This window comes from Manis javanica, chromosome 12, assembly GCF_040802235.1.
Source record: "Manis javanica isolate MJ-LG chromosome 12, MJ_LKY, whole genome shotgun sequence".
Classification (NCBI taxonomy): Eukaryota; Metazoa; Chordata; class Mammalia; order Pholidota; family Manidae; genus Manis; species Manis javanica.
Genome location: NC_133167.1, coordinates 76,535,430 through 76,654,213, shown reverse-complemented (window position 1 = coordinate 76,654,213; position 118,784 = coordinate 76,535,430). Strand labels below are relative to the sequence as shown.

Here is a 118,784-nt window from a genome sequence, read left to right as displayed (position 1 = left end):
TTAGCCAAAAGATAATAGTTTACAATAAGAAAGACAAATCCTCCTTCAGGTCCAAAGAACAATCTCCCTTATACTGTTTCCTCCCTTATACTGTTTTTATTCATATGAAAAAACATGAACTAATCCAAGTTTAGTTGCAAAAGAACTAAAAGAATGAGAGATGAGAACTTTTGGAAGTGCTTCCTGTCAAAGAGAACTTTACTTCAGAATAAATCTAAGGAATGGACAGATGAATTAAGGTTTGACTAATGAAAAGAACATGCAACTCACCTATAATGTCCTTTATTTTGAAAAAAAATACCTTCATTTACCTGTTTAAGTAGCCCGTGTAATGTGCTGATAGAAAGTATATAAACCAAATAGAGATTTCTGTGTCTTTCTGTAGATCTACCCCATTTTCCTTTCCACAAATTCATATACTATTTTATCTCTACTTGTGCAGAAACCATACTGACTAAAAATTTTTCCAATAGCTAAAGCCCTACTTCCTAAAATTACATTACTCTTATAACATTGAATTGTTTTTTTCCAATTAAATAAACGGTTTAAATTATTCAGAAAAATATTGATATTTTTGAATTTCAGGATCTATATTCTCTAACGATCAATTCAACATCAGTATTGATTCAAAATCAGTAATTATATTCAAAAGTAATGTGGTATATAATTTGATACTTCTGCCATCTTTGAGAGTATTTATGCCAATTTCATGTTGTTTCGTACCCTATGAGGTGAATGTCAATAGGACCCCAAAATTCTTAATATAACAGCTGTATCTTTTAAAAAATATATGTTGACGGAGATAAAATTTATCAAGGGCAAAATTAATCCTTTTAGATACACAGTTCTATGAATTTGGCAAATGAATACAGTAGGGCGACTACCTCCACAGTTGAGATACAGAATGTCTCTGTCAGCCAAGTTGCCTGTGCCCATTGCAGTTTGTTTCTGGACTCCATTCATTTTATTCGTATCTGCGTGCTCATTTTGCAAGTGCTACACTGTCTTGATCGCTGCACCTTCATAGTACATTTTGAAATCAGATGGTGTGAGTCATCCATCTTTTCCTTCTCTTTTAACATACTCTTGGGTACTCTGGTTAATTTGCTATTCAATATAAATTTTAGACTAATCTTATCTATTTCTACCCCCCAGATGTTTGTCTTCTGTGAATCAGGACTGCATTGAATCTGTAGATCAGTCTGGGGAGAAATAGTACCTTATTGATATTGAATCTTCCAAATCATGAACATAGGATACGCACCCGAGTCTTTTGGTCTCCTCTGATTTTCCTCACTGATGTTTTAAAGTTCCCAACATAAAAAATCATGCATGTATATACTACTATATAGAAATGAGTTTTTGAAGATTGACCTTGTATGTTGCTATGTCTCTATACTCACTTTTTAGTTCTAAGAGATATGTGTGTATTTATCATTTCCAATATTCTTCATTTCTTCCTCTGTATAAAAATTACCATGTGGTGACATTTCCCTTCAGCCTGAAGACCTTCTTCTCATATGGCACATATGCTGCTGGTAACTCAGTCAGCTTTCATTCATCTGAGAACATCTTGGTTTACCCTCATTCTACATGATTTTTTTTTTTTTTTTTGCTGAATTTAGAATTCTGTCTGAACAGAATCTTTTTCTTCTACCATTTAAAAAATATCAACATTTCTCAGACATCCATTATTTCTAATGAGAAGTAAATTATTTCTATTGCTTTCTACATGAATTTTTTTTATCTTGGATGTTTTTTAAGAACCTTCTCTTTAACTTTGGTTTGCATCATTTTTCCTAAGATGAGCATGGCCCTTATTCCAGAACATCGGCCTATTTTTAGGCATGGATTGAATTTTCATGGGTCTCCACTCAATACCATGAAATGTCTTCTTTCCAGCTGGGCCAATTTGTTAACATTTCAGCATTGACTGTCCCTGGCCTCTCAGTCCAGGCATCTCCCAAGATCCCTTAGCAAGTCCCATGTACACTTCCTCCCCACTCCCTAACTTCCTCCCAGAACCCTCTTCTCTGATAAATTATCCCATTATATTCAGTTGCCTTCACAACCCAAAACATAGTGTCTGTGCTTCCTTAGCAAGAGATGGCTCCACTGGGTGATTTACTGCATATCCTTGTGTCAGGACGAGAACGAGATCACAGGCAGGAAACCAGTGCAATGGTGGGCTCATATCCTCATTTTTTTTTTTCAGAGTTCATACTCTTTTATTCGTGGGTATTAAAAGGTATGAAAGGAGATTAATTTCCCCACTTCTGAATCCAAGTAAAACTCATATATAGAAAACAAGTTATCTGTGGATAAAGTGAAGGTTCCTATGGTCAGGATTCTCACAGCCCTGGTCGGCTAACTCACTACACACATGTGGGCAGTATGCTGCTATTGACTCTATATAAAGAGCTCCACCCAGTGCTCTGGGAGACACAGTGGCACAGCTGCAAGGCTGCTGCATGGCTACAGAAGAGCGGAGACTTGAGTGACGGCAGTGCTGAGGAGAGACTGAGATGGCTGGGAGGATAGAGAGGCCCAGAGGCAGAGACTGGCTTGCATGCAGACCCACTCTGAGTGGATGGGATTCTAGTGACTGACCTGACACTGTGGGAATAAAGTTGGGTATAAATCCTTTCACTCCAAGAATGTTCCATTGTCATTTTTCAGTCTCATTGAATCCATAGTGAATCTGCCTGGGGCTGAAACCCAATGGCAAGACAGTATCAATACAGAACTGGAAAGTGAAAAGAAAGCAGACATATTCCAAATGTGATTTAAATCTCATTATATTTTGAATATTCAGTGGGAATCTCCTAAGGTTTCAGTTCCGCTTTGGGAGTAAAAGTCGTTCTTAAAAGTGCATCATCTACACTGCTACAGTATCGTTTACTAACAAATGATTGCAGCTGTACCCAAGGGACTAAAAGACTTTTACTGTTGCTTCCAGATGTGCTTAATTTATTTCCAGGGTATAATGTTTGCCTTGGGAGCCTTGGGTGATTTTCTCACTTATCAGTGCCAATTTCTTGGGGGTAGGTAGAATTTAGTCCTCTCTACATGGGGAAATAGAACAGGAAGATATTAAGCTTCATTAATATCAAATGAGAAAACTTTTAACAGTTCTGTGTAAAATATTAAATCTAGTGTGTACTTCATGAGCTTGCACACCTGGATTTTTTTTTTCTGTATGGGATTTTTCTAGGATTGTTTTTGCTAATATTCAATATTACTCAAATAATGATGTATGTCAGAAATTTTAAAACTTTAGATTTTTGAAAACTGCCCTCCTAAGTTTAGCTTTCAAAAACTCCAGGGATGCTTTGTTACCAAATATTAAGAGGATGAAACAAATCTAATCTTCATGTACTCATAGGACTACTGAATTGTAGCTATGAACATTCTTTGACTATCAGATATTAGTAATAACATATTACAGAGCAATCATATAAATTTTTTTTTTTGAGGAGTGAGAAAACTTTATTTAAAAGTATGCATTTAAAGAAAGGAAAGTATGCACCTCAGAGAGGAGGTGCACCAAAAGGCTGGGGATTCTCTCTTTTAAGGTTTTCAAGAATGGGGCAAAGGCCAGTGGGGGGTGTTGTTGGGCATAGGCTTGACTTGTGGTCTCATGATGTCTTTCTCCAGTGAAGGACAGTATGCCCTCATCCATAGTCAATCCTCCAGATAATTCTGTAAGATAAACTTAACACAAGGTATTTATTGATCTTGTTTCTCTCCAAGATAGTCATTCCCTCAAGCACTGGGAACATATTAGTTAAGACTGCTTGCCCTGCCTTAAAATAGAGTGGGTTATTGTCTGATTACTAAAGAATATGTTAGAAATTTCTCTTACCTCCTGACTCCGGTTTTTTTTTTTTTTTTTTTGAGAGGGCATCTCTCATATTTATTGATCAAATGGTTGTTAACAAAAATAGAATTCTGTATAGGGGGGTCAATGCTCAATGCACAATCATTAATCCATCTCAAGCCTAATTCTCATCAGTCTCCAATCTTCTGAAGCATAACGAACAAGTTCTTACATGGTGAATGAATTCTTACATAGTGAATAAGTTCTTACATGGTGAACAGCAAGATAAAGGTAGAAAAAATAGTTTAGTGTTGTAAGAGAGCAACTGTAGATGATCAGGTGTGTGCCTGTAGACTATGTGTTAATCCAAGCGAGACAAGGGCCTTAAAACATCCACGGCATATCCTCATTTTTTTCCTTCTTCATAATACTGCACTGCCTGCTCTTCAAAACCTACATGGCTATCCCTTGTGTTTCGTCCATCTTTGTAATTGTTCTGTCAGGAGGACAGATCTAGTACCCTTGGCAAGAAACAAAAGTCTATTCCAAGACATATGTATGTTTTTGCAGTTTTACTGACTATTAAACAAGCCATTAGCTTTATTTTTTAAAACAATTCTCTATTAGTCAGAGGATGTTTTCTTTAATTCTCCATTTGATCATGGATTGACAGACTGAAATTTATGAAAATGTAAAATTTCCCCAAAAGGATCTACAGAGTCATTAAAATCTCTATCAAAATCCCAGCACCAAAACATTTAATGAGTTGTGATACTAATTCTAAAATGCATACAGAAATACAAAAGTCCTAGTATAGCCAAAATTATCTTGAAAACTGTTATCAAAGTTGGTGGACTGACTCCAAGTTCCCAAACCAAGACAATACAATATGGCTTTGGTCCAGTAAAAGCATAGCCTCTGCAAAGATCAGACGTGAAAGAAAAAAAGCAACAGGAATACTTGGGTGACCCCCAGTCAAAAGAAAATTGGATACATAACTGTGACATTTGCTGGCTGGTATCAAATTTATTCAGGCAAAACAAAACTTGGGTTATATGTAGTATGAGATATATAGTATGAGTTATTTGTAATAAGCTGATTTGATGCCAGAATGTTACAGAACCAAATAGTGAAATAGAAAAAATGAAAGTCACAAATGAAGGTTAAAACAAAATACAAACTGAAGAGTGAATGATAGGAGATACATTTAAATGCAAGATGAAATGGAAAATTCAGGGAAGGAGAAGGTATACTAAAGTTTGTAATCTCTGATTTTTGCATTTGTGTGTGTGTGTGTGTGTGTGTGTATGTAATAATCACATAACAACATATGTCATTTATTGTAAGAAAGCATTACATAGGAAATAATTGTAATTGTGGAACCCAGCACCTTCTCAAATGTCTAGGCCATTTTTAACCTGGAAAGTCATAGGCTATAAACCTGTCCAACTCTCATGTTTGTTCAGAAGTCTTAGGAAATTAAATGAGTGCTGGAGAAAGTTGGATTATGCTGTAAATACTCTACTCTTTTTGTGCACAAAAGCTTAGGAACTTTGAGATTAATATATAGTGGTTGCTGTGTTATAGGTATAAACAAAGGTTACAGTCACTGAATGATTAGCATGTACATTATTCAGTCCCTGGAAATAAGAAGCACCCATTTCAATTTCTGTATACAAATAGAAAGATACATTTTAAAAACATCTCTTTGAATGTATTTCACATAATAGCTCATATTTACTATTTCAAATTAATTGTGTATAAATTGCCCTAATACATAAAGGTCATTGGGCTCTTTCTACATAGCCCACAAATATATTAAATTAAATTATCAAAAAAAGAACAGCCATCAAGAGTTCAAGGTCTTCAGGAAGAGGTGATTTTTTTTATTGCTTCCTGCAATGTGGTAAACATCCTTTTAATGTAATTTTAAAAGTTAGCAATAATAATAATTTTTTTTAAACCCTCAAATATCTGTTAGACTAACTATTCCCTGGTACCCTTGCTAGTCTAGCATTTTAATTAGAGAACAAAACCATTGCTCCATAGTCTCAAAAGTGGACCCTTGCTTTGGATTTAAGACAGAAATGAGAACAGCTATAAAATCATATCCTTACTTTTGTAACAGCAACAATCAGTCAAATTGATTCAAACTGTCTGCTTCATACCAGACTGTGAACTTGGGTCAAGATCTTAGTGAGAAAAAGGAAGTGTTAACTTGTTTCAAACAGACAATAGTTTTAAAAAAACTGAAAATCCTTCAAATTACAGTTCTGAAGTTTCATTATATTTAACCACAAAACATTCAGTTTATCAATATTCAAGCTTTGTCTGACCCACAGACAGTAATATATCTGTGATTAAAATGAACAAGTCTCATTCAACATCATTTCACTAAATATCTAATCCCGGAAGACCTGTTGTGAAGTATTTTGTATTATTTCTACTAGCTTTGTATTTCAGTTTAGCGTGATTTGGTTGCTTTCCATGAAAGAGTTTTTGAATTGTTTTGCTGACATTGTTTGATTAGCAGTTAATCACTGGATCTCAACAGTAAAATATTTGTGAATTTGCCACTCTCATTTTACAGGCTAATTGTCACCTCACCTGAAAGTGGCTTATTTTCCTTTTCCCCATCTAACTTTCATGCTCACTAGCAATACCTTTTACTATCAAGAAAGTGAATTACACTGTCATCCTATAGAAAAAAAATTGCTAAATGAAACTGAAAGACCAAGTTAGATTAGCAAAGAGTTGTTTGTGCTAAGGTTAATTTTATTCCCACATGTGATACAGTATTTCAGAGACACGGTCAAAACAAAGCATGTCTTAACATGCGTTAAATCAGAATTTTATTTATGGAGAAATGTTATCACATAGGTTTTGTTTTTCCTAATGCGTCAACTTGTTTTTAACCAGAGACCAGGATGGTTACAAATTCTATTTAAGATAGGAATTGTCATGGAAGTTCAGAAAGGAACCTTAGGTACCATAATAAAAGAGGAATATATTTGAATAATATTACTGAGGGAACCACAGAATCGAGAAAAGACCACAGAACAAGAATAGAAAAATAGTTAAGAACCAAGAGATGGCAGGAAGGGTGAGCTTAAGGAAGCCCAAAAGATGCTGGCTAGAAGTTGGTTTTGCTGCCACCACTGGTATTGTATTTTATTGGTGTATTTTGACCATTCACATTTAAAGAGATTATTGACATAGTCATGTGAATATCTATCATGTTTGTAACTATTTTCTATTCATTGCACTGTTCTTTAATTTCTAAGATGTATCTTTCTTTTTTCTGCCCGCTCTGGTTTTAAGGTTTTATATGATTTTACATGATTCCATTCCCTCTTCTCTTAAAATATCAATTAAGCTCTTCTGTAAAAATTATTTTATAGTTTGCAACATCTATCTATAACCCATTTCACTCTCAGACACCCTGTTATGCTTTACTGGTGGCCCAGTTTTCTAAAACAGTGTTCCCTAATCTTCCCTCCTGTCCCTGTAACTCTCCTGCCATTCATTTCAACTATCCATAAGATATAATCACTTGATACATTGTTACTAATAATACTTTGATAAGTTATCTATTAGATAAAGTAAGAATAAGACAATAATATTTATTTACTTCCATTTATTTCTCCTCTGACATTCTTCCTTCCTTTAGGGAGATCTGAGCTCTGAGCATCTTAGTCTTCTGGGCTGCTATCACAAAATACTGTGGACTGAATGATTAAACAAACTGTCTGGAGGCTGGAAGCCCAAGAGGAAGGTTCTGGTAGATTCGGGTTCTGGGAGGGCCCTCTTCCTTGCTTGCAGACGGCCACCTTCCTGTTGTATGCCTGCCTTGCCTGTCCTTGTTGGTGCTAATGCAGGCAAAGAGAGACAGAAAGATCTTGTGTCTCTTCCTCATCTCACGAGGGCACTATGCCATCATGAAGGCACCACCGTCATTACGTCAAATAAACCGAATGGTCTCCCGAAGGCCCCTCTTCCAAATACCATCACACTGGGGGTTAGGGATTCAACATGTGAATCTGAAGGGAACACAGACATGCAGACCATGACACTTACCTTTATCATTGTTTCCTCCCTGACACACTTTTTAAAAATATTATTTCAGTGCCGGTCTGCTGGTGGTGAATTCCTCCCATTTGCATTTGTTTGATAAGACCTCTTTTTTTTCCACACTTCTGAAGGAAATTTTTGATGGATGTAAAATCCTAGGTTTTTCTCTTTCAACAGTTTAAATATTTCACTCACCTTTCCTGTTTGCGTCTTTTCTAGTATAGGCAAGGTGTTTTGTTGTTCTGTTTTGTTTTCCCTTTGGATTCTTTCAATATTATCTCCTTGTCTTTGGTTTTCTGAAGTCTGAATATGATATGCCTACATATAGATTCTTCACTGTTTGTCTCATTTGGTATCTCTGAGCTTCCTGAGTCTCTGGCTTGGTGTCTGCCATTAATTTTGTACAATTTGTGTCCATTATTACCTCAAACAGTAATTTTGCTCCATTGTTTTTATGCTTTCTGGTATTTCAGAAACATGGTTATATCAGTTGCAACTGACCTATGATTCCTGGATTTGTTTTTTCTTTTTTAATTCTTACTCCTTTTTGTATTTCATTTTGGTAAGTTTCTACTAGCATGTGCTTACATTTATACATAGTTTCCACAGCTGTAACCAGTCTACTGATGAGCCAGTCTAGGGCATTCTTTATTTTTATTTATTTTTATTTTTTATTTTGGTATCATTAATCTACAATTACAGAAAGAACATTATGTTTACTTGCCGCGGGCTGCTGCAGGGGGAGAATGGGGACGACCCAGACTTAGACAAACAGATCAGGCACAGATTCGGCGGATGACAGACAGAGCCCAAACGCAAGGGAGGTTTCAAGCTGCTGCTGCAAAATTTATTATTCAAACACCAAGATATATATTGTTCCTTTTTGCGGAACAGGGAACATAAGATTTTTTGGCAAAAGTTCAGAGGATTGCAATCTCAGCGATAAGCATCTTAACAGGACCTTCTCAGTTTCAAATCGTACAGGAAAGGGATATTTTTACCATTTGCGGTTACCATGCTAGACATTGTGGTTAATACATTATGATGTGCATTCTCAAAGCCAGTTTAGATTGTTTTCTAAAACTTGTAAAATTTCTCTCATAGTTCTAGGATGACCATAAACATTATATTTTATAGGATGAGTAGTTTTTCCATAATTAGCCAGAAATATAACCACTTGCCATCTCAATTGCCATTGTTGTTCTGCTGTCAATGTGCATCATGGAGCACGTGCTCTTTTTATGCTTTCCCACCGGAAAAGATCTTGATATTTTATTCTCTTCCCGTATTATTTACCCATCTGTCTAAATTACTGTCATATACTCCTGTCCATGGGGTTGGGGCATCGGTAGGCCTAGGTCTATATGGACCTCTATATCTAGGGGGTTGCCACCATCTGTTGTTTATAAGATATTCTATGCTATTATTTCTAATCCTGACTACAGACCCCATGGTAAGCAGCTTCTGCTTTTCTGCCTCCAATTTATCTTCTGGAAGGTCCTTTCTTTTCCTAGAAGTTCTTTGAATCTCCAACTCTAACCTTTGTAACTCATCAAAATATCCCCAAATGTGTTCTTTGGGATTTTCAGCATTTGCAATAAAAGATATGCTATAGGGGAACAATCATCTGGCAAGGTAACAAGCAAAGCAAGCTTATGCAATTTATTCTCTATACGTTTTTCTATCTGGGGGAAGGAGGATGGGTCTGAGGTTGCCGTGCTCAAGAACAGTGAGTTCACTGTCTGCTGGACCGAAACTTGTGGTTCCTCAGTTCCTGGATTATCTAATGGCACATCTCGATTCACTGAAGCAGGGGAAGTGCTGCAGACTGTTATGCCAAATATCAGTAATACAAGGCATTCCGGCCCCCATGCACAATACACCTGAACCGGAAAGCATGCTTCTGAGATATCTTTTTATGAGCATCTGCCAGGGACCTCCAGGAGATCTAGCCGCTCTTGGCGTGAACCTCGGGACTGGCAGCCATTCAAGCTCTTTGAATTCCATGCTGCACAGACTCCACTGGAGTTGGTGTGGCATTTACTAGGTTCCCCCATTCACCAAGTCCCCCCCACATACCCCTTCACAGTCACTGTCCATCTGCGTAGTAAGATGCTGTAAAATCACTACTTGTCTTCTCTGTGTTGCACAGCCCTCCCCGTGCCCCACACACACTACACATGCTAATCATAATGCCCTCTTTCTTATTCCCCGCCCTTATCCCTCCCTTCCCACCCATCCTCCCCAGTCCCTTTCCCTTTGGTAACTATTAGTCCATTCTTGGGTTCTGTGAGTCTGCTGCTGTTTTGTTCCTTCAGTTTTCCTTTGTTCTTATACTCCACATATGAGTGAAATCATTTGGTACTTGTCCTTCTCCGCTTGGCTTATTTCACTGAGCATAATACCCTCTAGCTCCATCCGTGGTGTTGCAAATGGTAGGATCTGTTTTTTTCTTATGGCTGCGTAATAGGCATCATGAAGCACCAAAGTGACTATTAACAAGTGAGAGTACAGCCTGGCGTATGTGAAGTTAGTTACACAAACACACAAGGACTGACAAGTCATATAAAGAATAATGACTGAAGATATAGTCAGCAGAGAAACTCTGAAAACACTGGGCAGAGGAACTCTCCTGGGGAATGACATGGGGAAATCGCATCTTGATATTATTTTAAATAAACTGTGTGGTAAGCAATGAGTCTCCTCTTCACTATATTGAGAAGTGGGTGAATTGATGGAAAGGAAGCTTATAAAGTTTTCTTACAATTTAATGGGAAAAACAACCTAGAGCCTTAATACTCCCCATACAGGTGCCCCCAAAGAGGATACAGCCGGGGTTAACAGTGTGGAGACTGTCCCCTCAAAGTTTACTTGTGGTCACTGCACACCAGAGTCCCCAAATGATGAGCATCCTAATCCATTTCCATTCTTGAAATATTCATAAATTCACTTATTTTGTTTTTGCTCATTCATGAAGCTCCCTCCATTGCACTACAATTTCTCCCATTTTTTTTTCCTGACCAAGTAGTGTCCTTTCCAAAACATAATGCATATAACATCTCCTCTAGCCCACCGTCTCTAATGACTTCATTGTAAATTAATAATCCCTCTGCTGTGTTTTCTGTTACCATAGTCTATATCAAGCTATGCCAAAAAAGGAGCTGCTCACATTTAAGAACATTTGATGGGACAATTGGTGTCCATATGCAAAAGAATCACACTCTATACAAAAATTAACTCAAAGAGGATCTAGGAGCAAAATGTAAGAGCTAAATTATGAACCTCTTAGAAGAAAACATAGGAGAACATCTTTGTAATTTTGTATTAGCCAGTTATTTCTTAGACAGGACACAACAGCATAAACAACAAAAGGAAATAAATACATAAAAATTATAACTTTTGTACTGAAAATTATACCATCAAGAAAATGAAAAAAAAAAGCTGTTAAAATTCAACAACAAAAAGATGAATAACCCAGTTATGAAGTGGGCAAAGGATATGAATATACATGTCTCAAAAGAAGGTATGCAAATGTCTAATGAGCACAAGAAAAGATGCTCAACATCTTCATTAGTTACTTATTACTGCTATAACAAGTTAGTAGAAGTTTAGTAGCTTAGAACAACAAAGATTTATTATCTTTTGTTTCTGGAGGTAAGAAATCTGATGTGGTTACCTCTGAGCTGTGTTCCTTCTGGAGACAGGAAAATTCATTTTCTTGTCTTCTCCAGATTCTAAAGGTGGCCTGCAATTTTTTCTCATGACCCCTTCCTCTGCCTTCAAAATGAGCAGAATAGCATCTTCCAACCTCTCTTCATTCTCTCTTACAACATTCTACCTGCCTCATCCATATTTAAATGACCCAAGTGAATATACTAACTGCACTCAGGTAATCTAGCAATTTCTTATATTCAGGTCAGCTGATTAGCAAGCTTAATTGTATCTGCAACCTTGATTCCACTTTGCCATGTACCATAATATATTCACCCATCCTATGGATTAGGATGTGGGGCCATTTTCCTGCTGACCCCAATTTTATTCGTTCGGAGGACTATGCAAACCAAAACCACAGTGGGATATCACTCTATACACACGGTTACAAGCAGACACAGCCAATAACAAGTTTTGGCAAACATGGAGAAATCAGAGCACTCACACATTGCTGGCAGATATGTCAACTGGTGCTGTCACTTTATAAAGTGGCTTGACAGTTTTTCAAATGGCTAAACACAGATTTACTATAAGACCCAATAACTGTACTCCTACAACTTTACTAAAAAAGCTGAAGAAATATGCTCACAGGAAAACCTGTACCCAGATGTTCATAGAATCATTATTCTTAATAGTCAGAAAGTGAAAACAGTTCAGCTACCCATTCGCTGCTGAATGGAACAGTGGCATATGGTACATCTGTACACTGGGATATAATCCATCCGTAGCAATGGACAAAGCACCATTACTGCTACATGCTACCATGCAGACGGACCATGATAGCAGGCTGAGTAGAAAAAGCTAGATACAAAGGCCACATATTGTATGATTCCACTGGCATAAAATGCCCACAAAAGACATATATATATATATATATTTAAAAAGCACCTTAGTAGTTGCAGAGGCTGGAGGGAGGCACAGGTGTTTGCAGGGTGATACTAGCAGACCAGGTGTTCTTTGAGGGTTGGTGAAATATTATGAAATTAGTGGTAAAAGGTGTACAACTCCATAGATATACTAAAAAACCACTAAAGCTGCATACTTAAAATGAATTTTATGCTATCTGAATTTTACCTTAACTTTAAAAACCAATAGTGTTTATGATGTGCATTAAGAAGATGTTAAGCACATTCCCTCTGCTTATTTAATCCTCACTACTACCTTCCAATGTGATTATTGCATCATCATCATTTTACAGATAAGGAAGGACTTTCCCAAGGACAAACAGCAAATAGGCGGCAGGACGCAGAAAGGCCTGGCATCCTCTGCACTGCCCGCTTCCGGAGCTGCCCGGCTGTGCAGTGGTTCTACCCACACAGTGTGGTGGGTCTTACCAACAAGCTTCAGGTTATTGCTGCGGAAGGATCGGTAAGTCTCGGTGACTGCCAGTGTGGCTTTGAGAGGTTGTGTCACATCTCTGACAATCATGTGTCCATGTTCACAACAGGGAGGGCACCAGAAGCCGGCTGGGGGAGTAACTGTATTAGCTGGTGGGCATGAAGCTCTTGTCACCATGTTTAGCATCCATCCATTCTTTCAGTATATATCCATCGTGTCTTCTCCTGGTGCCAGGGTCTATTCTGAGTGCTGGTGATACGTCATGGGACAAGCAGGGAAAACCCTTGCTGTACTCTATGACACTTGAATTCCGGTGAGAGGCCTGCAAGATAAATAAATACATAAGCTATATTGCATGCTGCTATCCATTGGTAATTGAGAGTACTATAGAAAATAAAACTGAGCAGACTGAGGGTGACAGGTGATGCAAATGTGGAAAGACAAAAAGGAAATGAGATGTCTGGACAGGTCTGCATGGCACCAGGAATGCGTAAGTCTGGGGCAAGGTGCTCTGGCTGCAGGGAGCAGATGAGGCCTGGATTTCCAGGCGGGAGAGCATCTGGCGAGTTTGCAAACACGTGGGCTGGTCTGGCTGGAGTTGTGTGAGCACGAGGGAGGCCAGAAAGGTGATGGGTAGGTGGGGACTTGCAGGCCAGAGCAGGCCAATCAGCCAGCCCTTGTAGACCCATTAAACATTGGGTTTGATTTTGAGTTAAGAGAGAGCACTGCAGAATTGTTGATAGAAGAGCGATATTACGTAACTTAACATTTTGAAGGATTGCCCTAGGAGGCCATTGCCAGGAATCAGGGTTACAGGTGACCTGTCTCAGCCAGGGTGACACCTGTGGAGCTAGAGATGTTTTGGATGACTGGTGTGGGAAATAGGAAAATAGTCAAGGATGATTCCAGGATTTCATCCTGAGACTGGAAGGTAGGGCTGCCATTAAAATTAGATGGAGCCAGTCAGATCAGGTGCTCGCTTTTGAAAATATTAACCAAATTTAACAGCTTCACGCATCCAAAGGGCCAGTAAAAGAGCAAACAAAATAGTTGTGAGAATTATCTATTAGGTACTTGTGAGACATTAGGTAAATAGGTAAATATTAAACCATGGTGTTCTTCTACCTAAATAGCCATTTAGCTTGGTAATACTGTAAGAAAATAGTAGTTGCATTCCTCAAAAATAAAAAGTTAGAGTCTTTTAAGCTGCTGAAGATACTTTATTGTTTTTCTCCTACAACTATTCAAGTTTGACCCTACACATGAGAAATGTTGTAGAGAATGGATAAACAAGGTTAGCGTATTGCCTCTCAAACTGACATGCATTTCTACACCTCTCTCTTAGCACAAGTCATTTGAAAATCAAGTATAGGCAAGATTACTGTGTCTTAAATTATAGGACTGAAAGTTACTTAAAAATTGCTAATTTGGCAGAGGCAGAACTGTTTTTTGTGAAAGCTAAAGATAGGAAAGGTAATTATTTTAATTGTCTTAGCTTCCAGTAATACATGACAACATTAGAGAAAAGTTCCAGTGAGAGGTCATTTTTTTCCTCGTCTAGGAAAATGCTATTATTAATTTAGCTACCAGAGAATGTACAAATTAATATAAAATGTCATCACCAGAAACTCCTGTGCACCTTAATTGCTTCTGGTATTATTTATCATTGACACTGCAAAGAAAGACAGAAATGAGAAACTAGAAACTGGAGAGCTATTGTGTGGTATAGGAGACTAGCCCAAGGAGTTTGGCATGAAAGACATTTATTGTGTCTACAAAGATTGATGAGGACTTATAAGGTGCCAAGCAACATTTCAGAAAAATACAATTAAGGGATATAAAGCAGTTCTCCTGAAACACTGACATGCAGATAGAATTATTTTATCTTTTGTTGTAGGTGCATTAGTGGCAGCTATAAATCATTTCCTGAGGCAGATTCCTCCAGTAACCACCAACTTTGTGGAACAAATTTACCAAGTAGGTATACAGTTTTGATGTCTTCTTCAACTTTTCTTAGAATCAGAGCTGAAAGAGGATTCAGTTTCTTTGGGTATGATCCTCTGTGTCCACTAAAATTAACACCTAACCCCTTTGCAAGTCCAATGTCATTAGCCCAATCACCAATGTTTCCTAAACAGGGAACAGGATGGCTCCCAGCTGTTACGGGAGAACCTGATTAAGAATCAGTTGACAAAGTGTGGTTATTATTAATCCATTAGGTAATCAAAGCCCCATTTACTGGATTTTTATGTCATGTAGTCAGGCAGCTGGAGAGATATCCAGCATTTGTCATCTGCTGTGCTCCAATGAGGCACTCAGTCCCGAACCCGGTTCTAGATCCGTTTGTCCTCTTTTCTCCTGTGACTGTTTTGGACCCCACACTTGCTGTTGATTCAGGAGGTACATATACATAAACGTGCTTTCATTTATTCTTAAACCAGTCCCTCTTTTTAACACCTTTTTTATTTATTAACCAACTTAACAAGCAAAAGAGTTTCTTTTCCACAGTGTTACCAAACTTCCTTTTTGATAAAATCTTATCAGATTCTTCAAAGGGAAACATACTTTATCTCCATCTTCATCTTATATTTCTCTGCCTGAATACCTATGATTCTGTACAAAAACATTTGTCTACCCTATTCTGTAAAGCCAACACTTATTTTTCTCTTGCTCATTATATGTACATTTCTTAAATTGTCACCACTCCCTTCCAGAATCTTACATCATGGTCTCCCTCCTGGCTACTTCTTTTCTGCTTTACCTGTGCATGGGGACCCTATAAGGAAGTGTGTCCCTTCCTCACTTATGACACTTTACATTTGTGAGGCCTGGCTCCACCTTTCCCATGTTTTTGCCACCCAGCCCTCCGTCATCCATTTGTTTTGACCACAGAAAGTGATACATCCTTAGCATGACCAGTCTCCTTCTGTGTAACATGGACTAATTACCAAAGATAATTGTTGCTGTGTTTTTTAAGAATTCTCTGACACTGTTCTCAACTTTTATCTAGATGGTGCATTTAGTTTGAGGTTTCCTTATGGGATGGAAAACTTTCTGGAAGAAGAAACTCTTACGACAAAGGTGGGGGTCCACAGGACACACTGCCTGGGGAACCTCAGTGTGAACTGACAGTCTTCACCGGCACGCACTCTTCCACTGTGACTGTGCAAGTGGCCCGGAAGTTCCTGCACTTCTATGCACCACCTGTGCTCATGCACATTCAATATCAAGATCATGGTTTTGTCTTATTACTCAAAGTCCCCTGGACCCTTCGCCAGGTAGCTCTTTCCATATCTTGAGTCAGAAACCAGGGTCCACACACGTGAATAGAGTGCTCCATAGAGGATGCATTAGCTAAATGTCCCACCAGGTGGATCTAAAGGCACAGTCTAGTAGATCCTCATCTGCTAGACAATTTCTATGCATGGGATGGATAAGGCATTTGTAATGTTTGAAATAATGGTAGTAAATCACGTAGGTACATCACTACAAAGAGTAAATGGGTTATGCAATGATGGCCAAGGGGAACTTGGAAAACGACAGTGTTTAGTGAGTGGGCAAGGGCAACACCATGTGACTCCCTACAGCTTAAATAAAAAAATGAGATTTAGGAGACATATTCATCTGACAAGCGAAGTTTACTGTAAAAAGGAAACGATATAACATGCAGTACATGTGAAATATCTAGAGTCAGTAATAAACAAGGATCAGGTGATTCATAACTCCTATAAAATAATGTGATCTGGCCTGGGAGGATTCTCTTTTGTGGGGCAGAGATGGGGGGTGAGGAGGTAGTCCTTTAAGATTCTTATAACCCTGGAAAGCACCGTGTAAACATTGTTATCATTCCTAGAAGGTGAAAAATTTAAAAATGAAAAATTACGACATGGAGTAAGCCATTGATTGGTGTTGCAGTTTAGAATGGATTTAAATTTAAATATTTTTATGGGGTTTATTTTTTTTTAAATATTTGGGAAATTCAAAACATCAGACAAAATAAATGTGCTACTACATATTTAAATTTTAAGGGAATTTAATGAATTTGATTTGTGATCAATGTTGTTAAAAACAGCTTTATTAGGACATGTTTTGTATGTTATAATGTACATTTAATTAATTGAGCATGAAACACATTTTAGATAGCAGATAATCAAAAACCCTTGTGCAATAACAAATATAATTAACCCAATGAAGCAAACAGTACTGATTTTCCTCTATCCTTCTTGTTACTGACCTTTTGCTTTTATTGTAGCCTTCTTTTTACTTTCCAAGTATTTTCAGCTAACTACAGATTTTTTTGTTTTAACTCAGTATGTATTAAAAGAAACATACCATTTTCTCCCATAAAAGTGTTATCTATATATATGTATTTTGAGTACCAACTTTCTAGACTCTAAAAATGCAAATCTTGAGTTCACTTTAGCTCATGTTTTTACTTCAGTCTTAAGCCCAAATCAAGCATGAAATGTTATTTTTTAAAATATCTCTTTACATCTGTATCTTCCTTTATAATTTCCATGGCCATTTTTTATTTTCATTATATTAAAAGTTCTTACCACTGAACAGACTTTCCTAACTGGTACCACTCTGATTTTCCATCTTTAGTGAGAATTAAGACAACACTGTGTAAGTTTGAGGTGTTTGACATGATGACTTGGTATATGTATATATTGTATCAGATCACCACAGTTAGTTAACATACCATCACCTCACATTGCTATAACTTTTTGTGCATATGGTAAGAACTTTCAAAATCTACTCTTTACAATTTTCAAATATGCAAACAGTGTTGTTAACTATAGTCACCATGCTGCACATCATACCCTCAGGATGTATTTGTTTTATAACTGAAAATGTGGACCCTTTGACCAACACCTCCCCATTTCTCCCAGCCCCTTACCCCTCCCCCAACAACCACCACTCTATTTTCTGTACCTTATTTCAATACCATAATACCCTCAGAGTTCACCCATGCATTTGCAAAGAGGTTTTCCTTCTTTTTCAAGCCTGAGTAATATTCCATTGCATATACACCACACCTTTATCCCACCATCTGCTGATGGACACTTAGCTTGTTTCCATGTCTTAGCTATAATGAGTCATGCTGCAGTGGACATGGGGGTTGCAGGTATCTCTACAGGACACTGATTTCATACCCTTTGCATATATACCCAGAAGTGGAATTGCTGGGTCATATGGTAGTTCTAAATTTAGTTTTTTTGAGGAACTTCCATACTGCTTTCTATAGTGGCTGCACCAATTTACATCCCCACCAGATGCACAAGGGTTTCCTTTTCTCCACATCCTGACCAACATTTGTCACATATTGTCTTCCTGATGGCAGCCTTCTGACAGGGGTGAGGTCATACTTCTAACTGTTCATAGCTGATAAAATTCATGCACACTATGCTAGGACTCTTTTTGCATGGAATTCTTGGGCAGTGTCTCAGCCCTAACCCCATCACACACATAGACAGCATTGTGCCTCATTGTCTGGCTCTCAAGACTAGCCCCCATCACATCATCCTTACCCGGACTACCTCCCACCATTCTGTAGATAACTTTATATTCTCCATCTTGAATTATCCACCTAAGTCAGATTGGTCTCACCACTAGTTTTGGGTCTATCACTGTTCACAGAGACTAACGCAGGCTCCAGAACACAGTGTACACTCATGACAAGCTTATAATATTGAGCTCAGTGTGTCCCTTAAATGCCATGCTTAGGGGACCTCTGAACATCTCACCTGTGGAATGTACTCTTTGTGTTTCCCACATGTACACCTTCTACTCAGCCTTTGAAAATACTTATTTCCAGCTCACCTGTGACTCACCCTCCTACACAGTTAGTTCTTTCTCCACAGAATTTTTGTGTTAACAATATTGCACCATGAGCATTAGTTGCTTCCACAAGTAGATGATAAGCATGCTATGGAGGACATCCTTTTTTTTTGGTGCATTCACTATACTATCAAGCAGTGTGCTAAGCACATAATAAAGAACTCTAAAATTGTTTTTATAGATAATTTTAGATTCTAATTCAGCAAATATTTATTTTGCAACTTTTCCATGAATATCTGCTCAACATTACACAGTGAAAATAATAATCCCTTTTAGATAGCCTCTTAATCAGTTTGCAGTGGGGAAGACAAAGAAAGACAATTTCAATAGAGTAAGAGGAAAGCACACACAATTTGCAAAGGAAACATAAAGAAGGAAAGAGGAATGGAATTTTCAGGAAGAGGGTACTGCATATACAAAAGATTAAGAAAGAAATACAAGACACACATAGTCTTGTGCATTGTCAGTCTCTTACTGTTTTATTTTATGTGGTTGGTTACTTGTTTATTGCCAGTCTCCCAGATTAAAATATAAATTCTATCAGAGAATAGACCATCTCCAGCCAGCTCTCCAGCACACTGTCTCATATGTGGTATCCCTAAACAAATAATTACTGAACCATCAACACATGAGGCTCACAATCACTCGGTTAATAGATACATACATACATACAACAGATTGAATGTATGTAAATTCCTTTCTGTGTGTCTGTTTGTGTTTGGCAGAGGCATTGGCAGCAAGGAAGATGGAAAGTTTGAAATTAGTTATATATAAAGATTTTGAATGTATTCTGAAGATGAAGAAAACCTACAAACAAGACAGCAAAAGGAGATGCCAAAGTTAGACATGCTTTTGGAATGATCAGTCTGGCACTGGTATGGGAGTTAATTAAAAGAATAAGCTAAGATACTGGAAACCCACTTGTAGGTCATTGCATCTGTAATTCAGGACCTAAACAAAATGGACAACAGTGGGATGCAAATGAGGGTGTGGATTCCAGGATTATTAAAGTTGTGGGAATGTGGACTGATGGAACCGTTCTGGAGAACATTCTAGCTCATGTGAATCATATGCTCCTAGGTACAGATCACATAGAAACGTTTAGCTGAGTAAGGAGGGGTGTACCAGAATATTACTGTGGCATTATATCTGGCAGGCAGGCATTTTAGATAATGTAGTTGCCCATGGTTGGCAGAGTGGATAGGTTAAATGTGGTATATGTACAATGTGGTGTATTAGCAAAAACTATAAGCAACGGATTGAATAGATGTAAAGCACAACATGGATGGATCATAAAAAATATAGTACTTGGTTTAAAAAGTAAGGTGGATAATGCAATATCTAAGAAAATTACATTTACTTAACAAATATGCATGCACACAAAGTTAGCATCCCATTTTGCAATAAACAAAACAAAATACTTAAGTACTAGGAAAGAAACCTGCCTTATTTCAAGACAAAAAAAAAATCTGTTGTTTCCGTCTGCTACCTCTATAGCTTTTCTTCTTCTTTCCTGATTACAACCCTTAAATAGAATTCATGCCTCATATCGAATTTACCGAGTATCATAATTCTTCCAAGTGGTAAAGATACCTCAAGACAAATGCTGGGCATAAAAGCCACAGGGCATAAATCTGCAAAGAAGTAAAAAGCTAACCTTTTCAAACAATATGGCTTCTCTCTCACTTACCAACTTTACAGTTCCCTGTATGGCCCCGGAAGATGACTGGTTAGCCAGAGACGGGTAAGATTCCTCAAGGGAGGAACAACCTAAGACAGGCACAGTCGCAGGGGGCCCATCAGGTGAGAAATTGGGGATCATCAGAGGTGAGGCTTAGAACCTCACCCCCGCTGTTTTGAGAGAAATCTTCTGCATCCGTGGATGTTTGGTTGCCCTTGTCAAGCTTGGATTAATACTTAGTCTACAGGCACACACCTGATCATCTATATTTGCCCTCTTACAGCACTAAACTATGTTTTCTACCTTTATCTTGCATCTACCTACCACTTCAGCATTTTATTTAAAAATTAAATAATAATAATAATAATAATAATAATAATGGAGAAATGTGGGATTCACATATAAATCAAGTATAAAAATCAAACGAATATTCATAGTCGACCTGATTGTTTATAGTTCATAATGCGTGATCAAAACCGAAAGTTTCTGTGATGACTGCCCTTGTACTGTTCACCACGTAAGAACTTATTCACTATGTAAGAATTTGTTCACCATGTAAGAACTCGTTCGTTATGCTTCAGAAGATCGGAGATGGATGAGAATTAGGCTTGGGGTGGATTAATGATTGTGCATTGAGTCCCCTATACAGAATTTTATTGTTGTTAACAACCATTCGATCAATAAATATGAGAGATGCCCTCTCAAAAACAAAAACAAACAAAAAAAAACAAAAAAATAATAAAATAAAATAAAAGGCGACAACAACAACAAAATCTGTTATTTTTATTAGTTTCTAGATGAGAGGCCTTGGGCAAGTGACATTGCTCCCTTGCTCCTTAGTGTCCTTGTATGGGGACAATAGCGCCTACTTCATAGGTCACTGAATGACTGAGTGGAGTAACTCAGAGAGCCCTTAGGACAATGCCTGTTTCCTGGTGTTTGCTCTATGGTTATCTGATGACAGATTTAGTGGCAGGCTCCAGGGGCAAGTCAGGGCCGAGTGTGTTCCCCAGAGAACAGCTGGGCACCCTCAGTGGCCTGTGGTGCGGGCAGGCTGCACTTTAGACAGCACATCTTGCAGGATCCTCTTCTGGGAACTGAGGGCGACCCTGCCGTAACTCCAAAGAACTCTACCAGCCCCAGCAGCCAGGTCCTTCCCAATGGTGGACTTTCTCCCCCACTGCAGGCACGGAGGCAGTTCCAGTCCCAGCTGGCTGACCTGCAGCAGTTGCCTGACATCCTCAAGATCACAGAGGCCAAGCTGGCAGTGTCAAGACCAGGTGTGGGGCTATGAGAGGAAGAACATTGACCTCACCACCATCATATCAGACCTGTGCAGCCGGGTAAGGGACTGGCAGAAAGGGTCCCACGAACTGGCCCGAGCAGGGGCCCGCCCACCAAGATGAGCTGCATGCCTCCCAAGGGAGGACCACTTCTTTCTCTTGGCTGCCGCTCTCTGACAGGAGTGAGCTCTCCTCAGTGCTGTGCAATAAAAGTCTGGTGTGCCACACGTCTCGCGTTTGCACAGTGATTGTGGTCACAGGAGCCACCGCTGCCCTGCTGTCACCCCGCCCTGGCGCTGCACGTCTCCACCTGCCTCTGCTCTTTGCACGCTGCTGCTGCCCTCAGCCGAGCGCCCACAGACGGCAGGCCCCACGCCTCAGCGTTTCTTCCCAACTTGCTCTTGCTGTTGCTGCCTTTCCCTGCTCTTAACAGACTTGCCTGAGATTCTGTCCTGCAAGAGGGCTCCCTCTGGGCTACTGGAGTCATACCTATAGCATCTAAAGAAATCCTATGTGTCTCTTTTGCAGTGTGACCTTGGGCAAGACCCTTCCCCTCTCTTGACCTGCTTCTTTGTAGTAATAATACAGTAGCTACCCTTTTTTGAGCATGTGCTCTGTGCTCCTGCATTCTCTCAATTAATTCTCCCAGAAGGTTGTGAGGTGGAGGTATTCTCTCTGTTTTTAAAGAAAGCAGCCGAAGGGGTGAGTAATTTCCTGAGGTCACAGAGCTAATGCTTAGTGAACAGGGCATGGAACCCACCATCTCTATCTGGTTCCCCGAGACCATGTTCTCAGTATTCTTGAATGCCTGCCTTCTATTGAACCTGGGCATTCTCAGGGCCTTTTGAGTCCTGATAGTGGAGGTTCTGCATAGAGCAGCCCTCTGGATGAACTGGCCAACCTGAAAGACTTGACAGATTTCCTATTTCCTGGCCCACACTTGTTCCCAGTTAAGGAGAGGATGGAATCGCTGGTACCAACAGCATAATTGCTAAAGCTCTGTGGGGTGTTGTGTGGGCCAGTTAGGCCTGCCATCTGCTTCTGCCTTATGTCCGCCCTGGATCCCACTGAGTGGCCTCCTCTGATCAAGAAAGTATTGCAATGGTTCTGGAGGATCGAAGCTGGCTTCTCCGGGTGTGGGAACGCCTTCAGTCACGGGACTGGGGCCTAACCTGTCCCTGCTCCTCTCTCCTCCAGGTTGTGCACTGAGACCTGGACGTCTGCTGAGGGCAGTGTGCCTCTTTCCTGGGTGTGGATGACAGGTCACAGGGAGAATGGAGTGCTGTTCCACAGTTCTTTCACAAACCAGTCTGTGTTCCTGTCATTTTAGATCGAACGTCAGGGGGACACGCTGGAGATGGTGAGATAGAAACATCAGGCTTCCCAGAAGGAAAATAAACAGCTGAGTCTGAAGGTGAATGAACTGGAGAGGTTAGAGGCACCTGGTCCCATCTCTGTCCTCTTCCTAGGACCTGAGACTTTCAGCCACTTGGCTGCTTTGGGCTTAGTGTGCGGAAATGTCTGAGGGATTCAAAGCCCTGGAAGGTACTAGGCCGACCTCAGAGGAGAGCTGCTTCTATTATGATGGTGAGCATGGTGTGAGGAGGGCAGTCTCTCAGCCAGGGGGACACTCCGTAACAGTGTGATCAAGATCAGACCACCCTGAGGCACCATCTACCAGAGGGGTTCCATCCAGGCAAACCAGCAGGGCCAGTATGCTGCAGAGGGGGGCATTTACCCCCCATATCTGCTCTCTGTTCCTGATCATCCTTCCCCAAGACCTTTCTGATCTGATTCTTCACTGGTACTTAAGGACTATCGGAAGCTGTCAGAAGTGAAGAATAGTCCTTTTGGAATCAGAATCCGGGCCTTGGGTCCCAGCTTGGCCACATAACCTGCATTGTGATGTTGAGCGAACCATTGAACCATTTAATGCTTTTGAATCTGTTTACTCATCTTGGGATGGAGATCAAGGTGGGGATAACAAAACTCTAGCTCATGCGGTTATTGTGCATCTTCAGTGAAATAATCCTGAGAGGAAGTCTGGACTGGACTTTTCCCTCCAGTCCCCTTAACAGTGCTCCTCTTTTTAGGAATTTCTTGGGTTTTCTCTGACCTGAGCCAGCAAAAGCGTCTAACCAGAGGTCCTCACCACCCATCCTGGGCCGGGAGCATGTTGTTCCCTTTCTGTTTATTTCATGGGTTTGTGTTTACCCCAAGGCTCCCTTCCCAAACCCACTGGGCACCTCATGCCCAAGTTTCCTTGATGCCACTTGCCCCCTGGCACTTACTTACGCCCAAGGGCTCCTGTCCAGTTGGCCTTTTAAAAGTATAATCCCAATCTCATTGATTTTTGTTTTTCGTTGCCAGGTTTGTATCTATGGACTACATTTATTCTTGTAATATGTGTGTTGTTTTACAAAAAGCTTCTATAATCAATATTTGAGGCTCTGTTGCATGATTTCCTTTACCCACCCCATCCCTTTTCTAAAAATGATTAAGTCAAATGCTGCAGGAGACCAGTAAACATTTTTATGGCACTTGCTACACGGAACATGAGGTTTTTCCTTTATTTTTTGGCCAAAGTCTATTCTTTCTCTTTGTGCGCCTTCATATCATAATCCTGAGATGAATGGAGAAAACAGCATTTGGGGGGAGACCACTTTAGCTGTTAGGAGGAAGTCAGGATGTTTATATACTACTGTTTTGAAAATGTTAATTGGTTTCTGAAAAGGTTATAGGCTATTTTTGTTTCCTTAACTTATTTCCATTTTCCTGTACTTAAAAGAATGAACAAAATTCCTTAAGAGAGGAGAACAGATTTGGAGTTTGAACCCTAACTTTTCCATCCTAGCTGGTATCAGCTTTCTGGGTGATCCACTGTTGTCCTCTCTAAGCCACTCGAATCAAGTCCAAAACCAAGAAAATTCTTCTCTGTCCTCAAAGGCAAGGGATCCCACCCACGCATCTGCATTTCACGACCAGGAACACCACCCACCCACCCCAAATTTGGGGGACACTTGTAATTTCCAGCTTTTAATTTTGCCATGGGAGGTCATTGAAAGAACAACCATTTTTCAAACCAAAAAACAAGTACTATTGCCACAAAACCTGGCCTGTTTTCACTCCCTTAATGCAAACAGAACTTTTTACCAGGTGGTAGCAGTACTTGAACTTAAAATGTATGAGAAACCTTCCCAAGAAATGACAGTTGGCAGATTTACACCAACGTCCGTGCGCATCTAGTTTGTTTTCCTTTTGTCGAGCTAATGACACCCTCCTCAGTGCAGAGCAGTGCTATTTATAATGTGGGTATGGAGAACCTGTCAGAGTCCATTGCCAGGACTCTATCAACAACAATTTGTCTTTGTAAAGTATTTTATTACAGAAAGCCCAGAGTTTGTAAAAAATTAAAAACTGAAACATATTTATATTGCTCCAGAGGCTTTTCCTTTCTACCTGAAGCTGAGAACCCATAAAATAGGCCAAAAGTTGAAGGGTCCTACCCAGTTAAAGCTCGTTCCTGGCAACGGTGAATTCCCTAATGCAACTGTTGGGGGAGAGGCATTGTGTATTTTCCTCAGTTCTTGTCCCCGCCCGCGACAGAGAATTGAAGGGCAGAGAAACAGTGAAGCAAAATAAAAGTTTTATTTCAAGTTACTGAGAAAGTACAGGTGACCTCAGAGAGAGGAGTCCCGAAAGGTTGGAGAGAAACAATTTGAAATTAAAAGGTTACACTCTTAGAAAGTGTGGGCGACTTCAGAGAGAGGAGCGCCTTGAGAGGTTGGGGATTCCCCCTTTTAAGGAATTTTTTTTTTCAGCACTATGACCAAGGGCTACGGGTGTGGACTTGTTATGTGGTCTCAAGAATCTTTGATGAGATGTTAAGTTTCTTATCAGTCCTCTAGTAATTCTGCAAAATGAGCTTAACCCAAGAGATTTATTGCTCTGGTCCCCTCCCAGGATAATAGCTTCCTGGTTTCGGAGCTCGTCCATCAATACCTTCTGCTCTTCCTCCAAAGTGGGCAGAGTTATTTGTTTGCTAAAGATATGTTAAGAATCTTCTTAAACGTCCTCGTGTTTTTTTCAAAATGCAATTTTGGCTTTAAGGTGGGATCTCCCTGTTTTTATATGCTGTTTATAGGCATAAGTCCAGGGAGAGGAAATCCCGGGGCAAAATACCTCTAAAAACCATGATCAGTCCAAGGGAGAAATAAAGTTTAAAATCCGTTTACTGCATACAACTGCTGTCTGGGGCCGTTTCTCTATTTCCTGCTCCAGCAGAAGCCAAAAACCCACCGTCCCCCTCACCTCTCAGGTACAGATAAGCCCTCCTAGCCCAGGTAATTACCCACTGATAGGGAAATGAACCTCTCTTCACCCCTGAGGAATGGTGCAAATGCACTAAAGCCAGGGGGGCTAGTCTGGAAATGTTACAATTTTATACCCACAATAGGTGGGCATTTTAGCAGCTAGAGTAAATCTTATAATGATCTAATTGACACAATGAAGACCTGGGCTGTGCTCAGATACTTCTCTTTATCTGGGGAATATTCAAACATTCAAGGCCAAGTTACTCTTGACCTTTTGAGCTTTAACTGATTAGCTTTAACTCTGAGTCTTTTCTGGATTTCTAGTTATAACTGGTTAACTGAGTCCTTTCTAGGGAGCTTTACTGACCTTGTTCTCTTTCTTCCCTGCTCATATCTATTTTCCTGCCTAACACAACTAGCACCTTGATCCAGTTCTAACACATTTACATTAGCCTAACAATCAAATATACTCATTAGCAGCCACCCACCCAGTTCCCCTTCCACCAGCCCCTGGTGACCAGTAATCAAGTCTCTATGGATTTATCGTTTCTGGACATTTAACATAAATGAAATCAAACAATATTGTAACCAGCTTCTTTTCACTTAGAAAAAATTTTCAAGGTTCATTCATGCTGTAACATGTGTTTGTACTTCATTTTTGTGGCCTAGTAATATGTTGTATGGGTACACCATGTTTTGTTTACTCATCAACTGATGGACATTTGGGTTTCCACTTCTTACTTATTATGAATAATGCTGCTGCGAACATTCTGCAAGTTTTGTGTGGATGCACATTGCATCTCTATTGGGTATATACCTAGGAGAAGAGTGGCTGGTTCCATGGTAACTCTTTTAACTCTTCCAGGCGCGCTGGAAGACTGGCTGGGTAGCGGAGGTGGGCTCTAAGCCGTTAAGGGAGGGGTTGCATGTACGTGCCCCGGGGGCGGAAGCGCGCCCAGTTTGGGCATGGCTGATTCAAGCTCCTGTGGTTGTCACAACAGTGTCTGCGAGAAGAGAAGGCGCAGAAGCCTTAGCCATGCCGTGGCAGGGTCACTGTTGGGAGACCCTGGAGGCGCTGCGCAGTTCGGACAAAGGTTGCCTCTGCTACGACCGCGACTTGCTGCTGTGGAGTGACGTGAGCGGTGGCGCTGGAGGGGGCAGTGGCCTTTCCGATCCTGTGCCATGGACCCCTGCTCTTACAGAGCCCTGGGCATGTCCTGCCTGAGACCCCGTGCGTTCTTTCTAACCTGCATTTGTTTCTTGACTCCTGTGTGTGCCTCGCCCTTTCTACGGTTTCTGCCCTCTCATGCCTATTCGAGCCTTTCCAGGGAGCTCTCCGTACTTTACAGGTGCTTTTTTCTCTGAAGGCTTCATTACTGCCCACAGCCAGACCAATTCTAGCTCACAGGGTCAGTTAATTTGCTGTGAATCTCTTGTACTGGGCGATCCACATTTTTAGCAGCGAACGGTAAACTTGACCTAACTTACTGCTGCCAGTGAAAAACCCAGATTTTTAGAAGACATTAGGCAGACCGGAATTGTTTAATGGTGGCGTGGTCACTGTTCCTAGGATTTGCAAAGCTCTGTATTAGTATTAGACCGTAGGGTTAGGGTGATGTAGAGACAATTAAGGCATAATTCTTGTTCCGGAGTTGCTAATGATTTAGCTACAGATAGGAAGCGTTTGCCTGTCTTTTATGTCTTTGACAGTTTTAAAGAGTAGATACCTTATAGGATAAATCCCAGTATGGATCTATCTGGTATAGACTGCGGATATTCATTCATGGCAGGAATACCACAGATAATGATGCTGCGTTCTCAGTAAGTCACACCAGGAATCACAGATGCTTCAATCCATCCCCAGTACTGGAGATGCTAACCTTGATCACCAGGTTGCATTGGTATCTGCCAGATATGACCACCTAATTCATCAGTTTTCTCTTTGTAACTAATTAGTATTTTGTGGGGAGTTATTCCAAGATTACACTAGTATTGTTTCCGCCATGAAACTTCCACCTTTAGCATTCATTAATGGTTTCTGCCTTAATCAGTAGCCTCTCTGCTGTAGCCCAAATAGTGTTTCTTTCTATTCATCATTCCTTCTACACTTGTTAGCTGGCAGTCTACCTTGACGAAAAGTTTTAATTCTATCAGCATGGACTCCCGGGTTCCTATTTTTTTAATGAGTATAATCCATTACTTGTGACCCTGTGCATGTGCATTTTTCAATTTTGTGGCAAGTGTGTCTTACGGATACTCTGAATTGAGATTTCTAGGTCAGAAGGAAAACATAGATTTAGTTCTGTTATATATTGCCACGTTCACAACACTTCTCCCCCCAATAATGGATGTATCAGTTTGCTTTCCAGTCAGCAATACATGATCTTGCCTGTTGGCCCATTGCCTTGCCAACAGAATGTGTTACTCTGATTTTTATTTATGCCTAGCTAATGGGTAAAAGTGAGATCTCAGGAGAGTTTTGCAGTGCATTTCTCTTTTGATAAGATTGGATGTTTTTTCATATTTTCAAGAGCCAGTTTTAGTTGTGAATTGCTGGTATTGTGTCTTTTGCTCACTTTTCTTTTTAGGTTTCGGTGTATTGAAGTTTACACGTTCTTTATGTACTAGGAATAATAATAGCCCTTATCTGTATATACCCCAGTCTGTCAGTTTTTTCTGGTTATGACATTTTTGCTTTTTACATCTGAAACTTCAGCCCTGGGATTTATTTTGGTGTAAGGAATGAGAAAAAAATGTTGTCTCAACATTACTTGGACAATGTCTTTAAAATGAGCTTCATTACTGTTTAAAATGTGCTTCATTACTGTTTAAAATGTGCATACAGCCTGTTTGCTTTTCTGTTCTGATTATTCTCCTTGGGTTTATTGTCCATGGGTTGTGTACCTCTGGTGCAGGTCACATCTCCAGCGCAGCATTATTGACCTTGTGGGCTGGGTTGGGTAAGTCTTCGTTGTCAGGGGTGCTTTATACGGTGTTTACCAGCATCCCTGGCCTCTTCCACTAGTTGCCAGTAGCACCCTCCCACTTGTGACAACCAAAAATGTTCCCAGGCATTGCTATATGTCCCCTGGGGGTAAAACTGACTGTACTTGAGGACCATTGATCTAGGTAAAATAATTGTTTGCAGTTTTTGAGTAGTTATGTGTCAGGTACTGTTCTAGGTCCTTTGTGTCTATTGCTAACTTAATCCTCCCCAAATCCACTGAGGTGGTGCCTTTTTACTATACCATTTAAGGAGTGATGAACTTCAGGCACAGAGGAGTCAGATAACTTGCTCGCTGTCATGCAGCTAAATGGAATGCAGATACGGAATTCAGACCAAGACAGTTTGATTCCAAACTCGGTACTCTGGATCACTGTTACAATGTTTCTCCATATTTCCTGGTAATATTTTCCTGACCTTGAGTACAGTTCTCAGCCAAAATGTGCGGTGTGCTTTAACTGCAGTTAAATGGTGTAAGTTTCTCTGGTTTAATAGCGCTGTATACCAGACATCTTAGAGACAATAGTTATAAATCCCACTTTATTTAAGGCATTGCTTTTTACATAAGGAACTACTTTTTTATTGGAAATATAGTTGATATGCAATATTATATTGATTTCAGATGTACAGCATAGTGACTCAGTAATTACAAACATTACTAAGTGCTCATCAGGTAAGTGTAGTCTCCCCCTCATGACTATACCACGATATTACTCTATTACTGGCTATATTCTCTATGTTGCACTCCCATTCCTATGACTAAGTTATTTTATAGTTTGAGGTTTGTACTTCTCTAGCCCCTTCACCTATTTCATCTATCCCCCCAACCCCTCCCCTGTGGTCACCAACAGTCTGTTGTCAGTATTTATGGGTCTATTTCTTTCTGTTTTGTTTTGTGGATTCTACATTTAAGTGAAATCATGTGGCATTTGTCTTTCTCTGACTTATTTTGCTTAACATGATACCCTTTAGGTCTACCCACGTTGTCACAAATGTCAGAATGTCCTACTTTTGTATGGCTGAATAATATTGTGTATATGTACAACATCAGCTTTATCCATTCATTTCTTGGTAGATAACTTTGTTGCTTCCGTATCTTATCCTACTGTAAATATTGTGCAGTAAACATAGCTGTAATATATCTTTTTGAATTAGTGATCTTGTTGTCTTTGGGTTAATTCCCAGAAGTGGAGTTGCTGAGTCATATGGTATTTCTGTTTTTAGTTTTTTGAGGAACTTTGATATTGTTTTCCATAGTGGCTGCACCATTTACATTCCCAGCAACAGTGTAGGAGGGTTCCCTTTTCTTTGCATCCTCGCCAGCACTATCATTCATGTCTTTTGGGCAGTAGCCATTCAGACTTGCATGAGTTGGTACCTCATTGTGACTTTGATCTGCGTCCCCGCTGATTAGTGATGTTGAGTGTCCTTTCATGCATCTGTTGGCCATCTGTATGTCTTCTTTGAAAAATGTCTATTCAGGTCCTCTGCCAATTTTTGAATTGGATTGTTTGGGTTTTTTGGTGTTGAGTTGTATGAGTTTTTCAGATATTCAGGATATAAGCCCCTTCTTGGCTATATCGCTCGCACATATTCTCCCAGACAGTAGGTTGCCTTTTTGTTTTGCTGGTTTCCTTTGCTGGGCAGTTTTCAGTTTGATGTAGTCTCACTTGTTTATTTTTGCTTTTATTTTTCTCGTCTGAGGAGATTTATCCAGAAAAATAGTTACTCATACTGATGTTCACAAGATTCTTGCTGGGGTTTTCTTCTAAGAGTTTTATCATGTCATATCTTACATATAGGTCTTTAATCCATTGCTACTTTACTTTTGTGTATAATGTAAGACAGTGATCTTGCAATGTAGTTGTCCAGTTTTCCCAGTACCATTTATTGAAAAGACTGTCTGGTCCCCATTGTATATTTTTGCCCCCTTTGTCATGTATTAATTGACCACATGTGTGGGTTTATTTCTGGTCACTAATTCTGTTCCACTGATCTATATATCTATTCTTGTGCCATTACCACACAGTTTTAATCACTGTTGTAACCACTTTTTATGCCTTTTTTTTAATAAGCCTATTTTCATTTAAAGAATTACATGTTCATATCAAAATTAAAAACAAAATTTAAGGGGAAATATGTCACTCATCACTCAAGCATAACTTTATTTCCTTTATTTATTCTTTTTAGTGGAGTAGTAGTTTTTATTTCTGGTAATTGTAGCCATATTGATTTATCCCCTTGGTTTTTTCACTTAGAATTGAATCTTGGGAAGAGCGAAATGGAGGAAAGTGGTCAAAGATACAAACTTCCAGTTATAAAATAAATAAGGAATGGTTATATAATGTACAACATGATGAATATAGCCTAACACTGTGTGCAATATAAAGAAAGTTAAGAGAGTAAATCCTAAGGGTTCTCCTCACAAGGAGAAGTTCTTTTTTCCTTTTTTATTCTTTTTATTTTATCTATTTATGAGAAGAGAGTTGTTAGGTGAACTTACTCTGATAGTCACTTCACAATATATGCAAATCAAGCCATCATGCTGTACACCTTCTACAGTGATGTATGTGAATTGTTTTTCAATCAAACTGGGAAAAAAATTTAACATTAAGTGTATTACATAGGATTCACAGTATTTTTAAGTGACTGATATTCCACTGATCATGTATATGGTAGTTCACTTCAAAATTCCTCTTGTGTTCATTTCTGTTCCAGCATTTCAGGCTGCTTTCAAATAGGCTTTAATGACCTTCTTTGTACATTGCTCCTTTTTCCGTAGTTAGGGTTATTTAGTCTCATACACTAAAAGTAGTCAGGGTCATTATCAAGAAACTACTGTGCTTTCTCTTCAGCTCTGATTGTTAATACAATTATTTTGCATCTTTGGTATGTGTAAGTGTATGTATTGGGCATCCTTAGATTCTCAGTAAGGCTTGTAGTGGATTCTAAGGATAAAATTATCTTTGATTGCTGAGATCAGATGACATGCAAGTTGGGCTTCACCCTCTTCTCTCTAGGATATTTTAGAAGAAAGTATGCCTCCTCTCAAGCTATCTTCTTACTGTGGATGGGTGATAGAACATGTCTTAGCCCATCAGCAAGAGAGCCCACTTCCCTTGAAAACTTCAACATCCTCCAGATCTACTTCAGACCTAGACCAGCCTTCATTTGTTCCCACATCTCCTGTCACAAGCCCTGCCTTCCCACCAGCCTCCTCAGCACCAAAAGGAACCAAGGGAAGGGTTTTAATGAGCTTAAGACAAAGGACAATGGTGGCTGTCTAAAGCTGAAGGGTTTAATACCATTCCACAAAGCAAACAGTGCCAGAGAAAACACCCTTTCCATCAAGAACTTGGAATTTTTCTGCTCCCTAGAGTAAATCTGTCAGATATTAACACATTCTAATTTCTGTGATCGTATTTGATGTTGTGTCTACTGTAAATCAGTTACTGAAAGAAAAGTCCCTTCTTAGCTGAATAGGGAAGTTATTGGTAAATATCTCCTCAAAAGCTTATGGCTATGTGAAAAAAGTACTTTGAAATCGCTATCCAGGAGAAATGGGTGGGTGGAGGACAGGTGAGGAGTGACTCATTTGTGGAATCTTCTGTACTTTAAATTTTTTTAATTGTGTAAATATATTTCTGATTTAAAAATTAATTACAAACTATTGAAAGAAACAATCTGACTCTAAAATTCACCCCGACTGTCAACAATAAATATAGTACCCACTGACTTCTCCCATTAACACGTACCACTGTTAATTCTAAACCCTGTATTTTTTAGAAAATAAAAGTATGTGTTGATATATTCATTGTTTGACTCTAATTGCTCTTTATTTCAAGAGCATTTAAACGTCCTGATTTTATGTGGTTGGCAACCTAATAACATTTTAATATTGAGTGCTAACTCAACAATCTTTAAAAAAGGGTTAGTCTTTTTTTCTAACTTCACACAAAAGAGCTGTTTTTCATAAAGATATCAATTTTACAGAAAACTGGAAAATTTCTGGTACGTTTTAGCTGATTCCTTTAGACCTTTAATATTTTTCTCAAATAAGAATACTTTTTACCTCTTTCAGTATTTGGGAACCATTCTGTTTCATACTGCATGAACTAGAATTTATAGAACTAAATGAGATAGTAATGATTTATTTTCAATAGTGCTTTTAATAAAAATGCCTCTATTGTTTCATTCTTAATCATGACAGTGGAAGATAGGTTTTGATACTGGAAGATCAAAGTGTCCTTTTATTCTTACTTTTGAAAGAATTTTAAAAATTAAAATTAGTCTCAAACTTTATGATATCTGTTGTAATAATAACGATTTGTGTGAGGTGTTATAGCAATAGATTTCCTATCTTCGGGCTGTTCTTACAGTAGTAGGAACAGCTCAGTGTAGTTAGTTTTGATTTGAAGAAAATCAATTTGTGAACATTTTACTTAAGATTTTTACATCTATACCTGTATGGGAGAATAGATGATAGTTTTCTCTTTATTTTGGGCATGTGCATCATCTGTTTTTCTGATTGATATTCTATGTTTACTTCGCTTATTTTTCTACATTCTCAAATATATAATATGGGAGTTAACTCTTCCTTGAAAGTTTAAAAGAATTTACAAAGGAAATAATCTGCAGCTAGGTCATTATTTCTGGGTACTTTGTTAATGTGTTTAATTTTTCCTTACTCATTGTTTCTTTTCTTTCTTTCTTTCTTTCTCTCTCTCTCTCTCTCTCTCTCTCTCTCTCTCTCTCTCTCTCCTTCCTTCCTTCCTTCCTTCCTTCCTTCCTTTCTTTCTTTCTTTCTTTCTTTCTTTTCTTTCTTCCTTCCTTCCTTCCTTCCTTCCTTCCTTCCTTCCTTCCTTCCTTCCTTCCTTCCTTCCCTCCTTCCTTCCTTCCTTCCCTCCCTCTCTCTCTCTCTCTCTCTCTCTCTCTCTTTCTTTCTTTTTTCTTTTTTCTATATCTGTATGAAGTTCCTATGTGTAGATGCTTCTGTTCTAAATTATGAATGTGATATTAAGAAAAAGTGTTATGGACAAGGGGTAGGTAATTTTTTCTTTTTTTTTTTTTTTTTTCATGAGAGTAGTACTGAATAATGAGAATTCCCACTGAAGATTAGATGAGGCATCTCAAGATTTTTAGATTTTTTAGATATGGGGAATTCAGATACCGAAAACATTTTTCCTTCTTAAAAAGAATGTCTGTGGATTTTCATGAATTTAGTCCTTTCTCTTGGTTTTCATTCTCGAGTTTATGATTCGGGGCATATTAGTTGATTCAGAATTAACAAAATTGGTATTTTGATTGTTTTGAAGGTATGTAATAGCAATAAGAACTGTCACTGTGAGAATTGTTGGGCTCCCCCAAATTGTGAGACTAATGGGTACGGCGGAAGTATGGACAGTGGACTTACATACAATGGTAAGTAATCTAGAAGAAAATTACTGTGCTCTCCCAGTGGCCCGTGTCAGAAACTGGGCATCCTTGTACCTCTCCCTCATTTCCCACATCAGCTGTACATTAAATTATGTTGATTCTGCCTCCTAAATTCCTCATGAATGTTGCCATTCTTTTCAGCCCCATTAATTAATTACCTTCAGTTACTTGCTGGGACTTTACAGAATAGTTATTAGCTTCTTAACTAGGCTCCCTGTTTCCCACCTTGCTTTCTATAATCCATGTTCCAACTAAATTACAGAATTCTAATGTTTTTCTTCAAGAATGCAGTTTTGATAATGTCAGTGACCTGCTTTAACTCAGTGCTTCTGCATTACTATTAGAATGAAATCCAAAAATCTCTAACATGGGTTAAATGCCCTGCCTGATTGGCCCCTCACTTAACTTTCCAACTTCACTATGTTTAAGATATTGAAACTTCCTTTCTTTCCTCTGAGAGGCTCTCTCTTCACCTCTGGGAGTTCATATTGCATTTTATTAACATGTTGGAACTTGGCTAATTGCTACTCAGATTTTGGTTTATACCTTATTTCCAGTAGAAAGTTTTCCCTGACTGCTTAAATATGAATTAATATGCCCTTCTGTTTGTTCTCCTGTTACTGTAATCACCGGTATACACTGTAGCAATTACTTAATTTTATTTCCTGATAGACTATAAACGAGCTCCTTGTTCACCAGTATCTTCCTAATGAGAACATGCCTTTCTCTCTCTTGGGTAAATACCAGGTGGAATGGCTGGCTTGTAGAGTGGGTTTATGTTTAGCATTTTGAGAAACTGCCAAACTGTTTCCCAAAGTGGTTATACCATTTTATAGTCTCTCCAGCTGTATCTGAGGGTTCTAATTTCTCTGTCTCCTGCAACACCTACTATGATCAGTCATTTAATTTTAGCCATTCTAGTAGCTGTGTAGTGATATTTCACTGTGGTTGTAATTTGTATTTCCCTGATCACTAATGAAGTTGAGCATCTTTTTCCTGTACTTTTCTCTTGCCATCCACAGATCTTTGGTGATGTGTCTGTTGAAATCTTTTACCAAGATTATAGTTAGGTTGTTTGTCTTGAGTTTTGAGAGTTCTTTATTCTGGATACAAGTTCTTTATGAATTATGTGCTTAGTAAGTTTTTCCCGGTGTGCTTACTGTGGGTTTCATTTGTTCTTTTTCTAGTTTCTTAAGGTAGAAGTTGAGGCTATTGATTTGAGGCCTTTTTCCTATAGACACTGTAATGTTACCAGTTTTCCTTTACTAAGTGCTTTTCTTGTATCCCCCAAATTTTGAAATGTTACACTTCCATTTTCATTCAGCTCAAAATAACTTCTAATATGCTTACTTTTAGTTTTTTTCTTTGACTCATGAATGAATTATTCAGAAGTGTGTTACTTTGCTTTGAGGTATCTGGGGATTTTCCAGATATCTTAGTGTTACTGATGGCCCGGTAATTCCACTGCAGTCAGAGAACATACTTTGTATGATTTGAATCCTTTCATATTTTTACTTGTTTTATGGTCCAGAATGTGGTTTATCTTAGTAAGTTCTGAATAAACTTAAAGAGTGTTTACCCTTCCATAATTGGATGGAGAGTTTTACAAATAACTAGTTCATGTTAGTTGATGATGTTTAAGTTTCCTATACCCTTACTGATTTTTGTATACTTGTTCTGTCAATTATTGAGAGACAAATATTGAAGTATGGCTGTAACTGCTAATTTGCCTATTTCTTCTTGCAGTTTGATCAATTTTTGCTTTATGTGTTGTGAAGCTCTGTTATTTGGTGCATAAACATTTAGGTTTATTCTCTTATCATGATAAATTGACTCTTTTAATCTGTTTGTCTTTAAAGTAGCTTTCTTGGAGGCATCATTTATTGGGTCTTGCTTTATTATCCAGCCTGCCAACCTCTGCCCTTTAACTGAGTTTTTTTGACCATCTAAATTTGGTTATTGATGTTGGGGTTTAAATATAACTTATTCATATTTTTCTATCACAATCTCCCTTCAGGTGATATTGTACCACTTCAGCGAGCTTTCATTTTTCTCCTGGCTTTTTGTGCTGTTATTGTCACATTTTTAAATATGAGCCCTGCAATATCTTATTATTATTTTAGCTTTAAACAGTTGATTATTTCTAAGGAGATTTAAATAATAGAAAGGGTCTTTATATTTATCTGCATAATTACCATTTATGGTGCTCTTCATTTTTTTCGGTAAAATCAGATTTCCATCTGATCATTTAATGTCTACTTGAAGGGCTTCTTTTCACATTTCTTATAACACAGGACTGCAGAGAGAAATACTTTTAGCTTTTGTGTATCTGAAAGTCTTTATTTTGCCTCCCTTCTTGAATGATGACTTAACTGGGTAAAGAATTCTAGGGTGGCAGTTTTTTCCCCCTTTTACTTCAAAGATGTTTCTGTATTGTTTCCTGGGTTGCATTGTTTTTCCTGAGAAATCTGCCACCTTTTTTTTTTTTTTTTTGTGAGGGCATCTCTCATATTTATTGATCAAATGGTTGTTAACAACAATAAAATTCAGTATAGGGGGGTCAATGCTCAATGTACAATCATTAATCCATCTCAAGCCTAATTCTCGTCAGTCTCCAATCTTCTGAAGCATAACGAACAAGTTCTTACATGGTGAACGAATTCTTACAGAGTGAATAAATTCTTACATGGTGAACAGTACAAGGGCAGTCATCACAGAAACTTTCGGTTTTGATCATGCAATATGACCTATAAACCATCAGGTCAAATATGAATATTCATTTGATTTTTGTACTTGATTTATATGTTGATCCCACATTTCTCCTATTATTATTATTATTTTTATTTTTAATAAAATGCTGAAGTGGTAGGTAGATGCAAGATAAAGGTAGAAAACATAGTTTAGTGCTGTAAGAAGGCAAATGTAGATGATCAGATGATCAGGTGTGTGCCTATGGACTAAGTATTAATCCAGGCTAGACAAGGGCAGCAAGACATCCACGGATGCAGAAGATTTCTCTCAAAGCAGGGGGGGTGAGGTTCTGAGCCTCACCTCTGTTGATCCCCAAATTCTCACCTGATGGCCCCCCTGCGACTGTGCCTGTCTTAGGTTGTTCCTCCCATGAGGAATCTTACCCGTCTCTGGCTAACCAGTCATCTTCCGGGGCCATACAGGGAAATGTAAAGTTGGTAAGTGAGAGAGAAGCCATATTGTTTGCAAAGGTTAGCTTTTTACTTCTTTGCAGATTTATGCACTGTGGCTTCTATGCCCAGCACTTGTCTCGAGGTATCTTTACCACCTGGAGGAATTATGATACTCGGTAAATTCGATATGAGGCACGAATTCTATTTAAAGTTTGTAATTAGGAAGGAAGAAGAAAAGCTATAGATGTAGCATATGAAGGAAACTTGGGAGGATTGATTATTTCTTTGACATATCTTCTTGTATAGTACCTTAAGTATGTATAGGTTTTAAACTACTAACTAATTTGCACACACATATTAACATAATAGGAATACGGTGACATAAACAAAGCAAATCTATAATTACCAGCCATCTCCAGTGAAGCCAAGAAAACCATTTAGGCACCCTAGGCATTTGTGAAAATTTATCTATGATATGATGGATATTTTCCAACTGTACTTGAACCATCAGACAAATTAAAGCAGCCCATTTCTGGGATCTGTTCACATCCCATATGTTCTTTTAACCATAGATAGTCTATAGTCATGAGATTTTGGGGTGCTACAACTTGCACCCCTCCCAACTCCTGGTTGAGTTCCAACAGTACAGATCCAGTCAAATTCGTTGTCTCACTGTATGCACATGCCAGCCTAGACATCTCCCTCCTCCTTCTTATGGCAAGTCCAGGAGATGGTGGGCTGGATGCAGCCACAACCGCAGCATCGTCCGGATCCCTGTGGAGGCTTTTTGATGATCATCCCCCGGCACGAGTCCTCCAGAGAGTGCTGATGCCGGAAGCTCCTCCTCATATCGTATCTTAGTTCATTTTCTGGGTATCCAAGCTAGGCCTTGATCTTCTGCGTAGAAACAAACAGACCCTTTGCCCACACTTTGACATGCCCTCTATACCACTGTGCAGAACTCATTGGAGGTCAGCACACAGTAACTGCTTTTTTTTTTTTTTTTTTTTTAATTAAGAGAAAGGAATATTATCAGAAAAGAGTACCTCCATAGCTGATCATCTGACACCCTTTAAGTGATCAACATTAAGGATATTTAAAGCATGCGTTGATCTTTGATTTACCAATAGTTTTATCCTGTTAAGGAGTAATCCCCCTTTTCTTTCTTTCTTTCTTTTTTTTTTTTTAAATTTTTAATCTACACTTACCTGAAGAATACTATGTTTACTATGCTCTCCCCTATATCAGGTCCCCCCTAACAACCACATTACGGTTACTGTCCATCAGCTTAGCAAAATGTTGTAGAGTCACTACTTGTCCTCTCTGTGTTGTGCAGCCCACCCTCCCCTATCTCCCTCCCCCCCATGCATGCTAATCTTAATACCCCCCTTCTTCTTCCCCCCCCTTATCCCTCCCTGCCCACCCATCCTCCCCAGTTCCTTTCCCTTTGGTACCTGTTAGTCCATTTTTGGGTTCTGTAATTCTGCTGCTGTTTTGTTCCTTCAGTTTTTCCTTTGTTCCTATACTCCTCAGATGAGTGAAATCATTTGGTATTTCTCTTTCTCCGCTTGGCTTATTTCACTGAGCATAATACTCTCCAGCTCCATCCATGTTGCTACAAATGGTTGGATTTTTCCACTTCTTATGGCTGAGTAGTATTCCATTGTGTATATGTACCACATCTTCTTTATCCATTCATCTACAGATGGACATTTAGGTTGCTTCCAATTCTTGGCTATTGTAAATAGTGCTGCGATAAACATAGGAGTGCATCTGTCTTTCTCAAACTTGATTGCTGCGTTCTTAGGGTAAATTCCTAGGAGTGGAATTCCTGGGTCAAATGGTAGGTCTGTTTTGAGCATTTTGATGCACCTCCATACTGCTTTCCACAATGGTTGAACTAATTTACATTCCCACCAGCAGTGTAGGAGGGTTCCCCTTTCTCCACAGCCTCGCCAACATTTGTTGTTGTTTGTCTTTTGGATGGCAGCTATCCTTACTGGTGTGAGGTGATACCTCATTGTAGTTTTAATTTGCATTTCTCTGATAATTAGCGATGTGGAGCATCTTTTCATGTGTCTCTTGGCCATCTGTATTTCTTTTTTGGAGAACTGTCTGTTCAGTTCCTCTGCCCATTTTTTAATTGGGTTATTTGTTTTTTGTTTGTTGAGGCGTGTGAGCTCTTTATATATTCTGGACGTCAAGCCTTTATCAGATCTGTCATTTTCAAATATATTCTCCCATACTGTAGGGTTCCTTTTTGTTCTATTGATGGTGTCTTTCGCTGTACAGAAGCTTTTCAGCTTAATGTAGTCCCACTTGCTCATTTTTGCTGTTGTTTTCCTTGCCCGGGGAGATATGTTCAAGAAGAGATCACTCATGTTTATGTCTAAGAGGTTTTTGCCTATGTTTTTTTCCAAGAGTTTAATGGTTTCGTGACTTACATTCAGGTCTTTGATCCATTTTGAGTTTACCTTTGTATATGGGGTTAGACAATGGTCCAGTTTCATTCTCCTACATGTAGCTGTCCAGTTTTGCCAGCACCATCTGTTGAAGAGACTGTCATTTTGCCATTGTATGTCCATGGCTCCTTTATCAAATATTAATTGACCATATATGTTTGGGTTAATTTCTGGGGTCTCTAATCTGTTCCACTGGTCTGTGGCTCTGTTCTTGTGCCAGTACCAAATTGTCTTGATTACTATGGCTTTGTAGTAGAGCTTGAAGTTGGGGAGTGAGATCCCCCCTACTTTATTCTTCTTTTTCAGGATTGCTTTGGCTATTCGGGGTCTTTGGTGTTTCCATATGAATTTTTGAATTATTTGTTCCAATTCATTGAAGAATGTTGCTGGTAATTTGAGAGGGATTGCATCAAATTTGTATATTGCTTTCGGCAGGATGGCCATTTTGACGATATTAATTCTTCCTAGCCATGAGCATGGGATGAGTTTCCATTTATTAGTATCCCCTTTAATTTCTCTTAAGAGTGACTTGTAGTTTTCAGAGTATAAGTCTTTCACTTCCTTGGTTAGGTTTATTCCTAGGTATTTTATTCTTTTTGATGCAATGGTGAATGGAATTGTTTTCCTGATTTCTCTTTCTATTGATTCGTTGTTAGTGTATAGGAAAGCTACAGATTTCTGTGTGTTGATTTTGTATCCTGCAACTTTGCTGTATTCCGATATCAGTTCTAGTAGTTTTGGAGTGGAGTCTTTAGGGTTTTTTATGTACAGTATCATATCATCTGCAAATAGTGACAGTTTAACTTCTTCTTTACCAATCTGGATTCCTTGTATTTCTTTGTTTTGTCTGATTGCCGTGGCTAGGACCTCCAGTACTATGTTAAATAACAGTGGGGAGAGTGGGCATCCCTGTCTGGTTCCCGATCTCAGTGGAAATGCTTTCAGCTTCTCGCTGTTCAGTATAATGCTGGCTGTGGGTTTATCATATATGGCCTTTATTATGTTGAGGTACTTGCCCTTTATTCCCATTTTGCTGAGAGTTTTTATCATGAATGGATGTTGAATTTTGTCAAATGCTTTTTCAGCATCTATGGAGATGATCATGTGGTTTTTGTCTTTCTTTTTGTTGATGTGGTGGATGATGTTGATGGATTTTCGAATGTTGTACCATCCTTGCATCCCTGGGATGAACCCCACTTGGTCATGGTGTATGATCCTTTTGATATACTGTTGAATTCTGTTTGCTAATATTTTATTGAGTATTTTTGCATCTACGTTCATCAGGGATATTGGTCTGTAATTTTCTTTTTTGGTGGGGTCTTTGCCTGGTTTTGGTATTAGGGTGATGTTGGCTTCATAGAATGAGTTTGGGAGTATTCCCTCTTCTTCTATTTTGTGGAACACTTTAAGGAGAATGGGTATTATGTCTTCTCTGTGTGTCTGATAAAATTCCGAGGTAAATCCGTCCGGCCCCGGGGTTTTGTTCTTGGGTAGTTTTTTGATTACTGTTTCAATTTCTTTGCTTGTAATTGGTTTGTTTAACTTTTGTGTTTCTTCCTTGGTCAGTCTTGGGAGGTTGTATTTTTCTAGGAAGTTGTCCATTTCTTCTAGGTTTTCCAGCTTGTTGGCATATAGGTTTTCATAGTAGTCTTTAATAATTCTTTGTATTTCTGTGGAGTCTGTCGTGATTTTTCCATTCTCATTTCTGATTATGTTGATTTGTGTTGACTCTCTTTTTCTCTTAATAAGTTGGGCTAGAGGCTTATCTATTTTGTTTATTTTCTCAAAGAACCAGCTCTTGGTTTCGTTGATTTTTGCTATTGTTTTATTCTTCTCAATTTTGTTTATTTCTTCTCTGATCTTTATTATGTCCCTCCTTCTGCTGACTTTAGGCCTCATTTGTTCTTCTTTTTCCAGTTTTAATAATTGTGATGTTAGACTATTCATTTGGGATTGTTCTTCCTTCTTCAAGTGTGCCTGGATTGCTATATACTTTCCTCTTAAGACTGCTTTTGCTGCATCCCACAGAAGTTGGGGCTTAGTGTTGTTGTTGTCATTTGTTTCTATATATTCCTTGATCTCTATTTTGATTTGTTCATTGATCCATTGATTATTTAGTAGCATGTTGTTAAGCCTCCATGTGTTTGTGAGCCTTTTTGTTTTCTTTGTAGAATTTATTTCTACTTTCATACCTTTGTGGTCTGAAAAATTGGTTGGTAGAATTTCAATATTGTGGAATTTACTGAGGCTCTTTTTGTGAGCTAGTATGTGGTCTATTCTGGAGAATGTTCCATGTGCACTTGAGAAGAATGTATATCCTGTTGCTTTTGGATGTAAAGTTCTATAGATGTCTATTAGGTCCATCTGTTCTAGTGTGTTGTTCAGTGCCTGTGTGTCTTTACTTATTTTCTGCCCGGTGGATCTATCCTTTGGGGTGAGTGGTGTGTTGAAGTCTCCTACAATGAATGCATTGCAGTCTATTTCCCTCTTTAGTTCTGTTAGTATTTGCTTCACATATGCTGGTGCTCCTGTATTGGGTGCATATATATTTAGAATGGTTATATCCTCTTGTTGGACTAAGCCCTTTATCATTATGTAGTGGCCTTCTTTATCTCTTGTTACTTTCTTTGTTTTGAAGTCTATTTTGTCTGATATTAGTACTGCAACCCCTGCTTTCTTCTCACTGTTGTTTGCCTGAAATATGTTTTTCCATCCCTTGACTTTTAGTCTATGCTTATCTTTGGGTTTAAGGTGAGTTTCTTGTAAGCAGCATATAGATGGGTCTTGCTTTTTTATCCATTCTATTACTCTATGTCTTTTGATTGGTGCATTAAGTCCATTTACATTTAGGGTGACTATTGAAAGATATGTACTTATTGCCATTGCAGGCTTTAGATTCGTGGTTACCAAAGGTTCAAGGTTAGCTTCTTTAGTATCTTACTGCCTAACTTAGCTCGCTTATTGAGCTGTTATATACACTGTCTGGAGAGTCTTTTCTTCTCTCCCTTCTTATTCCTCCTCCTCCATTCTTCATATGTTGTGTGTTTTGTTCTGTGCTCTTTTTAGGGGTGCTCCCATCTAGAGCAGTCCCTGTAGGATGCCCTGTAGAGGTGGTTTGTGGGAAGCAAATTCCCTCAGCTTTTGCTTGTCTGGGAATTGTTTGATCCCACCATCATATTTAAATGATAGTCGTGCTGGATACAGTATCCTTGGTTCAAGGCCCTTCTGTTTCATTGCATTAAGTATATCATGCCATTCTCTTCTGGCCTGTAGGGTTTCTGTTGAGAAGTCTGATGTTAGCCTGATTGGTTTTCCTTTATAGGTGACCTTTTTCTCTCTAGCTGCCTTTAAAACTCTTTCCTTGTCCTTGATCCTTGCCATTTTAATTATTATGTGTCTTGGTGTTGTCCTCCTTGGATCCTTTCTGTTGGGGGTTCTGTATAATTCCATGGTCTGTTCGATTATTTCCTCCCCCAGTTTGGGGAAGTTTTCAGCAATTATTTCTTCAAAGACACTTTCTATCCCTTTTCCTCTTTCTTCCTCTTCTGGTATCCCTATAATACGAATGTTTTTCCTTTTGTATTGGTCACATATTTCTCTTAGTGTTGTTTCATTCCTGGAGATCCTTTTATCTCTCTCTATGTCAGCTTCTATACGTTCCTGTTCTCTGGCTTCTATTCCTTCAATGGCCTCTTGCATCTTATCCATTCTGCTTATAAATCCTTCCAGGGATTGTTTCACTTCTGTGATCTCTTTCCTGACATCTGTGATCTCCTTCCGGACTTCATCCCACTGCTCTTGCATTTTTCTCTGCATCTCATCCCACTGCTCTTGCATTTTTCTCTGCATCTCATCCCATTGCTCTTGCATTTTTTTCTGCATCTCTGTCAGCATGTTCATGATTTTTATTTTGAATTCTTTTTCAGGAGGACTAGTTAGGTCTGTCTCCTTCTCAGGTGTTATCTCTGTGATCTTTGTCTGCCTGTAGTTTTGCCTTTTCATGGTGATAGAGATAGTCTGCAGAGCTGGTACAAGTGACCGCTGGAAGAGCTTCCCTTCTTGTTGGTTTGTAGCCTTTTCCTGGGAGAATAGCGACCTCTAGTGGCTTGTGCTGGGCAGCTGTGCGCAGACAGGGCTTCTGCTTCCTGCCCAGTTGCTTTGGGGTTTATCTCCACTGTTGCTGTGGGCTTGGCCTGGCTGGGGCTGTTCCTCCAAAATGGTGGAGCCCCGTTGGAGGGGGAGCAGCCAGGAGACTATTTATCTCCGTAAGGGGCCTCTGTGCTCCCTGCTGCCCAGGGGGTTAGAGTGCCCAGAGATCCCCAGATTCCCTGCTTCTGGTCTAAGTGACCTGTCCTGCCCCTTTAAGATTTCCAAAAAGCACTCTCCAAACCAAAACAACAACAGCAACAATGAGAGAGGGAACAGAAAGGAAAAAAAAAAGAAAAAACACGCGATTTTTTTTTTTTTTCCTCAGGTGCCGGTCCCAGGCACCCGCGCACTGGTCCTGCTGCCCTGTCTCCCTAGCACCAGTGTCCCTGTCCTTTCAAGGCTTCCAAAAAGCACCCACCCACCGGTCCCGCAGGGAAGGAACGCTCAATATTCTTTGTCCTCAGGCACTGGTCCCACGCACCCGCTCACCAGTCCCGCCGCCCTGCCTCCCTAGCACCGGGGTCCCTGTCCCTTCAAGGCTTCCAAAAAGCACTCGGCAAAAAGAGAGAAAAAAAAGGGGAAAAACGCGCGATTTCTTCCGTCCTCAGGTGCTGGTCTCAGGCACCCACCCACCGGTCCCACAGGGAAAAATGCGGGATATTCTTTGTCCTCAGGTGCCGGTCCCAGGCACCCGCTCACCAGTCCCGCCGCCCTGCCTCCCTAGCACCGGGGTCCCTGTCCCTTTTAGGCTTCCAAAAAGCACTCGCATAAAAGAGAAAAAAAAAGGGGAAAAACGCGCGATTTCCTCTGTCCTCAAGTGCCGGTCTCAGGCACCCGCCCACCGGTCCCGCAGGGAAAAACGGGGGATATTCTTTGTCCTCAGGCGCCGGTCCCAGCCACCCGCTCACCAGTCCCGCCACCGTGCCTCCCTAGCACTGGGGTCCCCGTCCCTTCAAGGCTTCCAAAAAGCGCTTGCCAAAAAGAGAAAAAAAAAAAAAAAAAAAAGGGGAAAAACGCGCGACCTCCTCCGTCCTCAGGCACCGGTCTCAGGCACCCGCCCCCAGGTCTCGCAGGGAGAAACGCGGGATATTCTTTGTCCTCCGGCGCCGTTCCCAGGCACCTCCTCACCGGTCCCGCCACCCTGCCTCCCCAGCAACGGGGGCCCGTCCCTCTAAGGCTTCCAAAAAGCGCTCGCCAAAAAAAAAAAACTGCTCCGGTTTCTCTCCACCCGCCGGGAGCTGGGGGGAGGGGCGCTCGGGTCCCGCCGGGCTGGGGCTTGTATCTTACCCCCTTCACAAGGCGCTGGGTTCTTGCAGGTGTGGATGTGGTCTGGATGTTGTCCTGTGTCCTGTGGTCTCTATTTTAGGAAGATTTTTCTTTGTTATATTTTCATAGCTCTATGTGTTTTTGGGAGGAGATTTCCACTGCTCTACTCACGCCGCCATCTTGGCTCCCGCCTGCCATCTTTTTTTTTGTCTTCTGTTTGTAATATGCCTTTTTCCCCCTCTGAAAATCTTATAAGATTTCCTCCTTATCTCTGGTTTTTAGTATTTGATTATAATGTGCTTTGGTGTGCTTGGGATTTGTTGAACTTTTTGGATTTGTGTTTTTATTATTTTTTCCAATTTGGAAAAATTTTGGTTATTATTTCTGTAAATATTTTTTTTTCTTCCTCTTTCCTCTCCTTCAGGGACTCCAGTTACATGTTTTTTTGGTTATTTGGAGTTCTTTTACATTTCAGTAATTTGCCTTCATTTTTTTTTCTGTAATTTATTCTCAGTGTTTAATTTTGGATAGTTTCTATTATTATTCTTCAAGTTCCCCCTAATGTAATGCCTGCCCTTGCCATTAATTCTATCTCATGTATTTTTTCATTTTGGATATTGCAGTTTTTACGAGTTCTATTTTGTTTCTTTTTTCTTTTTCTTTTCTTGGTATCTTTCATGTGTCTACACAGTATGTTCAGTCTTTAGCTTCTTGAACTTTGGAATATAGTTATAATTTATAATGTCCTTGTCTTCTACATCTATCTGTATTATTTCTTATTTAGTTTTGCTTGGTTTTTCTCCTCATTTTGGGTCTTACTTCCCCTTTGCATGCCTTATAATTTTTTACAGGATGCCAGAAATTGTGAGTTTTGCCTAATCGGATCCTTGATAATTTTGGATTTCTACTGACGAGGTTTGTTCTCATATGCTTAAGTTACTTGAGCATAGTTTGATACTTTTGGGTCTTGCTTTTAAATTCTTTTAAGCAGGACCTGAACAGCATTTAGTCTAGATCTGATTTTGCCCCATTACTGAGGCAGAACTTTCTGTTTATTCTACTCATTGCCACACTAATTATGAAGTTTTCTACTTGAAGGTAGGAACCGGCACTCTTCCTTAGTTCTGTGTGAGCCGTGAGGTTTATTCCCACTAATCCCCTCAGATGATTCTCTGGCTTCAGAGAAGTATGTGCATTTCCTCACATGCATACATTGGTCAATATGCAACTGAATATTTCTAGGAAACCCTCTGCATATTATTCAAGTTCTTTCTGTGCAGCTCTCTCCCTCCCAGTACTTTGCCCAGTGAACTCGAGCTGCTTTTGCATCCTCAGATAGCCAGCTGCATCTCCTCAACTCAAGGAGGCCACAGAGCTTTGCTTGGATTCCCTCACCCCTCATCAGCACCTGTTAACTTTCTCCAGGCAGCAAACTGGTCAGTTGTAAAGCTTACCTTTTTTGTTTTCTGTCTCTCTGGGGTCACTGTTCTTGGTTGCCTGATGATGTTCAGGGTCTTGAAAACTGTTGTTTCATGTGTTTTATTGCCTGCTTTTCTGATAGTTACAGTTGGCAGGATGAATCTGGTCCCTGTTACTCTATCTTGGCTGGTAGAAGTCAGAACTGTGGATTTTAGTGGCTGTGTATCATTTCATCGAGTGGATGTGCTATAACTTGACTTAGCTGGTTTCTAATTATTCGACAGTTGGGTTTTTTCTCAGTTTTTTATATGCACTGATAACATTATAGTACATATCTTAATACTTAGGTATTTTTTTTTCCAGTTGAAGGGTAAATTACCAGTAATGAGATTATTAACTTGAAGGAATATAATCCTTTTCATGGTTCTTAATAAAAATGCCAAATGAATTTGTGTAATGCCACTAACAACAGGAAGGTACCAATTTCAACAGAACTTTGCTGGTGTTGGATGCTTTAATTTAAATTTTGCCTACTCTTTAGTAAACATAAAATGATATATCAAAGCTTGGTTTAATTTTTCATGGTTTTGTTTTTTATTGAGTTGAATGTTGTTTCATTTAGTTTCATTCATATTTTAACAGAAATTTCTGGTGCTTTTACAAACTTAAGATTTTGAGGACAATTTCAAAACTTACCACTCCTGTTCATACTTATGATGTTCTTTCCTTAGAGAACTTGGAGCAGATAAAATTAATGTTAATTAATGAATTTTTTAAATTTAAAAGGTTTGAAGTCTAGAAGCCATAGAAAATAAGATTGATAAATGTAACTACCTAAGAATAATAAAGCTGTGCATGAGAAAAGCATTGTGGCATAAGACAGATGACAAAATGGGGAAAGTGTTTCCAATTCATATCACAGACAAAGCTAATCTATCTAATATATAAAAAGCTTTAAGAAACTAAGAAGGAAAAAACCAATTGTCCAGTACAAAAATAGTGAAAGGACTGAGCAGAAAAAGAAATATGACATTTCCTAAACAAGAAACGTTGCTCAACTCATAGTATAAAAAATAAATGCAAATTAAAATTATGAAAGATACAATTTTCCACCTACCAGGTTGGCAAAAATACAGAAATTTCACCCTGTGGGTGAGGTGGTGAAGAATTCTTAAATATCACTGGCTGGCATGCTAAATTGTAACCACCACTATGGAGGACAATTTGACAATATCTTAAACAAATAACGAATGCACTTACCCTCTGATACAGCAATTCTATTTGTGGAAAATTGTCCTCTGCATGCACCAATATGATGTGACATATGTACAAGGTTATTATAGCATTCTTTTAATAATAGCAACAGATAGGAAAAATGAAAGTATCAGTAGGGTACTGGTTAAAAAAACTTTGGGACGTCCTTGCAGTGGAATTTTGCATAGCTGTATGTCTAGAAAATAAGGTGATATATGTGTGCTTTGGGAAGATATAGAGATAAGTGAAAAAAGTAGTGTGCTGAATAGTGTTTAAGGTATGCTACCTTTTGTATATGAAAGGGTTGACAATAGAAACATACTTTGCTTTTGCTTATATTTGCATGAAGAAATACTGTAAGATTATAAAAGAAACTAATTAAAAGTGATTTTCGTTGGGAAGGCAAAGATGCAGTGGGCAGTGTAAGGTGTGAGGAAGACCTCAATGTACTCAGTTTATATCGGTTGATATCAGTTTAGAACAATGTGAAAATTAATGTAAAACTTTTATAATCAGTGTGTTCCAATTGATATGCTTTAACTTCTATTTTAATGATCATTAATATAAAATTCTTCTTTCTAGAAAAGAATACTGCATTGAGGGATGGACTCCTGGTGTTCTTCTTCTTGATTGTTCCCCTTATTGCATTTGCTGCCTTTGTCTTCATCAAGAGAGATCAACTATGGAAAATGTACTTAAGAAAGAAGAGATCACAAACATACGAGTACTTAGATTTTTTCTTTTAAATTCATATTAAATAATTTAATGTAATTATTAATGATGGTAGTCATATCGTAGCAAGTGGTTTAAAAATAGGGTTCTCAGTTATCTCTCTAGTCTTTTGACGTAACTAGCAGGGGTTAACGGAGAGTGATGACCAGCTACCTCTTAAAATGGTGAAGGGAAAGAATCATGGGGATCAGCTTGTATGTTCCTGACAATGACTTAAGGCTCATTTTGTTTGACAATGTTTCTCATAGTGGGGTAAGTAGAATTTTGGGCTACTTAATTAGAGATGAAAAGACGGGATAAAGATAAAAAAGTCTAAATGTTGAAAAATGTTTATTTCAAGTATCAGTTCTCATAGGGGAAGAGTTTTCCAAATCTTGTAAACAGATCTTGGGAATTATAAGCTTTTAAGAAATGTTTTCATTGAAGAAAGGATTGTCACAATTTAGACCCCTGACACTTTTAGTCTACGTGTCAGTCTGTCATGACTGCCCCTCAGCTATCACTTGTAACATGTTTACATTGGAATGTAGGAAATATTAGATCAAAATTTCAAGTACCAGTTTGTCATTTGCTAGAATTATGAACTGGAATATTAAGCAAAACCCTTTGAGCTTTGGTACCTCTAAAAGGGGAATAATACCATTAACTATTTCTTAGGGTTGGTGTTAGGATTAAATGTGGAAAATATTAATGAATAAAACCTGTAGCACATTGGTGGCACAGTGTAATTACTTAGTAACTAGTTTTTCATTATGATGATTTCAAAAGGCATGTATCTCATCTTGAGTGTCCACTTTTACTTACTGCCCCAATTCTCCTGGACTTCTTAATTTTTAGAGGGACTACTTCAAGTTTGTACATATAGCCCAAGAATATGCTTTTACCATTCTCTGATTTTCGGAAGTCTTGAGGAGCAAAGGTTGGGAACACTGGCCTAATTGACCGAATTTCATAACTTCTTAGAATTTTGGTTTATTTCATTGTAAATGAGGTTAATACAACTTTCCAGTACTGTAAAGATTAAAAATGTGTGAAAGCTGTTAAAAGTGCCATAAAAATTTTAGCTACTACCATGATCATTGTCGCCACCTCTACCAACATCATTACTCTGTATTTGGGAAAATGCAGGGTGTGTGTAATATGTCATCTAGAAAGGTTTTAATCATAATTTAGCTCAAAGGTCATTTTATGTTTCAGATCTGATGGCAAAAATCAAGCAAAAGTTTCTAGACAGCCAGTGAACGTTCCTCGACACGTTTCTCCAGTGACTCCTCCCAGAGGAGCTGTAAGTCTAAAGTGAAAAGTTATTTTCCTTTACTACGTTATGGTCTCACACTTTTAAAGATTGAAAAATTAATTGTTACATAGAGACAGAAGTAAACATAGATAATTTGTTAAGAACTTAGGACTGACAGCTGTAGGTAGTCTATAGCTTAGTTCAGGGAATAAGCAGGGGACCCCTGGCTCAGTGGAGAGGGGAGGCCTCCAAATATTCGGGTGCCCTGCCTGAAACCAAGATCGGGAAATGACCCGGGACCTAGGCTATCCCTGTTTTTTTCTGTCTGTCGAGTTCTGTTTTCGATGCTTGGCTTCCCTCGGGTCTGTAACCAAAGGCCTAATGTTGACCCCCTGGAATAGGCCTAATTTTCTCAGTGATAAGACCAGTAATCACTGTTTCTCTGAGTGTATTAGGGATTCTTGGGATAATGATCTGCTTTTTGCCATATGCATATATCCCTAAGAAATACATAATATTACTTTAAATATTTTTCAGTTTTGCATATGTTTTATTTGCTGTCGCACACATACAGTTGCAACCTGCCATTTCATCTAACCTTGCTTTGTGTTTTATCCCTCTCAGTATGTGAAGCTCTTGTTCATTCATTTCACTGTTGGTGTTGTATTACACAAATACCACACAATTTTGAAATCCATTTTCTTATTACAAGATTCCAATTTTTCATTTCTATAGCTGAGATGAACATTCTATGTATGTCTTCCCATGCATGTGTATGAATTCTAGGACTATACTTATACAGTAGTTACCATCTTCATGTGGTTATAAAAATGTTATTTTAAATCAAATAAAATTAAGCATTCCATTCCTCGTTCACATTTTAAATGCCCGCTAGATCAAATGTGGCCATTGACTACTGTATTGGGCAGCACAGATACAGGTTGTGTCCATGATTGCAGAAAACTCTAACAGAGCACTCACCCAGGGGCATAGAGGAATTACATTGCTGGGTTGAAAGATGTGTGAATATTTGCTGGAAATGGCCAAATTGGTATTGAAAGAGGTTACACCACTGGGTGATTTTACTGTCAGTGGAATATGAACATTCCTGTTAATCTACAGTTTGTAAGTAGTTGGTACCATCAGACTTTTAAAATCTTTTCAATTATATGGAGGTAAAATGACTGGGTACCCTTCCTCGTGTTTTAATGTAGATAAGTGTATATGTGGAATCTCTTTAATCTATTCCCTTTTCCTTTATAAAAAAGAAACCCAAAATTGCTATGCTCTTTTACCCCTTAAGCATGTATTTTGGGGATTTTTCCGTATCACTGTATATATAGGATGATCACATAGTTCCTACTCATACAGGTTAGAAATGACATATATGTTCTTGTTCTTCATCCTTGGCATATTTTTCTCCTTTTTTAATTGTGGTAAGATACATACGTCATAAAATGTCCCATTTTACCCCTTTTTAAGTATATAATTGAGTGATACTAATTATACAGTGCTGTGCAAGCATGACTGTTGTGTATTTCTAAAGCTTTTTCATCACCCAAAACAGAAACTCTTCCGATGAAGCAGTAATTCCCTGTTCTCCCCTCCCCTTAACCCCTAGCAACCGTGATTCTGCTTTTTAAAAATTTTGTATCCTGCAACTTTGCTGAATTCAGTTATTCTAATAGTTCTTGGTGGAATCTTTAGGGTTTTCGACATGTTGCTGTGTATTTCTGTGTATCATGTCATCTGCAAATATGCAAATAGTGATAGTTTAACTTCTTCCTTACCAATTTAGATGCCTTTTATCACTTTGTCTTGTCTGATTGCCATGGCTAGTACATCCAGTACTATGTTGAATAAAAGTGAGGTGGATACCCTTGTCTTGTTCCTGTTCTTAGAGGGAAAGCTTTCAGCTTTTCACCAGTAAGTATGATGTTACCTGTAGATTTGTCATATATGGCCTTTATTATGTTGAGGTATGTACACTCTGTGCCATTTTGTTGAGAGTTTTTATCATGAATGGATTTTGAATTTTGTCAAATGCTTTTTCAGTATCATGATGATCACGTGGTTTTTATCCTTTTTGTTAATGTGGTACAGATACTGATTGATTCACAAATATTATGCCATCCTTGTACCCCTGGAGTAAGTCCCACTTGGCTGTGATGGATGATCCTTTTGATACATTTTTGAATTTGGTTTGCTAATATTTTGTTGAGGATTTTTGCATCTATGTTCATCCAGGGATACTGGTCTATAATTTTTCTTTTTTAGTAGTGTCTTTAGCTGGTTTTGGTATTAGAGTGATACTGGCCTCTTAGAATGAGTTTGGAGGTATTTCTTCCTCTTCTACTTTTTTTGGAATATTTTAAGAAGGATGGGTATTAGCTTCCTTGTCTGACTTATTTCAGTAAGCATAACCCTCAAAGTCCATCCATGTTGTTGTAAATAGCAAGATTTTCTCCTTTTCTATTGGGGAATAATGTTCCATTGCATTTATATAACACATTTTCTTTATCTGTTCATCCATTGATGGACGCCTAGGTTGCTTCCATGTCTTGCATGTTGTAAATAATGCTGCAGTGAACATGGAAGTTCAGATATCTTTTTGAGTTAATGTTGTAATTTTCTTTGGGTAAATCCCCAGAAGTGGAATTGCCAGATCACATGATAGCTTTATTTTTAATTTTTTGAGGAAACTCCCTACTGCTTTCCATACTGGTTGTACCAGTTTACATTCCCACCAACAGTACATGAGGTACCCTTTCCTCCACATCTTTGCCAACAATTATTTCTTGTCTTTTTGATACTAGCTATTCTTATGGATGTGTCATGATACATCATTGTATATGAATTTCCCTGATAATTAGGGGTGCTGAGCATTGTTTCATATGTCTGTTGGGCATCTACAGGTCTTTGGAAAATCTCTATTGAGGTTCTTCTGCCCATTTTTAGGAGGATTTTTGTTGTTGTTGTTGTTATTGAGTTTTATTATTTCTTTATATATTTGAATTATTCCCTTCTCAGATGTCACTTGCAAATATTTTCTCCTGTTCAGTAGTTTGTCTTTTTATTTGTTCACAGTTTCATTTGTTGTGTGTGCTGCTTGTTTATTTTTGCTTTTGTTGCTTTTGCTCTTGGTGTCAAATCCAGAAAAATCATCTCCAAGATCCATGTCAAGTTGCTTACCACCTATGTTTACTTCTAGAAGTTTTATCATTTCAGGTTTATGTTCAAATCTTTAATCTATTTTGAGTTAGTTTTGTGAATGGTCTAAGAAAATACCTGCTTCATTCTTTTGTATGTTCTATCTAGTTTTCCCAGCACTATGTATTGAAGAGACTGTTTATAACACATTGTATAGTCTTGGCTCCTTTATTGCAAATGACCTGACTATATGTGTATGGGTTTATTGCTGGAGTCTGTTCTATTTCGTTGATCTATGTGTTTTATTTTTATGCTAATGCCATACTGTTTTTACTTCACACAAGTGGAATCATGCAATATTTGTTCTTTCGTGCCTGACTTATTTCCTATAGCTTAATGTCTTCAAAGTTAATCTCCATAGCATGTATGAGAGCTACTTTTATGGCTTACTCATATTCCATTGTATGATATACAACAATCCAAACAGACACTTGGATCGTTTCCACCTTTGACTAATGTGAATAGTGTTGTCCTGAACTTGTATGCACTTGTTTGAATATTTATTTTCAGTTATTTTGGGTATATAGCTTAGAGTAGAAATGTTATGTGATATTTGTTATATGTTCTCTGTTTAACTTTTTGAGGACTCACCAAATGGTTTTCTTCTATGGCTGTACCATTTTATGTTCCTGTCATGAGTATTTATCTTCTTCACATCTTTGTCAATAGTTGTCATTTTCTGTTTTGATTTGTTTTTAACATTCTATTGTAGCCATCCTAGTGGGTATGAAGTGGTACCTTCCTGTGGTTTTGATTTACATTTCTCTAATGATTAGCAATGTTGAGTATGCTTTCATGTACTTATTGTCCATTTGTATATCTTCTCTGGAGAAATATCTATTCAAGTCCTTTGCCCATTCTTTTAATTGGGTTTTCTTTTTGCTGTTGAGTTATAAGTCTTTACATATTCTAGATATCAACCCCTTATCATATATGTGATTTACAGATATTTTCTTCCATTCTGTATGTTGTCTTTTCACTTTGTTGATGTAGTTTGTTGCACAAAAGTTACAAATTTTGATGAAACCCAATTTATCTCTTTTCCTTTGTTTCTTGTCCTTTTGATATGTCTAAGAATCTATTGTCAAATCCAACATCACAAAAATTTACTCATATGTTTTTTTGAAGAGTATTATGGTTCTCTTATTTAGGTCACTGATCCATTTTTGAGTTAGTTTTGTACATGGTATGAATTAAGGGCCCAACTTCATTCTTTTGCATGTGGAAATCCATTTGCCCTGGTACTATGTTTTGAAGGTGCTACTCTTTCTCCACTGAACAGATTTGACAAATCTTGTGAAAAATCAATTGGCCATAGATAAATAGGTTTATTTCTATAATTCTCCACTCTATTTAATCGGTCTATATATCCATCCTTATGCCACTACTACACTGTTTTGATTACTATAATGTTGTAATAAGTTTTGGAATTGCAAAGTATGAGTCCACCAACTTTGTTCTTCTTTTTCAAGATTGTTTCTGTTATTCAGGGCACCTTATGATTCCACATGAATTTGAGAATCTACTTGTCCGTTTCTGTAGAAAAGGCTGCTGGAATTTTGATAGGGATTGTATTGACAAATCTTGACAATATGTAAGTCTTTAACTCCATGAGCACTAGTTGTCCTCCCATTTATTTAGGTCTACTTTCTTTCAGCAATGTTTTGTCATTTCCAGTGTACAAGTTTTTAACCTTGGTTAAGTTTATTCCTAGGTAAATGGAATTGCCTTCTTAATTTCCTTTTTGGATTGTTCACTGCTTGTATATAGAAACAAAACTGATTTTGCTTGTTCATTTTATATTCTGCATCTCTGCTGAATTCATTTAAGTAGCTTTCTTGTGGATCCTTTGAAATTTTCTGTTTATACATAGGATTGTGTTATCTGTGAATAGAAATAGTTTTGCCTCTCCTTTCCAATTTGGATGCTTTTTGTTTCTTTTCTTGTCCAATTGTTCCGGCTAGATCTCTCTGTAAGCACTGTGTTGTGTAGCAAGGGCAAAAACAAGCATTCTTGCATTATTCCTGATCGTAGAGAAAAAGTTTTCAGTTTTCTAGGCATATTTAAAAATTACCCCATGTTCTTCAAGTTACATCTTTTATGTTGATGGTTACCTGTGCCTGGTAGCTATAGGTTTTCACCTGTTAGTGGCCAGCATCCTTTTACATGAGATTAGGTAAGACAGCCTCTCAGTAATACAGCAAAATTAGCTTTATCTTTTTGTTTAATATTTGCCTTATATATTTTTAAGTGTAACTTTTCTTTTTCCTTATGTTGCCTCTTGTAAACAATATCTGGGATTAAAGAAATTTTTTAATTTGCCTTTTAACTTGAGATTTTAATCCATTTACATGGTTTGCAATTATTAATATAGTTTTCCTACCATATTACTTTATGATTTTGTTTTCCTGCTTTTTCTGTTTCCTCCCAACTTCACAAATTCTCTTGTATTCCTGTGAGTTGTCCCATTTCATTTTCCTTCTCAGCTAGTCTTTAGGTATATTATAAGATAAATTAGATTTACAATCTGCCTGGTTATTTGTGATGGTTTCTTGGCTCTTCTTTGTAATTTTTAAAGCTTTTATTTCTTTCAGTATTAAAAGTACCTACTTTTTGTGCTTTATCTTGATTGTTTTAACATGTGTGTGGTCATGGTGGGCTCTGTGGTTTGTTATTTGTGCCAGTTCTCTTGTGGTGGTTTGTTTCTTACTATGTTTTTGATATTAACTAAACTCATATTATTTGCAACTTCATATGAGGGAATTATTTTAGCCCTGAATTGCAGTGAGTTCCTATACAGAATATGTGTATTTGGTGAGGTGCCTGGAGGATAGTCAATCTTTGATGCCTTTGAATTAAAATTTTTGTCAATGTTTTCTGGGTCACAGAAGTGTTATGAGTTCTGGCCCCATAAACCCTTCTGAGGATGGGTGTATATTCATATGGAGATGCTTTTTTTTATTCTCCTAACAGTACCAAGGACTGTAAAGGGAGTGTCCCCACTGTTCTTTTTTGTTTTCTCCCCACTGTTCTTTTGAACAGGTGTTTCTTTATCTAGTTAACCCAGTGGGCCTAGGCATTATGTAAGGTCTTCTGTTCAGCATTCATCTAATTCAGGCCCCAGGTTTGTTTGTTTTCTTTTCCTAGGTCTATATATTTTCTGTAAATGCATAATATAGCCTACTGAGGATAGGGAGATATTCACAGGAAACATGCTGCTACATACTGTAGACTTTTTCATACTTTCCTATTGGTTTCAGTCTTTAAGATGTATTCTTATTTTCTAGCAACTCATCCACCAAGTGTTTAATACACCCATTTAATATTTGAACCAACATTTAAGGTGTTCTGTACTTGGAACCTTTTAGTCCACTGTTTGCGAGTAATAGGCATATATCCCATCCTTTTTAATAACTGCATACTGCTCCATCTTATGGATGTTTCACAAATTTAAAAACAGGTTGTTTCAAATCTTGTTACTATAAAAAAAATGTGGTATTAAACATCCTTGTAAGTAGGTCTTTGCATGCATGTAGAAATGTATATCACATAAATTCACAGAAGTGGTGTTTATTTAACTATCCTTTTAAAGTGCTGTTCCTGTGGCTTGGGAGAAAGGGATGGAGACATTGTCTTGCCTCCCCCATTTTCACAGTGAAAGCAAATTACTCTGTGGGGCAAAAAATAGCAGACGATAAGACCACCTTTTCATAGTAGGACCCAGATAATGTTTAAGCTCTTCTCTAACACTGTTTATATTCTGCCAACCCCAGAGCTGTAGGAAATATCAGGAGATAGTGGGGAACCTCTTGGTCATGGTCATTTTGTTAGTGATTTAGTAATTACATCTGATCTTCCCTAACTTTTCCTCGTGTAATGTGATATGTGAAAAATATTCTTACACTTTTCCATGTTATAGAGTCTCTGTTTGTTGTAAAACTTCACTTGAACTTCCTTGTTAAGGAAGAATTTCATGAATTCCAAAACTAAGGGATGTAAAAATTAGTGGAATTTCCAGTATGAGTTAGGCACTATGTAGTTTTGGTGGTACATTTTTGAAGACTTTATTCAAAATTTATTGACATAGGAAATATGTTACCTTTTAACTAAAGTAGTTGCTCAGAACCAAGCATGTAATACTTTAATATTAATATTTCACATTAATGTTTATTAAGATTAATAATTAATAAATTGATATTTATTTGATATTTAGTATTATTGAATTAAAAATATAGCCTTAAAAGAATTAAGACCATATTTAGTGGTCATGATGTGTTGGATAAACAAAATATTTTTGAATGTCAGCACTGTAAGTAAATCCTTTATTCAGTGATTTAAAATATATTTCTTCCTTTTATATGAAAAATAACAAACTGCATAGCAAACATGTTTATGAGTGCATTGTGGTGATAACTTCTTTTTTTCCTTTATAGCCTATACATGCAAACAGATTTCCAGTACCATCTTATGCAGCCAAGCAGCCTCAGCAGTTCCCATCAAGGTCTGAAGTGAATTCACTTAGATTACTCAACCAAATCGCAGGGTTAATGTCTATGTTCCACCATGTATTTTACTTTAATTTAGAGCAAGGTAGTTATTGCCAACAGTTTAGATAGAACACAATTTGCAGAAAAGCTTTTCAGAACTTTTATATAAATTCTGTCATGTATTATTAGTATAGGGTCAAAATGAAATTTTAAAGACACCCGAACAAGACAACCAACTGGTACTGCAGCCTTCGGTGTTTGTAAGATTCAGAAGCAAGGCCTTTAAAATACCCAGCAATGGAGAATCAATGGGTTGTCCTGTCTTTCCCATTAGGAACAGCGAGAAAAGCTAGACAGTATATGAAAATATGTGTTTGAAGGCAACAGACTACTAAGGAAATGAGGAGTTGTGGGACTAAGGCCCAGGGGACAAATGTGGTGTGGAGATGAGCCCGGCCTTTGGGGCCGTAGATCTGTGCTAGTAGTGCCTGCCTGTTCTCAGCGTGGGAGCCAAGAGGCCATGAGGCTGAGGAGGGCACAAGACCTGGAGCCCTGCCAAGGAAGAGGTCCCCTGGCAGACATCCCAGGCTTTGTGTTGGGACCCAGGGGGGAGGGTGAACCAGATTCTCAACATCTGTCTGCTGTTTTTGTGTTTTGCCTCAGTCAAAAGAGTAGACATCCAAGAAAAAAACCATGGGACTGGAACCACCAAGAGCAGCCCACCACAGAAGCAGACCCAGAGGGTATTCTGTTAGTAGCGTTATCAGGCATAGACTTCAAAATACCTCTTGACGATTATGTCACAGAATTAATAGTCAAGATTGAGAATTTCAGCACAGAACTAGAAACTTAAAAAAAAATAATCAGGAGGCGGAGCCTAGATGGCGGCGTGAGTAGAGCAGTGGAAATCTCCTCCCAAAACCACATAGATCTATGAAAATATAGCAAAGAAAACTCTTCCTAAAATAGAGACCAGAGGACACAGGACAACATCCAGACCACATCCACACCTGCAAGAACCCAGCACCTTGCGAAGGGGCTAAGATACAAGCCCCGGCCCGGCAGGACCCGAGCGCCCCTCCCCCCGGCTTCCGGCAGGTGGAAAGAAACCGGCGGTTTGTTTTTTTTTTTTTGGCGAGTGCTTTTTGGAAGCCTTAAAGGGACAGGGAACCCAACACCAGTGAAACAGGGCAGGAAGACCGGTGAGCGGGTGCCTGAGACCGGTGTCTGAGGACAAAGAAAATCACGCATTTTTCCCAGTACTGGGGAGGCAGGGTGGCAGGACCGGTGAGCAGGTGCCTGAGACCGGCACCTGGGGAGGAAAAATCGTGCATTTTTCCCTTTGTTTTTCCTTTTGGCTAATGCTTTTTGGAAGCCTTGGAGGGATGGGGACCCCAATACCAGGGAGGCAGGGCAGCAAGACCGGTGGGCGGATGCCTGGCGAACAAAGAAAATCACGTGTTTCTCCCTTTTTTTTTCTTTTTGGCTAGTGCTTTTTGTAGGCCTTAGGGGGACAGGGACCCCAGTGCTAGGGAGGCAGGGCGGCAGGGCCGGTGGGTGGGTGCCTGGGACCGGCGCCTGAGGACAAACAATATCGTGCTTTTCACCCTCTTTTTTTTTCGCGGGTGCTTACTAGAAGCCGTGAAGGGACAGGCACCCCAGTGCTAGGGAGGCAGGGCAGCAGTACCGGTGAGCGGGTGCCTGGGACCAGCACCTGAGGACAAAGAAAATCGTGTGTTTTTTCCTTTATTTTTTTTTTTTCCTCTTTCATTGTTGCTGTTGTTATTTTGGTTTGGAGAGTGCTTTTTGGAAGTCTTAAAGGGGTAGGACAGGACACTTAGACCAGAGGCCCAGAATCTGGGGATCTCTGGGCACTCTAACCCCCTGGGCAACAGGGAGCACAGAGGCCCTTTATGGAGATAAATAGCCTCCCGGCCACTACCCCTCCAAAGGGGCTCCACCATTTTGGAGGAGCATCCCCAGCCAGGCCAGGCCCACAGTCACAGCCGAGATAAACTCCATAGCAAATGGGCAGGTAGCCAAGCATAGGCCACTAGAGGTCGCTATTCTCCGAGGAGAGGAAGGCCACAAACCAACAAGAAGGAAAGCTCTTCCAGCGGTCACTCATACCAGCTCTGCAAACTATCTCTATCACCATGAAAAGGCAAAACTACAGGCAGACAAAGATCACAGAGACAACACCTGAGAAGGAGACAGACCTAACCAGTCCTCCTGAAAAAGAATTCAAAATAAAAATCATGAACATGCTGACAGAGATGCAGAGAAAAATGCAAGAGCAATGGGATGAGATGCAGAGGAAAATGTAAGAGCAATGGGATAAAGTCCGGAGGGAGATCACAGATGTCAGAAAGGAGATCACAGAAGTGAAACAACCCCTGGAAGGATTTATAAGCAGAATGGATAAGATGCAAGAGGCCATTGAAGGAATAGAAACCAGAGAACAGGAACGTATAGAAGCTGACATAGAGATAAAAAGATCTGCAGGAATGAAACAACACTAAGAGAACTGCGTGACCAATACAAAAGGAACAATATCCATATTATAGGGGTACCAGAAGAAGAAGAGAGAGGAAAAGGGATGAAAAGTATCTTGGAAGAAATAATTTCTGAAAACTTCCCCAAACTGGGGGAGGAAATAATCAAACAGACCACAGAAATACACAGAACCCCCACTAGAAAGGATCCAAGGAGGACAACACCAAGACACATAATAATTTTGATGGCAAGGATCAAGGACAAGGAAAGAGTTTTAAAGGCAACTAGAGAGAAAAAGGTCACCTATAAAGGAAAACCCATCAGGCTAACATCAGACTTCTCGACAGAAACCCTACAGGCCAGAAGAGAATGGCATGATATACTTAATGCAATGAAACAGAAGGACCTTGAACCAAGGATACTGTATCCAGCACGACTATTATTTAAATAAGATGGCGGGATTAAACAATTTTGACACAAGCAAAAGCTGAGGGAATTTGCTTCCGACAAACCACCTCTACAGGGCATCTTACAGGGACTGCTCTAGATGGGAGCACTCCTAGAAAGAGCACAGAACAAATCACACAACATATGAAGAATGGAGGAGGAGGAATAAGAAGGGGGAGAAGAAAAGAATCTCCAGACAGTGTATATAACAGCTCAGTAAGCGAGCTAAGTTAGGCAGTAAGATACTAAAGAAGCTAACCCTGAACCTTTGGTAACCACGAATCTAAAGCCTGCAATGTCAATAAGTACATATCTCTCAACAGTCACCCTAAATGTAAATGGACTTAATGCACCAATCAAAAGATACAGAGTAATAGAATGGATAAAAAAGCAAGACCCATCTATATGCTGCTTACAAGAAACTCACCTCAAACCCAAAGACATGCACGAACTTAAAGTCAAGGGATGGAAAAACATTATTCAGGCAAACAACAGTGAGAAGAAAGCAGCGGTTGCAGAACTAATATCAGACAAAATACACTTCAAAATAAAGAAAGTAACAAGAGATAAAGAAGGACACTACATAATGATAAAGGGCTCAGTCCAACAAGAGGACATAACCATTCTAAATATATATGCACCAAACACTCGAGCACCAGGATTTGTGAAACAAATACTAACAGAACTAAAGAGGGAAATAGACTGCAATGCATTCATTTTAGGAGACTTCAACACACCACTCACCCCAAAGGATAGATCCACCGGGCAGAAAATAAGTAAGGACACAGAGGCATTGAACAACACACTAGGACAGATGGACCTAACAGACATCTATAGAACTCTACATTCAATAGCAACAGGATATACATTCTTCTCAAGTGCACATGGAACACTCTCCAGAATAGACCACATACTAGCTCACAAAAAGAGCCTCAGTAAATTCCAAAATATTGAAATTCTACCAACCAATTTTTCAGACCACAAAGGTATAAAACTAGAAATAAATTCTACAAAGAAAACAAAAAGGCTCACAAACACATGGAGGCTTAACAACATGCTACTAAATAATCAATGGATCAATGAACAAATCAAAATAGAGATCAAGGAATATACAGAAACAAATGACAACAACAACACAAAGCCCCAACTTCTGTGGGACGCAGCGAAAGCAGTCTTAAGACGAAAGTATATAGCAATCTAGGCACACCTGAAGGATGAAGAACAATCCCAAATGAATACTCTAAGATCCCAATTTTCGAAAATGGAAAAAGAAGAACAAATGAGGCCTAAAGTCAGCAGAAGGAGGGACATAATAAAGATCAGAGAAGAAATAAACAAAATTGAGAAGAATAAAACAGTAGCAAAAATCAATGAAACCAAGAGCTGGTTCTTTGAGAAAATAAACAAAATAGATAAGACTCTAGCCAAACTTATTAGGAGAAAAAGAGAATCAACACAAATCAACAGAATCAGAGAGGAGAATGGAAAAATCACGACAGACTCCACAGAAATACAAAGAATTATTAAAGACTACTATGAAAACCTATATGCCAATAAGCTGGAAAACACAGAAGAAATGGACAACTTCCTAGAAAAATACAACTTCCCAAGACTGACCAAGGAAGAAACACAAAAGTTAAACCAATTATGAGTAAAGAAATTGAAATGGTAATCAAAAACTACCCAGGAACAAAACCCCGGGGCCGGATGGATTTACCTCGGAATTTTATCAGACACACAGAGAAGACATAATACCCATTCTCCTTAAAGTGTTCCAAAAAATAGAAGCAGAGGGAATACTCCCAAACTCATTCTATGAAGCCAACATCACCCCAATACCAAAACAAAGCAAAGACCACACCAAAAAAGAAAATTACAGACCAATATCCCTGATGAATGTAGATGCAAAAATACTCAATAAAATATTAGCAAACAGAATTCAACAGTATATCGAAACGATCATACACCATGACCAAGTGGGATTCATGCCAGGGATGCAAGGATGGTACAACATTCGAAAATCCATCATCATCCACCACATCAACAAAAAGAAAGACAAAAACCACATGATCATCTCCATAGATGCTGAAAAAGCATTTGACAAAATTCAACATCCATTCATGATAAAAACTCTCAGCAAAATAGGAATAGAGGGCAAGTACCTCAACATAATAAAGGCCATATATGATAAACCCACAGCCAGCATTATACTGAACAGCGAGAAGCTGAAAGCATTTCCTCTAAGATTGGGAACCAGACAGGGATGCCCACTCTCCCCACTGTTATTTAACATAGTACTGGAGGTCCTACCCACGGCAGACAAAACAAAGAAATACAAGGAATCCAGATTGGTAAAGAAAAAGTTAAACTGTCACTATTTGCAGATGATATGATACTGTACATAAAAAACCCTAAAGACTCCACTCCAAAGCTACTAGAACTGATATCGGAATACAGCAAAGTTGCAGGATACAAAATTAATGCACAGAAATCTGTAGCTTTCCTATACACTAACAATGAACACCAACAGAAAGACAAATCAGGAAAACAATTCCATTCACCATTGCATCAAAAAGAAAAAAGTACTAGGAATAAATCTAACCAAAGAAGCGAAAGACTTATACTCTGAAAACTGCAAGTCACTCTTAAGAGAAATTAAAGGGGACACTAATAAATGGAAAATCATCCCATGCTCATGCCTAGGAAGAATTAATATCATCAAAATGGCCATCCTGCCCAAAGCAATATACAGATTTCATGCAATCCCTCTCAAATTACCAGCAACATTCTTAAATGAATTGGAACAAATAATTCAAAAATTCATATGGAAACACCAAAGACCCCGAATAGCCAAAGAAATCCTGAAAAAGAAGAATAAAGCAGGGGGGATCTCACTCCCAACTTCAAGCTCTACTACAAAGCCACAGAAATCAAGACAATCTGGTACTGGCACAAGAACAGAGCGACAGACCAGAGGAACGGATTAGAGACTCCAGACATTAACCCAAACATATATGGTCAATTTATATTTGATAAAGGAGCCATGGACATACAATAGCAAAATGACAGTCTCTTCAACAGATGGTGCTGGGAAAACTGGACACCTACATGTAGGAGAATGAAACTGGACCACTGTCTAACCCCATATACAAAGGTAAACTCAAAATGGATCAAAGACCTGAATGTAAGTCATGAAACCATTAAACTCTTGGAAAAAAACATAGGCAAAAACCTCTTAGACATAAACATGAGTGATCTCTTCTTGAACATATCTCCCCAGGCAAGGAAAACAACAGCAAAAATGAGCAAGTGGGACTACATTAAGCTGAAAAGCTTCTGTACAGCGAAAGACACCATCAATAGAACAAAAAGGAACCCTACAGTATGGGAGAATATATTTGTAAATGACACATCCGATAAAGGCTTGACATCCAAAATATATAAAGAGCTCACATGCCTCAACAAACAAAAACCAAATAATCCAATTAAAAAATGGGCAGAGGAACTGAACAGACAGTTCTCCAAAAAAGAAATACAGATGGCTAACAGACACATGAAAAGATGCTCCACATCGCTAATTATCAGAGAAATGCAAATTAAAACTACAATGAGGTATCACCTCACACCAGTAAGGATAGCTGCCATCCAAAAGACAAACAACAACAAATGTTGACGAGGCTGCGGAGAAAGGGGAACCCTCCTACACTGCTGATGGGAATGTAAATTAGTTCAACGATTGTGGAAAGCAGTATGGAGGTTCATCAAAATGCTCAAGAGACCTACCATTTGACCCAGGAATTCCACTCCTAGCAATTTACCCTAAGAACGCAGCAATCAAGTTTAAGAAAGACAGATGCACCCCTATGTTTATCGCAGCACTATTTACAATAGCCAAGAATTGGAAGCAACCTAAATGTCCGTCGGTAGATGAATAGATAAAGGAGATGTGGTACATATACACAATGGAACACTACTCAGCCATAAGAAGCAGAAAAATCTTACCATTTGCAGCAACATGGATGGAGCTGGAGAGTATTATGCTCAGTGAAATAAGCCAGGCGGTGAAAGAGAAATACCAAATGATTTCACTCATCTGAGGAGTACAAGAACAAAGGAAAAACTGAAGGAACAAAACAGCAGCGGAATTATGGAACCCAAAAATGGACTATCAGGTACCAAAGGAAAGGAACTGGGGAGGATGGGTGGACAGGGAGGGATAAGGGGGGGAAGAAGAAGGGGGTTATTAAGATTAGCATGCATGGGGGGGAGGGAGAAAGGGGAGGGAGGGCTATACAACAGAGAGGACAAGTAGTGATTCTACAATAGTTTGCTATGCTGATGGACAGTAATCGTAATGTGGTTTTTAGGGGGAACTTGATATAGGGGAGAGCATAGTAAACATAGTATTCTTCATGTAAGTGTAAATTAAAGATTAAAAAGAAAAAGAAAGAAAGAAAAGGGGAATTACTCCTTGATAGGATAAAACTATTGGGAAATCAAAGATCAACGCATGCTTTAAATATCCTTAATGTTGATCACTTAAAGGGTGTCAGATGATCACCTGTGGAGGTACTCTTTTCTGATAATATGCCTTTCTCTTAATAAAAAAAAAAAAGCAGTTCCTCTGTGCTGACCTCCAATGAGTTCTACACAGTGGGATAGAGGGCATGTCAAAGTGTGGGCAAAGGGTCTGTTTGTTTCTATGCAGAAGATCAAGGCCTAGCTTGGCTACCCAGAAAATGAACTAAGATACGATCTGAGGAGGAGCTTCCAGCATCAGCACTCTCTGGAGGACTCGTTCTGGGGGATGATCATCAAAAAGCCTCCAAAGGGATCCTGGCGATGCTGCGGTTGTGGCTGCGTCCACCCCACTGTTTCCTGGACTTGCCATAGGAATGAGGAGGGAGATGTCTAGGCTGGCATGTGCATATAGTGAGACAACGAATTTGACTGGATCTGTACTGTTGGAACTCAACCAGGAGTTGGGGGTGATGCAAGTTGTAGCACTCCAAAATCTTACGACTATAGACTATCTACGGTTAAAAGAACATCTGGGATGTGAACAGATCCCAGAAATGGGTTGCTTTAATTTGTCTGATTTCTCTCAGACTGTTCAAGTACAGTTGGACAATATCCATCATATCATAGACTAATTTTCACAAACGCCTAGTGTGCCTAAATGGTTTTCTTGGCTTCACTGGAGATGGCTGGTAATTATAGATTTGTTTTGTTTATGTTACCGTATTCCCATTATGTTAATATGTGTGTGCAAGTTAGTTAGTAGTTTAAAACCTATACATGCTTAAGGTACTCTACAAGAAGATATGTCAAAGAAATAATCAATCCTCCCATGTTTTCTTCCTTATGCTACCTCTACAGCTTTTCTTCTTCCTTCCTAATTACAACCCTTAAATAGAATTCGTGCCTCATATCGAATTTACCGAGTATCATAATTCCTCCAGGTGGTAAAGCTTGAGACAAGTGCTGGGCATAGAAGCCACGGGGCATAAATCTGCAAAGAAGTAAAAAGCTAACCTTTTCAAACAATATGGCTTCTCTCTCACTTACCAACTTTACATTTCCCTGTATGGCCGCGGAAGATGACTGGTTAGCCAGAGACGGGTAAGATTCCTCAAGGGAGGAACAACCTAAGACAGGCACAGTCGCAGGAGGGCCATCAGGTGAGAAATCGGGAAACAATAGTGGTGAAGCATAGAACCTCACACACACACACACACACCCCGTTTTGAGAGAAAGCTTCTGCATCCGTGGATGTTTTATTGCCCTTGTCTAGCTCGGATTAGCACATAGTCTACAGGCACAGACCTGATCATCTACAATTGCTCTCTAACAACACTAAACTATGTTTTCTAACTTTATCTCACACTATCTACCACTTCAGCATTTAATTAAAAATAAAAATAATAATAATAATAAAGGGAGAAATGTGGGATCCACATATAAATCAATTATAAAAATCAAATATTCATATTTGACCTGATTGTTTATAGTTCATAATGCGTGATCAAAACCGAAAGTTTCTGTGATGAATGCCCTTGTACTGTTCACCATGTAAGAACTTATTCACTATGTAAGAATTCGTTCACCATGTAAGAACTTGTTCATTATGCTTCAGAAGATTGGAGACTGATGAGAATTAGGCTTGACATGGATTAATGATTGTGCATTGAGTGTTGACCCCCCTATACTGAATTTTATTGTTGTTAACAACCATTTGATCAATAAATATGAGAGATGCCCTCTCAATAAAAAATAATAATCAGGTGAAAATTCTAGAATTGAAAAATATCTGAAATTAAAGACTCAATGAATGGCCTTAACGTCAGAAAGAAAGGAAAACATTTATTGCTGTATTTTGCATCCTGTAAAATGCATCTCACCTCTCCCACTCTTAAAAGTCCCTCAAATTACAATTGAAGTGTAACATTGAAATACATGAGTGTCCTCATGTATAATCTTTATTATGTGATAAGAGTGCATGGCAATTCAACTGCAGATTAAGAGAGGAAGATATAAATTGTAAGATATTCAACAGGTCTTCTAGTGTGTTTCTGTAGTGGAGGTTTTTAGAATTGGATGGAGAAGTTAAGGAAGGGTGTGCGCTGGTCAAAGTGTCAGGATTGAGGACAGGTGTAGAAGTCAAAGCAGGGTCAGTTCTCGGAGTAGATATTTTATTTGAAGGAGCTGCTATTTCAGGTGCGTGTATGCAGACAGAGAGCTAGCTTTACATTTAGCCGTAATTTGCTGCCCTTAAATTCTGCAAACTTGAGAGTGGTGCTTATTCACCTGTGTCCTCACTTGCCTTTTCTAACTCATCTTTTCAATTTTGTGCACTAGCGTTTTTAAAAACATAAACCAGAACCTTCATACAGCACTGTTGATTGTAAGACAGCATTAATGTAAGGTAGTTACTCCATTGTAGACTCTGGTTGCATCCTTTACTCATTGCATATCAGATTAAGAATCATCTCAGAACATAATATACTCTTAAGAATCGCCAGCGATATTATGTGTGGCATCATGTCAGGTTGTAACGAATGTAGCATCATTTCATTCAGTCAGAACACCCGATTAACTGTCTTTTTCCCCTCACAGGCCACCTCCACCACAACTGAAAGTATCGTCTCAGGGAAACAACTCCTGCTCGCCCTGCACCTGCACCTCCTCTATACAGTTCACTTGCTTGATGCTTTTACCCTTCCTTTTGCAGATGTGTTCAGGGAACTGAACTGATCGTTTTTTTTTCCCTGATATTTTCTTGAAAAGACTTTCTTCCTGCTGCAACTATGAATAAAACAATACCACAAAACAAATGTTATTAACCCAGAAAAACAGAAATTGTGGGAAGAGTGGGAATTAAGAAATATGAGAAATGCAGTAAAACCAGAGAATTTAGAATAACATTTCCATTTCCATCACTGAATGAGTCTTATTCAGTCATCTGTGCAGTTATTGCACCTAATATGGATTATGTTATTTTGAATATGTTACTGTAATGATTCCCATATTACCTATTGGTTTAAGTTTGTCATTTATGTGCTTAAATGTAATTCTGAATTTTGACCTTAGTTATCATTAATGTAGTTTCTGGTTGAACATGTGATTATCTAAGGCCTATGAAAGCTAATTAGCTGCCAATAATATCTAATTTTTTTCATCTTGCATGTTTTAATAATCATAATATGCTACAATGTCATCTATCTCATTGACCACACAAATAAAAGAATAATCTGTCTTCAGAAGAATGCACAAAACCCACAATTAGGACATCATATTATTTTGAAAGTACAAAATACATTAAAGGTATGTACATGTATTCACACACAGTTCTTCCAATTTTATGATCATTCTATGGATAAAAGATTCTGTGGATTCTATGGGTAATAGATTCTATGGATCGGTCTGGATAATGAATAGTATGAGTTAATTTAATAATAGAATTTCTATTATGAATTATGTTAAAAAGCATGGCATCCTTTTACAATAGCATTCTTTTAAATAAATTAAACTTTAAGGTACGAAGTATTTAATAGAACTAATCAGACATGCTGTTGATTCATGGCTTATAGTAAAGCAGGAGTAATGATATCTTCAATCAACCGAGCTATCAAAAACCACTTGAGAATCTCATGAGCACTTTAAGTCTAAAATCTGAAACTTCAAAGCTTGCTATTAATATAATTTAGAATGTTTACATTTACTAAGGTGTGCTGGATCATGTCTGTGTTGACACTAATATTTTCAAAGAAATTAGGCTGGAGAAAGAAGGGAAGAAAAGGTTTTCTTATAATGCAAAAGAACTAGTGTGGTGTCTGAGAGTTATCCCAGCCTTATTAAAAAGTGACTTTTTGCTATGGAAGAAATGGTATGAATGGTCAAATTTTAAACACTTAAAATTTTTCATAACCTTTCATAATAAAGTTTAATAATAGGTTTATTAACTGAATTTCATTAGTTTTTCAAGAAATTTTGGTTTGTGTATATATACACATACAGATATAACATTTGCAATGAATAAAATACTTGAAATTATATTGTCGCCCAGAAACTTCCTAAATACTCAGCTACTTGTTAATTAAAATACTATACTTAAAAAAATAAAACTACTAGTCAGACTTTTACAGATCTCACTGATATTTCAAACCTCTGCCAAATTGTACACAATGGCTTTTTATTATTAAAGGAAAATAAATTTTGAAGATGGGTATGTCAGTTCTCTGAAGTTGGTCAATTACTTTAACAGATATATGTTAAAAATTGTAAACAATCCCAAATGAAAATTCATTTGTTTAAATATCTGAATGAATTCGTATAAACTAAAATGTGATGTCTTTCATGCATATCATCTCTATTTTCGCAACTGTAATTAATATCATTGAAAGTTTACAGTTGGAAAAGAACTATGTAACTTAAAACTTTACTCATAGTAGAGTAATTTCTTGGATTTTTGAATAGGTTTTTCTCAAAGACTCTGATCAATCTGAACTTCTTTTATTTTTACAATATATTTTTACATATTTTATATGCTTTTCACTTAGATTTGTCTTTATTTTGGATTGCAATTAAAAATTGTAAAATTTATTGGTCATAGGTGACACTTCAAAATTTGAAAATACTAAAGGGCTTCCTTTCCATCTGCTAAAGATGTTTCAATAGTCAGAAATACATTGTCTGTAACTGATATCACTACTATATGTTCACAAAATTTTCCCTTTCCATCAAGCAGATGCCTGCGTCTCTGAGTACACAGGTTTTCTAAGTACAAATCAGATCATATTAAATTCCGTAAATGTTTACTGAAACTACAAGGCAGGGGCAGGACACTGGGCGAACCGAGGCGGGTGCAGGGATGGGGCATGGGGGCCGCGCCTGCCAGCCAATGAACCGGGGGCGCTCCCGCCGCCGTGCGGCCTCGCGTGAGCGCGCCACCCCGCACGCGTGCGGAGCCGTTTACCGGCTGCTCGCCCAGTTGTCGGCAGCAGGGAGGCGATAGCATGCTTCGTGTGGAGCTGGTGCTTGCGGGGCTGGAGGCCTTGGCCGCGTCGGGACCCGGTAAGCCACCGGAGACGCAGTTACCCTGGGTCCCGGCGGAGGCAGGTCTTTTCCTTCTTCCAGAGCGTACTTGTTTCTGCCAAACTGTGGCCTACCTGGCCTAAAACCCCGGGGTCCCTGCCTGCTTTGTGGCTCCTTTTGCCGTCACCCTGGGAATTTGGCGGTGCTTGGACGCCCATCGGGATTAGAAGTGACTCACGAGAGGGGAAGATAATTTTAATAACCAGAAGGACAGCTCTCTTCCTCCCTGATTTGGGTTTTGGGCAGACATTCTTGTAGCTCTGCCATGCAACTCACAGAAGTACCTCCACGTATCTTGCACAGAAAAGCACCCCAGAAATAATGACCTTTTACAATGGAAGAATATTGTACTTATTAAAATTCTTTTAAGAAATTGAAGAATAGTTCACACTGTATTATGTTAGTTTCAGGTGTACAACATGGTGATTGTCAATTCAATACACTGCAGACAGCTCACCAGGGTAAGTATGCCTGTCACCATACAAAGTTATTACAATATTTCTGACTATTCCCTCTGCTGTACTTTTCATCCTCCTGACTTATTTATTGTATAAATTAGGAGTTTGTACCTGCTTATGCCCTTCATCCATTTTGCATACCCTCTCACCTCTTTACCCTTTGGTGACTGCTTTTGTATCTTTGTTTGTGTGATTTTTTTAAATTCTACATGTAAGAGAAAAATCATATGGTGTTGTCTCTCTGTCTCTGTCTGACTTATTTCACTCAGCATAATACCCTTAGGTCCATCCATGTTGTTGCTAATGGCAAGATTTCATTCTTTTTTATGGCGGAGGAATATTCCATTTGTATATATGTACCATCTTTATCCATCATCCGTCAATGAACACCTAACGATGCTTCTCTATCTTGGCTATTGTAAGTAGTGCTGCAATAAACATAAGAGTACATATACGTTTTCAGATTAGTGGGGTTTTTTTCTGGTCAATACCCAGAAGTACAATTGCTGGGTTTATTGTATTATATTTTTAGTTTTCTGAGAAATCTCCCTACTGCTTTCCATAGTGGCTGCACCACTTTACATTCCCACCAACAGTGCACAATGGTTCCCTTTTCTCCTTGTCCTGCCCAGCACTTATTTGTTTTTTTGACACTAGCCATTCTGACAGGTTGTAAGGTGATAGATATTGTGGATTTGATTGCATTTTTGTGATTAGTGATGTTGAGCACGTTTTCATGTGCTTGTTAACCATCTGTATGTCTTCTATGGGAAAATATCTATTCAGTTCCTCTGTTTTTTTAAGGTATTATTGACATACATTCTTATGAATGTTTCATATGAAAAACAATGTGGTCACTACATTCACCCATATTATCAAGTCCCCACCCATACCCCACTGCAGTCACTGTCTATCAGTGTAGTAAGATGCCACAGATTCACTATTTGCCTTCTCTGTGTTACACTGCTTCCCTGTGACCCCCAACACTGGTGTACTAAACATAATACCCTTCAATCCACTTCTCCCTCCCTCCCTACCCACCCACCCTCCCACACCCTTCCCCTTTGGTAACCACTAGTCTTAGAGTCTGTGAGTCGGCTGCTGTTTTGCTCCTTCAGTTTTACTTCATTGTTATACTCCACAAATGAGGGAAATCATTTGGCATTTGTCTTTCTCTGCCTGGCTTATTTCACTCAGCATAATACCCTCTAGCTCCATCCATGTTGTTGCAAATGGTAGGCTTTGTTTCTTTCTTATGGCTGAATAGTATTCCATTGTGTATAAGTACCACATCTTCCTTTTCCATTCATCTACTGATGGACAATTAGGTTGCTTCCGTATCTTGGCTATTGTAAATAGTGCTGTGATAAACAAAGGAGTGCATATGTCATTTTGAATCTGAGAATTTGTATTCTTTGGGTAAATTCCTAGGAGTGGGATTCCTGGGTCAAATGGCATTTCCTTTTTCAGTTTTTTGAGGAACCTCCATATTGCTTTGCACAATGGTTGAACTAGTTTACCTTCCCACCAGCAGTGTAGGAGGGTTCCCCTTTCTCCGCATCCTTCCTTTGTCAGCATTTGTTGTTCTTAGTCTTTTTGATGCTGGCCATCCTAACTGGTGTGAGGTGATATCTCATTGTTGTTTTAGTTTGCATTTTCCTGATGTGGAGCATCTTTTCATGTGTCTGTTGGCCATCTGAATTTCTTCTTTGGAGAACTGTCTCTTCATATCCTCTGCCCATTTTTTAATTGGGTTATTTGCTTTTTGGCTGTTGAGACGTGTGAGTTCTTTATGTATTTTGGATGTTAACCCCTTGTTGGATATGTCGTTTACAAATATATTCTCCCATACTGTAGGATGCCTTTTTGTTCTGCTGATGGTGTCCTTTGCTGTACAGAGGCTTTTTAGTTTGATGTAGTTCCATGTGTTCATTTTTGCTTTTGTTTCACTCCCTTGAGGAGATGCATTCAGGAAAAAGTTGCTCATGTTTATATTCAAGAGATTTTTCCCTATGTTTTCTTCTAAGAGTTTTATGGTTTCATGACTTACATTCAGGTCTTTGAACCATTTTGAGTTTACTTTTGTGTATGGGTTAGACAATAATCCAGTTTCAGTCTCTTGCATGTAGGTGTCCAGTTTTGGCAACACCAGCTGTTGAAGAGGCTGTCATTTCCCCATTGTATGTCCATGGATCATTTATTGTATATTAATTGACCATATATGCGTGCGTTTATATCTGGGCTCTCTAGTCTGTTCTATTGGTCTATTGTTCTGTTCTTGTTCCAGTACCAAATTGTCTTGATTACTGTCGCTTTGTAGTAGAGCTTGAAGTCAGGGAGCATAATTACCCCAGCTTTATTCTTTCTTCTCAGCATTGCTTTGGCTATTCGAGGTCTTTTGTGGTTCCATATGAATTTCAGAATGATTTTCTCTAGTTCGTTGAAGAATGCTGTAGGTAATTTGATAGCAACTGCATTGAATCTATAGATTGCGTGAGGCAGGATGGCCATTTTGACAATATTAATTCTTCCTATCCATGAGCATGGGATGTGTTTCCATTTATTGGTATCTTCTTTAATTTCTGTCATGAGTTTCTTGTAGTTTTCAGAGTACAAGTCTTTCACTTCTATGGTTAGGTTTATTCCTAGCAATTTTATTCTTCTTGATGCAATTGTGAATGGAATTGTTTTTCTGATTTCTCTTTCTGCTAATGCATCATTACTATATAGGAATGCAACAGATTTCTGTGTGTTCATTTTGTATCCTGCAACTTTGCTGAATTAAGATGTTATATCTAGTAGTTTTGGAGTGGGTTCTTTAGGGTTTTTTATGTACAATATCATGTCATCTGCAGACATTGACAGTTTAACTTCTTTCTTACCAATCTGGATGCCTTTTATTTCTTTGTGTTGTCTGATTGCCATGGCTACGTGAATGTAGTTTTGATGAAGTGATGGGAATGTGACAGGAACAGAGATACTGGGGTATGGATCACTTGCTTATGCAACTTAAAGCTTTTAGCATCTTTTCAAGCCCAATCTTATAGTAACACTTCTATATGATTACATATGATATCATAGGAGTAGTCCGCAGAATTCCTGATGATGTCAGTCTGTAAAGAATGGCTCAGGTTGCAAGATCATTTAGAGTCACAGACCAAAACACATATATAGTCTGAGGTTTGCTTCAGTTAGAGCCCAGAAGTGAGCTCAAAACTTTTCATAAAAGAAATATAGTTATATATTCTACTCGTTCCCTGTAGGTGCCTATCAAAGCTCTATAAACTGGTGGCTTAAAACAACAGAAATTTAGTTCAACCATTGTGGAAAGCAGTATGGAGTTTCATCAAAATGCTCAAAACAGACCTACCATTTCACCCAGGAATTCCACTCCTAGCAATTTACCCTAAGAATGCAGCAATCAAGTTTGAGAAAGACAGATGCAACCCTATGTTTATCGCAGCACTATTTACAATAGCCAAGATTTGGAAGCAACCTAAATGTCCATCGGTAGATGAATGGATAAAGAAGATGTGGTACATATACACAAGGGAATACTACTCAGCCATAAGAAGAGGGCAAATCCTGCCATTTGCAGGAACATAGATGGAGCTGGAGGGTATTATGCTCAGTGAAATAAGCCAAGCGGTGAAAGAGAAATACCAAATGATTTCACTCATCTGAGGAGTACAAGAACAAAGGAAAAACTGAAGGAACAAAACAGCAGCGGAATTACAGAACCAAAAAATGGACTAACAGGTACCAAAGGGAAAGGAACTGGGGAGGATGGGTGGGCAGGGGGCGATTAGGGGGGTAAGAAGGAGGGTATTAAGATTAGCATGCATAGTGGGGGGAGGGAGAAAGGGGAGGAAGGGCTGTACAACACAGAGAGGACAAGTAGTGATTCTACAACATTTTGCTATGTTGATGGACAGTAACCATAATGTGGTTTTTAGGGGGAACCTGATATAGGGGAGAGCATAGCAAACATAGTATTCTTCATGTAAGTGTAGATTAAAGATTAAAAAAAAAAAAGAAAGAAAGAAAGAAAAGGGGGATTACTCCTTGATAGGATAAACCTATTGGTAAATCAAAGATTAACACATGCTTTAAATATCCTTGATGTTGATCACTTAAAGGGTGTCAGATGATCAGCTATGGAGGTACTCTTTTCTGATAATATGCCTTTCTCTTAATAAAAAAAAAAAAAATCAGTTCCTGTGTGCTGACCTCCCATGAGTTCTACACAGTGGTATAGAGGGCATGTCAAAGTTTCGGCAAAGGGTCTGTTTGTTTCTATGCAGAAGATCAAGGCCTAGCTTGGATACCCAGAAAATGAACTAAGATACGATCTGAGGAGGAGCTTCCGGCATCAGCACTCTCTGGAGGGCTCGTGCTGGGGGATGATCATCAAAAAGCCTCCACAGGGATCCGGGCGATGCTGCGGTTGTGGTTGCGTCCACCCCACTGTTTCCTGGACTTGCCATAGGAATGAGGAGGGAGATGTCTAGGCTGGCATGAGCATATAGTTAGACAACGAATTTGACCGGATCTGTACTGTTGGAACTCAACCAGGAGTTGGGAGGGGTGCAAGTTGTAGCACTCCAAAATCTTACGACTATAGACTATCTACGGTTAAAAGAACATCTGGGATGTGAACAGATCCCAGAAATGGGTTGCTTTAATTTGTCTGATTTCTCTCAGACTGTTCAAGTACAGTTGGACAATATCCATCATATCATAGACTAATTTTCACAAACGCCTAGTGTGCCTAAATGGTTTTCTTGGCTTCACTGGAGATGGCTGGTAATTATAGATTTGCTTTGTTTATGTTACCGTATTCCCATTATGTTAATATGTGTGTGCAAGTTAGTTAGTACTTTAAAACCTATACATGCTTAAGGTACTCTACAAGAAGATATGTCAAAGAAGTAATCAATCCTCCCATGTTTTCTTCCATATGCTACCTCTACAGCTTTTCTTCTTCCTTCCTAATTACAACCTTAAATAGAATTCGTGCCTCATATCGAATTTACCGAGTATCATAATTCCTCCAGGTGGTAAAGATACCTCGAGACAAGTGCTAGGCATAGAAACCACAGGGCATAAATCTGCAAAGAAGTAAAAAGCTAACCTTTTCAAACAATATGGCTTCTCTCTCACTTACCAACTTTACATTTCCCTGTATGGCCCCGGAAGATGACTGGTTAGCCAGAGACGGGTAAGATTCCTCAAGGGAGGAACAACCTAAGACAGGCACAGTCGCAGGGGGGCCATCAGGTGAGAAATCGGGGAACAATAGTGGTGAAGCATAGAACCTCACACACACACACACACACACACACACACACCCGTTTTGAGAGAAAGCTTCTGCATCCGTGGATGTTTTATTGCCCTTGTCTAGCTCGGATTAGCACATAGTCTACAGGCACATACCTGATCATCTACAATTGCTCTCTTACAACACTACACTGTTTTCTAACTTTATCTCGCATCTACCTACCACTTCAGCATTTTATTAAAAATAAAAAAAATAATAATAATAAAGGGAGAAATGTGGGATCCACATATAAATCAAGTATAAAAATCAAATGAATATTCATATTTGACCTGATTGTTTATAGTTCATAATACGTGATCAAAACCGAAAGTTTCTGTGATGAATGCCCTTGTACTGTTCACCATGTAAGAACTTATTCACTATGTAAGAATTCGTTCACCATATAAGAACTTGTTCGTTATGCTTCAGAAGATTGGAGACTGATGAGAATTCGGCTTGACATGGATTAATGATTGTCCATTGGGCATTGACCCCCCTATATAGAATTTTATTGTTGTTAACAACCATTTGATCAATAAATATGAGAGATGCCCTCTGAAAAAAGATAAAAACCAGAAATGTATTCCCTTACAATTCTGGAGGCCAGAGATACAAAACCAAGGCTGTGTTGATTCCTTTTGGAGGCTCTGTAGGAGAATCTATTCCATGCCTCTCTCCTAGATTCTATAGGCTACCAGCAATCGTTGGCATTCCTTGGCTTGTGGCCATATTAGTCCATTCCTCAGCTTGTAGAAATATTAATCTGCCTGTCTTCATATCCCTGTCTCCTCTGTGCTATTCTCTCCTTTTCTTACTTGTAGGATACTTGTCATTGGATTTTGGGCCCACCCTAATCTGGAATGGTCTTATCGCATGATCCATATCTTAATGCAACTTGCAAAGACCCTTTTTCCAAATAAGATTGCATCCACAGATTCTGAGTGAAAATTTCATGTGGGGGGACATCATTCACTGCACTACATTTACCAATAAGGGCATGTGTTTGCTTTAGAACATCATGGGCCTTTGCTATGATTGGGGATTATCACAGGCTCTATTCAACATTCACATCTGCCACTGTCCTTTAGTGTACTATAATCTTTCCCGGTCATAAATGGAAAACAGAGCGCTTGCACAGTAGCCTCAGTCAGCTGAGGAGTCTTTTATTCTGGTATCTCATAGAGCTGGAAGCCTGTGGTTTGTTCAGTAAAACAGTCAAAGTAGCCCAGCCTTATATGTGATACATATTGCCTCCAAAGTCCAGAGTGGTCTGGCAAATGTGCCTCTTGCCATTTATGTAGGATATTTTCCAGTGTGCCCTAGACTACTAGACCATTATAAGTCGATTCTGTATGTGTATGTTTGTGTTTAATAAAAATTCTGCCATACCTGGTTTTTACCAAGGCATCTAATATACCTGCTACTTCAGGTCTTAGAGACATGATGCCATGAATGTAGTCTTCAGAATGCATCCCAGAATTCCAGGATAATTTCCTCTTAGATGATATATTAATTTCCTATCTTTGCTATAACAAATTACCATGAGTGGCTTAAATTATACAAATTTATTATTTTACAGTTCTGGAAAATGGTTCTTAATGGACTAAAATTAAGATGGTGGTGGTGCTGTGTTCCTACTGTAGGCTGTAGTAGACAGTCCATTTCCTCATCTTTTCCATATTGTAATGGCTCTTTGCATCTACTGGCTTGGTCCCTTTCCTCTATCTTCAAAGCCAGCAGTATTGGGCTAAGTTCTTTTCACACTGTTGTCTCTCTCTGATTCTCTCTTCTGCCCCACTTTTCTACTTTAAAGGATTCTTGTGACTAAATTAAGATCACTTTGGTAATCTAGGACTATTTCCCTATTTTAAGGTCACCTGATTAGCAACCTTAGTTCTTTGCCATGTAATCTTACATATTCATAGGTTCTGGGATTAGGACATGGACATCATTGGGCTGTTGTTATTCCATCTTCTACAGATAGTGAGATGTTAGGGTTCAGGTAGAAGCAGAACCAGAGATGATAAAGATGCTGCCTCAGGTGAAGGTACACTACTGTCTCTCCCAAGTGAAAATGCAAACTTGCTCCTGGAATTCTGTGCTTATTTGGATAAAAAGAAACAGCACCTTCTTCAATCAGTAACATATGTGTACGGTTACATACAGGTTCCAATGCCTGAGATGATTTGCTTCAGTAAAGATTCTATATCTGGAACAATATCTGTTATTGCAGTTATCATCTGATTAAATTTAACACAACTCATTGTCATTCTGTGTTGCTTATTTATCATTTGTATAGATCAAACAAATAAAATGGGAAAAGAATAAGAATCTTTGCATTTTTATATTACAATTCTTTTTTGTTAGGACTATTTTCTGAATCAGGAAGACTTTTGGCTTAATGTTCTGGTGATGGCACAGATGATAGTGAGGGGCTTCCCTTTGGCCCTTCTTATCATAACAAGCCTCATTCAGTGGATGAGGGAGGCAAGATGGGGATTCCAGAAATTGCTTATTGTTACCTATTTCTGTGTACTCTTCCATAATTGGGCAAATTATAATAGAATGAACTTGACCCCTGAATGCACTCATAGATTTCAACCTAAATTCCATTCATCACCTGATTTCTTATATAATACATCTTTTCTAAAGTGAACCACAGATGTATTTTAGGTAGGTCCTCAAAAATGAGTATAAGTTTATGGTCAGAGTTTAGTATTCCATTGAAAGTCTGAATAGTTGGGTTTTGATTTTGCGGATCTATGGGGATTTTCCTTGTAGTCATTTCATCCTACTTAGAGTTTTGATATGACTGAGATTTTTTCTTTTAGTGTTATTTATTTCATACATTTCTGATTCCAATCTTTTGGCAAAAAGTCTTTCACTGTAAGAATCTGTGACTTTTTAGTTTATTTTCTGGGTGTCTTGTGTGGGTTCTCTTAATTTGGAATATTTATCTGTTTTACATATTAGATTTAGTTTTATTAGTAACTAGTGATTTCTCACTGTGAGTAATTAGGATATTTATTATCTTACTACTTCTTCCACCTCCTACTCTCCTCTTTATTACATGACTATGGGTATTTTAAATCTTGCTTTTCCATACCTTTATGCCATTAGATAATATATTTCTACTTCTACCTCTTAATTTTTAGCTTTAAGTCATATTCTTATAACCACACTGAAATTAATTTAAGGAAACTTAAATTAGTAGGCATATATATTACCCTTCATCTGGTATACTTCCTGATATTGTTACATATGTAATTTTCTCCATATCACTGTAACATTTGCATTGTATTAAATAACTATGATTCCCACAGCTTTTAGCCTTTATTCTATATTTACTTAGTCCTCACAACTAGGCCTCTTACTTGAACTCTGTTAATATCTTTACTGGGAGAAGTTTGTCTGCTTTTTGTGATGGGCACATGTGAACTATTTTTCTTTATTTTTTTGCTTGTAAATATCTGTGTTTTGCCTCTGTATTTGAATGACAGTTTTGCTGGGTATAAGATTCCTGAGTCCTTGAAGTTGTTTTTAGATGTATTCTTCAGTCTTGTAATGTTGAATACCATTGTAAAATATTCTCAAGCCAGCCAGCTTTTCTCCCTTATGCCCAATATTATTTTTTTATTTTATTATTTTTACTCATATTCTCATAAGATTCTTTGTCTTAGACATCCAATAACTTTAGTAGAATACGTCTTCATTCTGAAATGCAGTGTACTTTCCAGCCTGTTGTTTCAAACAGGAAAGTTTTCTTGAAATACATCTTTGATTATTTTTTGGTCTATTCTGTTTTCTTAAGGAACAACAAAAAACTTTTCCATGGTGCTTAGCTAGTATTATCAATGCTTTCTACAAGAATATGATTCTAATACTCAGATAATGGAGTCCACCACCTTGGACTATATGTACCTCTATGGGTACTTTTGCATAACAAGTAGAAATTTATCTGGGACATTTTTGGACTATCAAAATAAGTTCTTGAGAATGATTAAATACACATCCATTCCTCCAGATAATACAAGATTTCTAAATATTAGTGTTTGGTATGAATCTGTTTGTAAATGCCGGAATTTAAAAAGTAAACTATTTTCTGTGTCTCAGTATTTTACTCTAAAGTCCCTATTGTCTTAATGAGAGTGGAAGAAAGTTGAACCTTCACCATTCTTCCTCTTATCCTATCTCTCGGTAACTTATACAGTTCCAGAACAATCAGAGAAGGAAGCCTTAGGAAGCCTCTCTGGATTGACCACAAAGTTCAGGGTTAAGATGCCATTTACCCTTTGGTGTGGTTCCCTTCAAGGTCAACAACTCTTGAGATGTGAAAACCTAAGCCTTGGCTTTGAAATAAACTGTGTTCTTCTGAAGGCACAGTTTTTATGGGGTATATAGTGATGACTCTTATTTGCATAAGTGAATCGTAAGAAAGAAAACTATACAAATTTTAGTCAGATTTAAGACCCAGTTTTAACTGCTTGTTTTCTTCCTTCAGGTTCTCCAAATTCATTTCAACACATTGTACTGCCGAAGAAAATTCCATCAAATACAAGTGATAATCCAGAAAAAGAATACGTAAGAGATATTTTTAACAACCAATTATGTTAAATGAAATACATAATAGTGAAATATATCAACCCCCTTATGGTATGGATACAAATATCTAATATTACTCCTGATAAGGAATTTAATGTTTTGTTAGTAAAGGCAAATACATAAATCAGAATGTTCTATTTTGTCTATTTGTTATTTTCTCATGGTAAAATTGTTTTTAAAAGTTCAAATACAGAAAATACTATAGTAGACTTTATCTGAATGATATCTAGATGGTTCAGAAAAATAATTTCCCCAAGTGGCTAGGGTGAATAACTACAACCTCTTTCCTTATATCCATGCACCTACCACTTCTCAGAAGAAACCCTTTATTCTATCATTTTTTTTAGAAAAGGAGATACTTTATCTTATTCATCAATTTATTTTACCAATATTTCTCTAGACTTTCTGTGCGCCTAACTATAAGTTAAGTGGCTTAGGAAATAAAAAAAGAAATACAGTAATGTTAGCCTTGCTTATAAGTGGGTTCTCTTTTGATAATATTGTATTTTTAACAATTTTATGAGGTATAATTTACACACCACAGAATTCACCTATTATAAGTGTACAACTGAGCTATTATTAGTTCATAAATAGAATTAGGTAAGCACTGTCACAACCCAGCTTTAGAACATTTCTATTGCCTTAAAAAGTTCTCTTATGCATTTTTGCTGTTCAGGTTTTTTGCCTGGTTTTTGATTAGACTGTATGCCATTTTTCAGACTGGCTTTTAGATTTATTTCTGGTTATTGAATATTTTTATGAAATATATGTATGTCAAGTGCATACTACTTGGCAGCTTGTCCTTTTAATCCCTTAATGATGTCTTCTGATGTACAGAAGTTCTCCATATTTTTTCAGTCTAATTGGTCACATTTTTTTCATGCTTTTTGTAACCAGTTTGACATGTCTTTTCCTCTCTCAAGCTTATTTAGATCATATCCTGTTCTTCTAGAAGCACAATTACTTTATTTTTCACATGTAGTTGTATAATTCACCTTGCGCTAATTTTTATGGATAGGATGAACTAAAGGGTTAAGTAGGTATCCAGATGACTTCATACCATTTAATAAACTTATCCTTTGCCCACTGCACAGCATTGTTACTTTGGTAATAAGTCAGGTAACTGTGTATTTATGATTCTGTTTTGGGGCTCTTTATTCTGATCTATTAGTACGTGTATCTGTCTTTGTACCAATACTATATTGCCTCAATTACTCCATTTTTTTAGTAGATCTCTGATTTCCTTGTCCTTCAAAATCATTTGGTTATTCTTGGTGCCTTGTATTTTGTGATGGACCTTAGAATCAGGTTGTCAATGTCAACAACATAAATGCCTACAGGAAGTTTGAGTGGGATGTAATTGAATCTAAAGGTTAATTTGGGGCAATGGTGACACCTTTATAGTGGTGAGTCTCCTAATACATGAACATGGTATGGCCCTCCACTCTTTTAGATGTTGTTACAGTAAGAGACATAAAATTCCTCTTCATGATATTTTTTCATTAAAGTATCATTAATACACAATCTTTGATGGTTTCACATACACAACACAGTGGTTCAACATTCACCCATATTACCAAGACCTCACGCACTCCATTGCAGTCTTTGTCTATCAGCCTAGTAAGATGTTATAGAGTCATTAATAGCATTCTGTGTGTTGTACTACTGTCCCAGTGACCTACCTACATTGTGGTTGTGAATTATAGTGCCCTTTAACTTTAACCCTCTTCTCCCTCCCCACCCACAATCCCCAACCCCTCCACTTTGGTAACCACTAGTAGTCTGTTCTCCATGTTTTTGAATCTACTGCTTTTCTGTTCCGCTTTTCTTTTTCTTTGGTATAGTATTTATTTATTTATTTTAAAATAAGGTATTATTGATATACAATCTTATCAAAGTTTCACATGAGCAACACTGTGGTTTCAATATTCACCCATATTATCAAGTACCCCACCAAACTCCATTCCGGTCACTGTCTATCAGCGTAGTGAGATGCTGCAGAGCTGTTACTTGTCTTCTCCATGCTATACTGCCTTCCCTATATTGTTTGTGCTGATTACAATGCCCCTTAATCCTCTTTTCTCACCCTCCCCATTCACTCTCCCCAGCCTTTTCCTTTTGGTAACCGCGAGTCCCTTCTTGGATTCTGTAAGTCTGCTGCTGTTTTGTTCCTTCAGTTTTGCTTTGTTGTTATATTCCACAAATGAGTGAAATCATTTGGTTCTTGTCTTTCTCCACCTGGCTTTTTTCACTGAACATAATACCATCTAGCTCCATCCATGTTGTTGCAAATTTGCAGGATTTGTTTTCTTCTTATAGCTAAATAATATATCATTGTGTATATGTACCACCTCTTCTTTATTCATTCATCTATTGAAGGACATTTAGTCTGCTTCTATAGCTTGGCTATGGTAAATGGTGCAGCAGTAAACATAGGGATGCATATGTCTTTTCAAATCAGGGATCTTGTTTTCTTTGGGTAAATTGCTAGGAGTAGAATTATTGGGTCAAATGGTATTTCTATTTTTGGTTTTTTGAGGAACCTGCATATTGCTTTCCATAGCAGTTGAGCTACTTTACATTCCCAGGAACATATCATTGTGTAGTAGACCTTGCTAATGCTTTCTTCTCTATTGACATAGCACAGGACAGCCAGAAACAGTTTGCCTTCACATGGGAAGGCCAGCAGTGGACATTCACTGCCCTTCCACAGGGATACTTCCACAGTCCCACCATCTGTCATGGGCTTGTATCCCAGGACTTTAACAGTGTGGTTATATAACTACATTGATGATATTATGCTCATGTCTGATTTTCTTTCTGATTTAGAAGGAGCAGTTCCTAGACTGCTACAACATCTACAGGAGAAGGGATGGGCTGTGAATAGCACCAAGGTTCAGGGGCCTGGTTTGTCTTTGAAATTCTTGGGGGTCGTCTGGTCAGGTAAAACTAAAGCTGATCCTGAAGCAGTCATAGACAAGGTCCAGGCTTTTCCAACACCTACCACTGTGGCAGTATTACAAGAGTTTTGGGGTCTTTTGGGCTACTGGAGAGTGTTTATTCTGCACTTGGCACAAATTCTGAAGCCCTTACACCACTTGGTATGAAAGAGCATCAGGTGGGACTGGGATGAGACATGTGCAGCTGCTTTTACTGCTGCCAAGCAGGCAGTCAAGGCTGTACAGGCCTTGAATGTAATGGACTCATCAAGGCCCTGTGAACTAGATGTTCATGTAACCGAAGATGGTTATGGATGGGGTCTTTGGCAGTGGCGTGAACAGACACGCTAACCTATTGAATTCTGGTCACAACTACGGAAAGGAGCAGAGGTCCGGTACACCTTGATAGAGAAGCAACTGGCTTCTGTGTACCACGCCTTGATGGCTATGGAGCCCACTGCTGGAACAGCTCTGATCAAGGTAATAACCACCTATCCCAATGAAGGGTGTGTGTGAGAGTGGACCTAAAGGCCATGGAGTGGCATGGCACAGACACCTACACTGGCCAAATGGGGTGCATATTTAAAGTAGCACCCTCTCTACTAGCCCCTTATGTGGAGAACTCCAACACTTATTGGAGCCAGTGGCCTATACAAGTGGAAAGCAGGAAGAACTTGCTTTTGAGCCCTTGGTAGCCGAGACTCCTTATCTGGAGGGAAAAGCCCCTATACCTGAAGATGCTTGGCATACAGATAGCTCCAGTCATGGGCAGCCCCCAAAGTGGATGGCTGTGGCTTTCTATCCTAAGACTGAGACAATATGGATGGAGGATGGAAAGGGGAAGAGCAGTCAGTGGGCTGACTTACGGACAGTATGCCTCATGATCACTCAGGAGCTTTCCCCTATAGTTGTCTGCCCTGACAGCTGGGCTGTCTACCGGGGCTTGACCCTGTGGCTACCGACATGGTATCATGCCAGCTGGATGGTTTGTCACCAGCCCCTTTGGGGGCAAGAGTTGTGGTAAGATGTATGGGCCTCTGGTCAGACTAAGACAGTTACTGTAGATCATGTGACTGACCATTTGCCTTTGGCATCCCCAGCGAATGATCAAGCAGACACACTGGCCCAGGTGTACTGGCTAGAAGGAAAGCCTACCTCAGGTGTGGCCCAATGGCTAAGCCAGCATTTGTTGTATGCAGGGCAAAAGACAATGTGGGCTGTAGCCTGTCAGTGGGGCTTAGCAGAGCCAGGAAGGAGTGCCTTGTGTGCTCTAAGAGGGACTTAACACCAAGTCCCGCAGCAACATGGGACAATAGTAAGGGGGCCAGGACCCCTTATTGTCAGATAGAAAATAGACTGTATTGGGCCTCTGCCCATATCAGAAGGATATTGGCATGCCATGACTTGTGTGGATGGCTACTGGAGTATTGGTTGCTTTTCCTGCACAGTGTGCAGATCAGCAAACCACCAAGAGGGACCTGGAGCATCTCTTTGCAGCCTGTAGCCGGTGCAGGTGATTGAAAGTGATCAAGGCACCCACTTTACTGGATATGCATTACAATTGGTGCAACAATTAGGAAAAAAGTGGAAATTTCATGTACCATATAATCCTACTGGGGCAGGTATAATAGAGAGGTACAACGGTTTGTTGAAACGGCCTGAAGTTGGACACCAATATTCTATGGGGTTGGTCAGTTCGCCTATGGACAGTGCAGTGGCATTTGAAAGAGAAGCCACGTAAAGGAGCTTTGAGCCCTGTGGATATGCTCATACACCTTGCTGCCTCTCCTGTTCAATTGTATGTCCAAACCAAAGAAAAGTTATTGAAGCCAGGATATGGCCAGCACAGCAACATCCTGCTGCCAGCCCCTACTGCATTAAGACCTGGAGACACTATTGAATGGACCTGGCCCTGGACATTTCGACACATGGACCAGCAATGGCTGGCCCTACTGGCTGCTTTGGGGGAAATGCCTGGAAGCTGGCTTCCTGTGTATTCCTGGAATAACAACTGAATGGCCCCCAAAGGTCACGGTAGTGTACCCAAAATGTCCAGGAGGTAAGAGCATCTTGCAGGGAAGTTTTGTTTTATCTTTATGGCCAGTGCATGTATGTCCTGTAGCCCTGTATATTGACCCATCTGTAACTCCCACAGGGAGGGTGGTGAAAGTCTGGTATACTAGACCAGAACGAGATCCCATTCCTGCCACTGTTTTATCACAAGACCACTGTCTTGCATGTACCCTAAGTGATGGACAAGATTTGCCTATGTTGGTGTCATTAAAACATATACCTTATCAGTCTTAAGGTTATTTTCTTCTATAGTCCTTGTGGCCTGAATGTGCCCCCTGGCTGCAGCTACCGCCTGATGATTCCTCTGAACACTCGGCTCCTGCCTGCGTATGGATGGAACGGATGAGCTATGGACTTAATCTGCATAAGACTTTGAACCTAGCTGAATCCTCTGGTTTGAGGATTGTCATGATTTTATTGCTGTTGCTATTCTATGTCATTAGATCATATACTAGGCCACAAAAACAGCCTCAGTAAATTCAAAAACATTGAAATTGCACCAACCAGCTTCTCAGACCACAAGGGTATGAAACTAGAAATAAAATACGCAAAGAAAATGAAAGGACTGCAGACACATGGAAACGTAAAAACATGTCTCTAAATAAGCAATGGACCAATGAGCAAATAAAAACAGAAATCAAGCAATATTTGGAGACAAATGACAACAATAATTCAACACCGCAATATCTGTAGGATGCAGTGAACACAGTGGTAACAGGGAAGTATACTGCAATACAGGCCCACTTCAGGAATGAAGAGCAATCCCATATGAACAGTCAAAACTCACAATTAATGAAACAGGAAAAACAAGAACAAATGAGATCTAAAGTCAGTAGAAGGAGGGACATAATAAAAGATTGGAGCAAAAATAAATAAAATCAAGATGAATAAAACAACAGACAGAATCAATGAAAGCAGGAGGTGGTTCTTCGAGAAGGTAAACAAAATAGATAAACCCCTAGTCAGACTTATCAAGAAAAAAAGAGAGTAAACGCACAAACAGAATCAAAAATGAGAAAGGAAAAATCACTACGGATACCACAGAGCCACAAATAATTATTATAGAATACTACAAAAAATTATATGGTAACAAACTGGATAACTTAGAAGAAATAGACAAATATCTAGAAAAATACAACCATCCAAGCCTAACCCAGAAAGAAACGGAAGATCTGAACAGACCAATTACCAGCAACAAAATTTAACTGGTAATCAAAAAACTACCTAAGAACAAAACACCTGGAACAGATGGCTTCACCACTGATTTTTATCAAACATGTAGTGAAGATCTAATACCCATCCTCCTTAAATGTTTCCAAAAAGTAGAAGAGGAAGGAATAATTCCAAACTCATTCTATGAGGCCAGCATCACTCTAATACCAAAAACCAGGCAAAGACAACACAAAAAAAGAAAACTACAGACCAACATCCCTGATAAACATAGATGTAAAAACACTCAACAAAATATTAGCAAACCAAATTAAAAAATATATCAAGAGGATCATACACCATGATCAAGTGGGATTCATCTCAGGGATGCAAGGATGGTACAACAATAGAAAATCCATCAGGAGCATCCACCACATCAACAAAAAGGACAAAAACCACATGATCACCTCCATAGACGCGGAACAAGCATTCAAAAAAATTCAACATAATTCATAATAAAAACTCTCAACAAAATGGGTATAGAGGGGAAGTACCACAACATAATCAAGGCCATATATGACAAACCCACAGCCAACATCATACTTAACAGCGAGAAGCTGAAAGCCTTTCCTTTAAGATCAGCAACAAGAAAAGGATGCCCACTGTCTCCACTTTTATTCAACATAGTTCTGGAGTCCACAACACTGCTGTCACACAACACAGAGAAATAAAAGGCATCAAGATTGGTAAAGAAGAAGTTACAGTGTCACTGTTTGCAGATGACATGATATTGTACATAAAAAAACTAAAGAGTCCAATCCAAAACTATTAGATCAAATATCTGAATTCAGGAAAGTTGCAGGACACAAAATTAATACACAGAAATCTATTGCACTCCTATACACTATTGATGAACTAACAGAAAGAGACATCAGAAAAACAATTCCAGTCACAACTGCATCAAAAAGAATAAAATATCTAGGAATAAACCTAATGAAGGAAGTAAAAGACCTATACACTGAAAACAACAAGACACTCTTAAAAGACATTAAAGAGGACACTAAGAAACAGAAATACATCCCAAGCTCATGGATAGGAAGAATTAATATTGTCAAAATGGCCATCCTGCCTAAAGCAATCAACAGATTCAGTGAAATCCCTATCAAAATACCAACAGCATTCTTCAATCAACTAAATAAAATAATTCTAAAATTCATACAGACCCACATAAGACACCAAATAGCCAAAGCAATCCTTGGAAGGAAGAATAAAGCCAGGTGTATTTGGATCCCAACTTCAAGCTCTACAGCAAAGCCACAGTAATCAAGACAATTTGGTACTGGCACAAGAACAGACCCATAGACCAATCAAACAGACAAGAGAGAGTTCAGATATAAACCCAAGCATATTTATGCTCAATTAATATATGATAAAGGAGCCATGGACAGACAATGGGGAAATGACAGCCTCTTCAACAACTGGTGCTGGCAGAACTGTTTATGCAAGAGAATGAAACTGGATTATTGTCTATCCCGATACACAAAAGTAAACTCAAAATGGATCAAAGACCTGAATGTAAGTCATGAAACCATAAAATCTTTAGAAGATAACAGAGGCAAAAATCTCCTGAATATAAAAACATGGGCAACTTTTTCCTGAATGCATCTCCTCGAGCAAGGGAAACAAAAGCAAAAATGAACACATGGGACTACATCAAACTTAAAAGCTTCTGTACAGCAAAGGACACCATCAACAGAACAAAAAGGCATCCTACAATATGGGAGAATATGTTTCTAAATGACATATCTGACAAGGGGTTAACATCCAAAATACATAAAGAACTCACACTCCTTAACATCCAAAAAGCAAATAAGCCAATTAAAAAATAGGCAGGTGATATGAACAGACAATTCTCCACAGAAAAAGTTCAGATGGCCAACAGGCACATGAAAACATGCTCCACATCACTAGTTATCAGGGAAGTGCAATTAAAAACCACAATGAGATATCACCTCATACCAGTTAGGATGGCCAGTATCGAAAAGACTAGGAACAACAAATGCTGGCGAGGATGCGGAGAAAGAGGAACATTTCTGGTGGGAATGTAAGCTAATTCAACCATTGTGGAAAGCAATATGGAGGTTCCTCAAAAAAAATTAAAAATAGAAATATCATTTGACCCAGGAATTCCACTCCTAGGAATTCACCCAAAGAATATAATTTCTCAGATTCAAGAAGACATATGCACCCCTATGCTTATTGCAGCACTATTGCAGCTAAGATAAGGAAACAACCTAACAACCTAAGTGTCCATCAGTAGATGAATGGATAAAGAAGAGGTGGTACACATACACAATGGAGTACCATTCAGCCATAAAAAAACAAATTCTACAATCTGCAACAACATGGATAGAGATGGAGGACATTATGCTGAGTGAAATAAGCCAGGTGGAGAAAGACGAGTACCAAATGATTTCCCGCATTTGTGGAATATAAGCAACGAAGTAAAAGCGAAGGACCAAAACAGCAGCAGACTCACAGACTCCAAAAAGGGATCAGCAGTTACCAAAGGGGACGAGATGGGGAGGGCGGGTGAGGAGGGAGGGAGAAGGCGATTGTGGGGGATTAAGATTGGCCAACATGGTGTGTGGGGATCATGGGGAAGACAGTGTAGCACAGAGGAGGCAAACAGTGACTCTGTGGCATCTTACTTCACTGATGTACCCACTGATGACTGCAATGGAATATGGGGGGGGGGGCAAGACAACAGCGGTGAATATAGTAATCACAGTGTTTTCTCAAGTGAAACCTTCATAAGAGTATATATCAATAATACCTTAAAAAAAAGAGAGAGAGAAATAGCCTCCTTGAGGGCTGTGTTATCTGGATGCTGCCCCTGAGGTCTGTGGTTCCTGGGGATTGGTCTCATCCCTGTGCAGGTGGGATGCAATGAATGGACTGCCAGCACATGCTTTCTTCCCAAAGCTCGGCCCCACATGCCGACATCACGTATCCCCCAAACCACCCTGAGGCCTCAAACTCTCTGACACAAGGGTCCCTGACCTATGCAGGTTGTCCTCCACCTGTTCTCCCCCAATAAGGTGCTCAGGAAGAGCAGGGCACTCTAAGCACCAGGGTGGCACGTCTTGGCAACACTGCGGAGGGCTGCTCAAACAGAAACTGGGCCTTTCTTCCTGTCATTTATAGATTATGATCAGACCCCCAATCTATTGATTAGAGGTCCAAAGGTGTCTCTTCACATCTTGACCACCACTGCACATGTAAGCCAAGTAGATCCCAGGGCTGCAGGGCACCAGTCTAGCACTGACCCATTTGATGAGACACAGCTGCCCCACATATTCCAGAAATTCCCTTTCAAAAACATTGAACTTGGTCTCTCAAAGCACCTCCAAGAGGTGCACTCCTTCCATGGGGGGCTTTCTCTGAGCCCAATTTCTCCATGGTGCCCCGCAGCTGTCCAGCCCCAGGCCAGGCTGGTGTGAGGCTCCTGGTGTGCTGCTCATGGCTCCTGGCTGAGTGGCCTGACGTCTGTGACAAAAGGCTGGGGAAGCTGAGCAAAGGCACTTGGCTCTGATTCTCCCCAGAACGCTCCCACAGGGCTCTCAGGATGTGTTCACCCCCCAGGTAGGGAGGGCTGGCCTGGAAGGGAGTTACGGGATCAGCATAACATCCCCTTGGGGGGCTCCAGGCTGGAAACAGTCTCCAGGCCTTATGCTGCAGGTGGAGCCCCAGACTGGGACTGGGGAAGTGGATGTGGGCCCTCCTGACATCCTCAGGTGACCAGGTGACAGGAGGTAAAATCAGGACACCCAGGACACCCTCCTTCCCCTTGCCCTGCCCACAGCACCCTCACCGGCTTCTGCCTGCAAGGTGGTCCCAGGGATGACCTCAGGCTCCCCAGCCACATAGGGAGGGAGGTTTGAGCACGAGTGCAGATGGGCCTCTGGCAGGGCAGTGGCACAGGTCACACCTGTCATCCCGCATGGCCCACCAGCCTCAACCTGAGACAGAAGAGCTTCTGGGTCCAGAAACAAAGCAGCAGCCCTGAGTCTGCTGGGTGGTCACTAGGGCCTAGCAGTCCATCCGGTCCCAGGTGTGTGCAGGTGCCCCAAGCACACCAGACTCTGAACAGATGCTGCTGGGAAACGAGGCTCACGCAGGTGCCCCAAGCTCACCAGGCTCTGGACAGATGCTGCTGGGAAACCAGGCTCACACAGCTGCCTGGCCACCCTGACTGTGGGCTGAAGCGCACCTGCCCCACCCGACTTGTACCGGGGAGGTGGTAGGGACCTCTGGCACCTGGTGCGCTGCTCTGGGCCCAGGCACAGGGGCTCTGGGGACTGCCCCTCATCAGGATTTGCAGAGAAGCCACGTGTCCAAGGCTACCAGCAGCTTGGAAGCCCCCAGCTGCTGCTCCAGGGGCAAGGATGTCAGGAGCAGGCATCCCATCCTCCACTCCAGTGCAGAGCTCCTCTGGGTACCAATTGTATGGACACAGCCCCGGCCCCTCCTTTCAGGGGAGGCCTAGTGGCCAGATGGGCAGCTGGACACAGGAGGACGGGAGGCCCTGGCCCGGCCTCTGTCCCCTTCCCAACACAGAAACTGTGGCGTGGAGCCTCCCCCTACCTGGCCTGGTCCTGTCCTCCAGTGCATAAAGGTGCTCCCGGAAGCAGGCACACCTGGGTCACCAGGAGGATGCTGAGCCTGGGAAGAGAATCCAGAGTGTAGAGTGACGTGGATGGTCAGACACTCTGCCTCCACTTGTCCGGGTGTGCTCAGCACTGGTGAAAAGTGACCGCCCTCTATGCTCAGCTGGCCCAGGTTCAGCTCTGGGAAGTTGTGTGTGGCTGTTCCCCAGGAATTTCCCATGTGGAACCCCAGGAAGGATGGGGCCTCTAGGCTCAGGCTGTCAGTCAACATGTGGAGGCAGTGGGCTCACCAGCCTGAGCAACATGACTCATGTGGGAAATGGAAGTGAAAGACAAATGTAGGTGGAAAACATGAGATACTGCACATGAGAGTGGCTAAAATTAAAGACCTGAATGTAAACGTGTGGACAAAGATGTGGAGCAACTGGAGTATTCTTATGGGGTTGGTAAAAAATAGCTTGGCTACGTGTTTAAAAGTTATGTACACCTACACAGTGATTTCCCTCTGAGGAGGTTATCCAAGTGGAATAAAAACATGTTTATGCAAACACACACACAAATGCATACTAGCTTTAATTGTAGTTCATCATCAGGGGAATGGGTAAACCAACCATGGTCTAGTACCCCAGGAGAAAGATCACTCTTCAGCAATGAAAAGGTATGACTTGTTCATCCATGCCAAGGCAGGCATGCATCTCAAAATGATGATGCTGAGTAATAGGAGCCAGATGAAAATGAGTGCATAGAAAACTCTAGAAAATACAAGGTCATCTATAGAGAGCTGAACACCAGGCACAGTTTGGGAATGGGGATGTGATTGCTGCTGGTAGGGAAGGAGGAATTGCAAAGGGGCATGAGGACACTGTTGGGGTGATGGGCATTCCTCATCTTGACTGTGGTGATGGGTCAGGACGTTGTAATCACATCATCAATCCTTCCCTTGGAGTGCGTGTCATTGTTTCCATGTCAGCTGTACCTCAATTAAGCTAGAGGGCATGCGGGATGTCCCTAGGGAAGAATGTCTGGCATGACCCTGCCTGTGCAGGTTGGGATGTTGGGCAGCTCCTGGGAGGCACTGTGGCTTCAGCAGGACAGGGAACTGGTGAGAAAAAGAGGTCTCCGCTAAGTTCGTCTCTCAGCTAAGCTCGTCTCCTCAGAGCTGGGACCCTGGGACCCAAAGAGCGAGGGGAGGGCTCTGGTGGAGATTTGTGTAGTCATGCATGGCAAGGGGGCCAGGTGGATGGGCAGTCAGCAGCCCAGAGGGCCATGTGGGCATGTCTGAATGCAGGGAGGGGCCCAGGAAATGGAACCTTCAGGAAGTGATGTCACTGATGTCACACCCAGTAGAACCTGAATTGTGACCCGGAACCCAGCTCCTGGTTACAAACCCCAGTCCTGTTCACTTGACCAGAGACGCTCGACAGAGCAACACGAGGTCTAGTGTGGAGCCTTATGAAGGCACGGGACTCAGGGAAGCAGAGGGACAGTCTTCCTGCTCGCTGTGGGCGGTGGCTCAGAGACCACCGCCAACGCCTCTGTCCGTGTTGTCCAAGGAACCCCGAGGTAACACAGGGCAGCCCAGAGCGGGCCACTCCAGGTCCAGGCCCAAAGTGTGACCCATCCTGGGCTGACCTTCCCCCCGGCCCCTTCTGTGTGTGGGGTATGGGTAGGACTGAAGGCTGGAAAGGAAGGGGGCCATTTCTGGGTGGGAGCATGTTCTGAGTTGGGGGCCCCCTGGTGGGGCAGTCAGTGTCTCATCATTCAGGATGTAGAGGTGAGTGTTGGGACCAGGTACTTGCACCCACGTGTTAATCCTGAGCCCAGGAGGTGTCCTCTCCTTCCCTCAGGGACTGGATGTCTATGCAGATGGCCCTGTGTGCCTGATCTCGGGGGCAGGGTTTGGGGCCCACATTGTCCCCTGCAGAGAGGTACAGGCAGCCCCGGGTGCCTCCTCGCCAACTACCAGGTGCCAGCTTTGCAGAGCTCCACCCTGGGGAGCGTGGAGGAGCTGGTGGATGGATTCACCTACTCCATCTACCTGGACATGAGGCAGGCTGTCTACACCCAGGACCCCATTCCAAACCTGGCAACCTGCTAGGGCCCTCCCAGGGCTTCCCCACGAGAGTGCCTGACAGTCCCACTTCAGAGGGCCTGGAATCTCATTCCCTGGGGGCACCCCTTCCCTCTCCTCCATCACACTCCAGGGAGCTAGGGACTCTTGGGTGAGTTGCAAACCTCCCTCGTCCTGGTGGTTCCTGAGTTTCCCACTGACTATATGCCCCCTGCCCCCCTCAGCATGAAGAGGAGCCAACTCTCTGCGAGAATAAGGTCCGCAGGCGGAGGGCTCCCTGGACAGTTGTGATGAAGAAGTGGAGAATGAGGACGGCACGAGTGGAGACAGCCAGAAACATCAGCTGGAGCACTCCTGAGTCCTCACTCCCTCCCGAAGACACTGACCAGTCCACCACAGGCCAGCAAGCCACAAGGTGATCCTCCAGCCCCTCCTCGGCCAAGTCGGGCCTCTGCCCACAGCCCGCTATGTGTCTTGAGTGTCCCCACATGTGTCTGAGCCGCAGGGTGCTCCTCTGACAGGCAGGGTGGCTGGTGATCAGCCTGTTAGGGTGCCCATGGGGAACACAGGAGAAGCCTTAGAGGGGCTCCCCTGGCACCTGGAGGTGTAGAAAGGACTGCCTGCCAAGCTGGGCCACTTTGGGGCTATTACTTCTCTGTACCTGATGAAAGGCCTTTGGCCTCACTTGTCAGTGGCCTGAAGCTTAGCTCAATTTGGAAAAGCACATGGAAAGCAGCCTTTGGAACAGAGGCTTGTGATTCCCTGTGGGATACCTGGAAAGGTCCTGGTAGGACTTCCTTCAGCAACAATAGGTATGAAGCACTCACTTTGTGCAGGTCCTTTGGGGACACTTAGCATAACTGAGTGAAGGAAGTAGACACGATACTGGGACCGTCCCAGGTGGAGTTGGGCAGTCACTTCAGGTGTCATCCGCAGGACACGGCCGGGAGGCATCACGGGTGATGCCCTCACGGCCTCCTCATGTAACAGGGGGCATGACGAGGGACCTGAGGTTCTGAAAATGTGAGGATTCACTGGGCCCAGAGTGGGCACAGCCATCTGCTCAGAATGGGGGAGGATGAGTTGAGGCTTGAGTCAGGGGAGCACAGCATAACCCAGCAGGTCACCAATCTTAGCATTCCCACAAGTGGCCTAATGACTGGGGACTTCCTATTTGGGAGGATGGGAAAGGACGGGGTCCCAGGAAAGACACACAGGGTCAGAAAGGGGGAGGGCAAATGCCTGAAGAGGCAGGGTAATGCAGAGCGGCCAGGCCCACACAAGGGTGGGCTGGGAGGGCAGTGTGGCTGGGAAGACCAGGCTTCTCACTCTTCCACCCCCAGGCCTTCCCCCAGCCCCGGGCTGGGCCGGGCTAGGTGCCATGCCTGTGAGCCCGATGATGTGACCAGTGTCCTCCATGGCAGCCAGCTTTCATCCATCCCAGTGGGCCAAGCCCTCCACCGCTTGGTCCAGGAGGAGCCCCTGGGGCCCACTGTGGCAGAGCGGGAAGGTGAGGGGCTGCATCCAGGGGACGGTCTAGGGTGGGCTTCCCGGACTGGGGTTGCCTTCAAGGCAGTGAGGGCTTTTCTGTCATTGTAAGCACCGGGGTGACGTTTTCTCTGTGTCATGCATGCTCCAGAACGACGGCAGATGCAGCTGGCTCCAGGGACACAGGGAGGGCCAGCTCCATGGCTAGAACCAGTTCAGGAGCTCCCTGAGAACCCTGTTCTGGAGCTACGGCCGGTGTCACCGGCTTCAGCCCCTGCAGAACCAGAAGATATCCCAGCAGTGGCATCGGCCCCGGTGCCAGGCCCTGAGCTGGAGTCCCATGAGGCCTCAGGCCCGGGGCCAGTGGCACCTGCCGGAGTGGCACCAGGCCAGGCAGAGCCAGAGCCAACTCCAGAGCCCACCAGCCCCTGTGCTGTGAGCACCTGTGTCGTGCCAGGGGAGGCGGAGCCCACCATCCTGACATTCCCCCACCGCCTGGTGGCTGAGCAGCTGACCCTGATATATGCGGTGAGTGGAGCGGGATGGAAGTGGGGGTGGGCCTTCCCTGTGCCATGGGCCGGCCCAGACCTGCTGTCCCCTGATGTGCACTCCTGTGATCTGGGCCCACATCCCAGCTTCCCACCATGTGCCCTGAGAAACTCTCCTCACCCCTAAGCCTTCACTGACCACAGGGACAGTAGGGCTGGCACTTAGGGATCCTTGCAGACCAATGAGAAATAGCAGAGGGATAGTGGGCAGGGCCTGGCAGGGGTAGGAGGGGCAGGGTAGTGGAGGGGTGCTCAGGAAAGTGCTGCCAGGGCCTTAGGTCCTCGGGCCACTGGCCTGGCAGGCTCCACAGGCTCCGCACTTCAGAGGCCCTTCCCATGTACCTGACTACATGGGAGACACAGACACCAACAAAGGCCTGGTTGGAGTTGTTTTGGGGGAAACTGCACCTGAGTGGGTAGTGGGATCCACGGGGTGACAGAATGGGAGGCAGATGCCCCAGGAAGGGCAGGCGTGAGCTGCCTTGTGCTGCAGGGAGGAGGTGAGTGAGGATGCCTGTGCACAAAGCCCCTCTGTGCCCCAAGCCCCTCTGTGCCCCACCACTGTGGGGTCCAGTGCACCTGGTGCTGGGTGCCTCAGTGGACGGGTCCAAAGCCTGGACTGCCACAAGGCTCACACCACATCCTCATTGGCCTGGGCTCCAGATCTGACCAGTAACTGCCTGGGGCCAGGGAAAACGTGGACACAGCTGAATGACCCTCCTTACCATCCCCAGGAATCGTTCACCAAGGTGGCAATGACCAACTGCGTGACCTGCTGCGGGTGCCCGTCACATAACAGATATATTCTGCAACTGGCCCCCGCCGTCTATAATATCCTCAGAAAATTTGATGACGTGGCTAACTTTGTCATCTCCTCCTGCCTCGGGGCCCCGACCAAGACGGCCCAGGACAGGGCCCAAGTGGTGGAGTTCTGGATCTGGGTGGCCAAGGTGTGCCATGGAACAGCCCCCAGGGTCCATCCTGCATCTTGGGACCTGCTCCCCTCCTTGGCCAACTCTCAGAATGGATTCCTGAGTGCTCACCCTGCCCGGTCCCTGGGCCCCTCCTGCCAGGGGCGTGCTGACCTGGACTCAAAGGCCACAGGGGAGGGACAGCCATACCTGGCCCCTTCCTTAGGTTGAGCTACAGTCCTCCACCCAGGAGGGCTGCTCAACAGGTCCTGGGTGTGCTGGGCTCCCTGGATGGCTGCCTCCTTAAGGACAGGGGTTCATAGGGGGACACAAGCGCAGAAGCAGGCTGTGTTCTCAGCTCAGTCTTCCCACCCAGGAGTGTCTGGACCTCAAGACTTTTGCATCCCTCCACGCCATTCTCTTGGCCCTGCAGAGCCCTGCTGTGGATCGGCTGAAATGCACCTGGGGACGTGTTTCCTGGTAGGTAGTCCTGTCCTTGGGACCAGGCCACCAGAGTGAACTACAGACACCACCTCTAGGTCTCGCAGTGTCCCCTCAGTCGGCTGGGGCTCCTGGGAGGCGGCAGACCCTGGGGACATGGGCTTACAGGATGGCGGGCTCTCAGAGCCCCTGTGGGTTAGGCTAGTAGTTCCCCCTCAGGAATCGGGTTTCTTCATCAGGTGTGGGTTGAAGCCAATGGGAGATGTTCAGCATGTGTTCTGCAGCAAGTTTCTCCCCCAAGGACAGCCACCTGTCCCAAAGCAGATCCGCCCCCAGTAGAACTGCAAGCCTCAGATTCCCCAGGGCTAAGAGCCATGGTGGAAAGCCTCATGCAGGCTAGTGGAAAGGGGGTCCAACACCCCCAAAGCCTCCACCTGTTGGCCACGTCTCCCTCCTCTCTCCTCCCCTTAGGAAGAGCTCCAGGATGCATAAGAGGCTTATGAAGAAGAAGTGGCTTATCCGGAAGTGGCTCTTTACGGTAAATGGAGGCTAGAGGTATGGTAGGAGGGGATCCTTGGGGCAAGTCCTCTGCTGTGCTGTGGCCAAGCCTTGGGGCTGACTCGAGGTGTGCATGGTGAGAGGGGGCAGCTGATGGGAGAAGTAGGCTCCCCCTGGTCCCCAGGGTGTCCTGTGTGTCTCCCTCCCTGGCTCCATTTGGCTGGGGCTGGTGTTCAGACGGCAGCAAGGGTGGGGCCTATGGCTGAGCAAGGTCGGCCCTTCCCCAGGGCCCCCTGAGCCCATCACTGCCCCTCTGAGGCCTCAAGCTCCCCATCTGGACATGGGGGGTTCTCACCCTGGGGTGCAGGCCTCCCAGGGGAGCAGGGCGTGGGAGCACAAGATGGCCTTCAGCTTTGTGCCCATCCCACCTGGTCATGTGAGGGGAGCCGTGGTGATAGCCAGGTGACAGTGAGTGCTCAGGGCACGCTGGGAGGCAGACGGAACTCCCCTGACACTCTGCAGGTGAGGAAGCCTCTCAGGCCAGCCGGCCGCAGCCCAAAGACACCCATGAGTTTGAGTGTGTGCTGGAGCTGCGATCGCCCTGGGCTGAGAGCCTGCGGGAGAAGGGGACAGCATATTACCAGGGGACTCCGGCAAGGCATCCATCAACCAAGGTCTGGTGGTGGGAGGCCATGTGGGAGGCGAGCATGAGCACCTGAGTGTCCTGGACCTTGCAGGAGGTGACCTCCGTGTTGAGGCAATGGCTGAGGGACTCCTGGGGACTCTAGCATAGGGAGGAGCAGGTGAGAACGACCTGGCCAGGGTTGCAGGCAGTGGGGCGACCCTGCACTTGCTCCTGGTGACAACAGCCATGAACTGCCAGCACTGGGGTGACCAGGAAGGAGAGAGCACATGGGTATAGAGAGAAGTTAGAGGACAGGTACAGGGACCACAGGTCTTGGGATTGGCCAAAAGCCAGCACTGAGAGGGACAGGAGGGGAGTGCAGGGCAAAGGGAGGGGTGGGAGGCAGCACAGGGTGGTTGCAGTGGAGCTAGGGGCTCCGAGTGAGGGGTTCAGGGGAGGCTCTATGGGAGCCCACCCTGGAAACAGGTGGGGACTCATTACCTCCCCACCCCAGTGGTACAGGGCATGGTCCCCTTCTTTAGATTTTTCATGGCCAGCCTTCTGGTTTTAGACAAACCCCTGGAACATAATGATGGGAGTGAGCCCAGAGGGGTACAGGGGTCAGGATGGTGAGCTTTGAAGAGGAGAGAGGCCCTAGTGAGCCGGAACTCTCAGCACCAGGCGAATTCCCGCCTCCTGGGGGTCTCCCCTACAGCCCAGGAGGTGGGCTGTTTGGAGAGGACTGCCAGAGGGAACCCCCTAAGCCCCGGTCCTGGCCCCAGGGCAGGTGGGGCTGAGGGCTACGGGGGCAGCATCTGAGCAGGACTGGCCTCTGCCTCAGGCCCTGCCCAGGGGGAGGGATGTTGCTCCTTCAAGGCAGGAAGCACATGGGGGGTGCTGGCTGTGCCTTCCTGCCTGAGGCCTGTCTCCCTGTGTCATCAGAGAGAGCTGAGTGGGATGCTTGGCCTCAGCTCCCCAGTCCAGTCCCTCCTCCTCGGTACCCCAGATCCTGGCCTAGGTCTGGGTGCTGTTTCTGGCAGGCCTGCCCCTTGGAGGGCCCCAGTGGTCCTCCAACTTGAAAAAGGGTGGGGAGGTTTGGGCCTTGTTCTGGGTGCAGGGGGCTGTTTCTGATGTACTTTGGCTGCCTTGGTGCCTTCCAGGGTGATGGGATGAGAGAGGCAGTTGAGCTACTGTACCACCCTGCTACAGAAAGTGAGGGGGGTGTAGAGACCCTGGGCACAACCCTGTGTGGCCTAACCTCTGGGTCTAACACATCTTGAGAAAATTAACACACCCAGGGCTGAGGACACTCAAAGCTTTGTCAGGTGGGGGGTGATGGTGGCATGAAGTTGGCTTTCCTAGAGGAGCAGCTAAAGACCCAACAGTAGGAACAGGCAGGGCTGGATGGCATTGGAGGGAAGGCGGGTTTCCACATGAGCAAAGCCCTGGGACCATCCCACTGCCCCACTCCTCACGTCCCTCCTTGTCCGCTTCCTGTCCTTCTGCCCCAGGAACGTTCCATTGTACGTGAGATCATGACATATAAGCACATGGCCAAGATGTATCACCTGGAACCTGATGAGCACTTCAGGTCCTTCTTCCAGGCCGTGGAGACCCTGGATGAGCAGAAGAGGTGAGGCTGGGCAGGAGTCACGTGTGGATTCCAGCTGCTGGCAGGCTCTGGGAGAAGGGCCCCTGACATGTGGCTCCAGGGACTCACAGGTGCCCCTCTGTCCTGCAGCTACACCCTGTCCTGCCAGCTGGAGCCCCCAGGCCAGAGGGTCGGCAGAAAGGGACTCTTGTCCTTGTTCTTCAGGTCCCACAACATTTAAACTTAGTGGCCAGAGCCAGGTAAGTTCCTGGGCTGGGGCCATTGGCAAGGGGTGGGCTGCTTCCCAGCCTCAGGGAAGCTTCAGGCCATGTTGAGTGTGCGGAAGTAATAAAGACAGGTTGGGCTGGTATTCTGCTCCCCTGCCAAACAGTCCTGTCAGGCTCAAGGGTGATTCCCCTCCCTCTCTGGGACCCAGTTTCCTCCTCTGTGAGTGGGTGAGGCTCATGAGCCTCCCCGTGACAGGGACCCTATGGGTGACGGTGATTGACAGGACCCTCTGCACAGGGCCAGGAGCACAGAGGGTAGTGAGGACAGGGTGGAAGCAGGATAACAGGGGGAACCTGGAATAACCTGCCTCTTCTGTTCACCTGCATGGCCCTGTAGCTGCTGTCATCGGGGCCACGACCCAGCTGGTACCCTGGCTGTGTGCAGAGGAGAGCTTCCCCTTTGGACAAGAGGAACCTGGTGCCCCAGGACCCTAGTCTGCTTCCTGCTCCTCTTCCTCCTGCTGCTCATCCTGAGCCTCTGCTGGGGCAGGTGCTCTTGCACCTCTTCCATCAGCAGACTTGGGCAGCTTCCCAGGCTGCTGCTGCAGGCTCAGGGACCCGTACGTAGCTGCAGCCAATGGAACAGACTGGAGAGCCCAGATATACATCCAAGTATATATATGGTCAATTAATATATGATAAAGGGGCCATGGACATACAATGGGGAAATGACAGTCTCTTCGACAGCTGGTGTCCGCAAATTGGACAGCTACGTGCAAGAGAATGAAACTGAATTATTGTCTATCCCCATACACAAAAGTAAACTCGAAATGGATTAAATACCTGAATGTAAGTCATGAAACTAGAGAACTCTTAGAAGACAACATAGGCAAAAATCCCCTGAATATCAGCATGAGCAACTTTTTTCTGAATGCATCTCCTCAAGCAAGGGAAACAAAAGCACAAATGAACCTATGGGACTACATCAAACTTAAAAGCTTCTGTACAGCAAAGGACACCATCAATAGAACAAAAAGGTATCCTACAGTATGGGAGAACATATTCATAAATGACAGATCCGATAAAGGATTGACATCCAAAATATATAAAGAGCTCACACGCCTCAACAAACAAAAAGCAAATAAGCCAATTAAAAAATGGGCAGAGGACCTGAAGAGACAGTTCTCTAAAGAAGAAATCCAGATGGCCAACAGGCACATGAAAAGATGCTCCACATCGCTAATCATCAGAGAAATGCAAATTATAACCACAATGAGATATCACCTCACACCAGTAAGGATCGCCATCATCGAAAAGACAAACAACAACAAATGTTGGCAAAGTTGTGGAGAAAGGGGAACCCTCCTACACTGCTGGTGGGAATGTAAACTAGTTCAACCATTGTGGAAAGCAGTATGGAGGTTCCTCAGAATGCTCAAAATAGAAATACCATTTGACCCAGGAATTCCACTTCTAGGAATTTACCCTAAGAATGCAGCAGCCCAGTTTGAAAAAGACAGATGCACCCCTATGTTTATCGCTGCACTGTTTACAATAGCCAAGATATGGAAGCAACCTAAATGTCCATCAGCAGATGAATGGATAAAGATGTGGTACATATACACAATGGAATATTATGCAGCCATAAGAAAAAAACAGATCCTACCATTTGCAACAACATGGATGGAGCTAGAGGGTATTATCCTCAGTGAAATAAGCCAGGCAGAGAAGGACAAGTACCAAATGATTTCACTCATATGTGGAGTATAAGAACAAAGGAAAACTGAAGGAACAAAACAGCAGCAGAATCACAACCCAAGAATGGACTAACAGTTACCAAAGGGAAAGGGCCTGGAGACAATGGGTGGGAAGGGAGGGATATGGGCAGGGAAAAAGAAAGAGGGCATTACTATTAGCATGTAGAGTGTGTGTGGGGCATGGGAAGGGCTGTGCAACACAGAGAAGACAAGTAGTGATTTTACAGCACCTTACTATGCAGATGGACAGTGACTGTGAAGGGGTATGTAGGGGGGACTTGGTGAAGGGGGGAACCTAGTAAACATAATGTTCTTTCTGTAATTGTAGATTAATGATACCAAAATAAAAATAATTTTACAAAAAGAGCATATATGTGAAAGCACTTTGTGAACTATAAAGGAGCATATTCATAATAGTTAAAACATGTCGAAGGTCAGAAATTTAGTATAAAATGTCGGAATTAAACCTTCATTTAAACTCATTAAAGTAAATTTTTTACGGAGAATATAGGACCAACCTTAGCACACATTCTAGCCTAATCCTTTCCATTGTCCCCAGAGAAGAGAAAAGCCTGGGAAGATGGGGTAACTTACCCAAAGACTTACAGCAAGTTGCTGGCACAGATGATATTCAAATATAGATCTCCTAACTTGCAGCTTCCAATGAATGACGTCTGATATCTTGGATAAGTGAATACTAATTCCAAACCAGTAAAAGGTGGTTTAAAATAATCTGATAAAACTACAGAGTGAATTTATACAGGTCCAAAAGGTATATCTTGAAATACATTTTTTAATAGCTAAAAAAATAAAACTCATACTGTTTTTGATGTGTTGTACTATTCCTTTTTCTGTAGCTTGGATCATTTACTTAAACACTTAGCATTAACAAAAGATGGCCAGTGACTGAGAATAAAGTAGAAGAAATACCACTTGGAATAGTGGATAGAAGAGCTCTCTCCCTGAGCTAACTTCATGCCTATGGGTCTGTGATGGGTGGAACACACAGCCATGATAATGAAGCTCACAACCAGAGCCTCAGGTAAACCCAGTTGTGGCTACAGTCCCTCTCCTTCCTACTTCATCCTTTTTTAAGTTGAGAGGCTTTTGCATGAGTTCCTGTGCATCTGCATTAGGCAGATCCCTGTGGTCTATTCACAGAGTGACATGATAATCGATAGAAAAAAACATAGATTTTCTGTCCATACAAATAAAGCAAAAGTGATATGGGATTATCTAAGAGTTTCAATATTAATGTTCCATATAATTCAGTCTTCAATCCTTCACAATTATTTTGTCCTCAGTGGAAGATTCGAAGGGACTGATTATCCAGATAAACACTCAGTATTCATCCATGTATTTGTGCCTTTGCACAGCTGTGAATATCCCTTCCCCACTGTAACATCATCAGTGTATTTAAAACAAAAAACAGAAAATACGATTTTTCTAGGTTACCCCTATCCTTTGGAACATAAAAACGTGTATCCTGTTTTTGTTGTTGAGCCATAAATATTTCCCCATCTAGCTCGTATGAGTAATGAAATATATATAGTAAATATGAATGACTCAAGAATAATTTATTAAACATAACATAGAATGAAATATTTACAATAATTGCTGAAACTGTATTTCAAGGCTTCCCCCCACCCCAGCACCCTTTGATGATGCATATCCTCCATCCAGCAGTTCTCTGTCTCACATGGATAGTGTGTGAAAGGACAATGTTAACCTGGCAAGAAGCTCCCTAAAAGGGCATCTTTATATAACATCCTTTGTGATACTGTAACTGTGGTTTCTTAAATTCCTCAGTGCCTTCTTGGGAAAAATTCTAGTTCAAAGTCATTTAAAAAAGAAATAAAGATAATGAATTGGACATGCTCCATTAAGTAGAAATTCCCTGCCATGCTTTGAATTTGCCTGGGGTGTGGTTCTCAGCCAGGACAAGTTCAAAGGATATGCTTGAAGAATTCTAATTACGAAACAAGGGAATTCCCAATGTATTACTACCCTCTTTTTAATGCATGCTTTTATTTCATTCTTCAAGTCCTTAAATTCCATGTATAGATTTTTGAGGTTCAATGTTCTGATTTCTGTATCAGTTAAACCTTATCATCTAAGCTCTTATCCCACAGGTGAAAATTATCATAGGCTGCAAAAGGATATTTGATTAGTGCCTAGTATGACTAGAATGATGTATCAATCAGTGTTATTAGTTGGACGTTGATATGCTAAATGTTTTGGTAGTATTCAAAAGAATTATTGGACATAATTTTTTTCCTTTAAGCACCTGATAATATAAAATAGCTAACTGCAGATAACAGATTTCCTCATTAAGTTAATGCTTTTTGCCAGGTTTCTTTTTTCTTGAGTCTCTGGACAGTGAGTTTTTATTTGCAAAGCCCTTGGCCCATTAACGGCAGAAAAACAAAATGGTTATAGTATTAACAGTCAGACTGCATAAGAATTTTAAGTAAGACGGGTAGATTGTAAAAATTATCAGAAAATTTCCCATTAAAGATGAACACATGAGGAAGCCAAAGTTTAAACCCATAACTCTAGTCAGGTAGCAAGGAGACATGAATCTGGGACTCCCGTTAGATTGCTCAGGCCAGTCCACAGCTCCCAGGCCACTGCTTCCACATAGTGGAACCAAAGGCCTCTTTGCAGGAGAAACACGACTCAACTCCACATTGCACTGAAGGGAGAATATTAAGCCAGTCAGGAAATGTGTGGTGATTTGGGCTCCTGCATACCTGTGACTCAATGTCCCCCTCTTCTTTAACCGGGATAGCAGATGGTTTTTGTTAGGAGATTACCCTCTGCGTGTAAGCTTTCCAGACAGGATTACAGATGGCAGAGACCAAAAGTAATAGTTCCTAGCTGGAGTGAGCTCCATAATCTTAAACTTAATTAAAACCTTTATTTTTGACAATTTCTGTACCCTTAGAGCAAGCTATTGGTTTCATTAATTTCTTAGGAAATAGATGCATGGAATTGTACTGGTTGGCATGTTCCTCTTTCCTCGTAAGTCAGGATACAGCTAAAAAATGGGACAAGAGCTTTTGTCTGATGTTGTGATAGTTTTATTTAATAAGAACTGCCTCATAGCATATATAACTAGTAATGAGTGCAGTATTAAGTACAAACATTCCTGGATTTTCAAAACGTATTAACTCCATCAGCAATCAGGTTCACCTTCCTGCATCTTCTGAAACCCCACTGAATGGATCTTATAGGAGCCAGAAAAACCAAGACCACACTGCCTCAGTGTACCCCCATCTCTCTGCTGGCATGGTCCTCTCCTGTCTGCTCAGGCCACAGATTTCTTCCCTCCTCCTCTTCGTTTCTTCATTCATTCAATAAATATTTACCAACTCTGTGTTGGACTGTGCTCAGTGCTGCAGAGACAGTGCTGAGCAATGTAGTCCTAGACAGTGCCCAGTGGACCACACAGTCTTAGCAGAGGCAACCACACCTGCAATGACAAGGAAATATAGGACATGCTAGGATGGGGTAACATCGAAGGCAGACCCAACCCAAAGGCCTGGGGAGACTTCCTGGAGGCAATGGCATTTAGGCAGGTACCTAAAGGATGAAAGGGAATCACCCAGTAAAGAGATGGACCTGTTTCAGGCAGACGGTACAGCATAAGCCAACACCCATATGCCCCAAATAATGGCTGGAATATAGGACACCTGGGAGGGAGTAGTAGAGGCAATATGGAGCTAGATAGTGGGCATGGGCTGGGCCATGTGGGACCTTACACATCATGCTAAGTTCAGCCTTTATCCTTAGAGCAATGGAGAGTCATTCCAAAACTTCCACTTGAAGCATGTATATGTTATCAAGGGCAAGGAAGGGGAAGAGAGACCAGTTCCTTACCTTGACAAATACCATATTGTCCCCTTCATTTCAGTACGCTCTCTTCTCTCTTTCTCTCTCTCTCTCTATGAGCACTGGCAGAAAAGATTTCTCATCTTTTGCAGTTCTCTCTCACCCAAAATCGCCTTCCAAAGTCTCTCTCTCTCTCCTTTATTCCTCCACCCCTCTTTTCTAAAGTATATGTTCACTGGTAAAAAGAACTTCTAAGCATCTATTATTATCAGTCCTCGTGCTAAGTATGGTGGATATAATGGCAGGTGAACACACACACACTACCTGATCTGTGAGCATTCACAGCTCTGTTACTGTTCCCTAAAGAAAACCCCAAATAAGGAAATGATAGATATTTTCCCCTGGATAATGGAACAGAAGTTTAGAAGCACAGAACAACTTTTTTCCCCAAAAAGAATACCTCAAATGATTTCACTCATCTGTGGAGTATAACAACAAAGCAAAAACTGACAGAACAAAACAGCAGCAGACTCCCAGAACCCAAGAATGGACTAACAGTTACCAAAGGGACAGGGCCTGGCTAGGATGGGTGGGAAGGTAGGGATAAGAGGGAAAACAGGGCCTTACAATTAGCACACATAATGGAGTAGGGTCGGGACATGGGGAAGGCAGTATATACCGAGAAGACAAGTAATGATTCTATAGCATCTTACTACACTGGTGGACAGTGACTGTAATTGGGTACGTGGGGAGGACTTGATAATAGGGGCAGTCTAGTAACCATAATGTTCAAGTACTTGTACATTAACAATCTCAAAATTTTTAAAAAAAATGCCTCAGAGACTACATATCTGGGTTGAAATGAATCACTGGCTCATGTGGAAGCAAGTTATAAGCTGATGTGTGAAGGCCACGGCGGTCTCTTAGCTTCCCCATCTCCTCTCCCTGCTTCACTCAGAAATGTTTTTGTGAAAATGTTTCAAATTGCTGTAGTATACTGTCACACCAGGGCAGGTTTCCAGGAAAAGAAGTGGCAGCAACTTCTCTGCCACCACAGACATGAATGTTTCTCAGTTATTTATATCCCACAGCACGTGAACACCACCACACGCCTGAAGGCGTTACAGGGCAGGAAAGGAGAGTGGGACAGGTGAGAGGCGACTAAGACACAGCTGGCAAAAGAGGAGTCATGAAGTGGGTAGAACATACATGCAGGCAGTTTACATAGGATTCAATGAGGAGGCATATTAAGTGAATCAACTTCACTGGCTAAACTCACATCCCATGGGTGGTACAGATTGAGGGCTGATACAGTGGGAGGCTGACTCTTTGTAAGCTTATAACAGTTAATCTGTGAGTATTGACTGACTACCTTTGTACTAGACGCACGGAGAGATACAAAAGAACAGAAGTCCAATGAGGATGGGAGAGGGTTTTTCCAAAAAGTCAAAGAAGAAATACTTCCAAACTCCTTCTGGGAGGCCAGCATCACCTTAATACTAAAACCAGGCAAAGACACCACAAGAAAAGGAAATTACAGACCAATATCGCTGACAAACATACATGCAAAAATACTCAACAATCCACTTCTAGGAATTTACCCTAAAAAATGCAGCAGCCCAGTTTGAAAAAGACGCACCCCTGTGTTTATCGCAGCACTATTTACAATAGCAAAGAAATGGAAGCAAACTAAGTGTCCATCAGTGGATGAATGGAAAAAGAAGATGTGGTACATATACACAGTGGAGTACTCTTCAGCCATAAGAAGAAAGCAAATCCTACCATTTGCAACAACATGGATGGAGCTAGAGGGTATTATGCTCAGTGAAATAAGCCAGGCGGAGAAAGACAAGTACCAAATGATTTCACTCATATGTGGAGTACAAGAACAAAGAAACACTGAAAGAACAAAACAGCAGCAGAATCACAGAACCCGAGAATGGACTAACAGTAAAAAAAGCAAAAGGGACTGGGGAGGATGGGTGGGAAGGGAGGGATAAGGGGGAAAAAGAAAGGGGGCATTATGGTTAGCATGTATAATAAGGTGGGGAGGGCATGGGAAGGGAGAAGACAAGTAGTGATTCCACAACATCTTACTACGTTGATGGACAGTGACTGTCATGGGGTTTGCGGGGGGCACTTGGTGAAGAGGGGAGCCTAGTAAACATAAAGTGCTTCATGTAATTCTAGATAAATGATAACAAAATAAAACAAATGAACAAACAAACAAACAAATAAAAGAAGAGCAGCAGAGTTAGGACTATTCCCTTTGTGGTAAGATAGAACTAAATTTAACATAGTGTTCCACTTATTCTTATAAGGCCACAGATTAACTGTTGAATAGCCTTAGTTTCCTCATGTCTAAAATACGGAAGGATAACACAGCCAACCTCATAGTATATAATTTAACATGATTAGCATAATTCCCACTGCACAGCAAATACACAATAAGTATTAGCATGTATCTATTATAAGTTCTTCCTATCAAACATGAACTCATTAAAGTAAATTTTTTATGGAGAATATAGGACCAACCTTAGATAGGCTGGTGAAGACCAGATCTATTCAATACCCTGGAGATGTTACTTTTGCAAAGACAATGTGCTATAAAGAATTTTTCTCCTCTTTATTTTTCCAGTCAGCTCACACAATACACTTCTTGTTACTGAGAGCCAACAGTAGGGAAGCTCACTGTAATTAAAAGACTGGTCTTCTGGAGAGAATGCTTAATAACAGGCATGAAAAAGTCTGAGTAATTCTGCATTTTCAAACACTTTCCTCAAGTTAATTTAACCTGACCTGTTTGTGAACCACCTAGAAAGTCTAGAATCAATATGTCCAGGCTGAAAACAATGGATCAGAGAGAAGAGTAGACAAACTCCAATTGGCCAGTTCATTCAGATCAGGGGACCTTGGGAAAAAAAAGCAGGGGAAAACACATTTTATATGCTCCAGATGCTAACAGTTCAGATTTGCAATGGGAATTTTTTGTATTTTGTGTATTCTCTAAAGGAAAAATCTATCTTTATGCATATATATATGTGTGTGTGTGTGTGTGTGTGTGTGTGTGTGTGTGTGTGTGTGTGTGCTGCAGGCATAGTGGGAAAAACACTTTGTATACTGAAAAGACAAAACATAAAAGTGGTTCTGAGCAAAAAAAAAAAAATACTCCACAAAATATTAGTACAACAAATTCAAAAATTCATCAAAAAGACCATCCATCATGAACAAGTAGGACTTATTACAGGGAATAAGAACAGTATTAGAAAATCCATCAACATCATCCGTATCAACAAAAAGGAGGACAAAAACCATATGATCATGCCCACAGATGCTGAAAAAACATTTGACAATATTCAACATCCATTCATGATAAAAACTCTCAACAAAATGGGTATAGAGGGCAAGTACCTCAACATAATAAAGGCCATATATGACAAGCCCACAGGCAACATCATACTTAACAGCGAGAAGCTGAAAGCTTTTCCTCTAAGATCGGGAACAAAACAGGAATGCCCACTCTCCCCACTGTTACTCAACATAGTACCGGAGGTCCTAGCCATGGCAATCAGACAAAACAAACAAATAAAAGGCATCTAGATTGGTAAAGAACAAGTCAAACTTTCACCATCTGCAGATGACATGACATTGTACATAAAAAACCCTAAAGACTCCACTCCAAAACTACTACAACTAATATCTGAATTCAGCAAAGCTGCAGGATACAAAATTAATACACAGAAATCTGTTGCTTTCCTAGATGCCAACGATGAACTAGCAGAAAGAGAAATCAGGAAAACAATTCCATTCACAGTCGCATCAACAGGAATAAAATACCTAGGAATAAACCTAACCAAGGAAGTGAAAGGCCTACTATACCCTGAAAACTACAAGACACTCTTAAGAGAAATTAAAGAGGACACTAACAAATGGAAACTCATCCCATGCTCTTGGCTAGAATTAATATTGTCAAAATGGCCATCCTGCCTAAAGCAATCCACAGATTCAATGCAATCCCTATCAAAATACCAACAGCATTCTTCAACGAACAGGAATAGTTTTAAAATTCATATGGAACCACAAAAGACCCCAAATACTTAAAGCAATCCTGAGAAGGAAGAACAAAGCAGGGGGGATCTCGCTCCCCAACTTCAAGCTCTACTACAAAGCCACAGTAATCAAGACAATTTGGTACTGGCACAAGAACAGACCCACAGAACAGTGGAACACTAAATAGAGTCCAGGTATTAACCCAAACATATGTCGTCAATTAATATACAATAAAGGAGCCATGGACATACAATGGGGAAATGACAGCCTCTCCAACAGCTGGTATTGGCAAAACTGAAGAGCTACATCTAAGAGAATGAAACCGGATGACTGTCTAACCCCATACACAAAAGTAAATTCGAAATTTGATTCAGATCAAACACCTGAATATAAGTCATGAAACCATAAAACTCTTAGAAAAAAACATAGGCAAAAATCTCTTGGACATAAATATGAGTGACTTCTCATGAACCTATCTTCCCAGGCATGCGAAACAAAAGCTAAAATGAACAAGTGGGGCTATATCAAGATGAAAAGCTTCTGTACAGAAAAGGGCACCACCAATAGAACAAAAAGGCAGCCTACAGTATGTGAGAATATATTCATAAATGACAGATCCAATAAAGGGTTGACATCCAAAATATATAAAGAGGTCACACACCTCAACAAACAAAAAGCACATAATCCAATTAAAAAATGGGAAGAGGAGCTGAACAGACACTTTTCCAAAGAAGAAATTCAGATGACCAACAGACACATGAAAAGATGCTCCACATCACTAGTCATCAGAGAAATGCAAAATGATGTATCACCTCACACAAGTGAGGATCGCCACCATCCAAAAGACAAACAACAACACATGTTGGCGAGGTTGTGGAGAAAGGGGAACCCACCTACACTGCTGGTGGGAATGCAAATTAGTTCAACCACTGTGGAAAGCAGTATGAAAGTTCCTCAAAATGCTCAAAATAGAAATACCATTTGAGCCAGGAATTCATTCCACTTCTAGGAAATTACCCTAAGAATACAGCAGCCCAGTTTGAAAAAGACAGATGCACCCCTATGTTTATTGCAGCACTATTTACAATAGCCAAGAAGTGGAAGCAACCTAAGTGTCCATCAGTAGATGAATGGAAAAAGATGTGGTACATATACACAATGGAATACTATTCAGCCATAAGAAGAAAACAAATGCTACCATTTGCAACAACATGGATAGAGCTGGAGGGTATTATGCTCAGTGAAATAAGCCTGGGGGAGAAAGAGAAAGACAAGTACTAAATGATTTCACTCATCTGTGGAGTTTAAGAACAAAGCAAAAACTGAAGGAACAAAACAGCAGCACAGTCACAGAAGCCAAGAATGGACTAACAGTTACCAAAGTGAAAGGGGCTGGGGAGGATGGGTGGGAAGGGAGGGATAAGGGGAAAAAAGGGGGCATTACTATTAGCAGACATAATACAGGGGGGATATGGGAAGGGCTGTAGAACACAGAGAAGACAAGTAGTGATTTGATAGCATCTTACTACGCTGATGGACACTGACTGTATTGGGGTATGTGGGGAGGTCTTGGTGATGGGGGCAGTCTAGTAAACACAATGTTGCTCATGTAATTGTAGATTAATCATACAAAAAATAAAATAATAATAATAATAAATTTTTTAAAAAGATTATCATTTAAATTTGAAGGAGGGATTACACAATTTCAAGATAAGCAAAAGCTGAGAGAATTTAGCTCCCACCAACCATCTCTACAGTGTATTCTGCAGGGACTGCTATAGATGGAAGTGTTCCTAAGGTTCAACAGCTGTCACCAGAGGTAACAACAATGGATAGACAAAGAGTACAGAATATGATACCTAATACATAAATAATGAGGAGGAAAAAACACAACAACCTTTAGATTGTGTTTGTGATAGCATACTTAAGTGAGTTAAGTTAGCTTCTTAGATAGTAAGGAAGGGACCCTTTAACCTTTGGTAACCACGAATCTAAAGCCTGCAATGGCAGTAAGTACATACCTATCGATATTCACCCTAAATGTAAATGGTCTGAATGCACCAGTCAAAAGACATAGAGTCACTGAACGGATAAAAAAACAAGACCCATCTATATGCTGGCTACAAGAGACTCAGTTCAAACCCAAAGACATACACAGAGTAAAAGTGAAGGGATGGAAAAAGATACTTCATGCAACTAATAGGGAGAAAAAAGGAGGTGTTGCAGTACTTGTACTGGACAAAATAGACTTTAAAACAAAGAGAGTCACAAGAGACAAAGACAGACATTACATAATGATAAAAGGGTCAATCCAACAACAGGATATAACCATTATAAATATCTATTCCCCCAACACAGGAGCACCTACATATGTGAAACAAATACTAACAGAATTAAAAGGGGAAATAGAATGCAGTGCATTCATTTAGAAGACTTCTACACTCCACTCACTCCAAAGAACAGATGAACCAAAGAGAAAATAAGTAAGGAGATAGAGGCATTGAACAACACATTAGAACGGATGGACCTTACAGACATCTACAGAACTCTGCCCCCCAGAGCAGAAGGATACACATTCTTCTCAAGTGCACATGGAACATTTTCAGAAATAGATCATATATTGGGGCACAAAAAGAGCCTCAGTAAATTCAAAAAGATTGAAATTATACCAACCAACATCTCAGATAACAAGGGTATGAAACTAGAAATAAACTACACAAAGATGACGAAAAGCCTACAATCACATGGAGGCTTAACAACATGCCCCTAAATAACCAATCGATCAATGACCAAGTAAAAAGAGATCAAGCAATATATGGAAACAATCTGTGGGACGCAGCGAATGCGGTGCTAAGAGGGAAGTATATTGCAAAACAGGCCTACCTCAGGAAAGAACAACAATCCCGTATGAACAGTCTAAACTCACAATTAACTAAACTACAAAAAGAACAACTGAGGCCCAAAGTCAGTAGAAGGAGCGACATAATAAAGATTAGAGCAGAAATAAATAAAATTGAGAAGAATAAAACAACAGAATCAATGAAAGCAGGAGCTGATTCTTCGAGAAAATAAACAAAATAGATAAACCCCTAGCCAGACTTATCAAGAAAAAAAGAGAGTCTACACACATAAACAGAATCAGAAATGAGAAAGGAAAAATCACTACTGACACCACTAAAATATGAAGATTATAGAATACTATGAAAACTATATAGTAACAAACAGGACAACTTAGAAGAAATGGCCAACTTTCTAGGAAAATGCAACCTTCCAAGGGTGACCCAGGAAGAAACAGAAAATCTGAACAGACCAATGACCAGCAAGGAAACGGAATAGGTAATCCCCAATGACAAGGACGACAGGAGCCTCGGGAAACAGTTGTTAATCCTGGAGGCGCTGCCTCTGCCGGCCTCTCCCCCACCGCCCCGCCACGGGTCCCACCCGACCCTCGGCTCGCCCGGGCCTCGCCCCCGAGGCCGCAGCCGGAAAACTGCGCACACGGCAAGACGCCCGCCGGCCTCACCGTCTGCGCGGCCCGGCACGGCCCCTCTGCCTGCGGCCCCGGCCCGGGCGGCGGTGGCAGGTCGGCGACGCGGCCCCAGGCCGGGCCCCGCGAGCCCCACCGCCGAGTCGGCCGGCCCCGCCGGCCACGCGCGGCCCGCCGAGCCCCTCGCACGGCAGCCCTCTCACCGGTCCGCCGCGCCCGCAGGCAAAGGCAGGGGTCCAAGCGCCCCCTCCGGGCCCCGCGGCCACGTACCTCCCAGCCCGCGGAGCTGTCGCTGTCGCCGTCACCGCGGAAGCGGGGCCCGCTCTGGACTCTCCGCCGCAGGTCCGAAGGCGCTAGGCTGGGGGCGGCAGAGCTGGATGAGCGCAGATCCGGCCGGGGCGGCGGCTCCAAGTCCGGGCCGATTGCCGTCCTCCGCCCGCCGCGGGAGAGCCGCGAAGGGGCGAGTGCGGCGCCGGGAGCCCAGCCGGCGCGAGGAGGCGATCCGAGGCCGGGTGACGAGGTAGGTGAGGCCGGCGCCTACGCGCCGGGAGGAAGGCGCAGCCGAGCACAGCGGGGATCCACCATCTCGGCTCCGCCGGGCTCGCTGCGCAGACGGAACGGCGGGACGGAGGAGCCCGGACACGGGCGGCTGACCGCAGCACGGACTAAGCCGTTGGAACAGCTCCACCTGGCGGAGCTCGCCACGCTACTGACTCTTCAATATGGCGGCTGCGGCGCCTGCAGCTACTACGCAGCCGCCAGAGTTACGTTTTCTTCGCGCGCGCCCGGTGACTGCCTGCTCCGTGTAGCCGCTCCCTCATTGGCCGCGAGTTCCATCAGTCGGGGGAGGGCCTGAGGGAGGCCACAAGCTCAATGGCTGCGACGGCCGTCATACGGGGACGGGTCTGGGCGGGACGCTACTCGCTCATTGGCCGCGAGGGCTGTCAGGCGGGGTCTTTCATTTTGTTCAGTGTACTTTCTGCTTTTTCATGAGATGACCCACGTGTTTGTTTGTTTGTTTGTTTATTTTCGTGTTATTAATACACAATCACATGAGCAACAATGTGGTTACTAGATTCCCCCCATTATCAAGTCCCACTCACATCCCATTACAGTCACTGTCCATCCGCGTAGTGAGACGCTGTAGAGTCAGTACATGTGTCTCTGAGTTGTACCGCCCTCCCCGCGCCCCCCCCTGCACTATGGGTGCTGATCCTGATGCTCCTCATTCCCCTTCTCCCTCCCACCCACACTCCCCAGTCCCTTTCCCTTTGGTAACTGTCAGTCCATTCTTGGCTTCTCTAAGTCTGCTGCTGTTTTGTTCCTTCAGTTTTTGCTTTGTTCTTAAACTCCACAGATGAGTGAAATCATTTGGTACTTGTCTTTCTCTGCCTGGCTTATTTCACTGAGCATAATACCCTCTAGCTCCGTCCATGTTGTTGCAAATGGTAGGATTCGTTTTCTTCCTATGGCTGAAAAATATTCCATTGTGTATATGCACCACATCTTCTTTATCCATTCATCTACTGATGGACACTTAGGGTGCTTCCATTTCTTGGCTATTGTAAATAACTCATGTGTTATTAAGTTACTTAATTTTCAAGTGACTGGAGATTTTCTAGATATCTTTCTGAAGGAACAAAACAGCAGCAGACTCACAGAACCCAAGAATGGACTGACAGTTACCAAAGGGAAAGGGCCTGGGGAGAATGGAAGGGAAGGGAGGAATAAGGGCGTGGGGGGGAAAAAGAAAGGGGGTATTACGATTAGCATGTATAATGTGGGGGGGGGGGGCATGGGGAGGGCTGTGCAACACAGAGAAGACCAGTAGTGATTCTACAGCATCTCACTATGCTGATGGACAGTGACTGTAATGGGGTTTGTTGGGGGGACTTGGTGAACGGGGGACCCTAGTAAACATAATGTTCTTCATGTAATTGTAGATTAACTATAACAACAAAAATATATATATTAGCAAACCAAATTCAAAAATACATCAAAGGGATCATATACCATGATCAAGTGGAATTTATTCCAGGGATGTAAGGTTGATTCAACTTCTGCAAATCAATCAACATGATATTAACAAAAAAAAAGATAAAGATCGTATGATTGATTATCTCAGTAGATGCAGAGAAAGCATTTGACAAAATTCAGCATCCATTTATGATGAAAAAAGAACTCAATAAATCAGGTATATAGAGGGAGCATTCCTCAACCTAATAAAGGTCGTGTGTGACAAGCCCACAGCTGATGTCATAATTGAAAAGTGAAAGGCTATAAGCTTTTTCTCTAAGATCAGGAACAAGACAAGGAAGGATGCTCACTGTTGCCACTTTTATCAACATAGTATTGAAAGTCCTAGCCAAAGCATCAGGCAAGAAAAAGAAATATAGAAGACATTCAAATTAGAAAAGAAGTAGTAAAACTACTGCAATTTGCAGATGACATGAAAACCTAAAGACTCCACCAAAACACTAGAACTAATGAATTCAGTAAAGTTGCAGGATGCAAAATTAATATACAGAAAATCTGTTTCATTTCTATACAGTAATAATGAACTATTAGAGAAGTTAATCCATTTACAATTATAAATCATATTTACAATTGCATCCAAAAGAATAAAATACCTAAAAATAAATTTAACCTAGGAGAAGAAAGACCTGTACACTGAAAACTGTAAGACATTAGTGAAATTGCTCATGGATTGGAAGAATTAATACTGTTAAAATGTGTCCATATTACCCAAAGCAGTGTATAAATTCAATGCAATTCCTATAAAAATTCCCTTGGCATTTTTCACAGCACTAGAACCAACAATTCTTAAATTTGTATGGAATCATAAAAGACCCTGAATAGTCGATGTAGTCTTGAGAAAGAAAACAAAGCTGGAGTCATCACATGTCCTGATTTCACACCACATACACTTTCTGAAGCCCATTTCATCTTCTGTAAAATGGGGAAAGTAATAACACATGCTCTACAGAAATATTGTTAGAATCCAATCTAATGTATGCCAAAGTGTTTTGTAAGTTCTGGTCAGCGTCACGCAACTTACATGATTGGTACCACTGTTGTCACAGGAAGAATGACAATTCGAGGTTCCAAAATCCTTCTAGAAGGATGCCCCCTCTCTCCCCAGTAGCCATGTGGATACACCCAGCCCTCTAGTCCTGCTCCTCTTCCTCGATATGTACGGTGGCCTTGTCTTTGGTTACAGATGGGCATACATAGTCAGGCACAGGAACTGTTTTGGGGGGTGAAGGCGGGTGAAGAGGGGGAGGAAAAAAACTAGAAGGTGCTAAGAAAAAAAAAGTTCACATAAAATGGTAAAGCCACTTCGGAAAACAGCCTGGCAGCTTCTCATAAAGTAAAGCATACACAAGTGCAGTTCCGGGGCACGTTCACCCAAGGGCAATGGAAACGGTTGTCCACACAGGAACATTTTGTTCTGCATCTCGAGCCTGGTGGTGGTTACACTACTGCGACGTGTGTTGAAACTCATGCAACTGTACAGTTGCGTCTGGTGAACTTTATTGCATATAAATTATACCTCAACAAAACTTATTAGAAAATAATACTGGTAGATATAAATTTGTGAAGTGATGGACGTATTAATTAGTGAGATGAGAGGAATCCTTTCACAATGCATTCACATCATATCATCACAGTGCACACTATAAATTGTATTTGTCAATTGCAGCTCAATAAAGCTGAGAAAAAAGGGAAAATACTGGTCAGAAAAGGGAACTCCACTTTTGAGATGTTTCCTCTCCTACACCGCACTGCCTGCATTGTCTCCCCTTGCTCCCAAAGCCCCGGAATAAGTTACAAAGGTTAAAGAGCTAAGAGAGGAAAGAGTCGTTCCCTTATTCAATGAGAGACAGCACATTTCCCACAGACACCCAGTAAAACCAGCCAGCGCCTAGCCAAGGAGGCAAGAAGCAAGGAACAAATGCAAACCAGTAGGAGGAGGCTGGCGGGTTAGCGCTGCAACCAGGAGGTGCCACAGACAAGGGCCCGACACCCCCTCCTGAGGTCAGGGGCGAAAGAGAGAGGCCTGCTGCGGGGACCCCTCTCCAGCCCCGGACTCAGCACCTCCAGAGGGAAGGCCAGCTGACCTAACCGTGTGACAAGTCGTCAGCTTGCCTCTACAGCATCAGTCATTAGCTTTCAACGTCAGGGCAAATAGAAGCCTTTCAGCTGAAAAGCACGCCTACAAGGACCACAGATGGAAGATACTTTAAACCTGAACTGTGGATACTGCACACACCAAAAGCTTCAAAATGGCCAACTGGAGGAAATTAGAGTCTGAACAAGCGGTAATACAAGCGTCAGCGTGGTCTGCAGCTCCAGTCCAACTCTAACACCAGTTCTGTAATACTTTCTTGCCTAAGTACAATTGGAAATGATTTAAATGGTTCCAAACAGGCACATTTATTTTCATATGGGAAATGGTGCCTGTAACGTGACAGGCTGGGTCAGAGGCATGGCAATCTCAGGACTCCCTCTTGAACAAGCTGAGTACACAGGTACACGTGGGGGCGCTTTATGACCTTCACCTCAAAAGTTAAAGGAAACAAGCAATTAATTTGACATGTGAACAAATACCAATGCACCAAGATGTTTATTACAGTGTCATTTATCACGACCAGGAAAAGGAAACTGCCTCACTGTCCCCGTGCAGGAGGACGGCCAAGGACATGCTGGTGACGCCTGAAGATGAAACAGCGGGCAGTCACCGAAAGGTTGTAACGACAGTTTTCATGACACTGGAACATGGTAATGCTAGGTGAAGAATCAGTCACAAAATGGTACGTGTGTGCCGCATGGTCTCAATCACGGTTTAGAAGGAAATGCACTGGCGATAGGGCTTGAGAGAAACACACCGAAGTTTAACAGTGGCTCGCTCTCAGTGCTTTTAGTCCTTTTTTTTTTTTGTATCATGCAAAACTTTTTACCATGAGCAATTACTACTTTTACCTCTGGGAGGAAACCTTTCAAAAAACTACACGGTACATTTTTTTCAAAAAGTTAGGAATGTACCACCAAAATATGCTTAGTTTTCACTAATAAAATGAATTTACCATGAATCTGCTTTCAGCCTAGGCTCTCAATCTTTCTTCAAGCTTACTACCCACAATTTAAGACGTAAAATACATCTTCTGTCCTTCTTATCTCATCTTTGTTTCTGACTTCAAGAACACCCCTTGCTCGGTGTCCGAGCCCTCGGCGAAGTTGGGGGCCTTCTCCCTAGGTGCCGGTGGCGGGATCCGAGCGGCCCGTCCTCGGTCACGCGGAGTCTCTCCGTCGGGTTCTTCCTTACGCTTCTCTGGAGGGCGGCCACCAGGACTGAGCTTCACACAAGGAGTAGGAAAATGTCCTGGTGGTGCCAAGTGCTTTGCAGGCTTTTTTTTTTTCTAACTGAAACCGTATTTTAGGTCAATATTTACAAGGACCAACCTCCAATTACTTTTTACTACTATTTTGGTTCACGGAATTAGAGCAACATTGGAGTTTGAGGGGACTTCAGAAGTCTGGGTCAATTTTGGTCATTTTGAAGATGAGACTGTCGTAACTGAAGGCCTCTAGGTTAGGTAATGATCACCTGGAGGGGGTTAGAACCGCCTTATCTACTTCCCACTAGGAGG

General features: G+C 41.1%; 1 protein-coding gene and 2 long non-coding RNA genes across 3 annotated transcripts; 2 read left to right on the top strand and 1 right to left on the bottom strand.

Annotated features, from left to right (window-relative positions):
• Positions 1-11,189: 11,189 nt before the first annotated feature.
• LOC118970478 (uncharacterized) lies at positions 11,190-113,972 on the bottom strand. Its single transcript, XR_012123834.1, has 2 exons — positions 113,404-113,972; positions 11,190-13,262 (listed from the first exon to the last, which is right to left on the bottom strand). It is a non-coding gene; the product is annotated as an uncharacterized lncRNA (long non-coding RNA).
• LOC140845122 (uncharacterized) lies at positions 70,119-81,384 on the top strand. The gene is made up of 3 exons (XR_012123830.1): positions 70,119-70,373; positions 70,799-70,855; positions 80,674-81,384. It is a non-coding gene; the product is annotated as an uncharacterized lncRNA (long non-coding RNA).
• Positions 95,320-103,731, top strand: LOC140845123 (ral-GDS-related protein-like). The gene is made up of 6 exons (XM_073218878.1): positions 95,320-95,692; positions 96,447-96,662; positions 97,000-97,103; positions 97,536-97,602; positions 99,699-99,820; positions 99,929-103,731. The coding sequence occupies exons 1-6, from the start codon at positions 95,327-95,329 to the stop codon at positions 100,017-100,019; spliced, it is 966 nt and encodes a 321-aa protein (XP_073074979.1). The 5' UTR covers positions 95,320-95,326; the 3' UTR covers positions 100,020-103,731.
• Positions 113,973-118,784: the final 4,812 nt, after the last annotated feature.

Bases quoted from the DNA above. Each gene is read 5' to 3' on its own strand.
- LOC140845123 (XM_073218878.1), top strand. From the start codon at position 95,327: ATGCAGCTGGCTCCAGGGACACAGGGAGGGCCAGCTCCATGGCTAGAA. The intron at 95,693-96,446 runs GTGAGTGGAGCG...TACCATCCCCAG, and splicing joins AGCTGACCCTGATATATGCG to GAATCGTTCACCAAGGTGGC. The intron at 97,104-97,535 runs GTAGGTAGTCCT...TCCTCCCCTTAG, and splicing joins ACCTGGGGACGTGTTTCCTG to GAAGAGCTCCAGGATGCATA.